The sequence below is a fragment of the Coregonus clupeaformis genome, unplaced genomic scaffold, assembly GCF_020615455.1.
Source record: "Coregonus clupeaformis isolate EN_2021a unplaced genomic scaffold, ASM2061545v1 scaf0246, whole genome shotgun sequence".
NCBI lineage: Eukaryota > Metazoa > Chordata > Actinopteri > Salmoniformes > Salmonidae > Coregonus > Coregonus clupeaformis.
In genome coordinates, this window is record NW_025533701.1 from 367,501 (window position 1) to 504,408 (window position 136,908).

General features: G+C 42.4%; 7 protein-coding genes across 11 annotated transcripts; 2 read left to right on the forward strand and 5 right to left on the reverse strand.

Moving 5' to 3' along the window:
- Positions 1-15,656: 15,656 nt before the first annotated feature.
- LOC121557060 (cyclin-dependent kinase 4 inhibitor B) lies at positions 15,657-18,097 on the forward strand. Its single transcript, XM_041870940.2, is given in 3 exon segments — positions 15,657-16,341; positions 17,453-17,570; positions 17,573-18,097. Coding segments are annotated over 3 exon segments (378 nt in total). The 5' UTR covers positions 15,657-16,212; the 3' UTR covers positions 17,704-18,097.
- A 1,925-nt stretch (positions 18,098-20,022) lies between these two features.
- LOC121557059 (S-methyl-5'-thioadenosine phosphorylase) lies at positions 20,023-58,355 on the reverse strand. 4 transcript variants are annotated; one of them, XM_045214375.1, is made up of 8 exons: positions 58,211-58,355; positions 39,387-39,473; positions 34,191-34,249; positions 33,484-33,651; positions 26,661-26,763; positions 25,942-26,181; positions 22,229-22,354; positions 20,023-21,394 (listed from the first exon to the last, which is right to left on the reverse strand). In XM_045214375.1, exons 1-8 carry the CDS (start codon positions 58,268-58,270, stop codon positions 21,356-21,358), a joined length of 882 nt encoding a protein of 293 aa, XP_045070310.1. In that variant the 5' UTR covers positions 58,271-58,355; the 3' UTR covers positions 20,023-21,355. The 4 variants fall into 4 exon arrangements, with proteins under 4 accessions (XP_045070310.1, XP_045070313.1, XP_045070311.1 ...); XM_045214378.1 differs by lacking the exon at positions 58,211-58,355 and adding an exon at positions 55,082-55,174; XM_045214376.1 differs by lacking the exon at positions 58,211-58,355 and adding an exon at positions 39,897-40,021.
- A 6,785-nt stretch (positions 58,356-65,140) lies between these two features.
- On the reverse strand, positions 65,141-67,178 carry LOC123484255. Of its 2 annotated transcripts, XM_045214382.1 has the most exons (4): positions 67,091-67,178; positions 66,190-66,702; positions 65,497-65,922; positions 65,141-65,360 (listed from the first exon to the last, which is right to left on the reverse strand). In XM_045214382.1, exons 2-4 carry the CDS (start codon positions 66,660-66,662, stop codon positions 65,330-65,332), a joined length of 930 nt encoding a protein of 309 aa, XP_045070317.1. In that variant the 5' UTR covers positions 66,663-66,702; positions 67,091-67,178; the 3' UTR covers positions 65,141-65,329. The 2 variants fall into 2 exon arrangements, with proteins under 2 accessions (XP_045070317.1, XP_045070316.1); XM_045214381.1 differs by lacking the exon at positions 65,141-65,360 and having other exon boundaries at positions 65,407-65,922.
- A 7,496-nt stretch (positions 67,179-74,674) lies between these two features.
- LOC121557057 lies at positions 74,675-77,715 on the forward strand. Its single transcript, XM_045214383.1, has 4 exons — positions 74,675-74,757; positions 76,120-76,613; positions 76,883-77,308; positions 77,459-77,715. Exons 2-4 carry the CDS (start codon positions 76,141-76,143, stop codon positions 77,475-77,477), a joined length of 918 nt encoding a protein of 305 aa, XP_045070318.1. The 5' UTR covers positions 74,675-74,757; positions 76,120-76,140; the 3' UTR covers positions 77,478-77,715.
- Positions 77,716-85,325: 7,610 nt separating this feature from the next.
- On the reverse strand, positions 85,326-88,497 carry LOC123484251. Its single transcript, XM_045214373.1, has 9 exons — positions 88,493-88,497; positions 87,986-88,252; positions 87,621-87,878; positions 87,252-87,497; positions 86,875-87,132; positions 86,105-86,485; positions 85,739-86,008; positions 85,562-85,645; positions 85,326-85,414 (listed from the first exon to the last, which is right to left on the reverse strand). Exons 1-9 carry the CDS (start codon positions 88,495-88,497, stop codon positions 85,348-85,350), a joined length of 1,836 nt encoding a protein of 611 aa, XP_045070308.1. The 3' UTR covers positions 85,326-85,347.
- A 9,499-nt stretch (positions 88,498-97,996) lies between these two features.
- Positions 97,997-103,182, reverse strand: LOC123484252 (protein NLRC5-like). Its single transcript, XM_045214374.1, has 5 exons — positions 101,503-103,182; positions 99,388-99,654; positions 98,703-99,131; positions 98,233-98,424; positions 97,997-98,000 (listed from the first exon to the last, which is right to left on the reverse strand). The coding sequence occupies exons 1-5, from the start codon at positions 103,086-103,088 to the stop codon at positions 97,997-97,999; spliced, it is 2,478 nt and encodes an 825-aa protein (XP_045070309.1). The 5' UTR covers positions 103,089-103,182.
- Positions 103,183-126,961: 23,779 nt separating this feature from the next.
- On the reverse strand, positions 126,962-136,897 carry LOC123484254. The gene is made up of 10 exons (XM_045214380.1): positions 136,555-136,897; positions 135,749-135,874; positions 130,815-130,970; positions 130,103-130,198; positions 129,815-129,992; positions 129,647-129,675; positions 128,446-128,604; positions 128,213-128,357; positions 128,035-128,063; positions 126,962-127,439 (listed from the first exon to the last, which is right to left on the reverse strand). Exons 2-10 carry the CDS (start codon positions 135,830-135,832, stop codon positions 127,281-127,283), a joined length of 1,035 nt encoding a protein of 344 aa, XP_045070315.1. The 5' UTR covers positions 135,833-135,874; positions 136,555-136,897; the 3' UTR covers positions 126,962-127,280.
- Positions 136,898-136,908: the final 11 nt, after the last annotated feature.

Consider the following 136,908-nt stretch of genomic DNA (forward strand, 5'->3'; position numbering starts at 1 on the left):
CACAGTGTCTCACAACCCCCCTGTCCACGGTATCTATGCTGTATTAGCTTGTATGTGCCGGGGGGTTAGGGTCAGCCTGTCTTATCTTTTCAATGTGATTTTAACATACATGAAGTAGCTAATAAGCAACTTTCTAAAAAGTCAAACTAGAATTTGGTCATCCTTACCTGCTACTGTGGAATCAGATTCAACCAACCAACCAGTCAGACTAATTCAGGATTATAGGAGAGTTTAGGTCTCGTTTCTCCTCTGTTTCATTTTTCTCTCTCTCTCTCTCTCTCTCTCTCTCTCTCTCTCTCTCTCTCTCTCTCTCTCTCTCCCTCAGGACTACCTTCCTCCCTCCCTCCCTCACTCCGACCGTGTCTCAGAACTCCCTCCCTCCCTAGGACTGTGCCTCAGGACAACCTGGCCTGATGTTTCCTGTCTGTTCCTGTTTGATCGATGAAAATCAAACCAAGCACTGCTAAAAAACGGTATAGGTCCTGTTTTATTTACTACAATATCAATATGCAGCCAATAGGCCTACTGTGAAAAGGACTGTAGTCATGAACCAGTCTTTCCCACCATGATGATAACACAGGATAACTAACTGATATATTGGCCTGCCATTGCTAAGAGTGGTTTACAATAGCCTTATTGTAATGACATGATAACACAGGATAACTAACTGATATATTGGCCTACCACTGCTAAGAGTGGTTAACAATAGCCTTAATGTAATAACATGATAACACAGGATAACTAACTGATATATTGGCCTACCATTGCTAAGAGTGGTTGACAATAGCCTTATCGTAATGACATGATAACACAGGATAACTAACTGATATATTGGCCTACCATTGCTAAGAGTGGTTGACAATAGCCTTAATGTAATAACATTGACCTGTTGAGCCACGCGTGGGAGTCGTGCTCCTGCCTCTATCTTTACAGTCTTGCTTTCCATGTTGATTAACAGCCATAGATTGCAGCTGGGAGGAGACTAAATGACGTCATGCTACCTGTGTCACACACACACACACACACACACACACACAAACACACACACACAGGAGTGGGCCGCGCTATACCGTTCCAATGAGATATCCCTATGGGGACTATTAAGGGCACTTAAGGCAATAGTTTTATGTTTGTGTAAGCAGAATATCAAATGGAGAGCCAGGAATCAGCACGCAAGGAGGAAGGAAAATGATGTCACCTGATTGTGGGGTAAATCATTGTCCCACAGGTGGAAAAGTGAAGTGTGCTACTTCAATGCACCTTTCACTCTGGAAGTAAGAGTTTGTCTGCATGTCCGTGCCTTGTTTAATCCAGGAAACACAAAAATCTGCAAGTATTTGTAGAGCTAGTTTTCACTCTTCACCGAAGAGCTTCAATCGTTAACCACTGAACTACAGGATCAAAGAGCAGAGAGAGAATAATGTAATGATAAAAGGTTATGTCCATAGTGCTGACTTCCTGTATACTCTAGTATATAAAGAGTTATATAAGGAGATGAGACAGTGGATTGTGCAGTCAGATGGAACAGAGTAAATAGGCATTTTAACGTCATAGATTTAGCCGGCTGGAATGCGGTTTTAACCAATCAGCATTCAGGATTAGACCCAACCATTGTATATTATGAAACATCAGTCTTCTTGTCACAGAAAACAACTAACTCAACTATAGATTCCACTAATTTATTCTTCCAACAACTACACTGGCCTTTCTCTTCTTAAATCAGTCAGTTACCACTAATAACAGGCCACAAGAGAAATGATTGTCATTGTATGGCATTTACTAAAAATGACATGGTCTCTTCTGTATGATAACAGTTCATAAAATGATGTGTGTGTATGGTAGGGTGGGGCATGGGTCAGTGAGGATGAATACTGTTCTGTATAGTGTTTCTCTCTCTCTCTTTCTTTTTCTCTTTCCCTGTCTGTCTGTCTCTCTCTGTCTCTCGCTCCCCTCTCTCTCTCCTCTCTCTCTCTCTCTCTCTCTCTCTCTCTCTCTCTCTCTCTCTCTCTCTCTCTCTCTCTCTCTCTCTCTCTCTATCTCTATCTCTCTCTCTGTCTCTCTCTCTCTCTGTCTCTTCTCTCTCTTTCTCGTGTGTGGCCCATGGCCCCGTGGGCCAGTCATAAGTGAGTGGTGGTTAATGGTTGCTCCGTCCCTGTGCATGTGACTGGGGAGCGGGGCCGGTGCGCTCAGCGCTCCACTATGGGCCAGCCCTGGGACAGCTGTGTCCGACCTGGGACAGCCCTGACAAACAGACCATTGTACCCAGTCATATCATGTGTGTGTGATGCAATGAGATCAAGAGGAGGGAGGCACACTTCAATCCACTAGCGCCCATCTACTAGCCAGACTGTGTAGTGTGTTTAGCAGAGAGAACACTCAGAACGCTGTTATTATCCAACTACTATTCTAATTACTGTTGGGAAACTTTATTTGTTTATTTAAATTAATCTTATATTATACAAAATACAAACAGGGGAAGAATGAGGGAGCACTTTGCAAATAAATAAGTAAAGAATAAGAAAGTTGTTGAGTGAAGAATGTTGTACGACCAGATTTTTAAGTATACAGTTTCCAGTCCAGACGGCTCAACCACAAATAAGGAATGAGTCATCAGTTTTCAAAGCAGCAAAAGTTGAGGCCTATCTTCTTACGGATTACAGATAAAGTATCTTTAAGTATGTAAGTTTCTTTAAGTATGTCAGTATGTTTAAGTAAAGTGCCTTCAGAAAGTATTCTCACCCCTTTACTTTTTCCACATCTTGTTATGTTACAGCCTGAATTAAAACTAGATTAACTTGATATATTGTGTCACTGATCTACACACAATACCCCATAATGTCAAAGTGGAATTTTTGAAATGTCCCTCAGTCAGACAGTGAATTTCAAGCACAGATTCAACCACAAAGAGCAGGGAGCTTTTTCAATGCCTTGCAAAGAAGGGCACCGATTGGTAGATGTGTAAAAATTAAAAAAGCAGACACTGAATATCCCTTTGAGCATGGTGAAGTTATGAATTACACTTCGGATGGTGTAGCAATACACCCAGTCACTACAAAGATACAGGCATCCTTCCTAACTCAGTTGCCGGAGAGGAAGGAAACTGCTCAGGGATTTCACCATGAGGCCAATGGTGATTTTAAAACAGTTACAAAGTTTAATGGTTATGATATGAGAAAAATTCTAACATGTATTGACTCAGGGGGTTGAATACTTACCTAATCAATATATATTAGTGTTATATTTTTCAAATATTTTTTAAAATAAATGTTAGAATTTTTCTTCCACTTTGACATCAGAGTATTTTGTGTCGATCGTTGACCAAAAATGACAATTAAATCAATTTTAATCCCACATTGTAACACAACAAAATGTGGAAAAACTCAAGGCGTGTGAATACTTTCTGAAGCCTGAAGGCACTGTATGTCAGTATCTTTAAGTATGTCAGTATCTTTCAGTATGTCAGCATCTTTCATTATGTCAGTATCTTTAAGTATGTCAGTATCTTTCAGTATGTCAGTATCTTTCAGTATGACAGTATCTTTCAGTATGCCAGTATCTTTCAGTATTTCAGTATCTTTCAGTATGTCAGTATCTTTCAGTATGTCAGCATATTTCAGTATGTCAGTATCTTTCATTATGTCAGTATCTTTCAGTATGTCAGCATCTTTCAGTATGTCAGTATCTTTCATTATGTCAGTATCTTTCGATATGTCAATATCTTTCAGTATGTTAGTATCTTTCAGTATGTCAGTATCTTTAAGTATGTCAGTATCTTTCAGTATGTCAGTATCTTTCAGCATGTCAGTATAATTCAGTATGTCAGTATAATTCAGTATGTCAGTATCTTTAAGTATGTCAGTATCTTTCAGTATGTCAGTATCTTTCAGTATGTCAGTATCTTTCAGTATGTCAGTAACTTTAAGTACTTCAGTATCTTACATTATGTCAGTGTCTTTCATTATGTCTTTATCTTTAGATATGTTAGTATCTTTCATTATGTCATTATCTTTAGATATGTCAGTATCTGTCAGTATGTCAGAGATGCTTTTGCTCTACTTCTATTGCTATTACAGCACTACTAATATCACCTCTACAGCTATTCTACTAATCACAGTGTTCTACTAATATCACCTTTACAGCTATTCTACTAATCACAGTGTTCTACTAATATCACCTTTACAGCTATTCTACTAATCACAGTGCTCTACTAATATCACCTCTACAGCTATTCTACTAATCACAGTGTTCTACTAATATCACCTTTACAGCTATTCTACTAATCACAGTGCTCTACTAATATCACCTCTACAGCTATTCTACTAATCACAGTGCTCTACTAATATCACCTCTACAGCTATTCTACTAATCACAGTGTTCTACTAATATCACCTCTACAGCTATTCTACTAATCACAGTGTTCTACTAATATCACCTCTACAGCTATTCTACTAATCACAGTGTTCTACTAATATCACCTCTACAGCTATTCTACTCATCACAGTGCTCTACTAATATCACCTCTACAGCTATTCTACTAATCACAGTGTTCTACTAATATCACCTCTACAGCTATTCTACTAATCACAGTGTTCTACTAATATCACCTCTACAGCTATTCTACTAATCACAGTGTTCTACTAATATCACCTTTACAGCTATTCTACTAATCACAGTGCTCTACTAATATCACCTCTACAGCTATTCTACTAATCACAGTGCTCTACTAATATCACCTCTACAGATATTCTACTAATCACTGTGTTCTACTAATATCACCTCTACAGCTATTCTACTAATCACAGTGTTCTACTAATATCACCTCTACAGCTATTCTACTAATCACAGTGTTCTACTAATATCACCTCTACAGCTATTCTACTAATCACAGTGTTCTACTAATTTCACCTTTACAGCTATTCTACTAATCAAAGTGTTCTACTAATATCACCTCTACAGCTATTCTACTAATCACAGTGTTCTACTAATATCACCTTTACAGCTATTCTACTAATCACAGTGTTCTACTAATATCACCTTTACAGCTATTCTACTAATCACAGTGCTCTACTAATATCACCTCTACAGCTATTCTACTAATCACAGTGTTCTACTAATATCACCTTTATAGCTATTCTACTAATCACAGTGCTCTACTAATATCACCTCTACAGCTATTCTACTAATCACAGTGCTCTACTAATATCACCTCTACAGCTATTCTACTAATCACAGTGTTCTACTAATATCACCTCTACAGCTATTCTACTAATCACAGTGTTCTACTAATATCACCTCTACAGCTATTCTACTAATCACAGTGTTCTACTAATATCACCTCTACAGCTATTCTACTAATCACAGTGCTCTACTAATATCACCTCTACAGCTATTCTACTAATCACAGTGTTCTACTAATATCACCTCTACAGCTATTCTACTAATCACAGTGTTCTACTAATATCACCTCTACAGCTATTCTACTAATCACAGTGTTCTACTAATATCACCTTTACAGCTATTCTACTAATCACAGTGCTCTACTAATATCACCTCTACAGCTATTCTACTAATCACAGTGCTCTACTAATATCACCTCTACAGCTATTCTACTAATCACAGTGCTCTACTAATATCACCTCTACAGCTATTCTACTAATCACAGTGTTCTACTAATATCACCTCTACATTTATTCTACTAATCACAGTGTTCTACTAATATCACCTCTACAGCTATTCTACTAATCACAGTGTTCTACTAATATCACCTCTACAGCTATTCTACTAATCACAGTGCTCTACTAATATCACCTCTACAGCTATTCTACTAATCACAGTGTTCTACTAATATCACCTCTACAGCTATTCTACTAATCACAGTGTTCTACTAATATCACCTCTACAGCTATTCTACTAATCACAGTGTTCTACTAATATCACCTCTACAGCTATTCTACTAATCACAGTGTTCTACTAATATCACCTTTACAGCTATTCTACTAATCACAGTGCTCTACTAATATCACCTCTACAGCTATTCTACTAATCACAGTGCTCTACTAATATCACCTCTACAGCTATTCTACCAATCACAGTGTTCTACTAATATCACCTCTACAGCTATTCTACTAATCACAGTGTTCTACTAATATCACCTCTACAGCTATTCTACTAATCACAGTGCTCTCTACAGCTATTCTACTAATCACAGTGTTCTACTAATATCACCTCTACAGCTATTCTACTAATCACAGTGTTCTACTAATGTAATATTATGCCAGACAAATGGACTAAGGACTTTGAATAGCCCACATGGAATTGGTTTGGTTCCCACTGTCTCCCATCAAAGCTCTATCATTGCTGATGTACATGTTCATAGAGAAAGGGGGTTCAAGTATGTCTGCTTCAAAAGGTCACGGTGACAATTCAACTGGCTGGGAGTTTACAGAGGAGCCCGATACGCTCCCATTACCATGACAAACATGTAGTCCGAGTGTGTGTGTTATTCATTAAAGATATGGGCCTCGGATGTATTTCCCTTTGTATTTGACATTCAGTGCGTAGAGCAGCACAACAAAGAGATCTGGAATGGCCATAGAGTGAATGTGTGATGATGCGTCAACGTAGACAGGGTCAATGCAAGGTTAGAGAGATGAATTCCATTCTGGAACAGAACTTATTCTCTGTGTGTCTCACCTTAGACTGACCCATAGTTTGTACGCATCATCATTATCAGCCTCCTCATCATCGCACACACACACACACACACACACACACACACACACACACACACACACACAAACAAATTCCTTGGAGTGGTGTAACTGAATTTCCATTGATCCAAAATAGTAACAGTAATCCAAAATAGTTTTACAGTAATCCAAAATAGTTTAACAGTAATCCAAAGCATGAAGTGAATTACCCTTTTCTAATCACCAGACTTTTCTAAACATAGAGAACTTTGAGAAGTGGGGGGGGGTTGATAGCAAACCGGTAAATTATACATTTAAAAAATCTAATTTTCCAAAAGTAAATTTGACTAAATGTCTTATCGGTTTAGTTGTTTATTAGCCAGGAAGTCAGGATTCAGGAATGTTTGTGTGACTATTCCTACATGGAAGGGAAGGAGGCTCCTGTTGTCTGTTGTTAGACTTTAACGTCTTCCTGTGTTATGGAATTTCTGTATATTTTTTACCATCTTTGATCCAGCCGATGATGCCTCACGTTTGGTATTTTTCCAACACACTAGCTGTCTCCTGGTCCTATTTTAGGGTTAATTGCCAAGGTCAAGTTTCTCACTCTGTGAACAAGAACAGACAAAGCATTCACTGATCTACGTAGACTGCTTCCTCTGACAAAACGTGCATAATTACTCTATTCTAACGTTGCTGACCTTTTTAGGGGGGAGAATTTTTATACAGACGCAGATCTCTGAGTTTGGATACTATACTGGCTGCTTCCCCTGACTTCGTTTCGATATGACAGCTGCACACCTAAAAAATCTACAACACTAACATTAACAATAGCCTAGTCAGCAGAACAGGCCTCTGGGACAGTGTTATAGTACAGTCAGTGACTCACGGTAGAGTTTACCCACAGACACTGTTCAACATTGTCTTCAACCCTAAAGAAGGCACTGCACCGAAACGTGGGTTTGAGGTTTACCCATTAAATTGTTGGGAGGATATATAGTGTCCTTATTTTTATACAACATGGTCCTCAACAACATTTGAACAGGTCTCTCTAGCGAAATATGTTTTTATCTCAAAGTAACAAAACAATAAATTGTCTTTGATTCCTCCCTCAATGGAAACTAACCTACTGTACTGACATTGTATTCAAGAAGCATTTAATGCATGTCTGCTGTTCCTTTTTCTCCATGTAAACGAACCTACTGAACAGACTTACAGCATTCCAAAGCCAAGGCGCAAACATGACCGAGACTTTATCACCCATAATGTGGAGTTTGAATGTTCATGTTGTGTCAGAGACCGTCCCTGTATGTCTAACCCGAGTCATGGTGTGTGTTTTCTCCTTTGATGTAATCTGTTCTAACTATAGATAGCAAAGGAGGGTGTGTCTCTGTTCTGTAGTTCACAGTCTACTCAGGACACATGACTCAGTCTAACCCTGTCTGGCAGAAGTAAATTACACACAGCTGGGAGAGACGTTGAAGTGCTGAAGAGAGCAACTATGAAGCACACAGGTGAACCCTGTACTGAAAGTTTCACACAAGAGCTAAGAACATGATTATGAATGAACTCGCAAAAACTGAAAATGCATTTCAAAACAGATTTGTCTGTGTTAGTTTTGAAATGTATTGAATTACTTTGTAACACAACATTAATACAATCCATGCATTTTCAACACATTTTTAAACGTATATAGTCTTACAGTAGGCCTAGGTGAGGACAAGGGAGTCCTTAGTATTAGGGGTGTCAGGTAGCCTAGCGGTTGAGAGCGTAACCGAAAGGTTACTGGTTTGAATCCCCGTGCCGACTAGGTGAAATATTTGTCAATGTGCCCTTGAGCAAGGCACTAAATGTAAAATGATTAGGATTCATCTGTGGATGATTGTTCTCAGTCAGGGTGCGCTATAATCACCAGAGACTGTATGGAGGGGGGGTGAACACAATGTGAAAGTAGAACTAGGACAGAGTGGCTCCCTCTCACCGGAGCATAGTGAAATATCACACGTTGGTACGGTTACTAAGCCAGTAATGAGAGGTTATTAATATCATCAGTGTGTTTCCTGTGTCTTGTCAGGGCCACTGGGAGTGGGAGAGCTGGCTGGCTCATACTGTCTGCCTGTAGAAGCATGGGATCCCACAGGGTGGAGGCAAAGCCAAGCATATGCAGTCAGACAAGTATCTCTGACAACACTTCTATTCAACTGAAACAATAATGCACATACTGTCTAGTGCAGACTCTTACCTGTTTGTTATAGAACTATATTTTGATCAATTCAAACTGGAGAAAAAAAACTGAAACTGAAAACCGAAACCAACTACTAATCACTTTTTCAACATCTATAAAGATATGGTTCATGATCTGTCACAAAGGGCAAATGACTCCATAGGGGTTACAGTGAAGCTAATGACAGACTATTAATCAATATTTAAGGCTCTCAAATGCTTGAGATCATTTTGAAGTGGTAAAGGATGGAAGTGCTGGAAGTGTGTGAAACAGTCAATAGAAAGGGGCTTTCAAGAAAACAGCCCAGACAAGGTGACATCATTCATTTGGAATCAGAATGGAGGTATTCCCCTTCTTGGCTTGTCTGGGAAGAATTGGATCATTGGGCAGTAGGCAGCACTAAGATGTTAGGGGAATGTTAGGGGATATTCAGCACAGCCCCGGTTTAAATAAAGTTCAGGACATTGGATTTGCAGGAGGAGGGTTCACATTTTTTATATTTTTTTCATTCATTGCTAAGGCCACCGTGCAAAGTCCAAATATCCCTATTCTGGAGGAAGATCAAGACAACCTTGTTATCACATTAAAAGCAGTTTCTCTCAAACGATTACAGAGGCTTCTATCTAAAGTCCTCCTGTCCTAGCAAATGTGTTAATTTTAGCACTGAGTAGGAGATCTGCGTTTTTCTAGCCATGAAGTTCAAAGCCCTCTGATGTCATCATCCTGCATCCAAGCCCCATAGAGAAAAACCACCGAGTCAGTCAGAGTCCTTTGATGAGTGGCTGGGCCTGTTATTAAAACTGATCTTCAATGTTTAACTGTCTTCAATGCACATTCCTGACTGTGTAAAAATGTCTGTTGTGTACACTGCTGTAGTTTGGATGTTTACAGTACACGAATGGACTTGACCTATACACTTTATAAGGCCTTATTGTACGGAAGAGTCCTTTTTTATCTCACACGCGGCATCAATAGTGAAGGGGGACTTCCAAACCAACTCACCTCCGCCCACGCCAAACCTCAATAACGACAGGCCACGAACCCTCAGACTATTAACACAATGGCATTCCATACAGAACACATAATGTACCTTTACCCAGACAGACCTAGCAACACGGCAGGGAGCGCCTTGACACACACGTAATCTTCATCATCATCATCCTCAGTTAAAATAATCTCTCTCTACCATAGAATCTTCTCAAGATCGAGAAATTCCACTTTGTAAGTTTAGACGAACAAGAACAAATATTTTCCCTTTTGCTTTTGATTAGCTGCATATGGATTTTATTTATTTAGCGAATGCAAATTCCCTAAATCAAGTCCTTTAAATTGCTTCCGGTCCTGCTGGAGAATGTGGAATCACACACACTAACAGACAAAACTTTGTTTTTGCTCTTGTTGTTTCTAAATGGATAAAATAGCATATACAGTGCATTCAGAAAGTATTCACACTCGTTGAATTTTTCCACATTTTGTTGTGTTACAAAGTGGGATTAAAATGGATTGATGTAATTGTATTTTTTTTGTAAACGATCTACGCAAAATACTCTGTAATGTCAAAGTGGAAGAACAATTCTAACATTTGTAAAAAAATACATACATAAAAAATACAACATTAATATATCTTGATTAGCAGTGGTGTAAAGTACTTAAGTAAAAATATTTTACTTAAGTTGTTTTCTGGAGTATCTGTACTTTACTATTTATAGTTTTGACTACTTTTACTTTACTACATTCCTAAAGAAAATAATATACTTTTACTCCATACATTTTCCCTGACACCCAAAAGTACATGTTACATTTTGAATGCTTAGAAGGTCAGGAAAATTGTCCAATTCACACACTTATCAAGAGAACATCCCTGGTCATCCCTACTGCCTCTGATCTGATGGAATCACTAAACACAAATGCTTAGTCTGTAAATTATTTCTAAATGTTGGAGTGTGCCGTTGGTTATCCGTAAATAAATACAAAATAATCATAAAATTGTGCCTTCTTTTTTGCTTAATATAAGCAATTTGAAATTATTTATACTTTTACTTTGATACTTAAGTATATTTTAGCAATTACATTTACTTTTGATACTTAAGTATATTTAAAACCAAATACTTTTAGACTTTTACTCAAGTAATATTTTACTGGGTGACTTTCACTTTTACTTGAATCATTTTCTATATACAGTGGGGAAAAGAAGTATTTAGTCAGCCACCAATTGTGCAAGTTCTCCCACTTAAAAAGATGAGAGAGGCCTGTAATTTTCATCATAGGTACACGTCTACTATGACAGACAAAATGAGATTTTTTTTCTCCAGAAAATCACATTGTAGGATTTTTTATGAATTTATTTGCAAATTATGGTGGAAAATAAGTATTTGGTCAATAACAAAAGTTTCTCAATACTTTGTTATATACCCTTTGTTGACAATGACACAGGTCAAACGTTTTCATTAAGTCTTCACAAGGTTTTCACACACTGTTGCTGGTATTTTGGCCCATTCCTCCATGCAGATCTCCTCTAGAGCAGTGATGTTTTGGGGCTGTCGCTGGGCAACACAGACTTTCAACTCCCTCCAAAGATTTTCTATGGGGTTGAGATCTGGAGACTGGCTAGGCCACTCCAGGACCTTGAAATGCTTCTTACGAAGCCACTCCTTCGTTGCCCGGGCGGTGTGTTTGGGATCATTGTCATGCTGAAAGACCCAGCCACGTTTCATCTTCAATGCCCTTGCTGATGGAAGGAGGTTTTCACTAAAAATGTCACGATACATGGCCCCATTCATTATTTCCTTTACACGGATCAGTCGTCCTGGTCCCTTTGCAGAAAAACAGCCCCAAAGCATGATGTTTCCACCCCCATGCTTCACAGTAGGTATGGTGTTCTTTGGATGCAACTCAGCATTCTTTGTCCTCCAAACACGACGAGTTGAGTTTTTACCAAAAAGTTATATTTTGGTTTCATCTGACCATATGACATTCTCCCAATCCTCTTCTGGATCATCCAAATGCACTCTAGCAAACTTCAGACGGGCCTGGACATGTACTGGCTTAAGCAGGGGGGATACGTCTTGCACTGCAGGATTTGAGTCCCTGGCGGCGTAGTGTGTTACTGATGGTAGGCTTTGTTACTTTGGTCCCAGCTCTCTGCAGGTCATTCACTAGGTCCCCCCGTGTGGTTCTGGGATTTTTGCTCACCGTTCTTGTGATCATTTTGACCCCACGGGGTGAGATCTTGCGTGGAGCCCCAGATCGAGGGAGATTATCAGTGGTCTTGTATGTCTTCCATTTCCTAATAATTGCTCCCACAGTTGATTTCTTCAAACCAAGCTGCTTACCTATTGCAGATTCAGTCTTCCCAGCCTGGTGCAGGTCTACAATTTTGTTTCTGGTGTCCTTTGACAGCTCTTTGGTCTTGGCCATAGTGGAGTTTGGAGTGTGGCTGTTTGAGGTTGTGGACAGGTGTTTTTTATACTGATAACAAGTTCAAACAGGTGCCATTAATACAGGTAATGAGTGGAGGACAGAGGAGCCTCTTAAAGAAGAAGTTACAGGTCTGTGAGAGCCAGAAATCTTGCTTGTTTGTAGGTGACCAAATACTTATTTTCCACCATAATTTGCAAATAATTTCATAAAAAATCCTACAATGTGATTTTCTGGATTTTTTTTCCTCAATTTGTCTGTCATAGTTGACGTGTACCTATGATGAAAATTACAGGCCTCTCTCATCTTTTTAAGTGGGAGAACTTGCACAATTGGTGGCTGACTAAATACTTTTTTCCCCCACTGTAGGTACAGTGAGGGAAAAAAGTATTTGATCCCCTGCTGATTTTGTACGTTTGCCCACTGACAAATAAATGATCAGTCTATAATTTTAATGGTAGGTTTATTTGAATAGTGAGAGACAGAATAACAACAAAAAAATCCAGAAAAACGCATGTCAAAAATGTTATAAATTGATTTGCATTTTAATGAGGGAAATAAGTATTTGACCCCCTCTCAATCAGAAAGATTTCTGGCTCCCAGGTGTCTTTTATACAGGTAACGAGCTGAGATTAGGAGCACACTCTTAAAGGGAGTGCTCCTAATCTCAGTTTGTTACCTGTATAAAAGACACCTGTCCACAGAAGCAATCAATCAATCAGATTCCAAACTCTTCACCATGGCCAAGACCAAAGAGCTCTCCAAAGATGTCAGGGACAAGATTGTAGACCTACACAAGGCTGGAATGGGCTACAAGACCATCGCCAAGCAGCTTGGTGAGAAGGTGACAACAGTTGGTGCGATTATTCGCAAATGGAAGAAACACAAAATAACTGTCAATCTCCCTCAGCCTGGGGCTCCATGCAAGATCTCACCTCGTGGAGTTGCAATGATCATGAGAACGGTGAGGAATCAGCACAGAACTACACGGGAGGATCTTGTCAATGATCTCAAGGCAGCTGGGACCATAGTCACCAAGAAAACAATTGGTAACACACTACGCCGTGAAGGACTGAAATCCTGCAGCGCCCGCAAGGTCCCCCTGCTCAAGAAAGCACATATACATGCCCGTCTGAAGTTTGCCAATGAACATCTGAATGATTCAGAGGAGAACTGGGTGGAAGTGTTGTGGTCAGATGAGACCAAAATGGAGCTCTTTGGCATCAACTCAACTCGCCGTGTTTGGAGGAGGAGGAATGCTGCCTATGACCCCAAGAACACCATCCCCACCGTCAAACATGGAGGTGGAAACATGCTTTGGGGGTGTTTTTCTGCTAAGGGGACAGGACAACTTCACCGCATCAAAGGGACGATGGAGGGGCCATGTACCGTCAAATCTTGGGTGAGAACCTCCTTCCCTCAGCCAGGGCATTGAAAATGGGTCGTGGATGGGTATTCCAGCATGACAATGACCAAAAACACACGGCCAAGGCAACAAAGGAGTGGCTCAAGAAGAAGCACATTAAGGTCCTGGAGTGGCCTAGCCAGTCTCCAGACCTTAATCCCATAGAAAATCTGTGGAGGGAGCTGAAGGTTCGAGTTGCCAAACGTTAGCCTCGAAACCTTAATGACTTGGAGAAGATCTGCAAAGAGGAGTGGGACAAAATCCCTCCTGAGATGTATGCAAACCTGGTGGCCAACTACAAGAATCGTCTGACCTCTGTGATTGCCAACAAGGGTTTTGCCACCAAGTACTAAGTCATGTTTTGCAGAGGGGTCAAATACTTATTTCCCAGATTAAAATGCAAATCAATTTATAACATTTTTGACATGCGTTTTTCTGGATTTTTGTTTTGTTTTTTTGTTTCTCACTGTTCAAATAAACCTACCATTAAAATTATAGACTGATAATTTCTTTGTCAGTGGGCAAACATACATCATCAGCAGGGGATCAAATACTTTTTTCCCTCACTGTATCTCTACCATAAACTGCCTCCAACATCAAGAATTTGGCAGTATGTCCAACCGGCCTCACAACCGCAGACCCTGTGTAACCACGCCAGCCCAGGACCTCCACATCCGGCTTCGTCTAAGACCACCCACCCGGACAGCTGATGAAACTGAGGAGTATTTCTGTCTGTAATAAAGCCCTTTTGTGGGGAAAAATTCATTCTGATTGGCTGGACCTTGCTCCCCAGTGGGTGGGCCAGTCTCCCAAGTGGGAGGGCCTATGCCCTCTCAGGCCCACCCATGGCTGCGCCCCTGCCCAGTCATGTGAAATCCATAGATTAGGGCCTAATGAATTTATTTCAATTGACTGATTTCCTTATATGAACTGTAACTCAGTAAAATCGTAGAAATTGTTGCATGTTGCATTTCTATTTTTGTTCAGTATATTTTACTTTTGTATTGAAAAATGTATGAAGGCACCTTTGAAGAAATATATAAAATAGTTTGAAAATCGTTGCTTATGTTAGATCAAATGCAGTTAGTCTGAGTCAGTCTCATGGTTTCTTTGTCATACATATTCCTATTCCTTGTGTCGCTTGAACTACACTGAACCAAAATATGAAATGCAGCATGTAAAGTGTTGATCCCATGTTTCATGAGCTGAAGAAAAAAACACAGACATTTTCCATGCGCACAAACAGCTTATTTCTCTCAAATGGGGGGGCGGGGCAGTATGAAACATAAAAAAATAATGTATGTACTCACTAACTGTAAGTCCCACCCATGGCTGCACCCCTGCCCAGTCAAGTGAAATCCATAGATTAGGGCCTAATGAATTTATTTCAATTTCCTTATATGATCTGTAACTCCGTAAAAACGTTTAAATTGTTGCATGTTGCGTTTTTATTTTTGTTCAGTATATAACGTGCATAATTTATTTAGCCTACATTATTGAATACACCAATAGGTGGATAGAAAACGGACATTTTCCTCAATAGTATTGATATTGAGGCTATAGGTCTACAGACAGAAAGCAGCAGAGTTGTCCAGGCTCTGTCGCAGCCGGCCGCGACCGGGAGACCCATGGGCGGCGCACAATTGGTCCAGCGTCGTCCAAGGTAGGGGAGGGTTTGCCCGGCAGGGATGTGGGTTTGTTTCCAACGGGGGGCCAGTATGAAAAAAACAAAAACAAAAAAACATGTATGCATTCACTAACTGTAAGTCGCTCTGGATAAGAGCGTCTGCTAAATGACTAAAATGTAAATATGTCATGTAAATGAGTTCTATGGTGATTGCCACCTGCTGTGTCATAATGCGGGTGTAACCAGCAGGCTGTACTATCGGAGCGTGTAGAGAGGCACGCGCTGCAATAATATCTGCCCGAGACGGTGATACATTGTAGCAGTAGCATGCCGCGCATACAGTTCTTTTGTTACAACAAATGTGGCGACATTGTAGCAGCCTAGTTTTCATATTGATATCCAACAGCTCGTATTCAACACGTTGATTTTAGACGATTTGACGAACCATTTGTCCCACTGTTTTTAAACTGTAAACTCTACAGTCAACAACCTCGCTCTCTTCCTGGTACTGTGTTCTTTAAAGCTCAAAAAGAGCATGCGCGACGGGTTAGCTCTGCTGCAGAATGACGTCACCAATTCAAAACACAGGCAAGTCCAGACACACTACCGTCCGATCTGTCATACGATGTACGCTTTAATTTATTCTAGCCAACTAACTGAGGATATTTCTATCACGTTGCATGCGAATGAAGCCTGAAATTTGGAAACGTTAACGACTGTTTTGGATATTTTCGAAGGAATATAATTTTGCGCAAATGTCCGGACATTGACATTGTGAACCTACCTGTCAAAGGAATCTGTGAAGTGCTGTACTGTTGTTGACACGAGCCGAGCGGCGTTATCTCTGCTCATGACGATGCCTCTCGAGGATGATCTAGCCTTAGCAGCCGCGACTGGCAACACCGATCGTGTTAAAATTCTATTACAAAGTGGAGTGGACGTCAACGGTGTAAACTGCTTTGGACGGACACCTCTGCAGGTAAGTGTCTCGCGCTACGCTCTCCTCGTCGTGCTTATTGGTGAAGATCGTGTCATGATTATTGTAAAAGAGAGTCAATGTTCAACGATGTCATCAATATTTTAGCGTTGCAGAGATGGCCTTGTTCAAAAAAAAATACATCGACTATGTTTTTGGTTGAAACCGTAAACTGTCTTAATCCATTACTAGAATAGCATGTCATACTGTGAAATAATTTGCATGGGACCTATATTACCTTGTTATATATGCTATATGTTTTAACGTGCTTTATTTACGTTATAGTTTAGTCTGTTGAGCTCCAACTAGTGCGCATGATGGGAATGGTGCGCAATTGCGCGTGGCTTCTGTAGGCCTTCCATTACGTTTTATCAAGTCCAAATTGATACTTCTATTGTTGGAAATATTTCCATTAGTTTGCCTTTCAAATAAACATAGAAATAATTCGATATTATACTCTATCAAAATGGTCCATGGCATTACCAATGTAGGCTATATAGGGGCAATGAAGGATGCATGCAGGTCACCACACCCAATGTTCCAAACTCAAAAATGATCTCCCAAAAATGGCCAAAGTTATCCATATACATGATCTATCTTTTTGTAAATTATGAATGTGTTCATATTTAATGACCTACTCTAAAAACCAATTTCCTTGGGCTGCTATCAAAATGCCTTGGCTGACTCTTCCTATATTTTGCCTTAACACTTTGATAGGCCTACATTTCGGTGCTCTTTAGGTTTGCTACATTACGAAATATGTGGCCTACAATTAAAATAAGTAACAACTAATTCATAAGATTATGTTATAGCATCAGTTGGGCCTAATTTTTTTTTTTTTTTATGTGGATACATTATTATATTGTTATTAAATTATTAAGTGAATTACAGCACAGATATTTTTTGATAATTAAAACACTTTTCGCAATCTGAAACGAAAAGCATGCGCTTTTATGGTCTGATAGAACTATAGGCAAACTGTATTATTTAGTGTTACTCTAAATAACTTATTATACACCATGGCAACATTATTTGCCTCGCAAATATAGGCATATTTATTAAATATCCTAGCAGAAGGTTTGTAAGTAAAATCAACTGCATTTGTATTTCCTAGGTGATGATGATGGGCAGTTCACCTGTGGCGCAGTTGTTACTAATGCAAGGAGCGGATCCTAATATCGCAGACCGACACACCGGGACCACGCCGTTACACGATGCCGCCAGGATGGGCTTTTGGACACGGTAGAGATCCTTGTCCAATTCCTCGCTGATCCGAATAGCCGGGACAATAGGAACTGCCGGCCAATCGATTTGGCAAAAGAAAGTGGACACCAGAATGTCGTTGCGTTTCTGCAGGCTTTATGAATTCAAAGATGCGTTGTATTTATTTGTTTGACGATTTTATTGTATAGAATACGGATGTATATCCTAGACCCGTTAAGTTCTTAAATACTTTTTTTTATCGATAAAAAATGCTTTATTTATGCCTCTCCAAGAGTATTGCACACTTTATGCACTTAATCAACGGTTTGTTAATTAGGCTTAAGAGTTAAGTATATGTACAATTTTAATTTTTAGTGTTAAGTTGTAATTAGGCTATTTGCTGTTTTTTAAATATTAAATCATGTAATAATCACAGATAGACTGGTTTAGCGTTGCTATAGGAAAATATATACTCTGATGGATGCAATATTGATAAGGTAAGGAATTTACTGAACAAAAAATAAAAGCACACAGGTATTGTGATACCTTCAATACACCCGTTTGAACTTTTGATTAAAGAAATAATTGTTTTTATCAGATTGCATTAGCCCTTTATGATGAGTTTATTAGAAATCCAAAAGTAAAAATTTAGGTAGGGTATGGATTTGTGTATTTTGATAATAATCCATAATCGTTTATATTAAGACAATGTTATTAGAAATGGGTCTGGACTTCCTGCATATAAAGCTGATGATGTTTGTATTTGTATTTTGAATAATTCCGAGAAATTTGTTTAATGTCAAACCTAAAGTTGGTCACTTCGATTCTGAATTATTTAAGTACCTACCTACTTAAATATGTATTAATTTAGGCTATAATTAAGTATTTATGGAGCTCAATTTGAAAACCATAAGCTTCGCTACAATGTATCGACATTGAACGAAATGTTTAACTTTTGATGGCAGGAAATAATCTAAATAATGGAAGGATCTAGACCACAATGAATTAGCGTGTCCGTTTGTGAGAAGTAAGGTGTGTCCCTTCAGCTCGATAAACTATTGACCTTATTTATTTTTACAACTTAAACATACCTTTTATTTAGGCCAACTATAATGGGAACATACTTTTTCTGTTGAAACGAATGTTTGGATAGGCTGCAAGACCTATTGTGTTTCTTTAACATAGCCTACACACCTAAAACTCAACTAGGGACCTCATTGTTGCCCTCTAATCAGGGACTGGTTTATACCTGGGACACCATGGGTGCGATTAATTATCAGGTAGAACAGAAAACCAGCAGGCTCTGGACCTCGTAGGGTAAGAGTTGAATACCCCTGGCCCTACACAATATTCCAAAATCAATATCATTAAACGTATTTATTTTTCACTGTGGAACAAACACTCACCAGACTGTGTGTAACTTACTGTACAAGAGGAGATAGCAAAGTGGGCGTCTCCCGAAAATTCAAATAGTACATTGCACGAATGATCAAGATTTTGGTTCATGGGTCTAATAGGCCTACGTTTTGCATGAATATAAATGTTATTGTTAACTGTCATTCCGCCATTTTGCTTCATTTTATTTGAAAGGTCAATCTAAACTAGACCACTGTAATAACGCAACAATTTTTTATATATATATATATATATATACATATATCTATTTGGGGTCAAAACACACTTGTTTTGTATATGAGAGATGCATAAAGCATAGATGTCGACGTATGACGCCCCTTGCAGTTTCTCTTATCATTTCGCACCAGGCCAGCTGGAAGCCACAAATAACTTTGGAACGCTGGTGCAAAATATTGCAATGCACGATCAACAAGGCAGGAATGAATGCAAGAACCCCACACTTGTCCTCCGAGTCTGACTCGAGGCATGTATTAGGCTATTGGAACTGTAACACTAGCAGTCATTACAATGTATCCATTTTGTCTTAAGGATACATTTTAGTAGTGGCAATTTATTATTGGAAATGTTTAGTAGACAATCAACATGAGGGAGCCAATGCAAATATTTGCTAAGAAGCCTAATAATTAAATGGAAAAATATATCATTTGTGTATTTTGAAAGTAGGCTATATTTAAACCATGTGCACTTCTTGAAGTTTGTTACGCTTGTAATTTCAAAGTCCATTTACTTGCGTTATGCTGCATCATGTTTTCGACTTCCAGACAGTATGCTTTCCGAGCTTCATGTTTCTCTAATTCAAACGTATTTGAATGGTGACACAACTTGTCACTAAAGTACAGTACAGTAGCGAGATGTAGCGATAAATGGAGAATATTATTAGCATCTGGCATGATGGCACACGCACTTTGCAAAAGTACCTATCATTTCACTTGAGCAACAGAAGTGACATTATGCAAACAGAATGACAGGAAGTCCAATGTTGAGCACATATGCAGTTGTCACTTCACAAACAAGTGTTAGGTTAAGATTCTAGCTAACTTCCTGATTTTTAAAATGAAAAGCACATTTCCAATCTACATAACTTTATTGATTTTGTCACACTTGCAAACACATTTGACATGTACATGCAGTCAAACACATAATCATAACAGAATATCAACCATCATGTTGACAGTTAGGCCTACTTACTGAAGTGAACCCTTTTAGGATCCCATTATAATACTGTAGCTCTGAATCCATGTAAGAAGAAATGCTTCGTTAAAATGAAGGAAGTATTTTGAAGATAGTTTCAGATTATGTCACATGATATGAGACAGATCGATCATGCCCTCAGTGGAAGCCTTTCTTAATGAAACAAGGCATTTTATTGAATGGAAAATATATTATGAGCCATGAATCCACTATTCCCTATTAACTCACCTAATAATTAGGAGTAAAGAGCCTGGAATCTATCAACAATGTAGTTTGACCTTGTTTCTGGGCAACACAGTGGATTAACAGAGTAGGGTAAAGTTGGCCCTAGTCACTGATCTTGGGTCAGTTTTGCATTTTCCCCACTAAATGGTTATGGTTAGGATTGGGGGAGGGGAAGCTGATCCTAGATCTGTACCTAGGTGAAACTTCACCCCTGAGCCGGATAAACAGGACTGAGGCTTTATGAACGGAGTGGCAGTTGCTTTTGATTGAATGTCCTGTTCCAAATATACTCTGCAAAAGTCTTGTTCGTCATAGACCTACATGTACAGATCATATGGGCTACAAACAATCCCTGAAAACAACCGACTAACTCATTTTCTTTCAGAAGACATTATAGGACATACCAAAATGTGTGTAATTACTCATTAAAGTATCTACAGTATGAAAACATGGCTGAAATCAACAGTATATAAACCACAGTAAAATACTGACAATGTTAATGTATATATATAAAAACATTTTGACCCTTAATTTATCAGGGATCTTTTAGTGACCAGAGTCTGGACACCCATTTAATGTCCCATCTGAAAGACGGCACCCTACACAGGGCAATTTCTCCAATCACTGCCCTGGGGCATTGGGACCTTCTTTTACCAGAAGAAAGAATGCCTCCTATTCGCCCTCCAACACCCCTTCCAGCAGCATCTGGTCTCCCATCCAGGGACCGACCCTGCTTAGATTCAAAAGCAAGCCAGCAGTGGAATGCAGGGTGGTATGCTGCTGGCAAACGATGTAATGTTACTCAAATGTGTTGTGAAATCCTGGCGAATGTACAGTACTGAAAACATGCATATCAGGCACTTTCTTGTGATTCACTGATGAGGAATCGAGAGAGAGATGAATCCATTGTCCGTATTGGTGGCTGGTGTGTTGCAAGTCATTCTCTGTTCTACGGGGGTGAAGAGGGGCTTTTCGGTGGTTCTCAGTGTTTCGGTAGCATTATTGAGGATTGCGCTGTTGTCTGAAAGAAACCAAACACAAAAACACACTAAATAGTAGCAGAGGTACTAACAAAAACAGTTTTTAGAAAATACACATATTGCAATCTGTTAGTAAAACAAACTAATATGTTCGTTTTTAGTGTTTGCGTCATGAAGCATGCCATACTGGAATTTCTGTTTAGCACGTCAAATTGCAGTCCCACTCTCATTGACTGAAGTGTCGTTGAGGATGAATAGTGAAGAGAATGTAAGACTAAGGGCCTTCACATTTTGGCTCATTGGGTTCAGAGCCAGGTGTCCTGAGGAGGGGGAAATCACCTTGAACACCAGACCTAGGTTCAAATATAATTGATTTCTTATCACTTTTGGGACTATTCCATTAGTTCTATAAGCAGGATTCAGTATGTTCAGAGCTAGACGTCCTGAAAGACATCACCTTTAACACCCGTTTATATACAGACCAGAAGCCTGACATGTTTTGAGAAGCATCAGGACAGGTCATCATTTTATCACCCAATAACTATCCAATGTTAATGCAGGCCGACTCAGCACTCAGTGAGAATCAGTATCTGAGAATGAGCAGTGAGTAACTCAGTGAGAATGTGCTTACTGAGCGCCAGACCTGATAGAAAGGACATACTGAACAGCACCAGCTCTCCTACGTGTCTACATACCCATGCGGTGACACGTTTTGTGTTGTACATTGCCATGTTGCCTGGGAGGTTGATATTTAGTAAGATTGAAAAAAATAAAGTACTTAATTGCCCGAGATGATAAATAAAGTTGAATTATACTATTCTATTCAAACCCACCTGTAGAGATTAACCTGGTCACATTACAATGGCAAGTCTTACCTTCAGAGCCTTTATGGTGTGGGTCCAGTCCTCCTGGGTGCAGATCAGGGGGATAGCAGTGAGCAGGATACTGCTGGCCTTGTTGGCATTCTCCTTCATTGTCTTCAGGACGTTGTCGACGCACACCTGGGACAAGCAGGAATTACATTTAATGAGAAAACGGATACGTATTTTTTTTTGTGGGATTGAGGTGCTTATTTTGGTAAATTCTAGCCGCCTTCCAAAGACGGAGAAAGATGCCGACAGACAGCCTTAAAACACCTGCGAGACCAAAGGACGTGCCTCACAATGTGAGACTCAAACATTTATAAAATACCGTCTCAAAACGTGTTAGGTTTTTAATAAATGAGTACATGCTGCTGTAAATATTCTGGCTGCTACACCATTTTTTTCACACACCATTTTTTTTCGCTTTCATTTTTAGAAGAGTAATAGTAGCCATTCAAAGTTTGTTTTTACAGTATAACCAAGTCTGTTTGAAGCAGGCGGTTCATACAAATAATACTTCTCTGTGGAAACGGACAACAAACACGCCCTCCTTGCTTGTTGTGTAATTACATGCGTTTACTCCATATTATCGCCCATTGTTATTGTGGATGCAATTCACACCTCAGTAATCTGACAGAGTCACGGTGACAGATCGTAGTGCCACGCCTGGACAGTCACAGAGCCAGTTTGACACGTTAACACATTGCGCTACGGTCAGCATTACTTTCACTTTCCTTTCTTTTCTTACCCGTCTCGTGATTGTCTCCAGGCAACGGCATTCAAACGTCAACATTTTGAATTTGAGCGCAATTAATGTTTTTCTCAATCCAAGCCTCAATTGAAATATTGTGAGAAACAAAATAAGCAACACGTTTGTGAATCAAAGCTCCTCTCTTCTTCCCAGTTCACACAGACATCCTACACTGTACTGTAGCCTACAGGTTCAGTTTGAGTTTGAGTTTGAGTTTGAGTGCGCAATGCGCATGGTTTAATTGTTCAACAGCAGGCATTTGTTTCATACTACGTTTCCTATGTGTTGTGTGCATTAATGCGTTTTAGGCCTTACATCTTGCAGGGTGTAAAACTGGGTGCTCTGAAAGCTAGGCCTATCCTCTGTAAACATTGGCAGCTAGCCCGTGGAGTGATTTCTATACGACTGTTTGCTTACACTATAAAATAACACACCTGTTCTCCTGACTGCATGGTACAGCTAACAGCTCAAGTCAAAGGGAGTATTAAATGCACTAAAGATAATCTAATAGTCTGTTATATCACGATAATCCCTTGCTTGTTGTGTAATTAATTACCTGTCGTTTACGCCATTACATTACTACCTATTGTTATCAGTGGTCATGACAACACGACAATAACTGAAACACATTAGAGAGTGGTATCCATCTATCTGATCACGGGGAGGACTCTGTCAGACAGACAGACAGTGATGTGGCCATGGAGACTTTGGCCACAGGAGCTCCAACGACATCAACTCTGCGTCCCAAATGGCACCCTGTCACCTATTTAGTGCCCTACTTTTGACCAAGCAAGGGCTGCATGAAGATGTGATAAATATTGATCCTTACAATACAGTAGATTCAGTAACTGATGATAGAAACCTATTATAAAACTTAAGGCTATAAAGCCATGATAACCATGTTGATCTTATCCAATGGAAAGGCAATGCAGGTAATAAGGCAATCCTTTTCACTATTAACAACATCTAGGATGGAGCTAAACTTGTAAACAATTTGATCTAATCATACATTTATGATGGGTATGTATTTTATTGGCTACATTGAGATAACTTAATTACAATGATGAAATCAGACAAATTGTTCCTACACTCAATGTCAACTAGGCTAAATGCCATGCAGCTCCAGATAGCATGCCGTTTATAACAAGACGATACAATCTTGGGTGGCCCACCCCAACTGTATGTTACCATGGTACTCCTCAAGGGACATTAACTGATATAACCTTCTAATGTCATGTTGATACACTACGACATGAGACCAGGTTCGTTTCTGAAATGGAGCACAGTGACCACAACATGTGACCAGCAAAACATGAATTTATTGTTGTGTGCCCTAATGAACACACCCCTGAACTGAGGGGCTGTTGTGTTGTGATCTCTTCCCAGGCCCCGTGGACAACTGTATACCGGTGACTCAACCTCTGCTGGCAGGATTCACACCGGAGGCTGGCAGGCTCACAGCGGAGGCTGGCACGCTCACAGCGAGGGAGGGCGGGAGCCAGGGAGGGAGGGTGTAGAGCAGCCGGAAGGATGTGGCGAGAGGGTGTGCAACAGGAGGGGGAAGGAGGGGGGAGGCGGCCAGGAGGTCAGCTGCAGGAACTAGGAAGGGGATGTCGGGTAAGGGCACGGAAGCCGAGCCTCCCCCAGACATAATATATCAACTGGATAGTGGGTGGCAGTCACTCACTCGGAAGCTGGTGTGTGTGTGTGTGGTGTGTGTGTGTGTGTGTGTGTGTGTGGGAGGTACTTCAGAGCGATATAATAATCAGGCGAAAGAATTGGAAACGTAAACAGTTGCCTGTAAAATGCTGACGGGGAGGAAATTTACACTGGACAAATGTCATTGTGCAATTTCAAATCCCTAAAATACTATTTGAAAGAAGTTACATTTGTTTTGCTACAGCTTTGTGACAGAGGCATATTACTATTTAGTTATTATTAACTGGATAGACACATTTTGAATTCCTGCTTTGATTATGTAAGAATATAAATGCATTTATTCAAATTGAGTTGACCTCTAGGTCAGTGTGACAGCTGGAGTACACTTTGGGAGCCATTTCAGAAACGGAATGGTCACTTCAACCCTCATGTCACGGACATTTTAGACACACTAAACAATGGCTCCTAATGATGGGGAAGTGACTAACTTCGCACACAGGATATAAAAAAAAAGGGCTAATTCTCAAAATTCATGGAGAGATTATTCTATGAAATGTGTTCATGGAATTCACTGACGGTGACCTCTAACCTATTAGGTTTGATTCTTTCTAAATACAGTGACGGGAGAAAACAGTTAAACCACAGGAGGCAAAATGTCATGTCACCTCGTCGAGAATGTGGTGGGAGAGACTGGAGCCCTGAATCGTGAAGAAATTGAAACCCATAATAAGTGTTTACGGTGGTAAAATAAAAAGCTCTGACGCATTTCAGTTCTTATTTTTGCTTAATATTGCAGTTGGACATGTCCAACCGCTGTGAAAGCGGATGCAAGACATATGACCAAGTAACCACATGCAGTACATGAATGTGCCATCTTAGTGAAACGGGCTCATTTGCATAACATAATTTTCCAGATAGCCTGTGTTGTGGTTCAACTGAAACTTGGGGACATTCCTAAACACATCACTCCTCGAAACAGTTACAGACCCTTTCACACACTTGTGTAAACGCCTCTTCCCCTGTTGCCTGGGTTGCTGTCTAGAGGTTCCACGCCACTGCCGGCGTGGGTGTCGATGCGCATCCGTCCCACTGCGTGTTTGACACGCTCTCCTCCTGTCTTCCCTGTCCTGTCTACTAACTTTCCTCTCAATAAAACATGTAACGTAATGAAGTCTCCGCACACTCAGGATCAATGCACACATTTCATTGAATAAGGCTAAGCTTTCGGTCGCAAGACCTTCATCAGAGCATACAATCAATAAAATATAAAAATATACGATAGTGGAGGGAATTTCCACACAAAAAAATAACTCACCGCCTCCTCATGCTCCTTCCAGCAGTCGTAGTCGGTGGCCATGGCGATGCTGGCGTAGCAAAGACCCGCCTCCTTGGCGAGGACCACCTCGGGCACGCTGGTCATGTTAATGACGTCGGCGCCCCACTGGCGGAACATCAGGCTCTCGGCGCGCGATGAGAAGCGAGGGCCCTCGATGGTGAGCACCGTACCCTGCGGGTGGCACTTCACCCCCAGGCCCCGCGCCACCTCCAGCAGCACCTGGGCATGGGGAGGGAGAGGCGTGACTTCATTTTCTGGGAGAGAGTGGTCAGTGTTTTTGTCAATGCCCATGTTTTTGTGTTTTATGAACACTTGGAAAGAAGAAAATAATTGTAACTATGCAAAGCCTCATTACACACCAACAACCAAAAAGTTCAAATACACAGGTGGCTGGTAGCACCTTAATTTGGGAGGACAGGCTCATAGTAACGGCTGGAACGGAAGGAATGAAACAGTATCAAACACAAACACATTGTTTCCAGGTATTTGATACCATTCCATTGATTATTATGAGCCGTCCTCCCCTCACGAGAATCCTGTGTTCCAATGCCATAACATTCACTCTCTCCCAACAGGCAACACTTGATGTACATTACAATAACATTTATAATGTAGTGGCGGGGGTTGATTTGGAACCAGGCCCCAGACACCAGTCTAGGTGCTAGTGGTTGATTTGGAACGGAGCCGTGGACACTGACCTCCCTGGTCCGGGTGCAGAAGGGCTCAGCCATGGGGATGTGAGACACGCCTGGGGGACTGGTGGGCCTCCCGTCGTACAGCGTCTGGGCTCTCTTTGTTGTCCTGGGAGGGAGGGAGGACACACAGGAAATGACAGGTCAGTGACAAGGGTTGGGTTCAACAACTCTGTTACCATGGTTCGTCTCACTCAGGGTCCAAAACAAGAAGAACATGCACCTGCTGGCAGTTATTCTGGAGAATTTCTCTCTTCCGTTTAACACGTCACTTCTTGTCTGACTTTGTTTCCTCGCAGTGCAAAAAAATACTTTATCAAAAACATTCTAAGATATTATAAATAGGCTACATTCTTAAAGGGTGGGCTCAGAGTGACTACATTCTAGGTCAAATATTGGTATTCTTTTCTCTTTTAAGGTTTGAGTTGGTGTCTGAATGTGAAAGGCATTCATCCTGTCACTGTAGGGAAAACAAAGTGTTTCTAATCCACAGCCACAAGTAGTCATCATTGCAATGACTAATACATGCTGAATGGATCAGGGTATTTTAATAACAATCCTGGGCTTTGCAACAGCTGGCCCTCACAATACAATGACAAACAGATCCCCATAGTCACTGAGGAGAAGAAAAAAAAGAACTTAAAATATTTCATGGCTGGATACATAGAAACTAGCCACAAACTGTTAAGCAATGTGGACTAAATCTGGGAATTACGGCATGGAATCCCCCAAAACCTTTATAGGAGGAGGAGGAGGCTAGCTATTAACCCTTTACACTCGCACCCGTATACAGATTGGAAATGGCAGATTTGGCCACTGATAAACGCCTAAATTGGACCGGAGTGGCTGTATAAGTAACATACTATAAATGACAGAGCTCAGCACTGTATGTTTTGGACTGACAGCTGTTCTGAACTTGGCCACCGCACGCGACAAGAAGTTGCCCCCATTCCTCCTGCTAATTGGGCAACTTTTGCACATTTTTGTTGTCTTGAGTGAGGGAAATGCTGTAAATAAAGAGGACTCTATGTGTTTTGAAAGACGAGACGTTGAGGATTATAATAAATACCGCTTTGATGTCATACAAGCCAAACACACGTCCAAATATGCACTTCACATTTCCATATCATAAAACTCATGTCATATACAGGGTCAATGTTTATGGTCACTAGGTTTGATGTACAGTTACAAGATGTCGTCATACCCTGGGTTGTTATGAACAGAATGAGCCGGTTTGTTTATTGTGAAGAAAAGTCACCTCGGACCACGCATCTGAATGTACTCATGACTACTTTCTATGCATATCAAAATTACGATTTGTTTCTCTGAATTGCCCTGTGAAAGCCTAACACTGTAAGATCATATTTTATAACTTAGCTAGTCATGTTGGCAATAGAACAAGCTTTTAAATGATGCCCACCTGACCCAGATTGCGATTTATAATGGGCCGTTTTATGATTGCGGAAACAACAGCAGTAACTGTGTGATGGCGGGGATGCAGGGTTGTGTTCCATACAAAACAACTACAAGTCTTCTTGCTCTAGTAGTTCCTCAACAGCACAGCTAGGAGAGATCAAAAAAAGCACTGTATAGTTGAAGGCTCTTCTTTGTGTCATAAAGTGCATTGAAATTACATAGGAATTGTGCACACTTTGGAGAGGTGTGGCGCCACTTGGAGACACCAGTTAGTCCTCTCACTCAAATCCTTGTCATTTTTTTTTTTTTGTCTTATGTTGCACCTACCCCACATTTTCCAGGAATATTCTTACCGTGTTACTGAATGTATCCAGAATATTATCCGATTTCATTATCAACAAATGTGGTGAAAAGTACTGTAAATGTAAAATGCACATAAACAGTGTAATGTTTGGATTCAGTCTTGTGTCAGGAGAACTGTTGTGTCCTCACCTTTGGTCTAATAAATGTTCCCATAATCTTCAAACTGTTCCCTTTTGATTGCTACCATGCTTATGCATTTCATATTTCTTCTGTAAGAAACATTTCAATTTAGCCCTATCCATATAGCCCAATTCCCACGAGAGTAAAGGGTTAAGGGGTGGTGAGGATGGGCTGAGCCGGCATTTAGCATTTGCCGACAGGCCGCTGCCCTCCAGATTCCAGAGCTGTTGCACAGTCAGGGTTCCACCCAGGCCACATGCCAGTTCTACATGCCCCTCCCTCATACACACACACACTCTCTCTCTCTCTCTACCCAGTCTCTGCTCAAATGAGCATGCCCAGCAACCAGCTGCTGTGAGACACTACCCTGGGTCCTGAAGCTACCTACCGCCTAAATGTTACACTGAGAAAAGGCAGGCTTAGAAAGACAACTTCTTGTCCTCATGTTACTAGGTAATATTTGGGAATTTGACTGTATGGACACAAAAAAAATGATGAAAGGAGGAACAAATATTTAGACTGTACTGACTGGAAAAACTAATATTTAGACTGTATGGACACTGACAAGAGGAACAAATATTTAGACTGTACTGACTGGAAAAACTAATATTTAGACTGTATGGACACTGAAAGGAGGAACAAATATTTAGACTGTACTGACACTGACAGGAGCCAATGTGTCATTTGGTCACACCAGTAAATGGAGATGGCCTGGGACATTTCTTACTAAGGCTTGAAGTCACACAACACAGACAACAACCCATTTCTGCTTTGGGTGTCACAGTGAGAGCTCAGTGAAGCTCTGCTAACAGGTCTCTCTGTGCCCACATCATCAACAGAGTAAACCAGCTGTTATACAGATCATTGAGAGCAGGACCGATACATAGTCAAGTCAGAGGTCAGTGAGTGCATGCGCCGACTACAGAGTGACCTTGGATTTCATACAGAGTGACCTTGGATTCCATACAGAGTGACCTTGGATTCCATACAGAGTGACCTTGTACTCCATACAGAGTGACCTTGGATTCCATACAGAGTGACCTTGTACTCCATACAGAGTGACCTTGGATTCCATACAGAGTGACCTTGTACTCCATACAGAGTTACCTTGGATTCCAGAAATGCTGAGGCAACATGGCATTCCAAGACATTTACATTTTTACATTTTAGTCATTTAGCAGACGCTCTTATCCAGAGCGACTTACAGGAGCAATTAGGGTTAAGTGCCTTGCTCACACAGACAGATTTTTCACCTAGTCGGCTCGGGGATTAGAACCAGCGACCTCCCGGTTACTGGCACAACGCTCTTAACCACTCAGCTACCTGCCGCCCCATTCTATAAAGGAAATGTATAGTGACCCACCCCTCCCTCCCTGCCGTCCCCCACCAAACTAAAACTAAGTGTGCGAGTAGAATATTCCAGAAATGCCACGACTGAGAAATAACCTACTGTTGTCAATGTCAACAAGACTCCCGAGGAGGAACATTGGCTACTGTCAGCGAAAGCAGAGACTATAATTAGGCTATGTATTGTATTGCTCACTCATAGTAGTTTGGAAAATATACCTCATCTTAGCACTAGACACACACATCCTGTCCAGTACCACATACTGTAAAGTGATGCAAAGCTCCAGTGAGTGAGTGAGAACTGGGGAGACCAGAGACCAGAGTTAATGCTCGCAGCAGGCGAGCAGAGAGAAATCCTAGCTAACCTAGACAACAGGCCAGCAGTGTTTGGAACAGGAGCAGGGGGCAAAACAAATGACTCACTGATGTTGTAAGATAATCATAAAAGTAAACCCTTCAGAAATATGCTGGATGGGTCACATGCTGCGCAGTGGGACAAGACTGAACAAGTCCTAACATGTTAGCTTCCCTATTCTGTCCAACAGAGCCTGCCTCTGCTTGTTGTAACAGTAGGCTATCAATAGAATCAGAGTTTACAACACATATGGGTGGATTGGCGGTGATGAGGCATAGCTTCTCTGAGAGCTGCACAGAGGGGAGGACGTGGAGTCAAAGTCAGACGGCAAACCCGAGGGAGGATTGCAGAAATGATCTGCTATTTCTCATTCAATGCACTACGTTTTGACTTCTTGACGACGACAGAGCTTGGAGACAAAGGTTTTTGTGTGCACTGCATTCTAAATCAACAAGACTGCCTCATGAACACATTCTCAATTTACGGTCCATTGCATAGAATTCTACTGACAATTCAATTCAATGCAGCAACACAGCCTCAGGACAATGAGAGGAGTTGTGTTCCACTCTGATAGAATAATGGGTAGAGTTGTGTGTGGTGACTTGGAATCTAGAGATGGGGGGGGGGCATTGAGGAAGAATAGGTGTTTCTTCAAGGTTGAGGCAACACACAGGCAAACACATTGGATAATCGTCCTAAAAATACCATCCAATCAAAACATTGGATGCCTGGGCACTTTAGAAAGAATAGCCTATTACTAGTAGAGAAAAATTCAAATTGAGCATGTTTTATCAGTACTACAACTGATGGCCATCACATCTGTTTTGGGCTGCAACATTTCTAGATAGAGTTCTTCTGAAATCCTGGTTGGATCATCCCCTAAACCAGGAGGGAACAAGCACGGAGGGAATTCTTCAACTGGGAATCATCCCACAGGGATATCTGACAAACTTACTGAGAACTGAAGTTCTGAAGAACTTGCTGCATCTAATTTCTGTTTCATTTTGACACACTAGCCTATATTAATGAATCTGAGAACAGCCAGAGAGGACACACTTGTGAAAGGTGTGTTGATTCCTAGGTGTGGTGTAGGTCTGCTTACGTACAGTAACAAGATGCCATTCCACCAGCTCAGGGAATTCGTCCGGAAGAAGGAACCTTGATTAGGTATTACATGTTCCACTACTTCCTCTGTCAGAGGTATCTTGGGCTCATCTGGTTCTCATCCCGTAGTTTACTTCAGGTCACACGGTCATAATATTACCAAACAATGCTGCTCAACTGAAGGTTGTACAGAGGTCTAGGCCTAACCGTGGGAAACATGACTCATGCTGAAGTACTATTTTACTGATGTTACTGAAATGCATTCCCATAGACAGACCGAGACAAAGGTGATAACATTCAAAACTGAACAGTCATTTGTGATGCAAATACCTTACACCTAGGCCTATTTCTCGAGTTCATCCCTTTCACTGAAACACAATCGAACCTTATACACAGCTACGACATGGAGGATAGACCCACTGAACTTCCGGTATGTCACAATTCACGCCCTAAGCACATTCCACAACGCATCAGCTAACACAACCACTTCCTACAAAACAACCTCATCAGATCCTAGGTCTCAGTTCATTCAAAACCTGTTACAGTCCTCCTCATTCACAAGAAATTAGAAGACCACATATTGAAGTAAAAAAACGGAAACCCCTGTTTCAAACCAGCGGCCCTTAAAACCCTACGAGTCCTGTCTGTTCTTTAAAAAAAAAGTGTTGGTTTCCTCTCATGATGCAGATCTAGCCACGATGGGACACATGTGGCACCTGTACTCTGCCACACAGACAAGTCCCGGGCCCACAGTGCAGTCAGTTTCAGAGCATCGCCTATCAACCAATCATCAGACACAATCTCATTCCTTCTCTTAGGGAATGAGGAAATGAGAGATACACAGCGGTTGGCCGTGGGATGATAGTCGGAGTCGCTGACTATAAGAAATACCAGTCAGAGAATGTGGTCTTCAGAGATAAGTCATGTGAGCCAGGATGCCACCGTCTGTTCCTGTTTTACTCCATTGCCTTTGTTGTTGCCTTTCTCCAGGCTGGAATACTGTACACACACTCAGCATTAGCCACTGTTTGTAAGGGGAAAAAATGGACAACTTGCAAGTTCTTTTGAATGTTATCAGTTGAGATAGACGTCGCACTGTCTGAACTCGCTAGACATAAGAAAGATGTTTGAGAGATTAAGGAATCCTTGTCCGAGCCAGACCGGCCCATTTGAGAGATAGTGACTTGGGAAAAAAATCTCAGTTATTTGAAGAATTACTCTTGATGACTTCTCATTCCTACTGTAATTCTACCACCATCGCTTTACAAACCTTCTGTTTTGCCATGACACATGTACCGTTCCATGTATACTCCACCAGGTATGTAGTAGGTAGAAACCTAAACAATATCCAGACGTATCAATTGCTAGCATTTACAGATAGGCTATGTTTGACTTTTACTCCATAGCTATAATGAACTAAAATAAATGGTACAGCCATAGGTGGGCCTTGGAGGGCATAGGCCCACCCACTTGGCAGCCAGGCCCAGCCAATCAGAATTAGTTTCCCCCCACAAAATGGCTTTATTAACAACAGAAAGGTGAAGAAGCCAGATGTGGAGGTCCTGGGCTGGCGTGGTTACATGTGGTCTGCGGTTGTGAGGCCGATTGGATGTATTGCCAAATTCTTATGGTAGAGAAATGAACATTACATTCTCTGGCTCCCTCAAAACTTGAGACATCTGTGGCATTGTGTTGTGTGACAAAACTTTAAAGTGGCCTTTTATTGTCCCCAGCACAAGGTGCACCTGTGTAATGATCATGCTGTTTAATCAGCTTCTTGATATGCCACACCTGTCAGGTGGATGGATTATCTTAGCAAAGGAGAAATGCTGACTAAAAAGGATGTAAACAAATTTGTGCACAAAATTTGAGCGACATAAGCTTTTTGTTGCGTATGGAACATTTCAGGGACACTTTATATGTTGCGTTTATATTTTTGTTTAATGTACATAACTGTACATATACCAGAGAATAATTGGATTTGGACTCAATCAATAGACAACAACAATTGCACTAACCTCTGGCAACCACCATGTCCAACAGACTGCTTTCATTCTCATTACAATGGTGGATTCAACCTTAGGTTAGCCCTGGGTTCCAGGCCTAGGAAACTCTGGCACTCACCGGTCTATGAACTGGTCGATGATGACGATGTCTCCTGGTTGGATCTCTTCCCGGAGGGAACCACAGGCTGTGGTGGCCAGGAGATGTGTGCAGCCCTCCTCTCGCAACGCCCAGATGTTAGCCTGGTAGTTGACGTTTGTTGGCATGATGGTGTGCTGTCTCCCATGCCTAGGGACCAGTAAAATGGGGAGTGTGAATAGTTTTCAGTGCTTGCCGCAGGAAAGAGAAAAGGCTGAAAAGGAATCGCTAAATTGACTCTTATAGCACGTAATCCCCTAGGACACGTTTGTAGCTCTGAAAGGATTTGTTTGTGTTGGCTAAGCAATATGGCTACAAGCTCCACTTGTAAAAAAGGGCAAGCTGTTTTTTTTTGCCATTCTACTTATACCTATCTGATTATTTTACATCTACATCAGTTTGCTAGATGGCTAGTGGTGGATTTGGTATTGGGGGAATGTTTAGCCTATTGGAGAAGAGAGATCAGGTCAAATTTGTTTTACAATTGCAACGCACAGCCACTAGATGGCGCAAATGCATAAGATACAGAAGTGGAGTTCATTTGGCTCAGTACACTTAGGATCTCTCCACAGGAGAATCTCAATTGCATACTCTCGCATCCTTCTCTAAACCCATTGGATGAGAAAGCCAGAGGAGAGAGGACACGAAAAGAACGCAATGGAGATTCTCCAATTCATGCCACTGCTTACCTTGCAAGTAGCACACATTCAACATTTTTGATCTTCCCTATTACAAGGGCATCTGAAGGCTGTTTGGGTTGTAGGGGGAAAACAGAGAAAATATGTAATTAGGTAGAATCTAAGGCACAGTCTTCAGCTGGTAAAAGATTGGCATTACACTGGCACAGTGGAACACAGAGATTGGTGTTGCCTAATAAACCAGACTGTGATACCAATTCTTGGTATCCACCTCATTTTCTAAATGTTGCTACGGACACAGCCAAACAACGGTAGTGATGGAGTCGACTTCCGCTTTACCTCCCTACGGCAGCGTGCCAGTGGCAAACTTGACAGAGTAAATTATTTGAAGGAGTCAAATTATAAAGTATAAAAGTCAAGTAAACAAGTATAAGTTTAAAGATGCACTATGCGGAAATCATCCCCCCAATTCCTGGTTGCTAAAATTCAAATAATTTGCGTAATTTTAGTTTGTGACAAAACAAGCAAATACAAGAATCATTGTACCATCTAAACCGCTGTGAAATATATTTTCCAGAATCCTACCGGTTATCTGTGCGGTTGGTCCTTCAGCTGGTCAAAATGTTATACCCGGGTATTGCCGTTGAAATTTATATCACCTGGCACATGCGCAAAACCACGTAAACACCTGCAAGACTTTGGTTACTTTTGCATCGCATGCATGTACTTTCGTCTTGTGCACTTGCCTTAGGTCATGAGCAAACATCTTGATTGCCGCACACAGAGACCCCCGTTTTGAAGCCTGTTTAAGAATACTTTCCAGTGGATACTTTGTCTAAAATTTCAACCAGCTGAAGGCCCAACCCCACGGACAAATCGGCAGAGTAAGTTCAAATATAATTTTTTATTCAACATTCGTGAGACAAGAGACATTTTGTTTTTGTTCTATGTAAATGTGCGTAGGTACAGTGGGGAAAAAAAGTATTTAGTCAGCCACCAATTGTGCAAGTTCTCCCACTTAAAAAGATGAGAGAGGCCTGTAATTTTCATCATAGGAACACGTCAACTATGACAGACAAATTGAGGAAATAAAAACCAGAAAATCACATTGTAGGATTTTAATGAATTTATTTGCAAATTATGGTGGAAAATAAGTATTTGGTCAATAACAAAAGTTTCTCAATACTTTGTTATATACCCTTTGTTGGCAATGACACAGGTCAAACGTTTTCTGTAAGTCTTCTCAAGGTTTTCACACAGTTGCTGGTATTTTGGCCCATTCCTCCATGCAGATCTCCTCTAGAGCAGTGATGTTTTGGGGCTGTCGCTGGGCAACACGGACTTTCAACTCCCCTCCAAAGATTTTCTATGGGGTTGAGATCTGGAGACTGGCTAGGCCACTCCAGGACCTTGAAATGCTTCTTACGAAGCCACTCCTTCGTTGCCCGGGCGGTGTGTTTGGGATCATTGTCATGCTGAAAGACCCAGCCACGTTTCATCTTCAATGCCCTTGCTGATGGAAGGAGGTTTTCACTCAAAATCTCACGATACATGGCCCCATTCATTCTTTCCTTTACACGGATCAGTCGTCCTGGTCCCTTTGCAGAAAAACAGCCCCAAAGCATGATGTTTCCGCCCCCATGCTTCACAGTAGGTATGGTGTTCTTTGGATGCAACTCAGCATTCTTTGTCCTCCAAACACGACGAGTTGAGTTTTTACCAAAAAGTTATATTGGTTTCATCTGACATTCTCCCAATCTTCTTCTGGATCATCCAAATGCACTCTAGCAAACTTCAGACGGGCCTGGACATGTACTGGCCTAAACAGGGGGACACGTCTGGCACTGCAGGATTTGAGTCCCTGGCGGCGTAGTGTGTTACTGATGGTAGGCTTTGTTACTTTGAGGTCCCCACGTGTGGTTCTGGGATTTTGCTCACCGTTCTTGTGATCATTTTGACCCCACGGGGTGAGATCTTGCGTGGAGCCCCAGATAGAGGGAGATTATCAGTGGTCTTGTCTATGTCTTCCATTTCCTAATAATTGCTCCCACAGTTGATTTCTTCAAACCAAGCTGCTTACCTATTGCAGAGTCAGTCTTCCCAGCCTGGTGCAGGTCTACAATTTTGTTTCTGGTGTCCTTTGACAGCTCTTTGGTCTTGGCCATAGTGGAGTTTGGAGTGTGACTGTTTGAGGTTGTGGACAGGTGTCTTTTATACTGATAACAAGTTCAAACAGGTGCCATTAATACCGATTAACGAGTGGAGGACAGAGGAGCCTCTTAAAGAAGAAGTTACAGGTCTGTGAGAGCCAGAAATCTTGCTTGTTTGTAGGTGACCAAATACTTATTTTCCACCATAATTTGCAAATAAATTCATTAAAAATCCTACAATGTGATTTTCCGGAGAAAAAAATTCTCAATTTGTCTGTCATAGTTGACGTGTACCTATGATGAAAATTACAGGCCTCTCTCATCTTTTTAAGTGGGAGACCTTGCACAATTGGTGGCTGACTAAATACTTTTTTTCCCCCACTGTATGTAGCCCTGGAAAACCCTTCACCTTATGTAGGGTTTTCAGTGGTTACATTCGCCCACATTTGGCTCCATGTCAACTACAATTGCTGTGTTTTAACGTTAAGAAAAGTAAATAATCATCACTTTCAAACCGGTTTTCAAAACCTATGCCGATGTGCCCATCATCTTTCATATCAGCGAGAAAGAATCTTTCAAATAAAAAATATTCACTTACTGTAGCAGTTTTGCACAGATCCACAAACTGTGTGTGCCTCCAGTTGACAAACTACACTTCCTCCCCAGTTACGCTTACACACAGGTGTTCAGAGCACGTTAGATAGCCAATGTCTTCCATAAACAATTGCTGTAACATGGAGATATGGCCTTGTGGGAACACTAACCCTACCCCTATAAAGATGTGTGTAGTAATTTAAGATTGTGTTTTTAGACAATTATTTCTTGCTAATATGAAAGATACGTACTGCAAGCAATGCTGATATGAAAGACACATTTCCAAAAACGTGCATAAGCGTGCGTGTTAATGTTTAGAGCAAGCGTCGGAGCTCTTAACAAAACTACCCCGGTCAGACGATACTATTGTCAATAGGCGCTAAAGCAGTTAGCAACTATGAATGGGGTAGTGGCTTAGCCCTTGATCATGCCTCTCAGTTCCATTACATTACGCATAAGAGTCATTGGACGACGGCGTCTTCTGTAGGGGGGAGTTTTGTTAAGAGCCACGACGCTCGGTCTGAACATTCGCTTGCGTGTACGGTTTTGGAAGCGTAAACGAAAGGTTAAATTGATACACACTCTTATAGGGTTAGGGGGTTCCCACCCGGCCATATTTCCACGTTACAGCGCTTGTTTACTGAAAACAGACGGAAGACAGAGTGGACTACCTGTGCTAATTAGCTATCGGTGTCTCCGAACACCTGTGTGTAAACGGAAGACAGACGCCACAAACGTGTTTGTCACTGAAAAATACTGTCTGCTGCAACTGTGTTAAAACCAGTTAAAACAGTAAGTGTATATTTTGATGTGACATGAAAGTAGAGGGATTTATGTTTCTAGAACCATACTGCAATTGAGCCTCCCGAGTGCCGCAGCAATATAGGACTCAGAAGGCTCAATTGGGGTACGGTTCTAAAACATAAAGCCCTCTACTCCCATATCACATCAAAATTATTTCACAAATGCTAAATATACACTTACTGTACACTGTTTTAACCGCCACTACAACCTGGGGTTCGATCCCAGGCTGTGTCACAACCCGGCTGTGACCGGGAGCCCCATAGGGCGGCGCACAGTTGGCCCAGCGCCGTCCGGGTTAGGGGAGGGTTTGGCCGGGGGCTTTCCTTAGCTCATCGCGCTCTAGCGACTCCTTGGGCCGGACACCTGCAAGCTGACTTGGTCGTCAGTCGAACAGTGTTTCCTCCGATACATTGGTGCGGCTGGCTTCTGGGTTAAGCAAGCAGTGTGAGTAGGAAATTCACATTTAGATGGAGTATTTGGCTGTTTTTGCTTCCAGGGCTAATTTGCCCTTTAAACAGAACATGTAAATCAGGGACCATCAACTAGATTAAGCTGCTGGCTGATTTTTTCTTTAGCTGTTGGTCAGGGGGCCAGAACATAACCGCGGCAGGTAGACTAGCGGTTAAGAGCGTTGGACCAGTAACCAAAAGGTCGCTGGTTCTAATCCCCGAGCCAGCAAGGTGGAAAAATCTGCCGTTCGCCCTTGAGCAAGGCAGTTAACCCTCAACAACAAAAAAATTCCCTGGGTGCCGATGAAGTGGACACCTGATTCAAAGGGATTGGGTTAAATGAGGAAGACATTTCGGTTGAATGCATTCAGTTGTGCAACTGACTAAGCATCTCCCTTTCCCTTTAATTACAAATAATTTGTAGACTGCAAATTGAGCGCAAGAAGCCCAAACATATAACATTTGACTAAAACATAATCATTTCAAAACGTGCTTACATTTGTATACAATCACATATATCTCTCTATTATGCATGGTAATGCTTTGGAACAGATTTCCAAGATTACAAATCACTTGGTGCTGATTTGCTGGTGTTTTTACAGTCTTTTATGACCCAAAAAAATACACATTTTTCTTTTTTTTGCTCAGAAAACTTGGGGGTCCAAATAAAATCACCCAAGGGCTAGATTCGGCCTGCCAGTTGAGGAACCCTGACATAAGGTCCTTGGCCTACGCCCTACAGTGTAATGTTAGGCTCCTTTAGTCCAATATTAGGCTAGTAATGACTATGCTGTACACAATGGAAAGCATTGCCACATTCGGGACTAAGATTGGTGGCACTTGTCATTTTAAAGCTGCAATATGTAACTTTTGGGCTACCCAACCAAATTCACATATAAAAAGATCTGTCATTCTCATTGAAAGCAAGACTAAGAAGCGGTAAATCTGTTCTATTTCTATGCTTACCGTGCTTAATTTTAGTTTGTGAGTCTTTTACTTTCGGTTTTGTATGCCAGCTTCAAACAGCTGAAAATACAATATTTTTGGTTATGGAAAATATATTTCACAGCGGTTTAGATGGTAAAATGATTCTCTACACTATACTTGCTTGTTTTGTCACAAACTGTCACATAAACTGAAATTAGAAGAACTATTTGAATTTTAGCAACCAGGAAATGGCGGAGAGATTTCGGTATAGTGCAACTTTAAAAAGGTGCACATGATTGGTTTTACTTAGAATTTGAACTTACCTTTCCATAAGGTGTGTCAACATATTTCTCGGTCCTTCCCTCCAATATGTCTGGGTCATCAAGGCCAGAGCCTCCAATGATTCCAATCTAACAAGAATATACATGTCATTACTCACACACTTCACTATGGCCTGTCACATAAACTAATAGCTAGGTGCATTGGAGTGGAGTAATGTCAATGAGCATTCTACAGTAGCTAGCTATGGTGAAATACGTGGTAACGTTACAGTTTGACTGCAAGCGGATGCCTACTAGCATGATGTTAGCTAGCTGCTAGTGCACTGACTAGTTCTGCAAGCTGTAAAGTTTATACTTGAGATATTTGAGTTTGACTGTCCATGTAGATTTAGTTAGCTAGCGAACTAGCTTTCTCCTCGGTAGCTAATTGCTAGCCAGCTAGCATAATGTGACACGTGTATCCCTGTAGAATTGTAACGTTCTAGCTAGTGCATAATGCATTGGTCAGTTTGTCACGAGAAGTCAAACATTTTAACAAGAGAACGTTATTACCTTAATTTGCATGCTTGCTGCCATATCCTCTCCTCTGATAAAAATATATATATATATATCTGAGATTAGCTAGCTAACGTTACTGTATCTTGCAAACTGCTGCCTTCACTTCCTACTATGTCATACGATGACTTGTACTGTATGTGTACTAAAGTGCACCGTTAGTCTCGTATCAGAACAATCCTCTCACTCAAACAATGTGGGGAAACTTTTAGAGGCTAATTTGATATGGATTGTAGATTCATTACATTCAATTCATAAAACAAACTGTATTTGTCCCATTGGGGCAATTAGTAGGTTAACGTCAATTATTTATATAAACACTAGATGACTGATAGGGGGCGCTGTGTTGAAACCTCCGTGCCTCCATCTTGGCACTCCCCCACGGTTGTAAAAAATATTTTGGAGGCTATAGAAATGCATTAATTAAGGGAAAGGGGGATACCTAGTCAGTTGTACAACTGAATGCATTCAACTGAAATGTGTCTTCCACATTTAACCCAACCCCTCCGAATCAGAGAGGTGTGGGGGGCTGCCTTAATCGAGATCCACGTCTTCGGCGCCCGGGGAACAGTGGGTTAACTACATTTACATTTTAGTCATTTAGCAGACGCTCTTATCCAGAGCGACTTACATCAGCAATTAGGGTTAAGTGCCTTGCTTAAGGGCACATCGACAGATTTTTCACCTAGTCGGCTCGGGGATTAGAACCAGCGACCTTTCGGTTACTGGCACAACGCTCTTACCCACTAAGCTACCTGCCGCTATTAACTATTAATGTCTACATTCGTTTTTCCCACGTTTTTTCTATTACAGACACCTTAATGCATACTTTTAAATTATATTATCGGAGTTAAACATAAAAAATAAAACATGACAAAATATATAAAAACATTTTCTCTAAAAAGTATAATTTTTTGAGATTGCTAATGTTACTGTCTCCACTACAACAACAAACGTATTAAATACATGTAATTTTGTCCTTGAAACATTTAATTGAAACACTGTAGAATGCCATTCATTCCTATGGAGGACTGCTCCTACTGGGGAGTGCCAATATGGCCGACTGGTGGCGTCAAAGCCTCTCAATGGCCAACACATAACATTAGCAATCCAGGGTCTATATACATAATTGGTTAACACTCACAAGGCAGCTGGGATAGACTGAATACCAGGGCGCATTTACAGAGCATGCTCAGACCAGCTGGCATGTTTCAAGCGGACCACCATTGTCCCTGTTCCTGAGAACTCAAAAGGAGCCTGCCTAAACAACTATCGTCCCATAGCACTCACATCTGTAAACATGAAATGCTTTGAAAGGCTGGTAATGGTGCACATCAACACCATCATCTCAGACACCCTGGACCCACTCCAATTCAAATACCGCCCCAACAGATCCACAGATGACACAATCTCTATTGCACTCCATACTGCTCTCTCCCACCTGGACAAGAGGAATACCTATGTGAGTGCTGTTCATTCACTACAGCTCAACATTCAACACCATAGTCCCCTCTAACTGGGAGGGGGGCAAGAGGTCGCTGGTTTGGGTCCCCAGTTCGACTGGGTGGGGGATCTGCTGGAGGACTGAATGTAATGTAAATGTTGAGCGGCTTCACTGCAGGTAGATTGTATGTTTTAAATTACAACCCATCTGCCACGCTGACCCTCAACACGGGGCCCCTCAGGGGTGTCTGCTTAATCCCCTCCTGTACACCCTGTTCACCCACAACTGTGAGGCCACGCACAACTCAAACAACATCATCAAGTTAGCTGACGACACTACCGTGAAGTGTAGTACCAGGACAGCAACCTCTCCCTCAACATCAGCAAGACAAAGCAGCTGATCCTGGATTACAGGAAACGGAGGGGGAAAAAGCTATATTTTTAGCTACTTTATTAACGGGGTCGTGAAGGTGTCTGTCTGTGAGTTATGAGGGGAGAACGAGATAGCAACCAAATCAACTCAAGCTGGTAGACTAATTTATTGATAGTAATTTATCATCTCATCTGATTACATAGTACCAGTCTTTTTATTGATATTTAACCTTTATTTAACTAGGCAAGTCAGTTAAGAACAAATTCTTATTTACAATGACGGCCTACCAAAAGACAAAAGGCCTCCTGCGGGGATGGGGGCTGGGATTAAAAATAAAAATATATGACAAAACACACATCCCGACAAGAGCGACACCACAACACTACATAAAGAGAGACATAAGACAACAACATAGCATGGCAGCAACACATGACAACACAGCATGGTAGCAACACAACATGGTAGCAGCACAAAACGATTAGTTACCGAAGTGTAACTCCAGTTCTATGAGTGGAGCGGAGCCCCATAGGGGAGCTCTGCTCCTAGTGGTTTACCCTCTGCCCTAAGGCAGCAACAGCCTGAAACAAAATTATGCACACACCTGCAGCCAATGGGAGCACAGGTGTCCCTATAAGAGGGGATGCCCCCCTCAATCAGCCTCCCGAGATATTATCTTCAGCGAGACTAGAGAGGGTCGGCAGGGCCTTAGTTCTATGGGGCTCGGCTCCACTCATAGAACTGGAGTTACACTCCGCAACTAATCGTTCTATATCGTGGAGCTCCGCCCCATGGGGAGCTCTGCTCCTAGTGGTTTAAGGCGGAGCGTAGCGCTCCAAAATGTACTCCTTGCCGAGCCTAACACTTCCCATTAAAAAATGAAAAGGTCAAGCCTAGCAATGGCTGCAACCAATTCCCGCAGTACTGCAACTAAGAACCCATACGGGCGTCACAATATACCGTGTCATCGGTTAAAGACCCGCCCCACCTAGTTCAATGGCAATGCCACTGACTAGTGGGCAGATCACCAGAATAGAAGCTATACTAATCTGTACTAGCAGATAGATGTGCCTCAATATCCTGTGAAAACACTACCGACCACTAATGGAATGACACCAATTGTCACTCTACATTGTGTATACGGTAGACCGCCTCACTCACTCAATGGAATCCCAGAGATTAGTGGGCAGGAACAAAACATAGGTCATACTAAACTGAACAATCAGATAGATGACCTCACATTCTGTCAAGTCAATACATGCCTCTACTGTACTGAACCTGTCAGTCAAGAGTCATGCCACAAGATATGCTTTCCTATCCAAAGCGGACCTGATAGAAACCTGCGTCCATTGTCCTGCTTTTTCTCTCTTTCTAGCTCAAGATTCCCCTTCAGCTATGCTGAGTACAAATCGAACCAGAGAGATAGAAAGCCTATCTATCAAAAAAACATGTTTTCCTAACCAAAGCGGACCTGATGGAAACCTGTGTCCACAGTCCTGCTTTATCCTCTCTTCCTGGCTCAAAATCTCCTTTCAGCTTTGCTGAGTACAGACCGAGCCAAAGAGTTAAAAAACATATCTATCAAAAATACGTCTTCCTAACCAAAGCGGACCTGATGGAAACCTACGTCCACAGTCCTGCTTTTTTCCTCTCTTTCTTGCTCAAGATCTCCCTTCAGCCACGCTGAGTACAGATCGAGCCAAAGAGTTAGAAGACATATCTAAGAGATAGAAACGGATAAATGGAGACGGTGTCGACCATGACGCTGCTCTACAAATATCCTCTACCCCTGTTCCTCTGAAAAGGGCAGTAGAAGCTGCTACTCCACGAGTGGAGTGAGCTCTGATACCCTGAGGCAATTGTCGCCCCGCTGCCTCGTAAGCTGTCTCAATGCCTTCACAAAGCCAATGAGACAATCGCTGTTTTGAAAGTGGTCTACCTAATGCAGCCGCACCAGTGACACACAAACAGCTGAGGCGATGACCTAATCGCTGCTGTGCGCTCAACTTAACACGCCAAAGCGCGCACTGGGCACAGACAATGAAGCTTTTCCTCACTCCTCTCCCCATGAGGAGGGGGGAGAAAAAGCCCACAACTCCACGGTCTGTGATCTATATGCACTGCTAATAACCTTCGGCACAAACGCCGGGTTAGGGACGTAACACCGCTCTGCTCAGATCGCCATTAATGGCAAGGCAGTCGGGTCTCGTCGACAGAGCACACAAATCACTGACACGCTTAGCGGTAGTCAAAGCGAGCAACAGTGCCGTCTTGATAGACAGCATCTTGAGGGGTATTTGATTCAATGGCTCGAACGGCGACTTACATAGCGCTCGAGTACCAAAGCCAAATCCCACTGGGGCAGCGTGGCTCTAGGCATTGGCCTAAGCCGCCGCGTTCCCAATAAGAAACGTTTCACTAGAGGGTGGCTGAACACATTCGTTCCGGCCAAACCCCTCATGACCAGCTGAAATCGCCGCTGCAAACACTCTAATGGTGGAGGGCGATTTCTGCTTATCAAACATAAACTGCAGAAAAGAGAGCACACTCTCAACCTGACAGTTCATGGGGTCCACACCCTGTGTGTCACACCATCGTGAAAAAACGTTCCATCTGCTGGTATACATCCTAGAAGTGGAACCGGCTCGTGCACCCTGTATGGTTCTGATCACTGCATCAGATAACCCACGGCGCCTCAACCTGTCCCATTCAGGAACCAAGCCTTCAGTGGTTGGTCGATTATGGGCCACTGCCCTATCGAGCCTCCCGCCTGGGTCAACGCTGGCCCCGTCGATGTGGAATTGGCCAAGGTGGCGCAATCAACATCTGACTCATCTCCGCAAACCACGGAGCCCCTGGTCGATCGGGGGCTATCAATATTATTGACAGCCCTCCTGATCTCACCCTGGCTAGCAGTGGGAGAATGCAAGACAGCGGAGGGAATGCATACATGAGAACTTTCGGCCACGGGTAGTGCGCGAATGCGTCTCTTCCCAGTGGTGGTTCGTCCTGTTCCCTCAGGGAGAACCATAGGGGACATTGCGCGTTCACGCGTGACGCGAATAGATCCACCTCGGCTCTCCCGAACTGTTCCCAAATTTGGAGAACAATGTCCGGATGCAGACACCACTCGTCGTCTCGAGGACCCCCTCTTGACATGAGGTCTGCTCCTACGTTCAAGTAGCCCGGAATGTGTGCTGTTCTCAACGAGCGAAGGTGCTCGTGAGCCCACAGCCACAATTCCTCTGCCGCCCTGTGGAGAGCAGGAGACCTGACTCCCCCCTGGCGATTTATGTGAGCTACTGTGGTCCGGTTGTCTGACCAGACCAACACATCGCGACCCCGAAGGGTAGGCGCGAAGTGGGTCAGAACCAGTCGAACCGTTTCCAACTCCAAGAGGTTTATGTGACGACCTGATTGAGGCCACACACCTCCTATCGCTTGAGTCTGACATGTCCCTCCCCATCCAGTCAGAGAGGCATCTGTAAACACTGGAATGTAGGATGACACCTTGCCCATCGGGACTCCGTGCGTGAGAACGCCTGGATTCCTCCAATAGTCCAGGTCTGCTCTTAGCGAGAGAGGAACCACCACCAACCGGTGACGTTGACGCACTGGGTCTAGTCTTAGTTGGGCGAACCATCGCTGTATTCTGCGCATGTGCAGAAGTCCCAGCGGAACCACAGAGTGGGCTGACGACATGAGACCCAAAAGTGACATGATCGACAGCGCCGTCACTGTGCGATTCGGAGGACACTTCCTCAGGGCTAGCAACAATGCTACCCTTCGAGGGTCCAAATTGAGCCCTCATCATTACAATGTCTAGCTGTAGCCCCAGGTAGACAATCTGATGACTGGGCCAGGGCGCGCTCTTTTTCCAATTCACAGCGAACCCCAGACCTGTGAGATGAATCACCGTCTGTGTTGTGTGAGTGAACGCCAGCTCTGCTGACGGGGCGAGAACCAGCAGGTCGTCTAGGTAGGCTAATAGCCGTATCCCTTGACGACGCAACGGTTCTAATGCCGCCTCTACACATTTGGAAAACGTTCGAGGTGCCAGGGCGTACCCGAATGGCATCCTCGTGAACTCGTACGCCACCCCTTGAAAGGCGAACCGCAGAAACTTCCTGTGACGCGATTGTATCGGCACATGGAAGTACGCGTCCTTTAGGGTCTATGCTTGTACAAAAGTCTCCTTTCTGGACACATTCCAGTAGACGTTTTGTCGTCAGCATTCGGAAGTGCCGTTTGGTTATGCTCTCGTTGAGAATGCGTAAATCCAAAATCGGCCTCACTCCCCCGTCTTTTTGGGCACTAGGAAATAAGGCGAATATAGCCCTTTGTTCCTTTGCTCCCGGGGAACTACTGTGACCGCCTCCTTCGCCAAAAGTTCCGTAATCTCTGACATCAGAGCGGCCACTTTGTCTGGCGTTTTCATCACCGTCTCCACCACTCCCCTGAACGGGGGTGGGGTCCGATGGAATTGGAGGGCATAACCCTTCTGCAACGTCTGTTCTAGCCAGCGTGAGAGGGTACAGCTTCGCTGCCACTGCCCGCAATGCAGAGAAAGCGGGCGCGCACGAAGCTGTGGTGCATCCAGTAGGAAGGACCTGTATTCCTCTATGGCCCTCGCCGCCGCTATTTCCCAACACTGGGTTGGTGGAATAGCCCAAGGCGGGCCCCCCTCGAAAGGGAGAGGAAACATCAGCACGTTCTGAGAGAATCGGAGGCCTTGATACGTCAGTTACGTCTGTAACTCTAGTATTCCGGCCCTCCGTGAACGTAGCACGGGCTTGAGCTGCACTGACTGAGGTATTAACCTGAGACAGAGCGCCCTCCCCGGATAGCAATTGCGTCATCATGTCATTGTCTGACTGAGACTGCTGCTTGCCATGAGATCCGTCCACTGCAGTACTCAACAGAGTCTGAAAAGTGTGGTCTCTAACTGGTACCACAAGGTGGCGCCACAATACCTCTTTTTCACTGGTCTCATGAGGTTGCTCAACTGCACACTCTAGGTGTGGTGAGCTGTACTCAGAGTAGTGGGTATTGTTACGTTCTGAATTAACCGGGGGCGCCCATACATTGGTTACACCTGTAACTCTAGTATTTCGGCCCTCCGTGAACGTCGCACGGGTCTGAACTGCGCTGGCTGAGGCGTTAGCCTGAAGCAAGGCGTCATTCCCAGCTAGCGGCTGCGTCTTCATGTCATACCTAGACTGAGACAGCTGCCTGCTATGTGAGACCTTTAAAAGGTCTTTATTAGGTGAGCTAAGGCTACGCCTTGCTACCCTTTTCTCCTTCCTCTCCTGTGTGTGTTCAACTACGCACCCTCGGTGGGTTGAGCTACACTCAGGATGGTGGGAGAAATTCATAGGACGTGAAGTACTCTGCAATGTGTCATGGAAAAGGGGCTCTTTTGTGACAATGTCAGTGGGAGCCAACTCTTTATTTACTTAACAATAAACATTTCCCTCCATGCCCTGAACAATAGGGTGGGGGGGAACAGTGGGCTCTGTCGCGTCCAGCGCCGAGCCGCCATCCGTCCTCTCCCCCTCGTCCCGTCATTGGCGCCGTCGTTTCTGGCTGACCTTCTGGTGCTGCCAGGACGGTTTCGTGACGACCTCTCTCGCCGGCAGAATCGTCGCCACCACTGTCGTCGCTGGGGGGGCCAAGCCCGCTCGCCTGCTGTCGGTGGTCGGCGCCTGTCGCCTGGCCCGTCGCCTCCCTGTAGTTTTACTGGGGGCGTTAGAGGTTGACGGGTTAGTTGAAGCCCGACTAGACTTGCCTGCCAACGGCAGGTGTTTAGCCAGGTGCTTCCTCTCCTCGTCTAGCTTGCCGAAACGCTCCGTTGCCTCTAACGGCGACCCCAAAGAGGCCCTCGCTAGAGACGGGAGCGTTCAGCAGCGAGGCTCTGTCCGTCTCCTTCATGGCCGTCATTGACAGCCAGAGGTGACGTTCCATGACCACCGAGGTGGCCATGGACCGGCCTGCGCATATCGCTGACACCTGTGTCAGGTGAAGAATAGCGCCAGAAATCCTGGACGCCTCTTCAACCTCCTCGCTGGTAAACTCAGACCTACCCGTTGTTAGACGGGATAGGGAGGCCGCGAGGAGGGCAATGTTGTTAGCCGCTGACACAGCCTGGGCTCCCAGCGTAAAGGACTTCTCAGCCAGCTGTGCTGTGAGTCTGTCCTTTTGTGCTGGTAAGGTGGCTTTCTTGGAGGCCGCCCAGAGAATCGAACCCGGCACTAGATACGCCGCCATGGCGCTCTCGAGCCTAGGGATTCCCTTGGCAGCCCACTCATGTCTAGCCACTCTCGTGAATGGGGTGTACACTTTGGCCGGCGAACGCTCCGCCAGGGGTGTATCCCACGAGCCCTCGACATATTTCCAGAGAGAAGGCATAGCAGGAGCCATTGGCTCAGCTGCCTTTCTCGGTCGAGAATAAGGGCCGCCCTCCATCATGTCGACCTCCACAGGGGGGGGGGAACAGGGGGCAGCGCTATCTCAAGTCGATTCGCGGCTCTCTCAATGAGTCCGGGGAAGTCCGAACGCAGAGAGGCCGCTGCGAAGGACAGGGCTGCTGACGTAACAGAGCCCGTGTCGTCATCGCACAAGGAGCCATAAGACCTCTCACTCCCCAAAGGGAAGGGGGTCTTGAAGGTTGGCGTCAGAGGGTCGGATTGTTCCATTGGAACATCCATCTCTGCGTCCTTCTCCTTGTCATCCCCTGAGTCAGCACTGTCCGTCGACGCCTCTGAAGCAGAGGCGAGAAGAGACAGTACATCCTCTAGGGGGATATCCTCCCTAAAAAACGCCCAACGCTGCTTCCTCACCTTCATAGGAAGGAGGGCGCAGGAGGCGCAATTAGGGGGATTGCCGGTCCCTTCCTTGGCATGCTGTGGCCCCAAACACACGAAACAGAGATCGTGGGGGTCCGCAGATGCCATGGAGGTACATCGGCACTGAGCCCTGAAAAGGGCTTTTGGGGGTGGAAAATCTCCTGGTGTGCTCATATTAGAAGACGTCGATGGCTGGCTCATCGACGGCGATTTCTTCCTGAGTCTTCTCTTCGTCTCTTCTTGGCTTCTTCAGTCTAGTCGTCCAGTCGCTGAAGATAATGGGAGGCTGATTGAGGGGAGGCATCCCCTCTTATAGGGACACCTGTGCTCCCATTGGCTGCAGGTGTGTGCATAATTTTGTTTCAGGCTGTTGCTGCCTTAGGGCAGAGGGTAAACCACTAGGAGCAGAGCTCCCCTATGGGGCGGAGCTCCACGATATAGAACATTGTACAAACATTATTGGGCAGACAACAGCACAAAGGCAAGAAGGTAGAGACAACAATACATCACGCGAAGCAGCCACAACTGTCAGTATGACTGTCCATGAGTCTTTGAATGAAGAGATGGAGACACTCTTGACTTCATCAAACAAGGAGAAGCTAGTTAAACTCAGCTAGTTAACGTTAGCTAGGCTAATTGAGTCTACATAACTTTATCTGTTCGCTTTCTCCCCTTCCATTTAGATTATTAAGTAGCAGCCTACCTGTTGGCTCGTGGTGTTGTAGCCGGTCCTCATCATTTAACTTTTATACAAAAAAAATATTTTAAAAAACGCAACATGCAACAATTTCAAAGATTTTACTGAGTTACAGTTCATATAAGGAAATCAGTCAATTGAAATAAATTCATTAGGCCCTAATCTATGGATTTCACATGACTGGAAATACATGTCTGGTGAGTATGTAGGCCATGGAAGAACTGGGACATTTTCAGCTTCGAGGAATTGTGTACAGATCCTTGCGCAAATGGGCTGTGCATTATTATGCTGAAACATGAGATGATGACTGCGGGTGAATGGAACGACAATGGGCCTCAGGATCTCGTCACGGTATCTCTGTGCATTCAAATTGCCATCGATAAAATGCAAATTGTGTTCGTTTTCTGTAGTTTATGGCTGCCCATACCATAACCCCACCGCCACATTGGGGCACTCTGTCCACAACGTTGACATCAGCAACCCACTCGCCCATATAACGCCATACACGTGGTCTGCGGTTGTGAGGCCGGTTGGACGTACTGCCAAATTCTCTAAAATGATGTTGGAGGCGGCTTATGGCAGAGAAATGAACATTGAATTTGCTGGCAACAGCTCTGGTGTACATTCCTGCAGTCAGCATACAAATTTCACACTCCCTCAAAACTTGAGACATCTGTGGCATTGTGTTGTGTGACAAAACTGCACATTTTAGAGTGGCCTTTTACACCTGTGTAATGATCATGCTGTTTAATCACACCTGTCAGGTGGATGGATTATTTTGGCAAAGGAGAAATGCTCACTAACAGGAATGTAAACAAATTTGTGCACAAAATCTGAGAGAAATAAGCTTTTTGTGCAGTATGGAACATTTCTGGGATCTTTTATTTCAGCTCATGAAATATGGGACTAACACTTTGCATGTTTCATTTATATTTTTGTATTATTATTATAATTCAACAAGGAAGCTCTAGTTCCGGTGTGCCGAGATATCTCGATCCGTTGGAATACGGCGATACGAGCGTTTATTTCAAAGAACGCTCCGTAAATCATGCCCCAGTGGGCAGAGCCATGCATGTTGCACTGGGACATGTTTTAATACAGAAAAAGCCTCATTTTACAATGGGTCCTCCGCGGTTCTATGTAGCCTAGTTATGCTAATATTTTTGAGACCAGTATATTTAAGTTCATTTCGTCTTTGACTTAATAAGTAAACGTATATTTGAGTAGTAAACAGGGAAACAACGAGTCCTAGACAGTTCGCAATGTAAATACCAGAGGGGGACATCGTTTACTACCTAAATTATCGGGATCATCTGGTTACCACCAGTGTTTGGAATACATTGAGCTCCTTGACAAAACAGACCATGGGACGCCTTTTCACACAGAGATTACTTTTGCAAAGGTCCGCGGTGGGTCTGTGTAAATTATGCGGTTGTATTGGAGACAGGTTTATAGCAGCGACAGTCTATTCATTTACTGTTACAGTATTTCTAAGTAGCAGCCAGGAAAACTAATTGTTCTCACTTTATGATAGATTTTTATTTATTTTATTTTTATGATAGATTTTTCTGCCTGACTGTGGCGTTCTTTAACTGAATTATTATGATTTTATTATGATTTTGCTCAAATAGAACATTCCGTTTTCTGCCTGAGTGTGGCGATGTTTACCGCAATTTTCCGGATTATCTTGTTACCTGAACAAAACCACTTATTTTACTCAACTAGAGATTGAAATAAATGGTGTTTCTTTTAAAAGATGGGCCTGGCTAACATAAAAAATAAATTAGGGGAAAGGATCCACAGACACAGAGGCTGATTATCTTTCTGCACATCTCTTTATTTACAATGCTGGCTGTCATGGTTAACACAAACGCAGGACATTGAATGCTACCTGAATTGACTCAGAAAAGTAACATAAGTAGGCCTACAGTATCACAGCGAGGTCAAACAAGTGTGTGTGTGTTAGTCAGATTATCCAGTGTCCACAGCAACACCATTGATGATTCTCTACCCCCAGCAGTGGCGGCTCCTGAAAAAATTCTCAGGAGGGGCAATTTTTCTGATGATTTAGGTGACCTACACACATTTAAAAAAAGATATGTCCAGCAACAACATGAAGACAGGGGGCAGCATATAAGTCAATACCAGAAGCATTTATTGACTGATCTGGGGAGATGGATTCCAGTTTCTGTGACAGATTATAAATAATCTCTGATGCCTTTGTTATATTAGCTTTTGGTTGAATGTACTGTCGTAGTAAATATATAATGTTATAGCTTGGTCTGACTAAAATCTTGTGCATGACCCATTTTGTGTTGGGCGTTTGTTTTCAATCAATGCTGTTCCTATCCTATAACAATGGACAAAAGAGTCCTATCTTGTCAGCCTTGTCAGCAGGTGGCCAAGGACAACACCCACGCCATAGGTCTCTCAGTTCTTCCAACTCACGAGTTCTTGCTCTGAGGACACACACACACACACACACACACACACACACACATCATCACTGATAACACACACACACACACACATCATCACTGTTAAACACACACACACACACACAAAAAAATCCCTCTCTTTAGGCTGAACATTTGAAGACAGAGAACCCGACTCAGAGCCAATGCAACAGTGGAGGGGACCTCGCCCAACTCATCAGGACCAATCAGAAGATCAGAACTACTAGATTCAACCTACATCATTTATTGTATAAAATGTCTGCACACAATGTTTTCGGGGCTCTCTTCAGATAGCTCCCTAAGAGTTTGACGAACGGGTCCGTGCACGCGATTCCAGATATCTTTACCTCTGAATAAACTGCCTTTATTATACCATATCCACCCTGTCCAAAGTCTCTACTTGGTCTCAGTTCTCCAGTAAACTTGTGATTATCAACAGTACACAACGGTAACAAACAATTGGGGGAACTCACGGGGCAGATAGTAAGGTCGCAGTGACACAGAAAGCAGTTCAATGTCGGGGGTACAGAGTCGCTCTCTTACCAGGATCGCGGTCCGCTCTGACCAGGGTGAAGCCGGCCGGCTCCACTTCTCTGTCCGGGGACTCTGTCATCCAGCCAAGTCTCCCAGCTGTATTGGATTCCGCTGCCAGCAGCGTTTCCATTATTTAGTCCGTTCGTAGCGGGTATGTACACGATCAACAAGATCAGTCCAAAACCCACCACTGGAAATCCATGGTTGGCAGAATGTTTGTAAACTAAGTCTACAAATTAAAAACATAAAATAACGCCACACTGCAGGTCGCAACAGAGACGCTGCTAGCCGCTATTTTCTTAGTTACGTTCATGGTTACGTCACGTATGACGAAAGCGCGTAAGTGCAAGCCCACAGACACCCATAGAGAATGTATTGAAAGCTTTGAAATTTGAAAAAAATAGATTTTACATGACAGGCTATGAGAGACTTCTGGGCGATTTTCAACCTGACTGAAATCGCCCCAAAAACGGGCGGGGCCATTTGAAGCACGACTTTAGCCTGATTTGACATTTAGTGGCAGTCAGATCAGATTAGAACACTGATAACTACTGTTGCCGTGATATAATTGATTAGAAAAAAATCCCTTCCTTTTCCCGTTTGGCAGTGCGTCGCCCATATCGCCCTATTGAACAGGCCGTCCCTGACCCCCAGTGCATGTGATGTGTACTATGGTTTTAGCCATGCTCTCACTAACCCTCATATCTTCTCTTTCTCCCTTTACGGAGGCTCTTGGACCACAACTGAGGACACCCTGGCCTGATTCCTAGACATGCCTGGCCAAATCCCACCTGGTCCCCTTCTACCTGCTTGTTGCTGCCTCCACTGGTTCTTTCTCCCCCTCAAGTCACTGATCCCACTCTGCACACACACAGAAACCTGGATTCCATTATTTACCATGTGTCTTTATGAAAAGCCATCGGACCGTAGGGTCTTGAAGTGTTAGTACTTTCTCTATAGTCATTATGGATATCGTCTGAGCTTGTCAGTTATCAGTTCTTCCATACCAAGGCTAGATGAAGCTGAATGGCAACACCACCACACACAACCGTAACGTAACTAATTAATCTCATTGGTACATCCAATTTGTAAATCGCTCTGGATAAGAGCGTCTGCTAAATGATGTAAATGTAAATGTAAATGTACATGACTGTTCAGTCTGTTGAATATTCCATCTATGAAAATATGGATTTCTTGGCTGAATTAAGGTTTTATTAAAACTTAAAAACGGGACACACATACACAATAAAGGAAGTTTATCAAATAAAGTAATTGACAGGAAAAGTCATTCACTACATCAATTATAGTCACTGCCTCTCCTCTACATTTGCTTAACTGGAGGAATGGGCTGAAGAAACGGTTTACAATAAGCAGTTTGGGGTTCAACAGGCGGAATGCATCCCAAAGGGTGGCATATTCTCTAACTTTACCATGTATAATGCTCTACTTTTGACCAGAGCCTTGGTCAGATGGTCAAATGGCTTTTCATAAAGACACATGGTAAGTAATGGAATCCAGGTTTCTGGGTGTGTGCGGAGTGGGATCAGTGACTTGAGGGGGGAAAAGAACCAGTGGAGGCAGCACTGGTGGTAAAGCACAGATGATCCCAATAATTTAGGTAGTAAACGATGCCACCCCCCTCTGGTATGTTCTATTGCGAACTGTCTGGGACGCGTTGTTGTTTCCCTGTTTACTACTCAAATATATTTTACCTATTAAGTCAAAGACTAAATTCGCTGCAATACACTGGTCTCAAATATAATAGCATAGCTACGCTACACAGAACCACGGTGGACCCATAGTAAAATTAGAGGCTTTTATCTGTATTAAAACGTGTCCCAGTGCAACGTGCCTAGGTCTGCCCACTGGGGCGTGGCTTACGGAGCGCTCTTTGAAATAAGCGCTGGTGTCACCATATTCCAACGGATCGAGATATCTCACCGCACCAGTTTGAAGACAACAAGCTATCACACGCACCACTATCGTGAAAACAAATAGCAGCAGCAGGGTTTTTCCTGCATAGAAAAGTATTGGGTGGGAGGCCTACGTGTTTTATCGGGCCGCCTATGTCCAAACAGTAAAAAAAAGAAGAATATATCTATCTATCATACATCTACCGGTGCCCAGCCCACATGGGCTTACAAGACACTACAGAACAAAGTAACATTTTACAAATTATACGCATGCAATAACCATGGCCAGTACAGCTACCATCTAGCCACACTACACAAACAGTTTATTTCTCCTTCTCCTCCAGGCATTGTGAACAAACTGAGCAATCTCAAACACGCCCTGTCTGAAACAGAATTCAAGCCTCTGCTTGTCCCCTAACCAGAATACTTCAGGGTTATCGTCACCATTTTGACAAAAAACAACATGTCTCAGATCGACATACAGAGGGCAATTTCGTTTTCCCCAAGATCACACAGTAGACACATTGTCTCCTCGTCAGGCACTCTGTTAAATCTACCCGTCTCTATAGCCAGAGCAAGGGTGCCGGATCTGAGTTGTGCACAAACTGATCTTTGACTTTTCCTTAGGTTCAGCCGGGCGTAATGGTTTAGGGGTGTAGTTCTCTTTGATAAAAGTGTACGTTCTAAGTTTAGGTTTACACCAAACATTAACTGCCCATTTTTCCTTGTGAATCAGAAAAAGCTTGTCCTTGATTTGGTTAACACCACATGGTAATTTATTCCTGAACATGTACTGCAAATCAGTTTCACAAAAAATAGATAACAATTTTCTAGCCCAAGGATAGTTATGAGTAAGGTCCCAGTCTAACACTTTTTTGTGATTCTGTGTTCTGGCATATTTATCAGTCTGTTCCATAGACGTACCATGTCCCCTTTTTGCTGAACGACACATGGTTCCCAACCAGTATCTCCACAGACCGCCAGGTTTGGAGTCAGTTTGTGCACTCCAAGAAAGCAGATGGCTCTGTTTTGAACATTGTTACAATTAGTACACACTTTGGATCCCCATAACCCCAGCACCATAGTCCATCACTGGACACACACAACATGTATACAGCTGAGAATAAGCACAGTAACCAAGATCCTTACATACCTTCATTTTGTTTAACACTGACCCCAAGGCTCGATCTGCAGAATCTGCCAGAGATCTAATGCCCTCTTCAAGGGTCATGTGTTCATCCAGAGTGAAACCAAGGTATTTCTAGAGCCCAGTGTAGAATAATGTGATTGGACCAAAACAAAAGTTGTGTACACTTCTCTGCACGCCCTTCTTTCTGAAATGAACAATCTGGGTCTTCTCTGGATGTATCACTAGTGTCCATTTAGTACACCATAAATGAACAATATTCAACATATTCTGGAGGCAAGGACAACTATGACATCAGCATACAACAAGATGCCCAGGAATATAGCCGCAACTTCAACACAAAGTTTAGCATGTTTGATTTGTATGGCTAAATCATTAGCATATATTGCAAATAAAGTGGGAAAGAGCATGTCTCCCTGCTTTACACCTTAAGGGGTTGGAAACCAGCCAGTCCTGAGGTTACTGACCTGAATACAGGCAACTGGAGCCAGATAAAGAGCTTTGACAGCATCAAAGAATCATCCATCAATTCCTGTTTTAATTTGTCTAAAAGCAAGGAGGTCTCTATTCACCCAATCAAACGCCTTCTGAAAATCAATAAAACAGGCAGAAGTTGGTTTTTTCTCTTGAATTCTAGACAGTATAGAACAGTAGAGGCTGCTGAGGGGAGGACAGCTCATAATAATGACTGGGACAGAGCTAATGGAATGGCATCAAACCCATGGAAACCATGTGTTTGATGTAATTGATACCATTCCACCAATTCCGCTCCAGCCTTTATGAGCCCGTCCTCCCCAATTACGGTGCCACCCTTCCTCCTGTGGTATAGATATGGTCTATACATGCTCTGGCTTTCCTAAAGCTATTATGTTCATCAGCAAGCTGGCCAGATAGTTCTAGATAGTGAGAGAGCCTGTTATTTAGAATGCAGTGTTATAAAGTACTTACGTAAAAATACTTTAAAAGTACTAGTTAAGTAGTTTTTTTGAGTATTTGTACTTTATTTTATTATTAATATTTGTTACAACTTTTACTTCACTACATTCCTAAAGAAAATAATGTACTACTCCATACATTTTCCCTGACAACCCAAAGTCGCCTTATTTACCATTATATTTTGAATGCTTAGCAGGACAGGAAAATGGTCAAATTCACCCACTTATCAAGAGAACTTCCCTGGTCATCCCTACTGCCTCTGATCTGCGGACAGCGTCTGCTAAATGGCATATTATTATTATTATTATTATTATATCTGGTGGATTCACAAAACATACATACAAAGAAATAAATTATGAAGTGCAACACTGGAGAGATGAGAGGTGCAACTCAATATTAGGAAGGTGTCCTTAAGGTTTTGTACACTCAGTGTATATCATTAGGCCTATTTCCCAAAAATCGTGGATGTACCAATCCAGGATATCCCCTTTAATCAATATTTGGTATTTGCAGCACAATATGGACTGTAAACTATGACCGTTTATGGTAATAATAGTGCTTAATTTGTCAATCGGGAGGTGCCGGAACAAAAAGTGAGCGCTGGAGTGGGTTGTTCTGAGGTACCAGAACGCATGAAAAAAAAAAAGAATCACCTTTATAATAAAGCATTGCATATCATCGCATTTGCTAGTGGCATAGAGCAGTAGAGTAGAGGCACTTACAGAAGTTGCACACATGGAGAACATTTTTAGTAGCCTAGGGTCCATTACCATTTATAAATGCATTTCGTGCAATTCTACTTCATTTTACATGACTGGAGACTTTGGCAAAATCTTTTTTAATACCGCACAAATGATCGAAATGGCAGGCAACTTTGACACTGACAAACTGAGAATCTGAGATCAATAAAAACGACTTTGTTTTGAATCCATCAATAGCCTAGGCCTAGGTGTGTGGAGACATATTGTAGGCTACAATATGAGGAGGAAATTATAGTCCTAAAAATGCTTTCCAGTTTCACTGACTCACTCAATGATGCGCAGCTCACTTGCTAGTGATGGCCGACGCGCTCATGCCAAAATCCTATCTCTCTCTCTCTCTCTCTTTTGTAAAACAATATTTGGAACTTGATCAAATATTTTGGTAGCCTACAGCAGACAGATTAGAGTCTTCTCTTTTCAGCAGGAGAAATTTGCTTCACAACCTGTGTTTTTCCTCGATTGTATTTTCAATATTGCGAAAGGCCTGTTTGGCTGCATGCTGTTTTTTTCCACTGAAACATTGGCTGCGCGTTCCGGACTGTAGGCTGTTCCGTGTTATTGGGCTACAATCCACAGCTAGGCTATTTAAAAAAGAAGAAGAAGCTATTGATCCTCTTGGCTAAATTATAGGCCTTCTCATTGTGTAGTAGGCTATTCTGAATTATTTAATTTATTTCTTAACAGTCATTCTACAACTTTGGCAAATGTATTTCAATTTATCAGGGGTGCTGCAGTTCCTTCAGAACCCTTCGCGCGGCTATGAAACAAATTATGAAGTGCAACGCTGGAGAGATGAGAGTTTAGGCACATGTCTATCAGAGCAGAGAGGAATACTAGAAAGATAATCTCATTTTAGTTATGTGAGAGATACTGGCGCGCTTCTCACACAGCCACGACCACGCGTTGGTCTCAAATGTTGCAGGTTACAATGTTGCGCAAACCATAAACCCGGGCCAGCCCAAACCAAATCAACTCTTAGAATACGTGACGTTTTTTTTGTGGGGGCAGGAGAATTAACGAAGAGGCAACTCGAATGAACTTTGATATATTCTGTGAAAAATAATTGTTCATGCCACGAGAGGTACCGGATCCGGCCAAATAGGTTCCGGAACAAAACAGTCCAAAACGGAGAGGTGCCGGATCCTGTTCCGGCAGGATCCGGCTCAAATTAAGCACTGGGTAATGGCGATTGAATATTGCAGATTGTACCTTTAATAGTTTTTTGTCTTCTCTCCACCAGAGCGGACAGTGGAGACTAGCAGGTTTCATTCCGATGTGGATCAGTAGACACTTCCTGAGCAAGTGGAGTATAACCAAGCCATCTGCGTTGTTAGGGGTAGCCTTCCCGGGCAGCAGCCCTGAATGTTTTTGGGCCAGCCCCGAACCTTTTGATAGGTCGAATAATTGGGCGAAAATAAACCCTGCTTCGGTGTGCTTTAGGACCATGCGAACTAAGGATGTGGCATTACGCTTGCTGCAGAGAGTGAGAGAGAAATTGTGCTTCTGCCCAGGGTTTTTCCGGATCAAAATTTAGGTCGGGGGCGTGGTCATGAGCGTTGCCAATGGTGCGGTTTCCGACCTAAAATATATTGTTGGCCATTGTGACAAAATGTAGCTGTTGTAAAGATAATGTCCTGCAATACTACACAATTTGCCATGTGCTGGAAATAAAATGTTGCAGTTTTAAAGCACATTTCCTGCAATTCTTCACATTTTGCCATGGGGCTGAGAGAAAATTTGCAGTTTTCCCACAGGGGGTATGAAAAAAATAAAATAATGTATGCACTAACTATAAGTCGCTCTGGATAAGAGCGTCTGCGAAATGTAAATGTAAATGTAATGTAAATGTTTTAAAAAATTCCTGAAATCCTACACATTTTGCCATGGTGTATGCTATCTGAGTGACTCAAACATTAAAACAAAATCAATGGGCCCCATTGGAAATTTTAGATTCTCCCTGACTGTCTAGCTTTTATTTTGGTGATTGTTAGTTCTCAAAGATGATATTATTAAAAATACAGGTCCATTATCTTTTGTACATACTTTTTATGTGATTTTTAGTCGTTTAATTTTTTTAATGAACGGTTTTCATCCTGAAAATTATTATTTTTTATATTATAATATACTGTGCAAAATGTGTCTCCAAACACCTAGGCCTAGGCTATTGATTGATTCAACACAAAGTTTTCAGTTTGTCAGTTCGATTACTTGTGAGATATTAAAAAACATTCTGCTAAAGTCTCCATTCATCTAAAATATGTAGAATTGCATAAAATGCGTTTATAAAAGGCCACATTTTTCCCGGACCCTAGGCTACAAAAAATGTGCCCCATGTGTTTAACTTCTGCTAACGCCTCTACTCTGCTGCTCTATGCCAGTACGCCATTGAGTTTGTTGACAAAACAGACCATGGGACACCTTTTCACACAGAGATGTACAGTATTTGTTAAAGGTCTGCTGAGAATAGAACATTCCTGTTTTCTGCCTGAGTGAGGCGATGTTTACTGCTACTTTTTGGATTATCTTGTGACCAGAACAAAACTACTTATTTTACTCAACTAGAGATTTAATTAAATGGTATTTATTTGAAAAGATGGGCCTGGCTGACATGAAAAATAAATTAGGGGAAAGGATCCACAGACACAGAGGATGATTATCTTTCTGCACAGCTCTTTATTTACAATGCTGGTTGCCATGGTTAACACAAACGCAGGACATTGAATGCTACCTGAATTGACTCAGAAAAGTAACATAAGTAGGCCTACAGTATCACAGCGAGGTCAAACAAGTGTGTGTGTGTTAGTCAGATTATCCAGTGTCCACAGCAACACCATTGATGATTCTCTACCCCCAGTGCATGTGATGTGTACTATGGTTTTAGCCATGCTCTCACTAACCGTCATATCTCCTCTTTCTCCCTTTACGGAGGCTCTTGGACCACAACTGAGGACACCCTGGCCTGATTCCTAGACATGCCTGGCCCAATCCCACCTGCCCCCCTTCTACCTGCCCGTTGCTGCCTCCACTGGTTCTTTCTCCCCCTCAAGTCAAATGAACTCCCTCATCTGTTCTCTGTCTCCTCTTCCAGAGGGTCTGAGGCTCAAGGACCGCGACTGAGGACACCCTGGCTAGAGACCTGGATGTGTTGTCTTGTTGTCCCATGATACATGGCGTCGATGTGTCTATACTCAGGGACGACTTTACTCTTAAGATGGCTGTTTTTACATCTGTAAGACGATTGCTGAAATGTAAGATATTGCATTCATAGGTAGGATACGTTATTTGAAATAGTAGGCAAACGATTGACATGTTTCTTGAAAAGAGTGTGTTGTTTGTCTGATTTTTGTAGAATTCATCACCAAATGGAATCACTGCTCTACTGTGAAGTTGTCATGTACCACCCCCATACCATCATAGGTAACGACAATAAATATGGTTTGCAATGCATTTCAACAGTCTTTCATACTTACAAGTACTCTCCAGTTATCTCCATGACCTCAATGACTTTCATTCTCTTTGAGTCGTAGACACAGTCCTCCTCTTCAAATCAAATCAAATCAAATTTTATTGGCCACATGTGCTGAATACAACAGGTGCAGACATTACAGTGAAATACTGTAATAAATACCCAACTACCTCATCCCTATATTGTTATTTATTTTGCTCTTTTGCACCCCAGTATCTCTATTTGCACATAATCTCTTGCACATCTAGCATTCCAGTGTTAATACTATTGTAATTATTTTGCACTATAGCCTATTTATTACCTTACCTCCATAACTTGCTACATTTGCACACACTGTATATATATTTTCTGTTGTATTTTTGACTATGTTTTTTACCCCATATGTAACTCTGTGTTGTTTTTATTGCACTGCTTTGCTTTATCTTGGCCAGGTCGCAGTTGTAAATGAGAGCCTGTTCTCAACTGGCTTACCTGGTTAAATAAAGGTTAAATAAAAAATAAATAAAAAAATGCTTACTTACAGCCCTTAACCAACAGTGCATTTATTTTTAACAAAAATGTAAAAATAAAACAACAAAAAAAAGTGTTGAGAAAAAAAGAGCAGAAGTAAAATAAAATAACAGTAGGGAGGCTATATATACAGGGGGGTACCGGTGCAGAGTCAATGTGCGGGGGCACCGGCTAGTTGAGGTAGTTGAAGTAATATGTACATGTGGGTAGAGTTAAAGTGACTATGCATACATAATTAACAGAGTAGCAGCAGCGTAAAAAGGATGGGGTGGGGGGCAGTGCAAATAGTCTGGGTAGCCATGATTAGCTGTTCAGGAGTCTTATTGCTTGGGGGTAGAAGCTGTTGAGAAGTCTTTTGGACCTAGACTTGGCACTCCGGTACCGCTTGCCGTGCGGTAGCAGAGAGAACAGTCTATGACTAGGGTGGCTGGAGTCTTTGACAATTTTGAGGGCCTTCCTCTGACACCGCCTGGTATAGAGGTCCTGGAAGGCAGGAAGCTTGGCCCCAGTGATGTACTGGGCCGTACGCACTACCCTCTGTAGTGCCTTGCGGTCGGAGGCCAAGCAGGTGCCATACCAGGCGGTGATGCAACCAGTCAGGATGCTCTCGATGGTGCAGCTGTAGAATTTTTTGAAGATCTGAGGACCCATGCCAAATATTTTCAGTCTCCTGAGGGGGAATAGGCTTTGTCGTGCCCTCTTCACGACTGTCTTGGTGTGTTTGGACCATGATAGTTCGTTGGTGATGTGGACACCAAGGAACTTGAAGCTCTCAACCTGTTCCACTACAGCCCCGTCGATGAGAATGGGGGGCGTGCTCAGTCCTCTTTTTTTCCCTGTAGTCCACAATCATCTCCTTTGTCTTGGTCACATTGAGGGAGAGGTTGTTGTCCTGGCACCACACGGCCAGGTCTCTGACCTCCTCCCTATAGGCTGTCTCATCGTTATCGGTGATCAGGCCTACCACTGTTGTGTGCGTCGGCAAACTTAATGATGGTGTTGGAGTCATGCCTGGCCATGCAGTCATGGGTGAACAGGGGAGTACAGGAGGGGGACTGAGCACGCACCCCTGAGGGGCCCCCGTGTTGAGGATCAGTGTGGCAGATGTGTTGTTACCTACCCTTACCACCTGGGGGCGGCCCGTCAGGAAGTCCAGGATCCAGTTGCAGAGGGAGGTGTTTAGTCCCAGGATCATTAGCTTAGTGATGAGCTTTGAGGGCACTATGGTGTTGAATGCTGAGCTGTAGTCAATGAATAGCATTCTCACGTAGGTGTTCCTCTTGTCCAGGTGGGAAAGGGCAGTGTGGAGTGCAATAGAGATTGCATCATCTGTGGATCTGTTGGGGCGGTATGCAAATTGGAGTGGGTCTAGGGTTTCTGGGATAATGCTGTTGATGTGAGCCATGACCAGCCTTTCAAAGCACTTCATGGCTACAGACGTCAGTGCTACGGGTCGGTAGTCATTTAGGCAGGTTATCTTAGAGTCCTTGGGCACGGGGACTATGGTGGTCTGCTTGAAACATGTTGGTATTACAGACTCAGTCAGAGACATGTTGAAAATGTCAGTGAAGACACTTGCCAGTTGGTCAGCACATGCTCGGAGTACACGTCCTGGTAATCCGTCTGGCCCTTGTGAATGTTGACCTGCTTAAAAGTCTTACTCACATCGGCTACGGAGAGCGTGATCACATAGTCATCCGGAACAGCTGGTGCTCTCATGCATGCTTCAGTGTTGCTTGCCCCGAAGCGAGCAAAGAAGTGGTTTAGCTCGTCTGGAAGTCTTGTGTCACTGGGCAGCTCGCGGCCCATTCCAACCTCAGGTGGTACCCAGGCAGTGCCACAGCCATGCACAGTGTGCCAGGTCTTCTTCTTAATCAACTCTGTTGTGATGCCTTGGAACATCACATGTTCTGTCTGATCTTCAGGAAGTGTGTTGCTGTCTAGATAGTTGATGTAGTATGGGGAGTTAGCCATAAGCTAGTAACCAACTGCAGCTGAATACACCTCTGCTGAGATGAGCTGTAATATAAGTCAAAACAATGCACAATTACACTTTGTAATAGCAGGCCATAATTAAATAGTCCTTTAACTGAAACTGTTACACAAAATAGTGATATGTATACAATAACAATATGCTGAATCACTATTGTTACAGTAATATTACAATAATTTTGTAACATTATTATGAATAACATTTTATACTTTATAAAGAGGGATTGTTTGATATATATCAGTGAAGTGGTCAATAGCAAAACTGTTAACTTGTCTAGAATTACAGAAGATTGTTCTTACCTGCTATTGCTAGACAAATGCAGGATTATTAAACAGTATTCTTAGGAAACCTACAGTAGTGCTTCTTACAGAGTGCTTTAGTGCTTTAATTTCCTGGTTTAAACTCGTCTCTACACAAAGATTGATAAGGCACATAGAGTAGGGTTCTCCAACTGATGGGCCAGTTAAATTGTTGGAGATAAAAGTCTCCCGAGTGGCGCAGTGGTCTAAGGCCACTAGAGATCCTGGTTCGAATCCAGGCTCTGCTGTAGCCGGCCGCAACCGGGAGACCAATGTGGCAGTGCACAATTGGCCCAGCGTCGTCCAGGGTAGGGGACGGAATGGCCGGCAGGGAGGTAGCTCAGTTGGTAGAGCATGGCGTTTGCAACGCCAGGGTTGTGTGTTCGATTCCCACGGGGGGCCAGTATGAAAATAAAAAAGAATAATGTATGCACTAACTGTAAGTCGCTCTGGATAAGAGCGTCTGCTAAATGACGTAAATGTAAAAGACTATAAAAACACCAGCACATCAGCTCCAAGTGATTTTAATTTTGGGAAATCTGTTCCAAAGTATTCCCACACATAATAGAGGTTTGAAACTGTTTTAGTCTAATATTATATTTGTTTGGGCTTCTTGCGATCAATTTGCAGTCTACAAATTATTTGTAATTACAGTATGTTCCGGCCCCCTGACCATCCGTTCAAGAAACAAAATCGGCCCTGCGCCTGAATCTAGTGGATGATCGCTGTCCTAGAGCATAGTCCATCTAATGTATAACCATGATCAAATCACGTTCTATTGGTCACATACACGTGTTTAGCAGATGTTATTGTGGGTGTAGCGAAATGCTTGTACAAAAAATTAAATTGTCCTTTAACTGAAACTGTTACACAAAATGGTGATGTTTATACAACAACAATATGTCCCCTGTAGCTCAGTTGGTAGAGCATGGTGCTTGCAACGCCAGGGTTGTGGGTTCGTTTCCCACGGGGGGCCAGTATGAAAATGTATGCACTCACTAACTGTAAGTCGCTCTGGATAAGAGTGTCTGCTAAATGACTCAAATGTAATGCTGAATCACTATTGTTACAGTAATATTACAAGTGTTGTAACAGGATCATGCTTAACATAGAAATGTACTTTGTAAACAGGGATTGTTTGATATATCTCAGTTAAGTGTCCAATAACAAGACTGTTTAATAAAGACAGTGTTGTTTATTATACTGCGTATGCTTAGTGCTTCTTACTGATCTCCCTGCTGTGGTTTCCACTAGTTACCACGGCCACAAAAAAAATAATGTAAACTAAAATTAGCTTTTTGGTTTTAATTTAAGGTTAGGGTTAGGCATAAGGGTTAGCAGTGTGGTTACGGTTAGGGTTAAGCTTAGGGTTAGGTTAAAAATCACATTTTAATAAGAAATAGGCGCGGTTTAAGACTTTGTGGCTGAGGTAACTAGTGACGACCCTCTACTGTGCTTAGGTTTCATTTCCTGGTTTCCACTCGTCACTTGACATAGAGATGGATAGAGGGCACACCTGCCACAAATAGCTATCTCTCTATGTCTCTAGAGAGCATACTATTCCATCAGAATGTAGAACCCTGATACCTCTATGTAAGGGAAACGCAACCACGCCAACACAGATAGTAAATGAGGTAGTCTAATGAATTCATAACCATAAACATAAAGTATTCCACCAAGCTGACATTGACAACTGCTGACACCTTTGGCAAACAGTAGTGAGCACTCCGCTGCCACCAGAGGCAAACTGGAAGACACCTTATAAACCTATGGCAGACACACAACATTGACTAAATATTGTTAATATTTCCACACCAAGATGCTTTAGATGAAATAATTTTTGAGAGGGGAAAACACACTCAAACAATGGGTAACTTTTAGAGGTTTACATGAGATTTATTATAGGAAGAAAATTATTTTGAACAATTATGATCATTGATACACGCCTCATTTACATAAAGTGAATATCATTGATTAGATTTTTGAAATGGGATATGGTTATATTGATCCTCTTATCCAGATGAACATGAAGTGTAATGCTCCTTGAATGCAGAACACCTTCAAACCTCCACCTCCAGTGACGGGTTTAACCTGAGGACAGAGAAACAAATACAAAACTTATCTTTTAAAACCTGCAAGTAGTGGGGTTTATATTTCAAGTGCGAGCCTTCTAGGAAAATAAAAACGTCCATCTAGTGATTTGTGAGAGTAGTTCAATATTCCATACTTTTTCAAGATGGCCACTTTCAGCAATGCCATGACTTTGATTCTCGTTGGGTCGTAGACACAGTTCTCCTGTTGGTTGCTCCGCACCATGTCAACACCAGGTGGAACCCAGGCAGTGTCATACCCATGCTTAGTATGCCAGTTGTATTGCATGTCGTGACCCTGCACATCAATGATCTTAACCCTGCCAACATCCACCTTCACTTTCAGAACCATCCTGTCTGAGTCATCAGCACCAATGGGGTATTTAATGGCTTTTCTGATGTCTCGACTGACATAGACACCCGCACCAAGCATGCCATCTGTGGATGGTTTGAATCCATTTCTCTGTATTTCTACTGCAGCCTGTTTTGATGTTCCATGATACATCACATAGACGTGGCTGTCCTCAGGGGTGACTCCACTCTGAAGATGACGGTGTCTAGATCTGTTAGACAGGGAGACAGTCTGCAGAATTGTGATAAAAGTACAACCTTCTATAGTTGCAGTATTTTAAGTTTGAGGCAAAATATCTCAAACTAATTTGTAAGCCCTCCACAAATAGGCTATAAAACAATGAAAACAATGAAAATAAAACAATTCCACTGGAAAGCCACAATAACACAATTGACTGCTGTGAAGTTGTCCAACACCATGACAGGTAAAACCAAGAGAGAGTTAGCAGTGCTTTATCAACAGTTTATTTTATACTTACATGTTGTTTTCTTTTACTTTCATGACCTGCATGACTTTGATTCTCTTTGGGTCGTAGACACAGTTCCCCTGTTCATTGCTCAGCATCATACTGGCCCCAGGTGGAACCCAGGCGGTGTCATATCCATGCTCGGTGTGCCAGGTCTTCTGCATGGGGTGACCCTGCTGGTCTATGATCTTCACCTTCCCTACATCCACTCGGACTTTTAGTACTCTTCTCTTAGAGTTGGAAACACCAAGGGGGTATTTCATTGCTTTTCCGAAATCTCGACTTACATACACACCAAGCCCAAGTTCTTCTGTTGATGGTGTGAAACCATTCTTCTTAATCAACTCTGTAGCCTCTTTTGTGGTGCCATGGAACATCACATATTCTCTGTGATCCTCGGGATGCTCATTAGTCTCAAGAATGTTTTCTAAGTAGTATGGTGAATTTGTTTTGTTCTTCTGCTTGGTGTACCCCTTCAAAGCCATAGTGATCAAACTGCAGCTGAATACACCTCTGACAAATGAGCTGTAATCCCAAAAATAATTAGTAAGGACTAGCCATCTTGAAAATTATTTAGGCTGAAACTGTTAAACTAAATTGTAATGTTTAAATAACTATTCAAAGTATCCAGAATCAATGATCCAATAGTATTAGAATAGCATTATAACGTTCTCAAGTACAGACTAGTAAACAAAACAGTATTTTACATTTTTGTCATTTAGCAGACGCTCTTATCCAGAGCGACTTACAGTTAGTGCATACATTTTTCATACTGGCCCCCCGTGGGAAACGAACCCACAACCCTGTCGTTGCAAGCGCCATGCTCTACCAACTGAGCTACAGGGGACATATATAAAATGTTCAATATTAAGATAGGTAGCTTGTCTAGTGTTTCAAATAAGATTATTCTCACCCGCTATACTGACAGACGAATGCAGGATTATACCGTATGTGAGTGTTTCACTCTACTCAAGTTTCATTTCCTGGTTCTTGAGTAAAACTTCTTCTTCTTCTTCTTCTTCTTCAATGAGGTTTAACGGTGGTTGGCATCCAATTTGTTGCATTACCGCCACCTACTAGACTGGACTACAACTCCCTTATATTTGCTTGAAAATTAAACCAAAATAAAGAAATACCCTACCATCTAACACTACACTCACAGATTCAAAATTATTATTAACAATTAGCACCACCCTTCTCCACTATTTAAATATATTAATTTCTACCTTTTGCCCTCAACCTGAAATGATGGGACATCACCATTTAACACTCCCTGTAACTCTTCTGATGTCAAATCTCGCACACCCAAATACCTCTCTGCAGCTGCTACCACAACCTCAATTTTTTTCGACTTACGTTCCATCCCTGCAGTACAATTAATAACCATTGCTATTAACGCTAAAAATCCCATCTTACTGAAACATATATCACTTGTTGGCCTGTCCCTCTGTACTGGTACAGATCTACTACTCACACCACTCCTCTCAGGATCCCTCCCCCTTGACCCATCTTCTTCTACTTTCTTCACTGCCTCAGCATATGACAACTTCTTCACTACTCTTACCCTGGAAACCTCAACCTGCTTCTCTCGTACGGGACATTTCTGATCCCCTGCCCCATGGGCACCCCTACAATTAGCACATACCACTACTTCCCCCAATGCTATACATTCCTTTGTTTCATGCCCTTCTGCACACTTCTCACACCTTGGAACCTCCCTCCTACATACTGCTGCCACATGCCCATAAGTTTGACACCTGTAACATCGTAATGTATTTAGCACATAAGCTCGTACAGGATAACTTATATATCATAACTTCACTTTGTCAGGCAAAGACTCAACTTCAAAACTCAAAAGAACAGACAATGACGCTTCTGTTTCACCACTCTCACCACCCTGTTCATGCGCACCAAACGACGAGCATCACAAACACCGGGAATCTTCCCCTTCAGCTGGTCAACTTTTACACAGTAATCACTCCTTTCAATGACACCCTTTTCTTGAGTGCGAAACAACTCACAATTCTTTCCCCCATTTGTTTAACTCTGAGCGCCTTCTCCCTCTGACCAGCAGAAACACAAACAATTATCACTAGACCACTTCTGGTTACCCTCACCGATTCCACTAAACCCAACACTTTTTTCACCCATCCTGAAACCACAAATGGATCAGCCAAAAGGCAAGGGTCCACTTTTTCCAAAAACTTCACTCCTACTGTCACAGACTCATCTTTATCCTGACCCTCTGTGCAAGCCTTGGGCTCCGAGTACTTCACCACACCTACCACCGCCGATACTTCACCCTCATTCACTTCCATTTCTCCTCCTGTCTTCAGCTCACTTTGCTTACATTTCCCACCATTCTACTTTACCAAACCTTATCCCTTTTCCCCGCTATTTTCCCCCGACTCAAGCTCACAATCTTCCTCCCTCTCTCTCTTAGACCTCCTCTGCCTCTCTTTTTCCTTCCATTCCTCCTCCGCCATCCAAGTATACGTCTCCTTATCCCACAGCTGTCTGTTAGACATCATTTTTCCTCCACCGCCAAAACTTCCTCAACAAGCGGAAGTCCATACAGTACTCGCCTTCGGCCACCTTGGCGGTCTCTTGAGTAAAACGTTTGGCTTCCTGTTTCTTTGTAAGTAAAAAGCAAGCCCACTCACATTAGAATCTAGTCTAATGGGTGCATGACCATAAACACGTGATAGGTCATGCCGTATCTCTGGAGCATTTTAAAATTGCAATGCTGACACCTTTGACAAATCCATTGATGTTCTTAGTCTTTATATATCAGACTAGGATCAGAATGAGTAATGTGTTGTGTCAATCTGAACAGCGATCACACAACTGTTGTCTGCAACTAACAGGAAGACACCATTAATACGTCTATGGAAGACACAACATTTACCAATATTGGCAATATATTTCTGCACCATAGACGCTGTAGATTAATAATGCCTGATTGGATTTTGTGGAGGGTAAAATATTCAAACAGTATGGGGAACCTCTACAGTTTATTTGAGATGTATTATAGGAAGAGAATATTTACTTATTGACATCAAGTAAATATGATTGATTATATTTCTAAAATATGTGATATGATAAGGTTATATGATTGATTGCACATAGATTGCCATGTCAAATCATCAGCCTATTGTGTCATATTGCTTTTTCTTACTGTGCTCTGTCGTAGCCGGCCGCGACCGGGAGACCCATGGGACGGTGGACAATTGGCCCAGCATCCTCCAGGGTAGGGGAGGGAATGGCCGGCAGGGATGTAGCTCAGTTGGTAGAGCATGGCATTTGCAACGCCAGGGTTGTGGGTTCGATTCCAGTATGAAAAAATATAAATAAAAATGTATGCACTCAATAACTGTAAGTCGCTCTGGATAATAGCGTCTGCTAAATGACTAAAATGTAAATGTGAACTGTTACTGCATCATGCTGGACTGTCTGATTCGAACCATCCACTTCTGACACAGAAAATCCAGTAGAAACCCTCTTGGTGTTCTAGACACTAAGAAACAAGTACTTAAAGGGACATTTCAAAATGTTTAAACTTCATCATCTCCAGCACCACACCAATGTCAACATATGTGAAAATGGCGCGTGTTGGTGTTTAAATTATATGGAGAGGGAGTACAAACCAACGACGCTAGACAGAGTGGAATTTGCTTAAGCAAAAGGCAGTTTATTCTAACAGAGATATCTTGTCCTGCTAATTAACATGCATGGACCTAATCATATGGCTCTCTATAGAGTCAGCTGAGAAGGGTGGATTTTAACAGAGTTTTCAGTATTACTTATACAATGTAACATAAAGGGAGGGATTATTCTCCTAGTCCCTCGATTGGTTCCAGAGGCGTGGGAGGCGGATCTGCTCTGTCCAGAGCAGATGCCCCATTGGTGCACGGCAGAGTCCTCTGCCCTTGGCACCCGACCAGTAGAAGGGGAGTGGAGTGTGAGTGTGCGTGCACAGTGAAATGTCTGTGTGTCAAGGGAACTCGTGAGGAGGAACTGGTGGTTGGCGCCTGTGGTGTGGGTGTTGTCCTGTTATTGCACTCCTGTAAGATTAGGCCATCTGGTGACAAGATATGGTTCCTCTCTGTCCCTTGTTTGCTACTCAAATGTTATTCACAGAGAACAGTATGCTGTTATTGAAAACAAGCTCCTAACCCAAATAGGTCTTGCACAACATCTTACACAACATATTACTCAGATCAATCTATAACATTTTATATTTACTACGACACGCGCTTCTATGTTTTGTAGTAAAAAAGGAAGATGTGTTTACAATGACATCATCAGTCAATTAGTACACAATGAGTAGACAATGAGTAGGCAATTAGTAGGCAATTAATAGGCATTTAGTAGACAATGTCTACTCATAAATCACACAATGCACACCGATGATGTAATCTTTTTTACTACAAAACATACAAACGCTCTGTTTTCACATATGTTGATGTTGGGGATGATGAATATGAAGTTGGAACATTTTGAAATTGCCCATTAGAGTCAGAGTGGATGTGAGGAAGAACATTATCATAGACGGGCAGTACTACCCGAAGGGGAAGACCTGGCACCCTGAGTATGATACTGCCTGGGTTCCACCTGGAGTTGTCATGGTGCCGAGCAACCAAAAGGAGGACTGTGTTTACAACCGAAAAATAAGCAACATCATCGAGGTCTTGAAGGTAACCTAAGAAAACTTGTAAGTATGAATAATCCTGTTGAAGTGCAATATACAGGTAACTGCCAAAATACGGGAAACACTTAAGTAAATGAGGGATACAAAGTATATTGAAAGCAGATAATTAATCAATTAACATCCCATCATGCTTAGGGTCATGTATAAAAATGCTGGGCAGGCCATTATTTTGGCTACCATTTCTATGACCCCATAGGATGTCAATGCCCCCATCCACAGAATGGTTTGCATGAAAACGATGTAAACCATATGCCATGGCATTCTGTCACCAGATGTCAACACAATTGAACACTTATGGCAGATTCTGGAGCGTTTTCCACAAACTCAAAATAATGGAATTTTTTGTGGAAAAATGGTGTCGCATCCCTCCAATAGAGTTCCAGACACTTGTAGAATTTATGCCAAGGTGCATTGAAACTGTTCTGGTGGCCCAATGCTCTATTAAGACACTTTATGTTGGTGTTTCCTTTATTTTGGCAGTTATCTGTACAATACTGCACTCGGGGACCGAGTGGCGCAGTGGTCTAAGGCACTGCATCACAGTGCTAGAGGTGTCACTACAGACCCAGGTTCGATCCCGGGCTGTATCACATCCGGCCGTGATCGGGAGTCCCATGGGGTGGCGCACAATTGGCCCAGCGTTGTCCGGGTTAGGAGAGGGTTAGGCCGTCGTTGTAAATAAGAATTTGTTCTTAATTGACTTACCTAGTTCAATAATGTACCTACTGAACAAAATATATAATATTAATCAATGTGTGTCTTCTATAGACTAATAGTGTCTTCCATTTAGTCGCAAATGACAGCTGTGTGCTCACTGTTCAGATTGACACAACAACTGATCTTAGTCTGATGTATGAAGACTACGGACATCAATTTACTGGTCAAAGGTGTCAGCATTGCAATTTCAAAATGCTCCAGAGATCTCGCAATATTAAGATGTATCATACATCAATCAATCAATCAATCAATTTTATTTTATATAGCCCTTCTTACATCAGCTAATATCTCGAAGTGCTGTACAGAAACCCAGCCTAAAACCCCAAACAGCTAGTAATGCAGGTGTAGAAGCACGGTGGCTAGGGAAAAACTCCCTAGAAAGGCAAAACCTAGGAAGAAACCTAGAGAGGAACCAGGCTATGAGGGGTGGCCAGTCCTCTTCTGGCTGTGCCGGGTGGAGGTTATAACAGAACCATGCCAAGATGTTCAAAAATGTTCATAAGTGACAAGCATGGTCAAATAATAATCAGGAATAAATCTCAGTTGGCTTTTCATAGCCGATCATTAGAGTTTAAAACAGCAGGTCTGGGACAGGTAGGGGTTCCATAACCGCAGGCAGAACAGTTTAAACTGGAATAGGCAGCAAGGCCAGGCGGACTGGGGACAGCAAGGAGTCACCACGGCCCGGTAGTCCCGACGTATGGTCCTAGGGCTCAGGTCTCTCAGTTGGCTTTTCATAGCCGATCATTTAGAGTTGAAAACAGCAGGTCTGGGACAGGTAGGGGGTTTCGTAGCCGCAGGCAGAACAGTTGAAACTGGAATAGCAGCAAGGCCAGGCGGACTGGGGACAGCAAGGTGTCATCATGCCCGGTAGTCCTGACGTATGGTCCTAGGGCTCAGGTTCTCAGAGAGAAAGAGAGAACGAGAGAATTAGAGAGAGCATACTTAAATTCACACAGGACACTGGATAAGACAGGAGAAGTACTCCAGGTATAACCAACTAACCCCAGCCCCCGACACATAAACTACTGCAGCATAAATACTGGAGGCTGAGACAGGAGCGGTCCGGGAGACACTGTGGCCCCATCCGAAGAAACCCCGGACAGGGCCAAACAGGAAGGATATAACCCCACCCACTCCGCCAAAGCACAGCCCCCGCACCACTAGAGGGATATCCCCAACCACCAACTTACAATCCTGAGACAAGGCCGAGTATAGCCCACAGAGGTCTCCACCACAGCACAAACCAAGGGGGGCGCCAACCCAGACAGGAAGATCACGTCAGTAACTCAACCCACTCAAGTGACGCACCCCTCCCAGGGACGGCATGAAAGAGCACCAGCAAGCCAGTGACTCAGCCCCTGCAACAGGGTTAGAGGCAGAGAACCCCAGTGGAGAGGGGAACCGGCCCGGCAGAGACAGCAAGGGCTGTTCGTTGCTCCAGCCTTTCCGTTCACCTTCACACTCCTGGGCCAGACTACACTCAATCATATGACCTACTGAAGAGATAAGTCTTCAGTAAAGACTTAAAGGTTGAGACCGAGTCTGCGTTTCTCTCACATGGGTAGGCAGACTGTTCCATAAAAATGGAGATCTATAGGAGAAAGCCCTGCCTCCCGCTGTTTGCTTAGGAAATTCTAGGGACAATTAGGAGGCCTGCGTCTTGTGACCGTAGCGTACGTATTGGTATGTACGGCAGGACCAACTCGGAAAGATAGGTAGGAGCAAGCCCATGTAACGCTTTATAGGTTAACAGTAAAACCTTGAAATCAGCCCTTGCCTTAACAGGAAGCCAGTGTAGGGAAGCTAGCACTGGAGTAATATGATCAAATTTCTTGGTTCTAGTCAGGATTCTAGCAGCCGTATTTAGCACTAACTGAAGTTTATTTAGTGCTTTATCCGGGTAGCCGGAAAATAGAGCATTGCAGTAGTCTAATCTAGAAGTAACAAATGCATGGATTAATTTTTCTGCATCATTTTTGGACAGAAAATTTCTGATTTTTGCAATGTTACGTAGATGGAAAAAAGCTGTCCTTGAAACAGTCTTGATATGTTCGTCAAAAGAGAGATCAGGGTCAAGAGTAACGCCTAGGTCCTTCACAGTTTTATTTGAGACGACTTTACAACCATCAAGATGAATTGTCAGATTTAACAGAAGATCTCTTTGTTTCTTGGGACCTAGTACAAGCATCTCTGTTTTGTCCGAGTTTAAAAGTAAAAAGTTTCCAGCCATCCACTTCCTTATGTCTGAAACACAGGCTTCTAGCGAGGGCAATTTTGGGGGCTTCACCATGCTTCATTGAAATGTACAGCTGTGTGTCATCCGCATAGCAGTGAAAGTTAACATTATGTTTTCGAATAACATCCCCAAGAGGTAAAATATATAGTGAAAACAATAGTGGTCCTAAAACGGAACCTTGAGGAACACCGAAATGTACAGTTGATTTGTCGGAGGACAGACCATTCACAGAGACAAACTGATATCTTTCCGACAGGTAGGATCTAAACCAGGCCAGAACTTGTCCGTGTAGACCAATTTGGGTTTCCAGTCTCTCCAAAAGAATGTGGTGATCGATGGTGTCAAAGGCAGCACTAAGGTCTAGTAGCACGAGGACAGATGCAGAGCCTCGGTCTGACGCCATTAAAAGGTCATTTACCACCTTCACAAGTGCAGTCTCAGTGCTATGATGGGGTCTAAAACCAGACTGAAGCATTTCGTAGACATTGTTTGTCTTCAGAAAGGCAGTGAGTTGCTGCGCAACAGCTTTTTCTAAAATTTTTGAGAGGAATGGAAGATTCGATATAGGCCGATAGTTTTTTATATTTTCCGGGTCAAGGTTTGGCTTTTTCAAGAGAGGCTTTATCACTGCCACTTTTAGTGAGTTTGGTACACATCATGTTTATGTACCCATTAAAATAGGCTTCTTTCTCATCTGAGTGGGTGTGGTTGCTTTTCAATAGCAAATAGATATCGTGGTCATAAATATGGATGGACTTTGCTCTCTCTCTCTCTCAAATTAGAATTTGAGAGAGAGAGAGGGAGGGAGAGAGCGAGGGAGAGGAAACAGAGGAGAAACGAGACCTAAACTCTCTCCTATAATCCTGAATTAGTCTGACTGGTTGGTTGGTTGAATCTGATTCCACAGTAGCAGGTAAGGATGACCAAATTCTATTCTGACTTTTTAGAAAGTTGCTTATTAGCTACTTCATGTATGTTAACATCGCATTGAAAAAGTTTAAATCACAAGCCAGAGGAATGTAATCCAAGATATTGTATTTTCTATAAAAGTGAATGATGCAACAGAGATTATCTGAATTATAATAATAATAATAATAATAATAATAATAATAATATGCCATTTAGCAGACGCTTTTATCCAAAGCGACTTACAGTCGTGCGTGCATACATTTTTGTGTATGGGTGGTCCCGGGGATCGAACCCACTACCTTGGCGTTACAAGCGCCGTGCTCTCTAATGTATTTATAACATTACAAACAAGTTTCAATAATGGCTTGTAAAATACCACTATTGACGTATTCTTCATGTGAGTCAAATAAATATCCTAAGGCAACACAATAGTTGGCAATAGCATTTGCAATTTCTGAATTAATAGCCTGGATAAGGTCTATTTGTGATCGACATGTTGCCCTTTTCAATTAATATTTAATTGGCAAATATTTACAATGTGCTGGCCGAGTCCCATTTTAATACACTTCAGTTTCCTTCCACATGTACAGTGCCTTCAGAAAGTATTCATACCTCTTGACTTATTCCACATTTTGTTGTGTTACAGCCTGAATCTTAGTCCATGCCGCTCTGTCATTGCTTGTCCATATATGTATATTTTCTTAAATTCCATTCCTTACTAGTTTTTTTGTGTATTGGGTATATGTTGTGACATTTTTTTCAATTTCGCAATGATAGAGACCACTGTGCTCTTGGAAACTTTCAACACTCTAGAAATTGTTTTATACCCTCTCTCAGATATATGCCTCATCACAATTATATATCAGAGATCTACAGACAGTTTCTTGGACTTCATGGTATAGTTTCTGCTCTGACATCCACCGTCAACTGTGGTACCTTATATAGGCAGGTGTTTCTTTCTAAATAATTTCCAAACAATTGAATTGGCCACAGGTGGACTCCAATCAAGTTGTAGTGACATCAAGGATGATCAAAGGAAATTGGATGCACCTGAGCTCAATTTGGAGTGTCATAGAAAAGGGGTGTGAATACTTATGTAAATGAGATATTTCTGTATTTCATTTTCAATAAATTTGCTAACATTTCTAAAAACATGTTTTCACTTTGTCATAATGGTATATTATGTGTGTAGATGGGTGATAAAAAACAACAACTATTGAATCCCTTTTGAATTCAGGCTGTAACACAACCAAATGTGGAATAAGTCAAGAGGTATGAATGCTTTCTGAAGGCACAGTAGGAGATCTAAAACATTACTACAGGATTGCAGAAGTTTGTCTATTCATAAAAGCATATTTTGCCACAGGTTTTCACAGCTAGAATCATCATGTTGACTAGGGCTTACCTGAGGAAAATGAAACCAAACTCTCCATACTTAGACAACTTTCTTGACACTGGTGAACATCCCGAGGATCAAAGAACATATGTGATGTTCCATGGCACCTCAATAGAGGCTGCAGAGCTGATTAAGAAGAATGGCTTCACACCATCAAGTGCAGATAGAATGCTTGGTGCTGGTGTTTATGTTACTCGGGACATCCAAAAAGCCTGTAAATACCCCCTTGGTGTTTCCAAATCTAAGAGAAGAGTACTAAAAGTCAGAGTGGATGTAGGGAAGGTGAAGATCATAGCCCAGCAGGGTCACCTCATGCAGAAGACCTGGCACACTGAGCATGGATATGACACCGCCTGGGTTCCACCTGGGGTCGATATGGTAGAAAGCAACCAACAGGAGAACTGTGTCTACGACCCAAAGAGAATCACAGTCATGGAGGTTATGAAAGTAAACAAAAAGACTATGTAAGTAGGAAAGAGACTGTTGTAGTGCAAACCCTCTGATTGGTTTTACCTACGATGATGCAATAGATACATTCTAGAGCTTTCCAACTGATTTGTTTTTAGAGCCTAGTTTGGGAGGTCAGATGACCAGGAATTCAAAAAATCTAAATTTCCATAATGGCCTTAAAATCAAGTCTCTTTTAACAAATCATTATTTTAAATAAACTATGTAGCGAATAGAAGCTAATATAATATCATATTGAAGCAGAAACTGTCTCCCTGTCTTACAGATCTAGATACCGTCATCTTCAAAGTGGAGTCACCCCTGAGGACAGCCATGTCTATGTGATGTATCATGGAACATCAAAACAGGCTGCAGTAGAAATACAGAGATATGGCTTCAAACCATCCAGAGATGGAATGCTTGGTGCCGGTGTCTACCTCAGTCGAGACATCCGAAAAGTCATTAAATACCCCATTGGTGCTGATGACTCAGACAGGATGGTTCTGAAAGTGAAGGTGGATGTTGGCAGAGTTAAAGTCATTAACGAACAGGGTCACGACATGCAATACAACTGGCATACTAAGCATGGGTATGACACTGCCTGGGTTCCACCTAGAGTTGACATGGTGACGAGCAACCAAGAGGAAGACTGTGTCTACGACCCAAAGAGAATCACAGTGTTGACAATGCTGAAAGTGTCCACCATGAAAATGTGAGTGATATTGAGCCACAGTCAGTACCTTATCACAACAATGGAAGTACCCCTACAGTAGAAGTGTTTAATGGCACTTGATGTGAGCCCCACTATACATACATGCAGGTTTTAATTTAGACATGTTGTATTCTATCCTCTTTCCTGCAGGTTAAACCCGTCACTGTAGAACTGATGGTGTTCTGCATTCAGAGGGAGCATCCAGCATCAACTCATGGTCATCAGAAGAGGATGGTTAGAATCAGACGGTCCCCCATAATGCAGTTCATAGGAAGAGGATGGTTAGAATCAGACGGTCCCCCATAATGCAGTTCATAGGAAGAGGATGCTATATTTTGCAGGCCCACAAGATGATTTCACATGGCAATCTATATGCAATCAATCATATAACCTTATTATATCAAATATTTTCTATCATATTTACTTCATGTAAATAATGCATGTTTATCAGTGATCCTTCTCCCTATAATAAATCTCAAATAAACAAGTTTCCTACATTGTTTCTTGTGTTTCCCCCCTCCAAATTCCAATCAATTAATCCATTGAAGTGTCTGTGTTGCGGAAATATATGAACTAATTTAGACAATGTTGTGTGTCTTCCATGGACTTATAATAATGGTGTCTTCCAGTTTCCAACTGGTGGCAGCTGAGTTCTCACTGTTTGTGAAAGGCGTCAGCAGTTTTGAAATGCTCAGATTGGGAAACCATATATGTTTATGGTTATGAATGTGTTAGACTACCTCTACTATCTGAGTGGGTGTGGTTGCTTTTCCCTTACATAGAGGTACATTTTTTGTACAAGCATTTCGCTACACCCGCAATAACATCTGCTAAACATGTGTATGTGACAAATAGAACGTGATTTGATCATGGTTATACATTCTGATGGACTATGCTCTAGGACAGCGATCATCCACTAGATTCAGGCGCAGGGCCGATTTTGTTTCTTAAACGGATGGTCAGGGGGCTGGAACATAATTACAAATAATTTGTAGACTGCAAATTGATCGCAAGAAGCCCAAACAAATATAATATTAGACTAAAACATAATTTCAAACCTCTATTATGGGTGGGAATACTTTGGAACAGATTTCCCTAAATTAAAATCACTTGGAGCTGATGTGCTGGTGTTTTTATAGTCTTTTATGTCCAACAATTGAATTGGCCCACCAGTTGGAGAACCCTACTCTATGTGCCTTATCAATCTTTGTGTAGAGACGAGTTCAAACCAGGAAATTAAAGCATTAAAGCACTCTGTAAGAAGCACTACTGTAGGTTTCCTAAGAATACAGATTAATAATCCTGCATTTGTCTAGCAATAGCAGGTAAGAACAATCTTCTGTAATTCTAGACAAATTAACAGTTTTGCTATTGACCACTTCACTGATATATATCAAACAATCCCTCTTTATAAAGTATAAAATGTTATTCATAATAATGTTACAACAACACTATTGTAATATTACTGTAACAATAGTGATTCAGCATATTGTTATTGTATACATATCACTATTTTGTGTAACAGTTTCAGTTAAAGGACTATTTAATTATGGCCTGCTATTACAAAGTGTAATTGTGCATTGTTTTGACTTATATTACAGCTCATCTCAGCAGAGGTGTATTCAGCTGCAGTTGGTTACTAGCTTATGGCTAACTCCCCATACTACATCAACTATCTAGACAGCAACACACTTCCTGAAGATCAGACAGAACATGTGATGTTCCATGGCACCACAACAGAGTTGATTAAGAAGAATGGTTTCACACCAAGTGCAGACTAAAGTGTTCTTGGAGCTGGTGTCTTTGTCAGTCGGGACATTCTAGAAGCCATTGAATACTCTCTGGTGTCCCTACTGGAAGAAAATAGTACTTCAAGTCAGAGTGGATGTGGGGAAGGTTATTATCATAGAAGAGAAGAACCACCCCAAGCAGAAGACCTGGCACACTGTGCATGGCTATGACACTGCCTGGGTACCACCTGAGGTTGGCATGGAAGAGAAGGACTGTCTTGGCAGCAGCTAATGGGGATCCTTAATAAATACAAATACAAAAACATTGTACACCTGAACTGCATCATACTGATTCTGCCATTCTCTTTTGATGAGCATGAAGCTGAAGTGATGCTTCCTGAATACAGAAGGCCTTCAATTCAGTGACGGGTTTTTAACCTGGGGAAAGAAAAACATACAAAACGTAAATCAAAACTTGAATGATTCGTAGTGGGACTGACAATGCATCAAGAGCTCTTTCACACTTGAAATTAAATGGTGCTTTGATCTTCAGTGGTTGTGATTTGTGACTCCTTATCGCTTACCTTTTTAACCGCCTAGTGTCTAAGCCTCTAGGTGGTGACATCTACTAAGATGGCATATGGAATTGTTTTAAAAGGTCCAATGCAGACGTTTTTTTATTTCAAAATCTAACAATTTATCGGTGACAATTAAGTACCTTACAGTGATTGTTATCAATTAAAATGGTCAAAAAGAAATAAAGAGCATTTTCTCAAGAAATAATTTAGCTAGGACTGTCTGGGAAGGGTCTGAGTGGGAAGGGGAAAACAGAAAATGTGATGTTATTGGCAGACAGTTTTGGAACCCCCTTTCTTATTGGTCTATTAACTAATTAACCGCATGGTGATGTCACCATGAAAAGCCAAAACTCCATCCCACCAAAACAGTCTTTTCAAACAGCTCTTAAAATGCAGAGATACCTTGACGAGATCCTGATGGCCATTGTCGGGCCATTCATCCGCCGCCATCATCTCATGTTTCAGCATGATAATGCACGGCCCCATGTCGCAAGGATCTGTACACAATTCCTGGAAACATGAAAATTCCCCAGTTCTTCCATGGCCTGCAAACTCACCAGACATGTCACCCATTGAGTATGTTTGGGATGCTCTAGATCGACGTGTACAACAGCGTGTTCCAGTTCACGCCAAGATCCAGCAACTTCGCACAGCCATTGAGGAGGAGTGAGAAAACATTCCACAGGCCACAATCAACAGCCTGATCAACTCTATGCGAAGGAGATGTGTCGCTCGTGTGAAGCAAATGGTGGTCACACCAGATACTGACTGGTTTGCTGATCCACACCCCTACCTTTTTTTAAAGGGTATAAAGGTATCTGTGACCAACAGATGCATATCTGTATTCCCAGTCATGTGAAATCAATAGATTAGGGCCTAATTAATTTATTTCAATTTAATGATTTCCTTATATGAACTGTAACTCAGTAAAATCTTAGAAATTGTTGCATTTATGTTTCAGTAGAATTTGTGGAAGTCCATCAAACCATTTCGTATGATATGTTACGAATTACAATCTGTTGTGGCTAATGTTAGCTAGGTGGCTTGGTGGCTAATGCTAGCTAGGCTAGGGGTTAAGGTTAGGGTTAGGAGCTAGGTTAAAGCGTTAAGGTTAGCTAACATGCTAAGTAGTTGCAAAGTCGTCTTTGATAAGATTCAAACACGCAACCTTAAAAACTCCTGAGTGGCGCAGTGGTCTAAGGCACTGCATTGCAGTGCTAACTGTGCCACTAGAGATCCTGGTTCGAATCCAGGCTCTGTCGCAGCCGGCCGCGACCGGGAGACTCATGGGTGGCGCACAATTGGTCGAGGGTAGGGGAGGGAATGGCCGGCAGGGATGTAGCTCAGTTGATAGAGCATGGCGTTTGCAACGCCAGGGTTGTGGGTTCGATTCCCACGGGGGGCCAGTATAAAAAGATAGGTATTCACTAACTGTAAGTCGCTCTGGATAAGAGCGTCTGCTAAATGACTAAAAATGTAAAAAATAATTGCTAGACTTTTGCATCTTTTTCCAACATTCACTCTGCAGGACAGTGCAGGACAAGCCATTCCATCAGAACGTGTTATTGGACAGCTAGATATACAGTGGGGGAAAAAAGTATTTAGTCAGCCACCAATTGTGCAAGTTCTCCCACTTAAAAAGATGAGAGAGGCCTGTAATTCTCATCATAGGTACACGTCAACTATGACAGACAAATTGAGGAAAAAAAATCCAGAAAATCCCATTGTAGGATTTTTTAATGAATTTATTTGCAAATTATGGTGGAAAATAAGTATTTGGTCACCTACAAACAAGCAAGATTTCTGGCTCTCACAGACCTGTAAATTCTTCTTTAAGAGGCTCCTCTGTCCTCAACTCGTTACCTGTATTAATGGCACCTGTTTGAAGTTGTTATCAGTATAAAGACACCTGTCCACAACCTCAAACAGTCACACTCAAACTCCACAATGGCCAAGACCAAAGAGCTGTCAAAGGACACCAAAAACAAAATTGTAGACCTGCACCAGGCTGGGAAGACTGAATATGCAATAGGTAAGCAGCTTGGTTTGAAGAAATCAACTGTGGGAGCAATTATTAGGAAATGGAAGACATACAAGACCACTGATAATCTCCCTCGATCTGGGGCTCCACGCAAGATCTCACCCCGTGGGGTCAAAATGATCACAAGAACGGTGAGCAAAATCCCAGAACCACACGGGGGGACCTAGTGAATGACCTGCAGAGAGCTGGGACCAAAGTAACAAAGCCTACCATCAGTAACACACTACGCCGCCAGGGACTCAAATCCTGCAGTGCGAGACGTGTCCCCCTGCTTAAGCCAGTACATGTCCAGGCCCGTCTGAAGTGCATTTGGATGATCCAGAAGAGGATTGGGAGAATGTCATATGGTCAGATGAAACCAAAATATAACTTTTTGGTAAAAACTCAACTCGTCGTGTTTGGAGGACAAAGAATGATGAGTTGCATCCAAAGAACACCATACCTACTGTGAAGCATGGGGTTGGAAACATCATGCTTTGGGGCTGTTTTTCTGCAAAGGGACCAGGACGACTGATCCGTGTAAAGGACAGAATGAATGGGGCCATGTATCGTGAGATTTTGAGTGAAACCCTCCTTCCATCAGCAAGGACATTGAAGATGAAACGTGGCTGGGTCTTTCAGCATGACAATGATCCCAAACACACCGCCCGGGCAACGAAGGAGTGGCTTCGTAAGAAGCATTTCAAGGTCCTGGAGTGGCCTAGCCAGTCTCCAGATCTCAACCCCATAGAAAATCTTTGGAGGGAGTTGAAAGTCTGTGTTGCCCAGCGACAGCCCCAAAACATCACTGCTCTAGAGGAGATCTGCATGGAGGAATGGGCCAAAATACCAGCAACAATGTGTGAAAACCTTGTGAAGACTTACAGAAAACGTTTGACCTGTGTCATTGCCAACAAAGGGTATATAACAAAGTATTGAGAAACTTTTGTTATTGACCAAATACTTATTTTCCACCATCATATGCCAATAAATTCATAAAAAATCCTACAATGTGATTTTCTGGATTTTTTTTTCTCATTTTGTCTGTCATAGTTGACGTGTACCTATGATGAAAATTACAGGCCTCTCTCATCTTTTTAAGTGGGAGAACTTGCACAATTGGTGGCTGACTAAATACTTTTTTCCCCCACTGTACCTACTCACATTTTGGAAGCTAATAGATTGCATTTAGTTAAGATATGAGACATAATAATTGTAATCAGAAGATAATATTAACATGTAAATATGATTGGTAACAGAATAAATATCAGATGAATAACTGCAGATTAACTAACATACACCCAATGTAGGCTACTGCCCTTTAAGTGCTAGAATTGATTTTTTTGAGTACTTTGCCTTTCATCCAAACGCAACTCTTCTGCTTCAGGCGATAAACATCGATGTCAAAATCCGAAGAGAAGTGTAATGAATGTTAAGAAGTCTGTTGCTCTGGCGTAAGGATCTCACCCCCCAAAAGCACAGCGTTGTAGGTTCCAAACCAGTGCTGACTCTCGATCATGGTTGCCTTAAACCTGAGCACTCTGGTGCAGAGCAAGTAGAGGCTACTGGGAGCAAAGGCTACTGGGAATAGCTGTCACACATAAGGTGGTTGTGGCTTTTTGGTCGGAAGGGTGCGATAAGTGGGGAGAGGTTAATCCTGGGATTCCCCCCTGCAGAACAGTAACCAGCAGGGGATATGGTGGACAAAGTAGACACTTTTGTTCCAAATCCACAGGGGGGAACCCCAGGATCAACCGGAGAAGGAACTCAATGCTTCTATCACCATCAGGTTAGTGTTACCACAACCACATTGACCAACCCAGGCTTGAATCTGTGACACCATGCTTCAAGGGCAAGAGCCACCGGCTACTTCAGACTTGGAACAGATCCCAGTTTACATTTGTCAGGAAATAATGGGCCGGGACTAAAATAATAAGCTAAAGACTTGGACCAACAATGACCCCTAGCTGGAGAGTGAGTCATAGCCTCAGGATTCTGTCTGTGGGCTCAATAAAGAAATGAGTTGGTCAAGGCTCTACAGCATTGTGTAGGTTCTAACCCCAGTCAAGTCTCTCTGAAGCATGGTTGTAGGTTCTAACCCCAGTCAAGGCTCTCTGAAGCATGGTTGTAGGTTCTAACCCCAGTCAAGTCTCTCTGAAGCATGGTTGTAGGTTCTAACCCCAGTCAAGTCTCTCTGAAGCATGGTTGTAGGTTCTAACCCCATTCAAGGCTCTCTGAAACATGGCTGTAGGTTTTAACTCCAGTCAAGGCTCTCTGAAACATGGCTGTAGGTTAAAAAACCCATCTGCTGGTCCATAGTGCTCAGCTCTCAACTTTTAAATTGGCATGAAAAGAAATACATGTGGGATGGGATCACTTTAATACCAGCAATAATTTGAAACAGATTATTTAGGATTTAATAGTAATGATTTCAACCTGAAGAGAACACAGTGTCAAAAACCAAATCATGAGCCTCAAGGTACATTTATTAAAAACAAAATTTATACATTTCTTATCAAAATCATTTACACAGTAAAAAAGCTTTTTTTTTTTTATGGGGTTTTAATCAGTGATTTCCCAGGTATCTTCACGCACTGTTGCTCCTATGGCACTAGTGGGCATAGCTCTGCCCAAGCAAGACATTTGATTGGTTTGACGTGTTGCAATGGTTTCCACCCCTTTGTAGCTACTTTCTGCCATGGATTTCACCAGGGCTGCGTTCAGTATGTATTTACATTCTGATACATTCAATTGAACGGAAACAGTGCTGTACTGAACGACCAGTTGCGGGTTGGGAAATGCTGTCAGCATGGCCACTACCCTTTAAATACGTCACTCATTGCTTCAAGCTACACCTCGCCACACCCACCAAACGGGAGCAAACGTACCTCAAAGTCTGTTCAAGAACATTTTTTGGGGAAATGTGTCATTCAGTACAAACCATTCCACAACGTAGCAAATGTTCAAGCGAACTGAACACACCTCTGGCTTTCTGAATAGGGAAGCTTGGTTCTCAACGAGGCTAGACTGAGTAACACAGCACCATGCAGTTGACGTGCAACTTAGAAAGCAACAAAACACATGTATTAGTCTCCCACTGCAACTGTAGAACACATTCACATCAACCTGATAAAAACTAAACTATAAAAATGCATATACAATGTATTCCTTCTGAAGGAATTTCACACATTGACTGATCACAAAAAGCATCAAGTATGAAAGCGTAAAGCTCAAAACGTTTAAAAAAACAAGTTATAGTACAAATGTTCCTGTGTTTTTAAGGACCTGAGTGACAATACAAGTAAGAACTGTTAGCGGTAAGTAAAACTACACATTCCTATCTCTCACCACTCTGAACATTCAAGAGTTCTGGAGTCACAACTATTTTTACGACACCATTTATTTGACGTAGTCTGTCGACTACCCTAGTCCCAAAATCCCTGATGACATCACTTGCCGTTCTTCTGACATCATGATAACGTCTGCTAAAAACTAAGGGGACGTGGCTGATGTGAAAACCGATATTTCATTTCAGAATTGGTTAAAATTAGGTTACGGTTAGGGTCAAAGTTAGGTTAATGGGATGCTGGTCAGAAAAGTCTCTCTAGTCTCACCCTGCCGAGGCTTCATAGCTACTACACCCATCTTCAACATCCATCTTCTCCTCCTCTGCCTCTTCAACATCTGTCTGGACTTAGACCTGATGCTACTTCACCAGATCTCAAACCTCTTGTCTGTCAGGAAGGGGCTTCTGTCGTTGATTCTGTTGTTGAAGAGCCTGTAGAGAAGAACATCATCATCATTATTATTAGAACATTACACTACAGATAACCATCAATCAATAGTTGCACCCAGAAAAAGAGACCATATCATCTCACACGCACACACACACACACACACAAACTGACGTCACACACACACTCACCGTACGGTGCATATTGAAGTGTTGCTGGAGACCAGTTGGAGTATTCTGTTGGTCAGAGCATCAGTGATGTCATTGTGACTCAGGCTACAACACAGAGACAGGAAGAGAATGAGGGATCAGATATTTGTCATGTAGTCACATGGACACACACACACACACAGAGTGAAACCCACTCACTCCAGGACTTCAACTTTGTGCAGGTGTGTGAGCAGGGGCTGTAGGTGGTGGTCTGTGAGTTGGCAGTGGCTGAGGTCCAGTTCTGACAGCCCCTCTGAGTGTTCCAGAACCAGGGCCAGAGATCCACAGGTCTTCTGGTTCAGCCTGGTCTCACTGAGGTCCAGCTCACCATTCAGGGCTCTGCACAGGGACTCTGCGTGCCTCAGAACCACCTCTTCAATCCCCTCACACACATGGTCCACCAGCTGAAGTAACAGAGCTTTACTGGGGCTGAGGACAAGAACCATAGTTAAAATTATGACACAGAGTAACTAACTACTACTTTTATAAACTAGTTTGTCTAATCTTCGTCCTTGTGTGTCTAACCTCAGCTTGACAATATGCAGGATGGGAAGCAGCTCTCTCAGTGCTCCGTGCTCCACCTCACAGTCTTTCAGGATGAGCTGCACCTGGGGTCTGGGCTGGGGCTGGTTTTGGGACTGGTTCCGGGTCGGGTTCTGAACCAGCTGTGTGCTGTGTTGGCTCTGTTTCAGAACAGAGTTTATGGCCCTACAGTGGTCAGTGGTCAGACACAGCGCCTCCCCCTGGTCATGAGCTGACAGGTCCACAGAGGAGGAGCAGGAGAAGTCGAGCCTGTGCTGCAGAGCCCTGAGCAGCCCTGCTGCTGCTGTTGTTGGTGTTGCCCCCTGCAGGATCTGAGAGGCAGCGCAGCAGTGGAGGAAACTCAGCAGCAGCATCCTGTCAACACTACAGCAGGAGAGAGAGAGAGAGAGAGAGAGAGAGAGAGAGAGAGAGAGAGAGAGAGCGAGAGAGAGAGAGAGACAGCGAGACAGCGAGAGAGAGACAGCGAGACAGCGAGAGAGAGAGAGACAGCGAGAGAGAGAGAGACAGCGAGAGAGGCTTATTTACCCACCAGCACATAATAAAACACTGATAAACACACTCCAACTCTGTATCACGTCAACTACCACGGGTTGCCCTTCAATTCCACCCCTGAGGTTAAGGTTACAATTCCACCCCTGAGGTTAAGGTTAGTGTATTACACTAAGGTTAGGGTTAGTGGTTAAAATCAGTCAGATAGTGTAAAGCGTCATAGTTCTATCCATTCTAGAATGGTCAAAGAGTGCCAACTAAACCTGAGTTGGGCGACTCTGTCCAAAAGAGGCAGGATGCTCTCTATCTCCCCCGATGGTATGGAGGTCCACAGCAGGTTGACTTTGACTTGGTGGCAGTGCTGCAGGGTAAAACACAGAGCAGTACAGTCCACTCTGTCCAGCTCTCTGCTGTTCAGGTTGATCCAATGGTCTGAAGACCTCAAGAAACTGGACACACAGTCACTGGCTCTACTGTCATAGATCTGTCTGATGGTGGACTTTACAAAGCTGGAACTGGGCCTGCAGAAAGGCCCAGTAACATGGTTATGTTAAGGTTTTATCAAGGAGAACTCACATAGCAACAACTGGCTGGGTAGAACATTAATAATTAAAGTCAATATTGAATAAAGTTCACTCACCTCTTGAATATAACCCTTCCCAGAAAGGGGAGAAGATCTGAGATGTTCTTCTCTAGAAGCCTGTTCTTCCTGAAGTCCACAGTGATGTTGTGGGTTGACTGCTGCAGCAGAGAGAGAAGCACTTCCCAGTCCAGCCTGCAGGAGGTCAGGTCTCCAGAAACCTTCTCCAGGAACCACTGAGTCAAGTCCTTGTCCTGAGCTTCATACACAACTACAGCCAGCTGCTGCAGAGTGTCTGAGTGCAGTCTAGGAGGTTGGAACATAAAGGCAGTCAGAAAATAACACAAATATTAATAAAAACACATGTATAAGTTCTACTTATTTCTACTTGTAAAAAAAACAACAACAAAAAAACAGCTTCAAACTGACCTGAGAGAGAGAGGACCCTTGTGACACAGCAGTGTGATCAGAGAGTGACCCTGGATGCAGATGTCAGTTAGGTCCAGACACTGCACCGTCCAGAGTCTCAGCAGGGACGCCACACCACTCAGAGCCCTGGATAACACTCTCTCTGGTGGCTGGCTGCTCTTTAGGACCAGGGAGAGCTCTGGGAGAGTCAGTGGAGTAGCACCGCTCCCTGTCCTCCTGACCAGTCTGGACAGTTTCACTGCCATGCCCACATTCAGCCTGGAATGAAAAAAACTAACTCAAGTCACTTTTAAACAGAGAAACCTTGTCAGATAAAATGCTCAATAAGAAAATAAAAATTGTCAAATCTAGCTTACAAAACATACCTGAGCTTGTGTAGCTGTGACACATGTGTGAAGAGAAGTGAGGCTCCTTTCAGAGAGATCTTGCTGGGGGTGAGAGTGAGGTCCACTCTGGAGGCACAGAGGCTTAGGACTCTCACCACAGACCTGCATGTTTTCTTGGGTAACTCTCCTCCCAGTGACAGGGTGGAGCCCAAGGCCTGGAGGAGAGAGGCCAACTGCTGGGCATCCTCTCTGGACCTCACAGGGAAGGATTCACACACACTCTGGAAGAACCTGTCAGAATAACAGCTGAAACAGCAAAACATGAGGGGACACATGAAATCAGACGACATTTAGAGAGCATGAATATACAACTGTCATATGGAAAAGTAATAACGTGATGTTACAGAGAAAGTTCCATAATATGCCATGACATAAAGTGATCTGGGTTTTACAGATCAGGTATTCTGAGTAAACATTGAGGTTTCATGTTACAAGATTTCATAACGACAAATCACTATTAGCATCACATAATCACTAACCACATACAGCATGTTCAGACTCACCTCAGCTGTGAGATGTAGGGCAGACACTGAAAGAAACTCCTCACTTCACTCTCTTCGTCTGACCAGCCCTCCAGCTCTACTGGTTTCTTCTCTGGTTGGAGTTTCAGCACTTCTAGGAGGAGAGAAGCCTTTCTCTCTGAGAGATCTATGGACCAGACTGCAGGAGCTGACTGGTAAACTGGCTGTAATGCTGGAAGGACACTCCTGTCGGTTTGAGTCTCATTGTCCTTCACATACGAGTACAGATCCAGCAGGAAATCACATTGCAAGCACTTATCAAAATCCTCCCCATCACAGAAAGGGAAAGTGCTGTAAGTACACACTGATGATAGCAGCTTCAGTGTCTTCTCTCCTGTCTGCTCCTCCCACTCTGCTGCTTGAGACAGGAGACCCACCAGGAACTTGATCAGCTTTGAGTCATCAGACAACCATGGATGGAAACTGCAACAAGGACAGTAACAGCTGATTCAGACATGGATGGACACATGAAACCAGTCATCGCTAAAATATATATGAAGTAGTTATACATTTACATAATGTTGTTTTATGAAAATGTAGTACCCTTTCTAAAACCAAGGATAGAGTTTATTTATTATAATTAATTAGTATTAGATTTAAAAGGTGATCGAATTGCTTCTGATTTGTAATGTTGTTAATGCATTTATTTTGAAGCAATGTTTCTTTAATGTACAAGTGAATAGGTTGGTTTCCTTTTAAGTTTATGTTGCCCACATATCTTGTTAAGTCTTGACCAATGAGGTAGCTTGTTAAGTTGTGGCCAATGGGAGAGTTGGCTGGTTAACAGAAGGCCTGGGAAAAGTAGACGGAAAGGTTGGAAAGGAAAGACGTTATCGGTGTTGGTGAAGAAAAACGACTAAAGGAAACGATCAAGAGAGAACAAAAACATACCTACAGAGTTTTGAAGGGAAATCCTGATTATATTTTCTATAAGAGAGTGTTATTATTTAGTTAAGAAAGACCTAGTGGAGACTGATACTGCCTTCGCATTGTGGAGACATTTGACATCCTCAAGGTTAGCCTAGCAGCGTGCGAGACCTGGAGAGAATTGCTTGTGGATGATCGACAAGTTCGGGTTTCCACGGGATGTCTGTTGCTGCTACGGAGTACTGGCTGCATTGATAGCTGTGTTTGCTGTGGATCTTGTGAGGACACCTGCTCGGAACTGCTATACTTTGCTGAGGCAATATCTACGAGTAGTGAGTAACTACAAATGTGGAGTACTTCGGGACTTTATGTATGTCGTCATTTTTTTATCTCCGACGCGCGCCAAGGGTTTAAGCAAGTTTGCAAGTCATTTGGACATGGATTGTGGAAAAATCATTGGGATTTATTATTTTTTATTTCTTTTGATGTGGTACATTGAAAATGTGATAATATAGATCTTGAACCTGGTGTCTGTTGCATTGGAGTCATTTACTGTTTCAGTTAATGCATGGGAAAGCATATCCTTATAATAATTAACAAAATCTATAATCATTTTATCTGAAGTTAATACCCTAGTTGTCATCACCCTAGCGAGTTTACAATAGGGATTCTTATTGGAGATGTCCTTCTCACCCAATATCCCAAGCTGTTCAGATATTCTAAGTAAAGTAATATCATGAGAGTCAAATTCGAGCCTGGTGAGAGGGTTAGAAAAAACATATATAATCTTAGAGACATTTAAAATATCTATGTGTGACATTTTGTAATACAACACATTATTTCAGGAAATCTGAGTATAAATGTTACCAACATTTGAACTTTTACATTTACCAGGTTTCTAAAAGACAATCACTAGCATCACATAATCACTAACCACCACACATGTTCAGGCTCACCTCAACTGTGAGATGTAGGGCAGACACTGAAAGAAACTCCTCACTTCACTCTCTTCGTCTGACCAGCCCTCCACCTCTACTGGTTTCTTCTCTGGTTGGAGTTTCAGCACTTCTAGGAGGAGGGATGCCTTTCTCGTTCTGAGGTCTATGGACCAGACTGCAGGAGCTGACTGGTAAACTGGCTGTAATGCTGGAAGGACACTCCTGTCGGTTTGAGTCTCATTGTCCTTCACATACGAGTACAAATCCAGCAGGAAATCACATTGCAAGCACTTATCATAATCCTCCCCATCACAGAAAGGGAAAGTGCTGTAAGTACACACTGATGATAGCAGCTTCAGTGTCTTCTCTCCTGTCTGCTCCTCCCACTCTGCTGCTTGAGACAGGAGACCCACCAGGAACTTGATCAACTTTGAGTTATCAGACAACCATGGATAGAAACTGCAACAAGGACAGTAACAGCTGATTCAGACATGGATGGACACATGAAACCAGTCATCGCTAAAATATATATGAAGTAGTTATACATTTACATAATGTTGTTTTATGAAAATGTAGTACCCTTTCTAAAACCAAGGATAGAGTTTATTTATTATAATTAATTAGTATTAGATTTAAAAGGTGATCGAATTGCTTCTGATTTGTAATGTTGTTAATGCATTTATTTTGAAGCAATGTTTCTTTAATGTACAAGTGAATAGGTTGGTTTCCTTTTAAGTTTATGTTGCCCACATATCTTGTTAAGTCTTGACCAATGAGGTAGCTTGTTAAGTTGTGGCCAATGGGAGAGTTGGCTGGTTATCAGAAGGCCTGGGAAAAGTAGACGGAAAGGTTGGAAAGGAAAGACGTTATCGGTGTTGGTGAAGAAAAACGACTAAAGGAAACGATCAAGAGAGAACAAAAACATACCTACAGAGTTTTGAAGGGAAATCCTGATTATATTTTCTATAAGAGAGTGTTATTATTTAGTTAAGAAAGACCTAGTGGAGACTGATACTGCCTTCGCATTGTGGAGACATTTGACATCCTCAAGGTTAGCCTAGCAGCGTGCGAGACCTGGAGAGAATTGCTTGTGGATGATCGACAAGTTCGGGTTTCCACGGGATGTCTGTTGCTGCTACGGAGTACTGGCTGCATTGATAGCTGTGTTTGCTGTGGATCTTGTGAGGACACCTGCTCGGAACTGCTATACTTTGCTGAGGCAATATCTACGAGTAGTGAGTAACTACAAATGTGGAGTACTTCGGGACTTTATGTATGTCGTCATTTTTTTATCTCCGACGCGCGCCAAGGGTTTAAGCAAGTTTGCAAGTCATTTGGACATGGATTGTGGAAAAATCATTGGGATTTATTATTTTTATTTCTTTTGATGTGGTACATTGAAAATGTGATAATATAGATCTTGAACCTGATGTCTGTTGCATTGGAGTCATTTACTGTTTCAGTTAATGCATGGGAAAGCATATCCTTATAATAATTAACAAAATCTATAATCATTTTATCTGAAGTTAATACCCTAGTTGTCATCACCCTAGCGAGTTTACAATAGGGATTCTTATTGGAGATGTCCTTCTCACCCAATATCCCAAGCTGTTCAGATATTCTAAGTAAAGTAATATCATGAGAGTCAAATTCGAGCCTGGTGAGAGGGTTAGAAAAAACATATATAATCTTAGAGAAATTTAAAATATCTGTGTGACATTTTGTAATACAACACATTATTTCAGGAAATCTGAGTAAATGTTACCAACATTTGAACTTTTAAATTTACCAGGTTTCTAAAAGACAATCACTAGCATCACATAATCACTAACCACCACACATGTTCAGGCTCACCTCAACTGTGAGATGTAGGGCAGACACTGAAAGAAACTCCTCACTTCACTCTCTTCGTCTGACCAGCCCTCCACCTCTACTGGTTTCTTCTCTGGTTGGAGTTTCAGCACTTCTAGGAGGAGGGATGCCTTTCTCCTTCTGAGGTCTATGGACCAGACTGCAGGAGCTGACTGGTAAACTGTCTGTAATGCTGGAAGGACACTCCTGTCGGTTTGAGTCTCATTGTCCTTCACATACGAGTACAGATCCAGCAGGAAATCACATTGCAAGTACTTATCATAATCCTCCCCATCACAGAAAGGGAAAGTGCTGTAAGTACACACTGATGATAGCAGCTTCAGTGTCTTCTCTCCTGTCTGCTCCTCCCACTCTGCTGCTTGAGACAGGAGACCCACCAGGAACTTGATCAACTTTGAGTTATCAGACAACCATGGATAGAAACTGCAACAAGGACAGTAACAGCTGATTCAGACATGGATGGACACATGAAACCAGTCATCGCTAAAATATATATGAAGTAGTTATACATTTACATAATGTTGTTTTATGAAAATGTAGTACCCTTTCTAAAACCAAGTATAGAGTTTATTTATTATAATTAATTAGTATTAGATTTAAAAGGTGATCGAATTGCTTCTGATTTGTAATGTTGTTAATGCATTTATTTTGAAGCAATGTTTCTTTAATGTACAAGTGAATAGGTTGGTTTCCTTTTAAGTTTATGTTGCCCACATATCTTGTTAAGTCTTGACCAATGAGGTAGCTTGTTAAGTTGTGGCCAATGGGAGAGTTGGCTGGTTATCAGAAGGCCTGGGAAAAGTAGACGGAAAGGTTGGAAAGGAAAGACGTTATCGGTGTTGGTGAAGAAAAACGACTAAAGGAAACGATCAAGAGAGAACAAAAACATACCTACAGAGTTTTGAAGGGAAATCCTGATTATATATATTTTCTATAAGAGAGTGTTATTATTTAGTTAAGAAAGACCTAGTGGAGACTGATGCTGCCTTCGCATTGTGGAGACATTTGACATCCTCAAGGTTAGCCTAGCATCGTGCGAGACCTGGAGAGAAATGCTTGTGGATGATCGACAAGTTCGGGTTTCCACGGGATGTCTGTTGCTGCTACGGAGTACTGGCTGCATTGATAGCTGTGTTTGCTGTGGATCTTGTGAGGACACCTGCTCGGAACTGCTATACTTTGCTGAGGCAATATCTATGAGTAGTGAGTAACTACAAATGTGGAGTACTTCGGGACTTTATGTATGTCGTCATTTTTTTATCTCCGACGCGCGCCAAGGGTTTAAGCAAGTTTGCAAGTCATTTGGACATGGATTGTGGAAAAATCATTGGGATTTATTATTTTTATTTATTTTGATGTGGTACATTGAAAATGTGATAATATAGATCTTGAACCTGATGTCTGTTGCATTGGAGTCATTTACTGTTTCAGTTAATGCATGGGAAAGCATATCCTTATAATAATTAACAAAATCTATAATCATTTTATCTGAAGTTAATACCCTAGTTGTCATCACCCTAGCGAGTTTACAATAGGGATTCTTATTGGAGATGTCCTTCTCACCTAATATCCCAAGCTGTTCAGATATTCTAAGTAAAGTAATATCATGAGAGTCAAATTCGAGCCTGGTGAGAGGGTTACAAAAAACATATGTAATCTTAGAGAAATTAAAAACATCTATGTGTGACATTTTGTAATACAACACGGTATTTCAGGAAATCTGAGTATAAATGTTACCAACATTTGAACTTTTGAATTTACCAGGTTTCTAAAAGAAAATAATCACTAGCATCACATAATCACTAACCATCACACATGTTCAGACTCACCTCAGCTGTGAGATGTAGGGCAGACACTGAAGGAAACTCCTCACTTCACTCTCTTTGTCTGACCAGTCCTCCAGCTCTACTGGTTTCTTCACGTGTTGGAGTTTCAGCACTTCTAGGAGGAGGGAGGCCTTTCTCTCAGAGAGGTCTATGGACCAGACTGCTGGAGCTGACTGGTAAACTGTCTGTAATGCTGGAAGGACACTCCTGCCTGTTTGAGTCTCATAGTCCTTCACATACGAGTACAGATCCAGCAGGAGATCCCATTTCCGTTCGCAATAAATGTCAGACAGTGACCACACTTTCTCTACAGTTGTTTGTAAGGTTTCTCTCTCATGGAGGGCTGCTTGAAGACACAGATTCAGTAGGAATGTCTTCTCTCGCTTTCGCCACTCTTCAGGGGATCCTATCTGATCCTGTTGTGGAGCAAACCTGCACAAACAGTTTAACATTAAAGAGATGAATAAAGTGTTGGAGGGATGATATGAATTTCTAATGGTTACATTATGGTAGATAAAGTACAACTATCTTTCAACACTCATCATCCACTTCAATTGTTCCGTAGACTACAAAATAAGATTGCATCTTTTCAAAACAGTATGTGTATACTTAGCCTATTAGGCTAATGCAGAAAGCTACAAAGAAACCTCTCTAAAGGGAAATACAGGGATAGACAACTACAATCCCTGAACTGTACTGATCCAACTCACCTGAGCTGTGAGATGTAGGACAGACACTGAAGGAAACTCCTCACTTCACTCTCTTCGTCTGACCAGCCCTCCAGCTCTACTGGTTTCTTCTCTGGTTGGAGTTTCAGCACTTCTAGGAGGAGGGATGCCTTTCTCGCTCTTAGGTCTATGGACCAGACTACAGGAGCTGACTGGTAAACTGTCTGTAATGCTGGAAAGACACTCCTGCCTGTTTGAGTCTCATAGTCCTTCACATACGAGTACAGATCCAGCAGGAAATCACATTGCAAGTACTTATCATAATCCTCCCCATCACAGAAAGGGAAAGTGCTGTAAGTACACACTGATGATAGCAGCTTCAGTGTCTTCTCTCCTGTCTGCTCCTCCCACTCTGCTGCTTGAGACAGGAGACCCACCAGGAACTTGATCAGCTTTGAGTTATCAGACAACCATGGATGGAAACTGCAACAAGGACAGTAACAGCTGATTCAGACATGGATGAACACATGAAACCAGTCATCGCTAAAATATATATGAAGTAGTTATACATTTACATAATGTTGTTTTATGAAAATGTAGTACCCTTTCTAAAACCAAGTATAGAGTTTATTTATTATAATTAATTAGTATTAGATTTAAAAGGTGATCGAATTGCTTCTGATTTGTAATGTTGTTAATGCATTTATTTTGAAGCAATGTTTCTTTAATGTACAAGTGAATAGGTTGGTTTCCTTTTAAGTTTATGTTGCCCACATATCTTGTTAAGTCTTGACCAATGAGGTAGCTTGTTAAGTTGTGACCAATGGGAGAGTTGGCTGGTTAACAGAAGGCCTGGGAAAAGTAGACGGAAAGGTTGGAAAGGAAAGACGTTATCGGTGTTGGTGAAGAAAAACGACTAAAGGAAACGATCAAGAGAGAACAAAAACATACCTACAGAGTTTTGAAGGGAAATCCTGATTATATTTTCTATAAGAGAGTGTTATTATTTAGTTAAGAAAGACCTAGTGGAGACTGATGCTGCCTTCGCATTGTGGAGACATTTGACATCCTCAAGGTTAGCCTAGCATCGTGCGAGACCTGGAGAGAAATGCTTGTGGATGATCGACGAGTTCGGGTTTCCACGGGATGTCTGTTGCTGCTACGGAGTACTGGCTGCATTGATAGCTGTGTTTGCTGTGGATCTTGTGAGGACACCTGCTCGGAACTGCTATACTTTGCTGAGGCAATATCTACGAGTAGTGAGTAACTACAAATGTGGAGTACTTCGGGACTTTATGTATGTCGTCATTTTTTAATCTCCGACGCGCGCCAAGGGTTTAAGCAAGTTTGCAAGTCATTTGGACACGGATTGTGGAAAAATCATTGGGATTTATTATTTTTCTTTTGATGTGGTAGATTGAAAATGTAATAATATAGACCTTGAACCTTATGTCTGTTGCATTGGTGGAGTCATTTACTGTTTCAGTTTCATTTAATGCATGGGAAAGCATATCCTTATAATAATAACAAAATCTATAATCATTTTATCTGAAGTTAATACCCTAGTTGTCATCACCCTAGCGAGTTTACAATAGGGATTCTTATTGGAGATGTCCTTCTCACCTAATATCCCAAGCTGTTCAGATATTCTAAGTAAAGTAATATCATGAGAGTCAAATTCGAGCCTGGTGAGAGGGTTACAAAAAAACATATCTAATCTTAGAGAAATTAAAAATATCTATGTGTGACATTTTGTAATACAACACGGTATTTCAGGAAATCTGAGTATAAATGTTACCAACATTTGAACTTTTGAATTTACCAGGTTTCTAAAAGAAAATAATCACTAGCATCACATAATCACTAACCATCACACATGTTCAGACTCACCTCAGCTGTGAGATGTAGGGCAGACACTGAAGGAAACTCCTCACTTCACTCTCTTTGTCTGACCAGTCCTCCAGCTCTACTGGTTTCTTCACTTGTTGGAGTTTCAGCACTTCTAGGAGGAGGGAGGCCTTTCTCTCAGAGAGGTCTATGGACCAGACTGCTGGAGCTGACTGGTAAACTGTCTGTAATGCTGGAAGGACACTCCTGCCTGTTTGAGTCTCATTGTCCTTCACATACGAGTACAGATCCAGCAGGAGATCCCATTTCCGTTCGCAATAAATGTCAGACAGTGACCACACTTTCTCTACAGTTGTTTGTAAGGTTTCTCTCTCATGGAGGGCTGCTTGAAGACACAGATTCAGTAGGAATGTCTTCTCTCGCTTTCGCCACTCTTCAGGGGATCCTATCTGATCCTGTTGTGGAGCAAACCTGCACAAACAGTTTAACATTAAAGAGATGAATAAAGTGTTGGAGGGATGATATGAATTTCTAATGGTTACATTATGGTAGATAAAGTACAACTATCTTTCAACACTCATCATCCACTTCAATTGTTCCGTAGACTACAAAATAAGATTGCATCTTTTCAAAACAGTATGTGTATACTTAGCCTATTAGGCTAATGCAGAAAGCTACAAACAAACCTCTCTAAAGGGAAATACAGGGACAGACAACTACAATCCCTGAACTGTACTGATCCAACTCACCTGAGCCATGAGATGTAGGACAGACACTGAAGGAAACTCCTCACTTCACTCTCTTCATCTGACCAGCCTTTCAGCTCTACTGGTTTCTTCTCTGGTTGGAGTTTCAGCACTTCTAGGAGGAGAGAGGCCTTTCTCGTTCTGAGGTCTATGGACCAGATTACAGGAGCTGACTGGTAAACTGTCTGTAATGCTGGAAAGACACTCCTGCCTGTTTGAGTCTCATAGTCCTTCACATGTGAGTACAGATCCAGCAGGAAATCACATTTCTGATAGCGATATACTTTAGACAGTGAAAACACTTTCTCTACAGTTGTTTGTAAGGTTTCTCTCTCATGGAGGGCTACTTGAAGACACAGATTCAGTAGGAATATCTTCTCTCGCTTTCTCCACTCTTCAGGGGATCTTCTTTGATACTGTGGTGAAGTAAAACTGCATGAAAAGTTTAACAACAAATAGATGAATATGTGAGATACAGTATGCATTTCTGATGGTCACATAATGGCAGTTAAAATAAAATGACTATCTTTCTAAACTCATCGTCCACTTCAGTCGTTCCTTATTATCATGACCACAAAGTAAGATTGCATCTTTTCAAAATTGAATGTGTACGTTTAGCATATTAGATTGTTATGAACAAACTTCCTTTTAAAAAGGGAAATACAGGGACAAACAATCCTTCAACTGTCCTGATCCAACTCACCTCAGCTGTGAGATGTAGGGCAGACACTGAAGGAAACTCCTCACTTCACTCTCTTCGTCTGACCAGCCTTTCAGCTCTACTGATTTCTTCTCTGGTTGGAGTTTCAGCACTTCTAGGAGGAGAGAAGCCTTTCTCTCTGAGAGGTCTATGGACCAGACTGCTGGAGCTGACTTGTAAACTGTCTGTAATGCTGGAAGGACACTCCTGCCTGTTTGAGTCTCATAGTCCTTCACATACAAGTACAGATCCAGCAGGAGATCCCATTTCCGTTCGCAATAAATGTCAGACAGTGACCACACTTTCTCTACAGTTGTTTGTAAGGTTTCTCTCTCATGGAGGGCTGCTTGAAGACACAGATTCAGTAGGAATGTCTTCTCTCGCTTTCGCCACTCTTCAGGGGATCCTATCTGATACTGTGGTGCAGCAAACCTGCACAAACAGTTTAACATTAAAGAGATGAATAAAGTGTTGGAGGGATGATATGAATTTCTAATGGTTACATTATGGTAGATAAAGTACAACTATCTTTCAACACTCATCATCCACTTCAATTGTTCCGTAGACTACAAAGTAAGATTGCATCTTTTCAAAACAGTATGTGTATACTTAGCCTATTAGGCTAATGCAGAAAGCTACAAACAAACCGCTCTAAAGGGAAATACAGGGATAGACAACTACAATCCCTGAACTGTACTGATCCAACTCACCTGAGCTGTGAGATGTAAGGCAGACACTGAAGGAAACTCCTCACTTCACTCTCTTCATCTGACCAGCCTTTCAGCTCAATGGATTTTTTCTCAGGTTGGAGTTTCAGCACTTCTAGGAGGAGGGAGGCCTTTCTCTCTGAGAGGTCTATGAACCAGACTGCTGGAGCTGGCTGGTAAAGTGGCCTCAATGATGGAAGGATACCCCTGCCTGCTTGTTTCCTATTGTACTTCACATGCGAGTACAGATCCAGCAGGATGTCATATCTCTCAGTTTGATACACAGAGAACAGTGACAGCAGTGTGTTCACAGCTCCCTGGAACGTTTCTCTGTGATATAGTGCTGCTTGTAGACACAAATCTAGTAGGACTGCTTTCTCTTCTTTCTCCAGTTTTTCAGGGGATCCTCTCTGATCTTGTAGTGGGGTAAAACTGTGAACCATAATGCATAAGAAAGTCTACATTTAGATACTGTAAATACAGGGAGAAAGTGACTGCCTCTTTTGGAGGCTAAATACTGTTGCCATGTGTCTATCTTGTTGTATTGTTGCAGTGTCTTCTTTGTCTAGGCCTTAGCCTCTTGATATTGTTCTTGTTTACATTGACAACCTATGTTCTTAATTGACTTAAATGAATTAATAGTCACAAAGACATGTAATAAATATATATTGGCTGTGGAAACACTGACCTGAGTTTGTTGATATGTGTTAAACACTTTAAAATGGTCTTGCTGAGAGCTTCACTGAGAAGAGTTCTCCGATCCCAGTGTAGACAGAGGTTAACCCTCTCTAGGCTCTGCTTCATCACTTCTTCTGCTCTCTCAAACATTCGTATTTCACCGAGGACTGGAAGGTGCAACTCATTTCCACAAAGACCAAGTAAGCTGGTGAAGTCAATGTCTGCCTCACTGCGCAGCAAAGTTGTCCAGAGTTGACACAGCATTGAGGGGTCAGATCTATGATCAGAAAAGGGTTTTGAAATAGTACAGTGAGGGAAAAAAGTATTTCATCCCCTGCTGATTTTGTACGTTTGCCCACTGACAAAGAAATGATCAGTCTATAATTTTAATGGTAGGTTTATTTGAACAGTGAGAGACAGAATAACAAAAAAATTATCCAGAAAAACGCATGTCAAAAATGTTATGAATTGATTTGCATTTTAATGAGGGAAATAAGTATTTGACCCCTCTGCAAAACATGACTTAGTACTTGGTGGCAAAACCCTTATTGGCAATCACAGAGGTCAGATGTTTCTTGTAGTTGGCCACCAGGTTTGCACACATCTCAGGAGGGATTTTGTCCCACTCCTCTTTGCAAATATTCTCCAAGTCATTAAGGTTTCGAGGCTGACGTTTGGCAACTTGAAACTTCAGCTCCCTCCACATATTTTCTATGGGATTAAGGTCTGGAGACTGGCTAGGCCACTCCAGGACCTTAATGTGCTTCTCCTTGAGGCACTCCTTTGTTGCCTTGGCCGTGTGATTTTGGTCATTGTCATGCTGGAATACACATCCACGACCCATTTTCAATGCCCTGGCTGAGGGAAGGAGGTTCTCACCCAAGATTTGACGGTACATGGCCCCGTCCATCGCCCCTTAGATGCTGTGAAGTTGTCCTGTCCCCTTAGCAGAAAAACACCCCCAAAGCATAATGTTTCCACCTCCATGTTTGACGGTGGGGATGGTGTTCTTGGGGTCATAGGCAGCATTCCTCCTCGTCCAAACACGGCGAGTTGAGTTAATGCCAAAGAGCTCCATTTTGGTCTCATCTGACCACAACACTTTCACCCAGTTGTCCTCGGAATCATTCAGATGTTCATTGGCAAACTTCAGACGGGCATGTATATGTGCTTTCTTGAGTAGGGGACCTTGCGGGCGCTGCAGGATTTCAGTCCTTCACGGCGTAGTGTGTTACCAATTGTTTTCTTGGTGACTATGGTCCCAGCTGCCTTGAGATCATTCACAAGTTCCTCCCGTGTAGTTCTGGGCTGATTCCTCACCGTTCTCATGATCATTGCAACTCCACGAGGTGAGATTTTGCATGGAGCCCCAGGCCGAGGGAGATTGACAGTGCTTTTGTGTTTCTACCATTTGCGAATAATCGCACCAACTGTCACCTTCTCACCAAGCTGCTTGCCGATGGTCTTGTAGCCCATTCCAGCATTGTGTAGGTCTACAATCTTGTCCCTGACATCCTTGGAGAGCTCTTTGGTCTTGGCCATGGTGGAGAGTTTGGAATCTGATTGATTGATTGCTTCTGTGGACAGGTGTCTTTTATACAGGTAACAAACTGAGATTAGGAGCACTCCCTTTAAGAGTGTGCTCCTGATCTCAGCTCGTTACCTGTATAAAAGACACCTGGGAGCCAGAAATCTTTCTGATTGAGAGGGGTTATTGAGAAATACTTATTTCCCTCATTAAAATGCAAATCAATTTATAACATTTTTGACATGCGTTTTTCTGGATTTTTTGGTTGTTATTCTGTCTCTCACTGTTCAAATAAACCTACCATTAAAATTATAGACTGATCATTTCTTTGTCAGTGGGCAAACGTACAAAATCACCAGGGGATCAAATACTTTTTTCCCTCACTGTATATTATAATTAAATTTGTCAAGTTTCAAAGTAGCATGAAACAGAAGTGCTTATAACTCAGTATCTGAATGAAAGAGAATACAATAGAAACATTTAGAACGTTTTGGATAAGGTTTGCCTTATCCCAATGTTATTTATTTGACTAGTTAATTGGAAATAAATTGGTGCATTAGAAAACGAAATTACACAAATATATAACACAAATATTACCCAAGATATCGGACATTCTTCAGAGAGCCCAGTATCAGCCTTAGTCCTTGGTGGTCTGACACAGTACAGCTGTTCAGGTCCAAGCCAACCTTTCTCTCTGCAGACTGACTGATCACATAGGAGACTGCACAGCACTGGCGAGGATCAAGATGTTCTTCATCCAGGTGTAGATTGTAGTCCAGTTTGTCCAGAAGAAGCAGACAGGCCTCAGTGGACTGAGATTCATATAAGCACTGACATAAAAACAGAAGATCTATCTCAAACTCAGGAGCCCCACCTTCTGCATGATCGTGGTTTGTTTGAAGTGGAAGAAATGTGTTCACCACTTCCTTGAAGAACCAATCTGACGTCTTCTTGATCTGTTGAGCTGGAACTAGACCATTTACCAATCGAATATTCCTCTCATTCAGAAGCCCACACAAGAAAGGAACCACGTGTTTTGTGTGTTTCCATTCTTCAGTCTGGCACTTCTGTAGAACCTCTCTGATTTTGCCTGGATTCTGTAAGAGCCAAAGGGCACCAAAGAACTCCTGCATTGTGTAATGGAGAAATGCAGAGTAAGTGTCTGATGCTGTGGGCTCGACCATAATCATAAGCGCACCCAAGAAAGCAAACTGGACACTGCTTACTTCGCAGCTCAGTGCTGTCAAGTTCATCGTTTTTTGCTGTGTTGCATCAAAAGCAATTTCTGCTAAAGACAATATTTTTTCTCTGTTTTCTACGAGACACTTGTCGAGATCCTTCAGTTGTTTGCCACTGTGTTTTAGGATGCAGTAACGGAGGATGTTGATGTACATCTTAGTTGTAGGCCATGGCTGCTTAGAAGCATCTGGGGTATAATAATGAATGCAGGCAACCACCATCAATGCATACATCGGGACATGGCACAGACTGAACAACTCTAGGTTGTTTAACACACTGCTCAAGGAGTCATGGTTTGGGTTAGGGTTAGGCTCAGCACTCAGCATCTTCGTTAAGAAAGCCTGGATGGACTCATTACTGAACCCTTTCACCTCGGCTCTGAACGAGGGCCAGTCTGTCAGGAAGTCTTCTGATGGAACCTCTGGTCTACATGTGATCACAATCTTCGCATCAGGGAGGAGGTCCTTGTCCACAAGTTTCTTTATTACTGAATGAGAGGAGAGGTCTGTGATTCCATCAAAAATGATGACAACGTTTTCAGAGTTCTTCTTAATATCCTGTAACACGTCTTCTCTACTTTCTTCTGGCTCACTGTACATGTCAAAGAGAAGGTCCTCCAGTCTCATGGGATTTGTGCTGGGTGAAATGTCTCTCACATCAAAATAAAACATGTAATCTAGTTCTCTGTGATCTTTCTCTGCCCAGAGGTTCAACATTTGATGGGCGACTGTTGTCTTTCCAATTCCAGGTTTTCCAACTAAGAGGATCCTTCTATCGGGTGTTTTAAGCAGGTCAGCCGGGGATGTTTCCTGTTTGGCCATGGGGATGAAGCTCTTTAGCTTTTTAAGGCGAGTTTTCTTGCATCTTTTGCTCTTCATTTTGATTTTAGAGAGAGATGAATGCACGTCTGTATCTAACACAAGAGGAGTGTAAGAGAAAGTCATCTCATTTCTACATCTCTCTGGTAGGAGACTACAGCTTTGTTTCCATGTACCCTCTGTGATCTTTCGAGCTTTACATTTCAGCTGTGTCTGATATCTGTGACAGGGGTTTGAACCTGAAATAAGGGTATAAAAGAGAAAAGAGAGTAAATGCACTGTGCCAACAGAAACCCTGTCCACCCGATGCACACAGTAAGCTAAATAAAACACCAAAAAAGTTAAAGATTGAAAGAAAACTAATTTCAACTCATGTCTGCTATTTTCTGCCCAGCCAATTGTATACTATATACTGTATACTAATTGTATAATATAATATATCACTTGCCAACAAGGTAATCTGTCATCTCTGGGTCTTCCTTGAAGGGGAAGCAGCTTATCCATTGCTGTAAGTAAGCGTTGTCTAAGGTCCTCTTCCTTGTGATGTCTAGAATCATCAGTAACTCGTAGCATGCAGCTTCTCCTTTGGCTGTGACCGAGTCCAATATTTTTCTGGTTTGGTCAAAACGGTCAACTTCTGCCTGAATTTTACTGACTTCCTCCTTGTGAAGAACTTTGCGCTGGAACAGGTTTTCCACAATCAGGGACAGATTCTGGAGCCTTTCAATGAGAAGTCTCCTTCCATTTTGAATGTACTTTAAAGCAGATTGTCTTGTACAAGCCATGTCACAGGGTATGTTTCTGCCCCATCACTGACTGGTATGTCCCAACATGAAGGATATCTGGAAGAAGATAGCATATAGTCAGTCAATAGTAGAACAGTCCAATAATGAGTAGGTTTACTTATTCAATAGATTTTTTTGAATTCTATTTTGAAAAAACATACACCAACTGAATGTCAATTTATCTATGACAATGGGGTAAAACAAGCTTATATTTGGGGTTCTGATTGGGTAAGACCAATGATGTATGACAGTTGAACTAAGATCATTGGGCGTTTATTAATCTCTGTTAACCTAGAAGTAAAATCTCACATAATCAGCTTCGTGATTACATGTTAGAAATTGAGATTTCCGGCAAAACGATCATTATAATAATCAAAGCTTGATGATGAGTTGGTTATTTGAATCAGCTGTGTAGTGCTAGGGCATAAAACAAGAAAAGGAAACCCTGCCTTAAACGATTCTTGAACAACATACAAAAGCCTCAACTAAGCGCAATACAACTGTGCTATTGCATCTAACCCGAACAGCCTCAATTCATCGGGGCATGAACTCTACAAGGTGTCGAAAGTGTTCCACAGGGATGCTGGCCCATGTTGACTCCAATACTTCCTTGTGTCAAGTTGTCTGAATGTCCTTTGGGTGATGGACCATTCTTGATATACACGGGAAACTGTTGAGCATGAAAAACCCAGAAGTGTTGCAGTTCTTGATACAAACCGGTGCGCCGTGCACCTACACAGTGCTTAATTTGAGCTGGATCCTGCCGGAACAGAATCCGGCACCTCTCAGTTTTGGACTGTTTGTTCCAGAACACATTTGCCAGTATCCGATACCTGGTACCTCTCGTGACATGAACAATAATTTTCACTGTTTGCAATGTAACAATTCTAATAAAAGCAATCCGAGTTAATTCAAGTTGACTCCTCTGTAATCATCCTGGCTGCCCCCTAAAAAACGTAATGTGAAAACGTTCCTGATATTCTACGAATGTATTAAATGTTGGGCCGGCCAGGGTTTATGGTTTGCGCAACATCGTAGCCTATAGGTCATAGCTGTGGTGAGAGAGAGAAGCGTGCCTGTATCTCTCACAGAACCAATGGCGACCCGTCATTCAGGGCAGAGCCTATTTTGAGCTCCACATGTTTAGCCCCCCCCCCAAAAAAAATATTGAGTTAATAAAGCCGCACACGAACATGGTCTCTTTCTTGAGTAAGGCAGCTCCAAAATGCAGGTGTTTCAGCCTAGCTCAGTGCTTTCTGTGGTGGAGGGGCAGCCAGCGGAATATACAGAGCGTAGGCGTTGTTAATCTTCTCTAGTTGTGCCGTGATTGGCTCAGTGTTCTGTCACTCATGGGGACACTATATCACTGCAGAATTTACAGGGAGAGCTAAGCAGTTCAAGCCCCCTTGGGTGCTGCCATAGATTTACAGTGCATTGGGAAAGTATTCAGACCCCTTCCCTTTTTCCACATTTTGTTACGTTACAGCCTTATTTTAAAATGTATTAAATAAATAAAAATCCTCATCAATCTACACACAATACCCCATAATGACAAAGCGAAAAAAGGTTTTTAGAAATGTTTGCTAATTTTTATTTAAAAGAAATGGAAATACCTTATTTCCATAAGTATTCAGACCATTTGCTATGAGACTCGAAATTGAGCTCAAGTGCATCCTGTTTCCATTGATCATCCTTGAGATGTTTTCACAACTTGATTGAATTCTTGTGGTGAATTCAATTGATTGGACATGATTTGGTAAATGTTTTGGTAATCTATATAAGGTCCCACAGTTGACAGTGCATGTCAGAGCAAAAACTAAGCCATGAGGTCGAAGGAATTGTCCGTAGAGCTCTGAGACAGGATTGTGTCGAGGCACAGATCTGGGGAAGGGTACCAAAACATTTCTGCTGTATTGAAGGTCCCTAAGAACACAGTGGCCTCCATCATATTTAAATGGAAGAAGTTTGGAACCACCAAGACTGAGCAATCGGGGGAGAAGTGCCTTGGTCAGGGAGGTAACCAAGATCCCGATGGTCACTCTGACAGAGCTCCAGAGTTCCTCTGTGGAGATAGGAGAACCTTCCAGAAGGACAACCATCACTGCAGCACTCCACCAATCAGGCCTTTATGGTAGAGTGGCCAGACGGAAGCCACTCCTCAGTAAAAGGCACATAACAGCCAGCTTGAAGTTTGCCAAAAGGCACCTAAAGGACTCTCAGACCATGAGAAACAAGATTCTCTGGTCTGATGAAACCAAGATCGAACTCTTTGGCCTGAATGCCAAGCGTCACATCTGGAGGAAACCTTGCACTATCCCTACGGTGAAGCATGGTGGTGGCAGCATCATGCTGTGGGGATGTTTTTCAGTGGCAGGGACTGGGAGATTAGTCAGGATCGAGGGAAAGATGAATGGAGCAAAGTACAGAGAGATCCTAGATGAAAACCTGCTCCAGAGCACTCAGGTCCTCAGACTGGGGCGAAGGTTCACCTTCCAACAGGACAACAACCCTAAGCACACAGCCAAGACAATGCAGGAGTGGCTTCGGGACAAGTATCTGAATGTCCTTGAGTGGCCCAGCCAGAGGCCGGACTTGAACCCGATCAAACATCTCTAGAGAGACCTGAAAATAGCTGTGCAGCGACGGTCTCCATCCAACCTGACAGAGCTTGAGAGGATCTGCAGAGAAGAATTGGAGAAACTCCCCAAATACAGGTGTGCCAAGCTTGTAGCGTCATTCCCAATAACAAAAATTTATAGAAACCTGTTTTTGCTTTGTCATTATGGGGTATTGTGTGTAGATTGATGAAAGAAAAAAAATATTTAATCAATTTTAGGCTGTAACGTAACAAAATGTGGAAAAAGTCAAGGGGACTGAATACTTTCCGAATGCACTGTACATTAGAAGTGCCCATCCATGAAGCCTCAAGGTCATTGGCCACAGATAAAATGACGTCAAATCACGTTATATCATCTACCGTAGCTTTAATTGGACTGATCATGTTACTTTCAAAATCTTAGCTAGCAAGCTAGACAAGCAGTCATCATCATCAATCACAATCTACTGGGAAATCCTTTTCAATCCTGGTCATATGAAGATAAATTATAGATAAAAGGCATCGGTGCTCATCGGCCATTGCACATAAACATTACACAACAGGTCGTAAATCGTAAATTCAACAATGAGTGGTTTGGAATGAATCAGTGGCTAACTGCAAGCGTTGCAAAGCAATCACTATTTTGATTCCCCTGCCTGCTATTCAGTGGAGAGGGTGTGTGGTCCAAGTCTGGGTTTAAGGATTTAAAACATCTGGCTGAAATGGTCTATTTTCCAAGCTTAAAAGGGTAAACATTCCCTCGCAACACCATGGGCCAGAAAAGGTTGTCAATCCAGCATGACTTCTGCCGGGTTCAAAATAACTGGAAACTCAGAACTGGGAGTTCAAGACAACTGGGAACTCGGAAAAGAACGAGCTCAGACTGGGAAAATACGTTTTGAACAGTCATCCAACTCAGAATTCCAAGCCGGGAACTCGGGCCTCTTGCTAGAGCTCTGACCTGAAGATCACTGACGTCATGATTCAAACTAGTTTTTTCAGAGTTCCCAGTTGTCTTGAAAGCACATTTGATGACAAAATTTGCCCACAAGAAGGACCGCTGCGCCACCTTCCTGTTCAAGTGAGCACAGCACAACAAAGGTGAGTCCAAAAATGTCTTGTATGCTGTTGCAAAAATTTGCTCATGTGCTTTTCTTCAGAGGGTATACTACATGATGTTGTTGGGTCTGTAACCATGTTTGCCAGTGACAGTCTCTTCCCATTCAAATATTTGTTTTCAACAAAAAGTTCAGTAATGGACCCATGTAATTCCAGTTGATATTGTGAGGGTATTGTCGGTATATTGTCTATAAAAGTGGATCCTCATGATTGTATTTTCCTTCCTTTTTAGACCGCATAGGCCTAATAAAATACTTCAAATGGTAGGCTAACCGCGTCTCTCTCTCGCTCTCTCTCTCTCTCTCTCTCTCTCTCTCTCTCTCTCTCTCTCTCTCTCTCTCTCTCTCTCTCTCTCTCTCTCTCTCTCTCTCTCTCTCTCTCTCTCTCTCTCTCTCTCTCTCTCTCTCTCTCTCTCTCTCTCTGTGGTGACAAAGAAGAGTAAAGTTAAGGCCTCAACATCTTGCTGAATTTATCTGAACTAACATCTGAATTTCTGTCGGTGTCCATTTTGAAAGTGCTGAACGAACAGGCCTAATCCCATAGAAAATCTGTGGAGGGAGCTGAAGGTTCGAGTTGCCAAACGTCAGCCTCGAAACCTTAATGACTTGGAGAAGATCTGCAAAGAGGAGTGGGACAAAATCCCTCCTGAGATGTGTGCAAACCTGGTGGCCAACTACAAGAAACGTCTGACCTCTGTGAATGCCAACAAGGGTTTTGCCACCAAGTACTAAGTCATGTTTTGCAGAGGGGTCAAAAACGTATTTCCCTCATTAAAATGCAAATCAATTTATAACATTTTTTACATGCGTTTTTCTGGATTTTGTTGTTGTTATTCTAACTTTCACCGTTCAAATAAACCTACCATTAAAATTATAGACTGATCATTTCTTTGTCAGTGGGCAAATTTACAAAATCAGCAGGGGATTAAATACTTTTTTCCCTCACTGTATATTTTCTTAAATTCCATTCCTTACTAGTTTTGTGTGTATTAGGTATATGTTGTGAAATTGTTAGATATTACTTGTTAGATATTACTGCACTGTCGGAGCTAGAAGCACAAGCAATGATACAGCGGCATGGACTAAGATACAGTAGAATATTATAGAATAGAATGCAGTAAATACATATGAGATGAGTAGTGCAAGATATGTAAACATTATTAAAGTGACTTTAAACCAGGGGTGTCAAACTCATTTTAGCTCAGGGGCCACATGGAGGAAAATCTATTCCCAAGTGGGCCGGACCGGAAAAATCATGGTATATATAACTTAAAAACAACAACTTCAGATTGTTTTCTTTGTTTTAATACGATCAACATACAACATAAAGCTGGAGCCTGAGGACAGTGTGTCCAAAATAGTACAAGCACAACATCACTATTAATCATAAAACACGTCAAGTTTATTTGAAAATTCTAAAGAAAAAAGAACACACAAACACACAATGCCTCAGTGATTAACAGAACTGTTTCACAGATCACAGAACTATATCAGGGTGTCATTTCTCAGGCAGAAATGTAGATAAAAATAATGAAATCCTGTTCCCAAACAAGCGCAAGAACCACAGAGTCAAGAATAGGTTAAATATACAAATAAAATCAATTAAAAACAATAGCACATCAACATAAAAACATAAACATACATCTGAAAGCGTTGCTCAAACTCCCGTAACAGTCCCGTTATTTTATCTTTGAACCGCTTCATGTCTGCCACATGTTGGGTCGCGCACACATTTTTTCAGACAGGGGAAGTGAGCTGCATCACCACCGGCAAGTTGCGTCTCCCACAATAACAGCTTCAACTTGAAAGAACGTATGCTGTCATAATACTGCGTGACAACTTTGTTGCGCCCTTGCAGCTGTTTGTTCAAGTTATTCAGGTGCTCTGTAACATCCACCATAAATGCAAGGTCCTGCATCCATTCTGCGGAATGAAATTCTAACACTGGTTTGCCCTTTTCTTCCATGAACTGTTCAATTTCTTCTCGTAAATCAAAGAAACGCCTCAGCACAGCACCTCGGCTTAACCATCTTACCTCAGTGTGGTATGGCAGGCCATAGATGTGGTCTTTCTCTCTGAGAAGGCTGTCAAACTGACGGTGATTCAGGCTTCTGGATCGGATGAAATTAACAGTTTGGATGACCAACTTCATGACGTTATCCATCTTTAATGACTTGCAACACAAAGCCTCCTGGTGCAAAATACAGTGAAAAGTCAAAAAATCACGTCCTCCATTTGCAGATTGCACTTTCTCTCTGAACTTTGTCACAACGCCTGCTTTTTTCCCGATCATTGAGGGCGCACCATCTGTAGCCAGGCTGACAGCGCGGGACCAGTCCACTCCGACCCTGTCCAGCGCGCCCGACGAGTGCGGTAAAAATATCAGCTGCTGTCGTTGTATCTGTCATCGGCACCAACTCCACGAACTCCTCGGTGACGGTCAATGTGTCATCAACTCCGCGGATGAAAATGGCCAGTTGTGCAACATCTGTAATGTCCGTGCTTTCATCAATTGCAACCCGAAAACGCAATAAATGACTTTACTTTTTGCTTCAACTGGCTGTCCAAATCCACTGAAAGATCGGAAATCCTGTCTGCAACTGTGTTTCTTGTCAGGCTGATATTTGCAAAAACCTGCCGCTTTTCAGGGCACACAATCTCCGCTGCCTTCATCATGCATGTTTTTACAAATTCACCCTCACTAAATGGTTTTGAAGCCACTGCGATTTCATTAGCAATGAGGTAGCTAGCTTTCACTGCAGCGTCACTGATGTCTCGGCTGTGAGTAAACACAGACTGCTGTTTCTTCAGACCCGCCAACAGTTCATTCACCTTCTCTCATCTCCGCTGTCCTTGAAAGTTGTCATATTTGTCGGCATGAAGACTCACATAGTGGCGGCGAAGGTTATATTCTTTCAGCACTGCAACATGCTCTGAACACACCAAACATACAGCTTTCCCATTCAATTCCGTGAATAAATAGGATGACCATTTTTCTTGGAACACTGCACTCTGCGTCCACTTTTCTCTTTTTTGACAGAGACATATTGGGGCAATGAGGGTGCCAAAGCAAATAATGTTAAAAGTAGAAGCCATAATAAATATCGCGGGCAAAACAAAGTAGCTCATTGGCTGCACGTGCTTGACCTACTTGCTCTGCTCCGGTATAAACAGTTTGCTTGCTTAACACAATTGCTATTGCGCCATCCAGTGGACGCAATTGGAACAGCAGTTTATTTTATTGAAAAATTGCAGCGCATTTTTATACTTTACAAAATATATATATATATATTAATTTTTTTCTCAAAATCATCTCGCGGGCCGGATTAAACCCGTTTGCGGGCCTGATCCGGCCCGCGGGCCGTACGTTTGACACCCCTGCTTTAAACATTATTAAAGTGACTAGTGTTCCATTTCTTAAAGTGGCCAGTGATTTCAATAGGCAGCAGCAGCCTCTAATGTGCTAGTGATGGCTATTTAACAGTCTGATGGCCTTGAGATAGAAGCTGTTTTTCATTCTCTCGGTCCCAGCTTTGATGCACCTGTACTGACCTCGCCTTCTGGATGATAGCGGGGTGAACAGGCAGTGGCTCGGGTGGTTGATGTCCTTGATGATCTTTTTGGCCTTCCTGTGACATCAGGTGCTGTATGTGTCTTGGAGGGCGGGTAGTTTGCCCCCGTTCGGCAGACCGCACCACCCTCTGGAGAGCCCTGCGGTTGCGGGCAGTGCAGTTGCCATACCAGGTGGTGATACAGCCCGACAGGATGCGCTCAATTGTGCATCTGTAAAAGTTTGTGAGGGTTTTAGGTGCCAAGCCGAATTTATTCAGCCTCCTGAGGTTGAAGAGGCTCTGTTGAGGATGAAGAGGCTCTGCGTGGGTGGACCATTTCAGTTTGTCGGTGATGTGCACGCCAAGGAACTTGAAGCTTTCCACCTTCTCCACAGCGGTCCCATTGATGTGGATAGGGGGGTGCACCCTCTGCTGTTTCCTGAAGTCCACGATCATCTCCTTTGTTTTGTTGACATTGAGTGAGAGGTTATTTTCCTGGCACCACACTCCCAGAGCCCTCACCTCCTCCCTGTAGGCGGTCTCGTCATTGTTGGTAATAAAGCCTACTACTGTTGTGTCGTCTGCAAACTTGATGATTGAGTTGGAGGCATGCTTGGCCACGCAGTCATGGGTGAACAGGGAGTACAGGAGGGGGCTGAGCACGCACCCTTGTGGGGCCCCAGTGTTGAGGATCAGCGAAGTGGAGATGTTGTTTCCTACCTTCACCTCCTGGGGGCGGCCCGTCAGGAAGTCCAGGACCCAGTTGCACAGGGCGGGGTTCAGACCCAGGGCCTCGAGCTTGATGATGAGCTTGGAGGGTACTATGGTGTTGAATGCTGAGCTATAGTCAATGAACAGCATTCTTACATAGGTATTCCTCTTGTCCAGATGGGATAGGGCAGTGTGCAGTGTGATGGCGATTGCATCGTCTGTGGATCTATTAGGGCGGTAAGCAAATTGAAGTGGGTCTAGGGTGACAGGTAAGGTAGAGGTGATATGATCCTTGACTAGTCTCTCAAAGCACTTCATGATGACAGAGGTGAGTGCTACAGGATGATAGTCATTTAGTTCAGTTACCTTTGCTTTCTTGGGTACAGGAACAATGGTGGCCATCTTGAAGCATGTGGGAACAGCAGACTGGGAAAGGGAGAGATTGAATATGTTGGTAAACACACCAGCCAGCTGGTCTGTGCATGCTCTGAGGACCCGGCTAGGGATGCTGTCTGGGCTGTCAGCCTTGCGGGGGTTAACATGCTTAAATGTCTTAATCACCTCGGCCACGGAGAAGGAGAGGCCACAGTCCTTGGTAGTGGGCCTCGTCAGTGGCACTGTGTTATCCTCAAAGCAGGCGAAGAAGGTGTTTAGCTTGTCTGGAAGCGAGACGTCGGTGTCGGCGACGTGGCTGGTTTTCCTTTTGTAGTCCGTGATTGTCTGTAGACCCTGCCACATACGTCTCGTGTCTGAGCCATTGAATTGCGACTCCACTTTGTCTCTATATTGATGTTTTGCCAGTTTAATTGCCTTGTGGAGTGAGTAGCTACACTGTTTGTATTCTGCCATATTCCCAGTCACCTTGCCATGGTTGAATGCGGTGGTTCGCGCTTTCAGATTGGCGTGAATGCTGACATCTATCCACGGTTTCTGGTTAGGGTAAGTTTTAATAGTCACAGTGGGCACAACATCGGAACATATCCCAGTCCGCGTGATCAAAACAATCTTGACGCGTGGATTCCGATTGGTCAGACCAGCATTGACTAGTCCTTAGCACGGGTATTTCCTGTTTTAGTTTCTGCCTATAGGAAGGGAGGAGCAAAATGGAGTCGTGGTCAGATTTGCCGAAAGGAGGGCGGGGGAGGGCCTTATAACCATCCCGGAAGTTCGAATAGCAATGGTCGAGGATTTTGGCAGCGCGAGTACAACAATCGATATGTTGATAGAAGTTCGGCAGCCTAGTCCTCAAATTTGCTTTGTTAAAATCCCTGGCTACAATAAATGCGGTCTCAGGATATGTGGTTTCCAGTTTGCATAAAGTCCAGTGAAGTTCTTTGAGGGCTGTCGTGGTATCGGCTTGAGGGGGGATATACACGGCCGTGACTATAACCGAAGAAAATTATCTTGGGAGATAATACGGTCGGCATTTGATTGTGAGATATTCTAGGTCGGGTGAACAAAAGGACTCGAGTTCCTGTATGTTACTACATGTTACTACAATTACACCATGAGTCGTTAATCATGAAACACACACCTCCGCCCTTCTGCTTCCCGGAGAGATATTTATTCCTGTCTGCGCGATGAACTGAGAACCCCTCTGGCTGGACCGATTTCGACAGAGTATCCCAAGAGAGCCATGTTTCCGTGAAACAAAGTATGTTACAGGCCTTGATGTCTCTCTGGAAAGAAATCCTTGCCCGGAGTTTGTCGATCTTGTTAACCAAAGACTGAACATTAGCGAGTAGTATACTTGGAAGCGGTGGGTGGTGTGCGCACCTCCTAAGTCGAACCAGCAGGCCGCTCCGAGTACCTCTCCTCCACCGGCGATGTTTTGGGTCAGCCGCTGGAATCAGTTCAGTTGCCCTGGGGAGAGCAAACAAAGGATCTACTTCGGGAAAGTCGTATTCCTGGTCTTAATGCTGGTGAGTTACCGCCGCTCTGATATCAAATAGTTTTCCCCGGCTGTATGTAATGATACAAAACACTTTCTGAGCTAATAATGTAAAAAATAATAAATAAAAAAACAAAATACTGCAAAGTTTCCTAAGAGCTAGTCGCGAGGACGCCATCTTCGTCGGCGCCAGTACAATCAGAGGAATACCTATGTAAGAATGCTGTTCATTGACTATAGCTCAGCCTTCAACACCATAGTACCCTCCAAGCTCATTATTAAGCACGGGGCCCTGGGTCTGAACTCCGCCCTGTGCAACTGGGTCCTGGACTTCCTGACGGGCCGCCCCCCAGGTGGTGAAGGTAGGAAACAACACCTCCACATCGCTGATCCTCAACACAGCAGCCCCACAAGGGTGCGTGCTCAGCCCCCTCCTGTACTCCCTGTTCACCCTTGACTGTGTGGCAACGCAGGCCTCCAACTCAATCCTCAAGTTTGCAGATGACACAACAGTAGTAGGCCTGATTACCAACAATGGCGAGACAGCCTACAGGGAGGAGGTGAGGGCCCTGGCGGAGTGGTGCCAGGAAAATAACCTCTCCCTCAACAAAACGAAGGAGCTGATCGTGGACTTCAAGAAACAGCAGAGGGAGCACGCCCCTATCCACATTGACGGGACCGCAGTGGAGAACGTGTAAAGATTCAAGTTCCTCGGCGTACACATCACTGACAATCTGAAATGGTCCACCCACACAGACAGTGTGGTCAACCTCAGGTGGCTGAAAAAATGTGGCTTGGCCCCTAAGACCCTAACAAACTTTTACAGATGCACAATTGAGAGCATCCTGTCGGGCTGTATCACCGCCTGGTATGGGAACTGCACCGCCCGCAACCGCAGGGCTCTCCAGAGGGTGGTGCGGTCTGCCCAACGCATCACCGGGAGCACACTGCCTGCCCTTCCGAAGTCACAGGAAGGCCAAAAAGATCATCAAGTACATCAACCACCAGAGCCACGGCCTGTTCACCCCTCTACCATCCAGAAGGCGAGGTCAGTACAGGTGCATCAAAGCTGGGACCGAGAGACTTCGATCTCAAGGCCATCAGACTGTTAAATAGCCATCACTAGCCGGCTACCACCCGGTTACTCAATCCTGCACCTTAGAGTAATTATTTTACTCTGTTATGCAACACATGGTAAATACACTATATATAGAAAAGTATGTGGACACCCCTTCAAATTGTGGATTTGGCTATTTCAGCCACACCCATTGTATAAAATCGAGCACACAGAGGCTGCTGCCCCATGTACATAGACATGGAATCACTGGTGACTTTAATAATGGAACACTAGTCACTTTAATAATGTTTACATACTGCTTTACTCATTTCATATGTATATACTGTATTATATTCTCCTGTATTTTAGTCATTGCCATTCCGACTTTGCTCGTCCTAATATTTATATATTTCTTAATTCCATTCTTTTACTTTTAGATTTGTGTGTATTGTTGTGAATTATTAGATACTCCTGCACTGTTGGAGCTAGGAACACAAGCATTCTGCTACACCTGCAATAACATCTGTGAGGTATTGAAAAATATTCTGCTAAAGTTTCGAGTTATCTAAACTGATGTAGAATTGCATCAAATGCATATATAAAAGGCCACATTTTTCCTGGACCCTAGGCTACAAAAAAAAATCCACCTATGCAGTGGCGGAAAAAGTACCCAATTATTATACTTGAGTAAAAGTAAAGATCCCTTCATAGAAAATGACTCAAGTAAAAGTCACCCAGTAAAATACTACTTGAGTAAAAGTCTAAAAGTATTTGGTTTTAAATATACTTAAGTATCAAAAGTAAAAGTATAAATAATTGTAAATTACATATTAAGCAAACCAGATATTTTTTTATGGATAGCCAGGGGAACACTCCAACACTCAGACATTATTTACAAACGAAGCATTTGTGTTTAGTGAGTCCGCCAAATCAGAGGCAGTAGAGATGACCAGGGATGTTCTCTTGATGTGTGCGTGAATTGGACCATTTTCCTGTCCTGCTAAGCATTCGAAATGTAACGAGTACTTTTGGGTGTCAGGGAAACTGTATGTGTCGTGCTCTAGACAATGAAGACTGAAGTACTATTACTTTTAGCTTTATATCTGAAGCATGGTAAGAATTAACACCGTGCATGCAGGCACACTTCAAATTGCAAGAGCGCTCATTTACATATCCCCTTGACCGTCAACCTCAAGAGTGATACTGATTGGCTGTTAAACACAAGGGCGTTATGGACTATCATTAAAGGCGAATAGCTCCATATATTACAGTATTTAGTAAAAAGTACATTATTTTCTTTACGAATGTAGTGAAGTAAAAGTAGTCCAAAATATAAATAGTAAAGTACAGATACCCCCAAAAACTACTTAAGTAGTACTTTCAAGTATTTTTACCAAAGTACTTTACACCACTGCCCATGTGTGCAACTTCTGCAAGCGCCTATGCTCTATGCCAGTACACAAAAGCCATGATACTGCATGTGTTCCGGTACCTCAGAGCCCCCAGGTCAGACCCTCCTCTCGGGCTCACTTTTTGTTCCGGCACCTTCAAATGTACAAATTAAGCATTACCTACTACACATACATATGGCTGTGTTCGAATACTCATACTAACCGCACTAACCGTACCATTTGTGACGTACATTTAGTATATAGTATGCTTATTGGTCATAGTATGGATATAGTTAGTATGCCAAAAGTTCCTGGATGTCGTACTGACGTTAGCTAACTCCGTTCCGTACATATGTGGGCAACCGCAGCATTCAAACGAGGCTGCAATGAAAACTAATGGGACGGCATCAAAATCCGGGGTGTGAACAAAATTTCGATTCAGCATTGATTGACATGGTAATGGTCCGATAGTATTGGATAAAAGTTGAAAAAACTGATCCCGCTGACGCTGTACATTAAAGTGTGACATGTCACCACATAACGTACGGCACGCATTATTCAACTAATTCTGTGCCTTACAGCCTCTTTCCACCCGGTGTAGTGATTCTCTCACAGATTAAAAACAAGAAATGATCAATGGTGAGTGTAAAGTTAATTACTCGTGAGTTCATCAATAGTTAATTCAATACATTTTTCGCATAATCACTGCGAGCCATCATGACTCTCAAAAACCGTGACACCCACAGTTTAATTGTGAAGATAAATTTAGCGCTGCCCTAAAAACCCTATTCAAATTAGGCACAAACCTTCAAAAAGGTATGTAATGAGACATTATGTAAACTCTTTATAGTGTTTTATTTACATTTTAGAGGTGATAAATTGGACAAATCGGGTGAAAAAATCCAGTTCCCCACAAGACATATCTCCCCTTTTCACTATGACGCAGTAGCTTTTGCGCCAGTTTTAAAAAGACTCTGCGGATTGCTTTCTTCAATCACGCAGAGACGGGCAGCGTGAAGGTCTCGTCATTGATTTTGCTGGAAAGGGGAGAAATTGTGCTTTACAATGGTATTCATTACAGTTGACCTGGAAGTATTACGTTTTTGGGGCGCTAAAATAAGGTCAAATGTACAGAACAGCGGGATGTACAAAAGTGCGTTATACAATGGACACTATTTCCGTTATTTTAGGGCCCATAATGCAATTCGATGGGAAATGGGCGTGGATTCACATCGTTTTCAGATTTGGAGAAAATGCCGGAAAATATGCAGCCAAAGTCCAAGAGCGGATACAAATTCATTGCTTTAACGAATTATGACAAATGTTAAAATGTTGAGCAATGTAATAAAGTAATGACTTTTCAAATAAGTTACCTTACACGTTATGTTAGCTGACAATTTGTTAGCTACGCTATCCCTATGAACCACATTGCATATCATTACAGCAGTATGTACCGGTAATGGTATGATAGTTAGCTAGATTACCTAAGGTTAGTTGGCTACTAATACATCGAACTTGCCAGTATATTAACTATATGCTATCTAACTAACTACCCAACGTTTACTGATTATTCCCGTCATTCTTAGCTAAGTGGTATATTCTTTGTGCTTTCGTATCTGGGTCATTCTACAGATTCGGTGCCTTTTGTGATTGAGGAGGATGAAACAATGAACATTAAAATCTTAAGCTTTTTTTTATTTGATGTGACAAAGTAATGTGTGTACTTGATAGAAAATACCTTTTCCCATCTCAATGTAGAGTATTAAGTTATTATTCTGTATTATTTTCTCAAACAAGTCCCAATTTAATTCAACCCCGTCACAGTCATTTTGTTATTCAACTATTCATTTTTCCAATAAGCTTGAGATCAGCTTCTGGCATAATCTCACAGTTTAGATGTCCCTTGTAAATAATGGCATATTGTAATTAAAGAGAAAATCAAGAAAAACTGACCAGCACCATCCTTTCCAGTTTACGATGAAGAAATTTCTAATCTAACTCCACATTTTCGCAAGAAATGTGCAAGAATGCTGCGTAATTCCTGACAAAATTGAAATAGCCTTATTTACCCTGATTTAATACACACAATAAAAACACTATTGATGTTATATTTTGTGTATTTAATACAAAAATGTAAAAAAATAATCTCGTAACAGGGATGAATGCACCGCAACAGGGTTGAAAATCATGTAACAGGGTTGAGTGAAAAGCATCACGTGTCATATGTTTTATCTTTTGAGATCACTAACATGTTGCCATTTTTTAAACATTTTAAACATTTTTAAACCTACTGTCAACATAGCTTTTAAAATCTAAAGAATCTAGATGAAAGCTAGACAGAGTAAAACACATTAATGAACTAATAACAGTAAAAACATTTCATTGATTTCATAAAAATATCCATCTGATAATGGCAGGAGTCTGTTTGAACATTGAGCAAACATCTTAACATTGATAACCTATATAGGTCACATGTTGCCATTTTTTAACATTTTAAACTACTGTCAACATAGCTTTTAAAGTTTAAACAATCAAGATGAAATCTAGACAGATTAAAACACATTAATAAACTAACAACAGTTACAACATTTTCATTGATTTCATAGAAATATCCAGAGTAATGGCAGGAATGTCTGTGTTGTTTGAATGTTTGAACATTAAGCAAACATCTTAACATTAATAACCTATAGGTAAGCCGACAGTTTGTTCACCATTTTTACTGAGAGAGCCTAGCCCACACTTCCTTCTGTATTTCCATGTGCCTAGAAGTCACCGGTTTAGGGGGATCAATGTGTTCCAAGATGTCCTCAAATGGATACCACAGGATATCATCAAGAAGTGGCCAGAAGTACCTATTTGGTCCAGCACAGCACATGCATTTGACCTGCACATGGGATTCATCTTTGGCTAGAATTATTCCGGGCTAGAAATCGTCATCATATTTGGCCACGCACCATTTCCCGCATATGTCTGGATTTGCCCAATCAACCTCCCTCTGTGACACGACTGATGTAACTTTAGGGGTAAATGTGAAATGTTGTGTATTGAAACACTGGCATTCCAGTTTCTTGTTGTGGACTGTGCACATACAGCTTACATCACGGTAGGCAATTTGCCTTGCAGCCACACAAACAACTTGGTGGATCCGCATTGTGGATGGAACTACTGGCAAATTGGCTGGCATACCTTGGACGGCTTTCGATGGCCTCGTCTTCAATGAAGTAAAGCTTGATGGCAGTGTTGTTCTCCTCTAAGACCCTGTACAGAGTATGAGCATTTGGGATGTCACATCCTTGACTTATCAGCCTGTCTGCGGTTCTTTTTAGGGTTGCACCAACACCATCTGGTGCTCCCTTCCCATGTCCAGGAGAATTACCTGACCACCGGCGCGCAGATATCCCTCACCTTCCTCTCTATGTGTGTTTCCTTTCTGCTGCTGTTTTTTCCATTGTTGAATCTGAAATTGTAGGTCAAGGTCAAGTCAATGACCTGCTTACTCTTCAAGACTAAATATTGTATCCTTTTAATCACTATGTAGTAAAATGAACATGAACTTGCAGATAATACTCCTAAATATGTCAATGTATATAGGAGAGAGAACAAATTAATTGTCACTTTTTTAAAGTTATTATTTTCAAAAATTCCTCGTACTTTTAGTTGATACTGTAAAACCGTAAACAACAAACATTCAACAAGAAAATATGATTGGTATTAAGCAATATACATTAAATATTGCTAAGATTTAACAGCTATTCAACCCTGTAACAGCCATTCAACCCCGTAACATTGAAAAATGTGATGGGGTTGAATGTGACAGGGTTGAAGATTTTGTGCTAATCTGTTGCTAATTCGGGATGCTAGCAGCTAGCAGTGTGCCACATGGCCTTATTCAACAAAATACATTGTTATACTTCATAGCTATAAAAACAATTCTTGGTAAAATCTTAACTATGAATCCCCCCAACAGAGTTGAATACCTGAGATTGACAAAGCCCATATGTGCTTAAAAAACATGAAATATTTATAAAAAGTGAGAGAGCAGCTTACCACTTGTCACACCAGGCTTCTCTGAAGACTTGTATGATGTCACTTCCTCATAAATGATGTCCACAGGATCAAACCATTATTTAATTGTGAGTGGGGGTATTGTTGCGTTACGGGGTTGAAAGAAATACAAGGACAGGGGTAAAAGCCTGAATTTCTCAGAAAATAAAATGTCTTATGCTGAGAAAATGGATTATGCATAATAAGGGGGCATATACAATTAATTTAACAAAAAAAAAGCATTATTATTTAACACTGTGTACTCAAAATGAGTCACGCCATTTGCATGATGGTCAATAGGGACAGGCGAAATTCTTAATACTCCTAAGAAAAGCAAACATATAAGTATTGAAATTCATCTCTGTTTAAAATCATATTCTCTACTCCATATTAAAAACATGTAAAACTTTGAAATGTTGTAATTTAAGTGTAGTTTGATAAATGTTCTGACAAGTTATAACACTAGTACATCTTGGGACACTGACAATACTGAAATGTCACCGAATCTGTAGAATGACCCATCTACTCCGATTTCAGAGCGCTCTGCTCTGAGTGTACCAGAGCCCAGACTAACTGATGAATTTACGAAGGCTCGACACCCGTTGAATATTGCCGCTGTCAGTAAACGTCGGCAAAAAAGCGTAATTAAATTGTTGCCAGCAGCAGTTAGTCACCAACGCTCTGGGTAACATGAAAACTGCCTAACCAGCTCTAATAGGGCGAGTAAAATGGCCAGAGTGAGGTGTTCTCTCATTAGTGTCTGGAAGTAGCTAGCCAGTTAGATTGACTGCTGTTGTAAATCAGAACGCTCGAATCAAACCTACTCCTCGGCCAGAGCGGGACGCTCTGAATTTACAAACGGATATTCTGACAACGCTCTGAATTTACTAACGCCAGAGCGCACTCTGAGACTCCAGATTGAATTTAAGAAAACACCCGAAATCGTAAAATGTCTAGCTAGTAATTTGTTATGCTAGCAAGAGGTTGCATAGAAACAGCATCAACTTCCGTAGACAGGCGAAGCGCTAGTACGCTCAACTGAAAGATCCTGCATTAACCTAGCTCCTCCCCTTCATTTACATTTACGTCATTTAGCAGACGCTCTTATCCAGAGCGATTTACAGTTAGTGCATACATTATTATTATTATTTTTTTTTTTTTTTCATACTGGCCCCCCATGGGAATCGAACCCACAACCCTGGCGTTGCAAACGCCATGCTCTACCAACTGAGCTACCTCCCTGCTGGCCATTCCCTCCCCTACCCTGGATGACGCTGGGCCAATTGTGCGCCGCCCCATTGGTCTCCCGGTTGCGGCCGGCTACAGCAGAGCCTGGATTCTAACCAGGATCTCTAGTGGCACAGCTAGCACTGCGATGCAGTGCCTTAGACCACTGCGCCACTCGGGAACACAATCTACACTGATTGAAGTGGATTTAACAAGTGACATCAATAAGGGATCATAGCTTTCACCTGGTCCGTCTGTCATGGAAAGAGCAGGTGTCCTTCATGTTTTGTACAGTGTATATGTTCAATGGGTAAATAGTCACAAACTCTGAATTGCCAAATGATTAGTATTTATTAGTAAAAAGAGGTAGTAGGACAAAGGCTGGGCACAGCACATAATGTTTTGGTTTTACAAGCCGTTATCGATTGTTAGAAAAGCCTTACCTTGTCTCCGAAATCTTTCTCGTCTTGCTGCAGTGAGCTCGTGTTTAGCGATATTTTACTTTTACTTTCACTTATACTTCCGTGTATAAAAACATTTTGGGCGAATTCAGCCACATGCAACGGTTTTGAACGTTCATATAGCGATACCATGTCTCACTCTATCATATGGAATAGCGTCGGCTCTAAGCTACTCATATCGACAACGTTTGGCTACTGAACGTGGTGTTGTTGTAGTAGCAGCTAAAACTGGGCGTTTTGGTTTTGAAAACGAATGCAAACAGAGAAGAAAGGAGAGAGAGAGGAGAGTAGAATAGATGAGAGAACAGAGGAAAGCGAGAGCAAAACTGTACCTGCCAGGGTTGACTTCATACGTCCATAGCGTAGCACAACGTTTTGCAACGAAAACAAGCGTTTCTCAGGTTAGTCCCTCCCCGTTTTGCCCGTTTATTTCCGTTTCGTTCTTAATGAATACACCCCAGTTTCGTTCCGGAATGTGAGCGAACGTCCCGGTGAGCGTCGAGCAAGTCTTTCACTGGTAACTTGCGCATGAAACAGATTTATTTGAGAAAGCATTGTTTATTATGATTTGAAAAACAAAATAAATGAATTGGAAAATGATGTAATTACATAATAACATTAAGATTTGGCCTAATTAAGACAACACACAGGCTATGTGTAGGGTAACTGTCTTAAGTATTTAGAAAAATGCACCCTTCCTCTATGAGAGATCACTGTTCCAGCCTCTCCAACCTAGGGTGTGTTCTAAATTCACTCTGGAGTGCCAAAGTCCAAAGTGAGCTCAGAGTGCGCTCTTTGCGTTCGTAAATTCAGAGCGTCAGTACAGATTCCACCAGACCAGTCATGTCAGATCAGTGCATTGTAGAAGGATGGATAGCCTAGCTACCCATTGACATCGCTCCGGCCAACTTACATTTCTTCTCCAAAGTGAGTTTGGATTTGACACCCTCCCTGACGATTTCTAGAACGCAAACTAATTCTGACTGTTGGGATTGGTCCCAGAAACTGGTGGGTTGGGCCAGAACCGGCCTACATGTTGACATGATCAACTTTGATACTCTAATTGGTTAGATTTGTTCGAGATGATCCAATCGCTGATTACTTATTTTGTACGACACCCCTCATTTTGAAGTCCTGACAACAAGCTAGCCACACCCACATCAGATGCTTATCAGAACTGCAACAGTCGTTTACTATCGTTTCCCTAAAATAAAAAATGTTTACAAAAGAAACAAAGAAAAAGGAAGAAAGATAGAACGATAAAGAAAGTATGAATGATGTGGCGAGGAGGAGACCCACAGTTAGATTACCCAGAATTCCACTGGTCCTCCAGGAAGACATGCTGATGTCATCGTAACACTCCTCTTCTCCCTCTCTCCTCTACTCTCCTCCCATCTACTCCCTCTCTCCTCTCCTTTCCCCTACTCTCCTCCCTCCTCCCTCTCATCTCTACTCATCTCTCATCCTACATATTTTCTCATCACTTTCTCTCTTCACGTCTCTCATCTACTCTCCTTCCTCCTCTCCTCTCTACTTTCTTCTCTGTTTGCATTAGTTTTCTAAACCAAAGCGCCCAATTGCATGGACCAGTCCAGAAACAACCCCTAGCCTAGCTCCAAGACACTTCTCTCCTAACACCTAGCCCGTAGACACTAGGAGCATTGTACACACTTATCCAATCCCTTTAGATCTACACTAGTGTCTAAAATGATGTCTGGCCCACTAGGGGAGGGGAAGGAGTGCATCCCAAATGGCACCTTATTCCCTACTGGTCCAAAGTAGTGCACTGGAAAGGGAATAGTGCGCCCTTTGGGACTTATTCCAAGGGGATGTGGTTAGAGCTTGTTTTTGGACTGAGTTCCACATTGGGCCTTCCTCTAAAACGATTTGTCACAAAACCCCAACTTAACAGAAATCCCTACTAGACACAGTAATTAGTACAATACATTTTGACATTTTAGTCATTTAGCAGACGCTCTTATCCAGAGCGACTTACATGAGCAATTAGGGTTAAGTGCCTTGCTCAAGGGCACATCAACAGATTTTTCACCTAGTCGGCTCGGGGATTAGAACCAGCGACCTTTCGGTTACTGGCACAACGCTCTTAACCACTAAGCTACCTGCCGCCCCCGATACAAATACAAACGTTATGAAAAATGAACCAGGGTTGTTATCTTCTCCTCATTCCTCCTTTTCTATATAAAATGTCAGACTGTGTGTTCCAAATGGCACCCTATTCCCTTTATAGTGCACTACTTTAGACTAGGGCCCTACGGTGGGTTGGACACCCCTGCGATCTACATTTACATTTTAGTCATTTAGCAGACGCTCTTATCCAGAGCGACTTACAGTTAGTGCAAACATTATTTTATTTTTTTCATACCCCCCGTGGGAATCAAACCCACAACCCTGGCGTTGCAAATGCCATGCTCTACCAACTGAGCTACATCCCTGCCGGCCATTCCCTCCCCTACCCTAGACGACACTTGGCCAATTGTGCGCCGCCCCATGGGTCTCCCGGTCGCGGCCGGCTACGACAGAGCGGGAGAACCCACACGCCATCTTCTTGTCTTCTGGGGGTATGAGAGCCAGAGCTGCTGCTCTCCTATAGGCCCTGGTCAAAAGTGCAACCCTGGTCCTGGAGAGCTGCAGGCATGTTTTTGATTTAACAGACCTGGAAGACCACTGAACTGATCAATTAGCTCAGTTGGTCAGGTGTGGTGCCTAGTTGGAGCAGAATCCTGCAGTACCTGCAGCACTCCAGGAATGGGGTTGCCTACCCTGACATAGGGAATAGGGTGCCTTTTCAGATGCACTTGGCTAGAGGGTGCTTCGACAAATCTTATTTTCTTCAATATGATATTTCTGATGGATATTTCCCATAATAGTATTACTGATATTATTATTATGATGATCAGGCAGATCTTGGCCCTATTTATACCTGGTGTTACCTGTGTCCCGTGTCCTGATCTTGTGCATATTCAATGCGTGCCTAACTACCTCCAGAGGTTGGCAGGAAGATCTGATCACAATCAGATCACAATGTGTCTTTTAATCATCTACACCTGTCTGAAAAGGTCAGAAAGTGGACAAGATCAGGACAAAGGACGCATGTTAGAACCAGGTATAAACGGGGCTCATGACACTGGTTGAAGAGAACAGGAAGGATAGACAGTGGAACCGATGTACAATATCATTATCAACAAACGCAAACAAGCATTTCAGTGGTTCGCACATATAAACAGAAGATACTATCATTATAACTCACGATATCCCCGTCCCCCCATGCATACCTACTACTATTGTAGTCTTGAGTTCTTATATATTAAATACATAAATGCTACATTCTCTTAGTTCTTATTCAATGATATAATGGCAAACAAACATATGTCACTGGGTTACATCCCAAATAGCATCCTATTCACTTTATAGTGCACTACTTTTGACCAGGGCCCTGGTCAAAAGTAGTGCACTATAAAGGGAATAGGGTGTTATTTGGGATGCTGCGCTCTGTGTTCTAGCTGCTGAACGTTTCTTTACAGTTAAATTAGGGTTGCAAAATAACTAACAAACATTTTTGTCAAGTCATTTAGCCTAATTAATGACTGATCAGGTTACATGCATTGGATTCCCAAGCTTCTGGAGAGCCACAGTATTGGTTGCTGCAGCCCTTCTCTCTGGTTGTGACTAGACGGAGTACAGCTACGACCAGAAGTTACTTTTCGTAGCAGGTCAGGAGACCAATTTAGCTCACCCTAACCCTTTCCTAATATTAACCTAATCCTTTTAACCTGCTGCGTAAGTTCTCCTAACCTGCTACGAAAAAGTCACTTCCGGTCGAAGCTGTATTCCACCTAGTCAGAACCCTCCTCTCTGGTCGTCACTAGTTACCACAGTTACAAAGTCATCATTATGGCTAAACCCCTCCTATTTCTACCATTTCTCTTTTTAAAATCTCATTTTAACCCTAACCTTAACCACACTGCTAAGCATATGCCTAACTCTAACCTTAAATGAAGACCAAAAAGCACATTTTTGTTTTCATGAATTTTTCCGATTTTGATATTGCCCATTTTGACTTCCTTTCTGAGCTGACTTCCCATGATGTCACACCTGAGGAGGCCAATCAGATGACGCATTAAGTTTTTGTTATTTTTGGGGGGTCTTGTTGATGAACAATGTGTGCCTTTTTGGGAACGTCCTGAATTGTAGTGGGGTGTATATTTAAGCAATAAGGCCTGAGGAGGTGTGGTATATGGCCAATATACCATGGCTAAGGGCTGTTCTTATGCACGACGCAACGCAGAGTGCCTGGACACAGCCCTTTGCCGTGGTATATTTGCCATATATCACAAACCCAGAGATGCCTTATTGCTATTATAAACTGGTTACCAACGTAATTAGAGCAGTAAAAATAAATGTTTTGTCATACCCGTGGTATACGGTCTGATATACCATGGCTATCAGCCAATCAGCATTCAGGGCTTGACCCACCCAGTTTATAATATAACTTGCAGGGTAGATAAACATGATATTGCTTCCCTTCAGTGATTTGTGGAGATGAAAACTAGGTTACAAATGTTATGTTTCCTGTGGCAGTTGTCAATCATGGATATATTATTTTGTATTATTCATTATATTCAATAACCTATTAAAATATCATAGTAATTCTTTGAATATTGTAGTTGATGATACAAAACCATTTTTATTTTCATGTCAAGACAACTGTAAAGACAACTACATTTTTTGCTTGAACTTCCCACATTAATCCCATTTCCACTGTTGCAATATCAGAGGGCATCATTTGACCGTGAATCATTTGACCATGAATCATTTGACCATGAATCATTTGGGCATGAATCATTTGGCCATTAATAATTTGACTCTATTATGCAACACATGGTAAATATATTAGCATCAGGTTTAAGGGGAGAGAGTCAGTATAGTGCAATAAGCCAAAGTAAACATAGTTCAAATCAAATCAAATCACATTTTATTGGCCACATGCGCCGAATACAACAGGTGCAGACATTACAGTGAAATGCTTACTTACAGCCCTTAACCAACAGTGCATTTATTTTTAACAAAAATGTAAACATAAAAAAAAAAAAAAAAGTGTTGAGAAAAAAAGAGCAGAAGTAAAATAAAATAACAGTAGGGAGGCTATATATACAGGGGGGTACCGGTGCAGAGTCAATGTGCGGGGGCACCGGCTAGTTGAGCAGAGATTATAACAATAGAGAAACCATTAAATAGCAAAGCAATACATTCCTATTGACCAGCAATGGAGGCAAATCTCTACTCTAAGACTGAAATTAAGAATGGACAGTCTTAGACAAGAGGACATTTATGAACAGGGGGATATAAATGTTTGTTTTATAATGTTCTAGATGGGTTGTTAGAAACATAATCCGTAGAGTATCAGCTTTAGTCTACTCTCAGCAACTCTCTGTATAATGGGTTTTGAGGATGTGGCATCTCTACACCTAATGGCTGAAGACGTGGTCTTCAAATATAGCATGCTCCATTCCATCACAGATGAGGGTGCAGAAGGGGCACACTCTGTGGCTGTCCTCGTGTAGCTCCAGCTCATCCTGGGTGATGCCAGGGAACCACTCATGGCAGTGACGACACTCCAAGGACAACTATGGGACATGCACAGGTCTTAAGTGGTAATATCAGATAGATGGATATAGTTAACTATAGTGTAGCACAGAAATGATTGTGCATAAAGCATTATGAAACCAATCCTTCGATCCCAAATTACTAGTGTATGTTGTTGGAAACATATAAACTGCCTTTACACCATGTATACCAGGGATGGCAAACTCATTCCACTGACGGCCGAGTGTCTGCGGGCTTTTGGTTTTTCCTTTCAGTTAAGACCTAGACAACCAGGTAAGGGGAGTTCCTTACTAATCAGTGACCTTAATTCATCAATCAAGGGAGGAGCGAAAACCAGCAGACACTCGGCCCTCCGTGGAATGAGTTTGACACGTGATGTATATCATGGCTGCCAAACTCCAGTCTTCGAGGGCTGAGTGGCTGCAGGTTTTCACTCCTCCCTTGTACTTGATTGATCAATTAAGGTCACTAATTAGTAAGGAACTCCCCTCACCTGGTTGTCTAGGTCTTAATTGGACACTAATTGAAAGGAAATAACAAAACCAGGAGACACACAGCCCTCCAGGATGTGAGTTTGACACCCCTGATTTATACCATAGGAATGACTCTACATACCTCTTCCTCCTCAGAGTTTGGAGCAGTGTCTGCAAACAGAATCATATGTCAGTCATAATTGAACATGTTTTGTTATTTTTCAAGAAGGCGTGTCCATGAGGCACAAGTGGCATTCAGGAATATTTAGGTGAGGGAATATTTAGGTGAGGCTTTCCAACAGCTGGAGAATTGGGATTACCTGGGGTCTCATAGTGGTCCCCAGAGGGGAGACAGTCAGATAGTACATCTTGCTGCTGCTCCTCAGTGGGGGTGGGGTCAGTTGGAGAGCCATACGGGCTGGGATGCTCCATGGACACTGGAGCAGCCTGGAGGGCAGCAAACGCCTATAAATATAATCAGCAGAGTATCAGCTTTAGTCTACTCTCAGCAACTCTCTGTATAATGGGTTGTGAGGGTGTGGCATCTCTACACCTCTTGGCTGAAGACGTGGTCTTCAAATATAGTCAGCTCCATTCCGTTACAGATGAGGGTACAGAAGGGGCGCACTCTATGGCTGTCCTCGTGTAGCTCCAGCTCATCCTGGGTGATGCCAGGGAACCACTCGTGGCAGTGACGACACTCCAAGGACAACTATGGGACAGGCACAGGTCTGAAGTGGTAATAATATCAGAGTCACCATTGGCCTCATGGTGAAATCCCTGAGCTGTTTCCTTCCTCTCCGGTAACTGAGTTAGAAAGGATGCCTGTATCTTTGTAGTGACTGGGTGTATTGATACACCATCCAAAGCCTAACTTCACCATGCTCAAAGGGATATTCAATGTCTGTTTTTTGTTTTTTTTACCCATGTACCAATACAGTAGGTGCCCTTCTTTGCAAGGCATTGAAAAACCTCCCTGGTGTTTGTGGTCAAGCCTGTGTTTGAAATTCACTGCTCGACTGAGGGACCTTACAGATAATTGTATGTGTGGGGTACAGAGATGAGGTAGTCATTGAAAAATCATGTTAAACACTATTATTGCACACAGAGTGAGTCCATGCAACTTATTATCTGACTTGTTAATCACAATTTTACTCCTTAACTTATTTAGGCTTGCCATAACAAAGGGGTTGAATACTTATTGACTGAAAACATTTCAGCTTTTCATTTTTAACTAACTTTATGAAGGCAATGTAAGTGGTAACATCAGATAGACTGGACAGAGTTAACTATAGTGTAGCACAGACATGATTGTGCATAAAGCATTATGAAACCAATCCTTCGATCCCAAGTCACTAGTGTATGTTGTTGGAAACATATAAACTGCCTTTACACCATGTATACCAGGGTTCCCCAATAGGCTGGCTGTGATTTTTCAGATCCCCTAAAAAACATCTAAGACTGTAAAAGAAGGAAATCAGCTGAAAGTGATTTTAATTTAGGAAATCTGTTCCCAAGTATTCCCACGCTTAAATAAATAGATGTGTGATCGTATCCCAATGTAATCAAGGTTTGAAATTATTCTGTTTTTGTCAAATACTATATCTGTTTGGGATTCTTGAGGTCAATTTGCAGTGTACAAATTATTTATAACTATGTTCCGGCTTCCCGACAATCCGCTCAAAGAAAAATCGGCCCAAGGCTTTATGTAATTGGGGACCTCTGATTTATACCATAGGAATGACTCTACATACCTCTTCCTCCTCGGAGTTTGGAGCAGTGTCTGCAAACAGAATCATATGTCAGTCATAATTGAACATGTTTTGTTATAAGAAGGCGTGTCCATGAGGCACAAGTGCCGTTCATTTCTCATTCAGGAATATTTAGGTGAGGCTTTCCAACAGCTGGAGAATTGGGATTACCTGGGGTCTCATAGTGGTCCCCAGAGGGGAGACAGTCAGATAGTACATCTTGCTGCTGCTCCTCAGTGGGGGTGGGGTCAGTTGGAGAGCCATAAGGGCTGGGATGCTCCATGGACACTGGAGCAGCCTGGAGGGCAGCAAACTCCTTGCGAAGTCTCTCAATATCTCTTTTTAGATCCTGACGGAATACAGTGGAAACCCCCCAAGGTAAGAAAACTTCCCTAACTTTATTGTAAAAAAAGTATCATTTAATGACTAGTAAATAGTAGCAATATTCACAGCAATCACCTGGTTTTCTCTGGACAACTCCTCATTTTCTACTTTAGCCATCTCTGCGATGTTTTCTTTCTCCTCAATGATTCTGCGTAACTCTAAAAGTTGCATCTGAGAGGAGAGAACAGGCAACTTGTGATCAGCCAAGAGAATAAGGTTAGTGTGTTGTCTATTCATTTACAGGTGGACTAACTTCACAGAACAAACAACATATTAGTAAGCAAAAATCATATCCCTGTCGGTGGATCGGAAAATTCAATAGAGTCGAAGATATCCTTAAAGCACCTCTAGTTTAGGCGCAGCGGTCAAAGGCGCTGCATCGCAGTGCTAGAGGCGTTACTACAGACCCGGGTTCATTCCCAGGCTGTGCCACAACCGGCCGTGGCCAGGAGTCCCATAGGATGGCGCACAATTGGCCCAGCGTCATCCGGGTTAGGGGAGAGTTTGGCCAGGGGGGCTTTACTTGGCTCATCACGCTCTAGCGACTCCTTGTGGCGGGTCAGGTGCCTGCAGGCTGACCCCGGCACATTGGTGAGGCTAGCTTCCGGGATAAGCTGGCGGGTGTTAAGGAGCGCGGTTAGGTGGGTCATGTTTCGGAGGACGCATGACTCCACCTTCGCCTCTCCCAAGCCTGTTGGTGAGTTGCAGCGATGAGACAAGATTGAAATTGGGGAGAAAAAGGGGGTAAAATACAACAACATTTATTTATTTTATAAAATAAATGCACCTCTAGTTTGCTGCTCTTCTGCTTCGTCTGAGCAGACGTCATGGAAGTGCTCTCCATGCGCTCATTGACCTCCTCCAGTTCCCTTTCGGCTTTCTCTGCACGTCTGCGGGTATTGTTGGAAGCCTGCCGCTCCTGGTGCAACTGTGTCCGAGCCTCCTGCAGATTTCATGAATTTTTCTCACATCAAAGAATGTACTCTGACGCTGAATGAATTGGATCAACATATTTCATATTTCTCAGAAATGGTGCTCAGAGATTGCAGTGATTTGTCACAAGAAATAGCAAGTTAGACACATGACAAGGAAGCAGAGAAAGTGGAATAAAGAGTAGAAGTATTGATGATATACAGTACATACAGCTGGCACATGTTTTGACACTATATTCACCAAATATTTTTCATGAATAGATGTCAGAGTCTGCAGCCATTCATGGAAAGAAACAGTTAAAAACAAGACAAGGAGAGAGAGAAAGTTGAAAGCATTGATGGTATTCAGCTGTATTGTGTATAGCCTACAGCTGTCAGATTATATACTTTTTTTTACTACTACTGATAATTAGTTGTAGTAGTACTGTTTTTTTTTTGGGAGTCCCAAATGGGAAATTGGTTTGTGACCGCTACCGCCTGTCCTCTGTGATTCATCAACTGATTTAGAATCCTGGCTAAGTTCTTGCTCTCTAGAACTCTGTTGCTCCAGTTTGCTCTCTAGCTGTATCAGTTTCTCTTTGGATTCCTACAGGAACAATACAATTCATCCCTCTCTCACACTGATTAGGGACTGTTGGAAGAAACGACTTGCAAGCAAGCCTCGAGGTGGTCAACCCCTTGCTGATGTTCCTTCTGGGCACTTTTCAAAGTCTCATGTTGGTCTTTCAGTTGCTCCAACTCCATGAGCACCTCTTGTTTCTCCCTTTCACTTTGCTTCACCTGTTCCTAGATTCAGAAAGGCTCAAATCAAGTCCATAACCTGTACTAATGTGTTTGGATACACCTACTCATTCAAGGGTTTTTCTTTATTTTTACTATTTTCTACATTGTAGAATAATAGTGAAGACATCAAAAATATGAAATAACACATATGGAATCATGTAGTAACCAGAAAAGTGTTAAACAAATCAAAATATACTTTATATTTTAGATTCTTCAAATAGCCACCCTTTGCCTTGATGACAGCTTTGCACACTCTTGGCATTCTCTCAACCAGCTTCACCTGGAATGCTTTTCCAACAGTCTTGAAGGAGTTCCCACATATGCTTAGCACTTGTTGGCTGCTTTTCTTTCACTCTGCCGTCCGACTCATCCCAAACCATCTCAATTGGGTTGAGGTAGGGGGATTGTGGAGGCCAGGTCATCTGATGCAGCACTCCATCACTCTCCTTCTTGGTAAAATAGCCCTTACACAGCCTGGAGGTGTGTTGGGTCATTGTCCTGTTGAAAAACAAATGATAGTCCCACTAAGCCCAAACCAGATGGGATGGCGTATCGCTGCAGAATGCTGTGGTAGCCATGCTGGTTAAGTGTGCCTTGAATTCTAAATAAATCACAGACAGTGTCACCAGCAAAGCACCCCCACACCATAACACCTCATCCTCCATTCTTTACGGTGGGAAATACACATGCGGAGATTATCCGTTCACCCACACCGCGTCTCACAAAGACACGGCAGTTGGAAACAAAAATCTCAAATTTGGACTCTAGACCAAAGGACAAATTTCCAACGGTCTAATGTCAATTTCTCATGTTTCTTGGCCCAAGTAGGTCTCTTCTTATTATTGGTGTCCTTTAGTAGTGGTTTATTTGCAGCAATTCGACCATGAAGGCCTGATTCACACTGTCCCCTCTGAACAGTTGATGTTGAGAAGTGTCTGTGACTTGAACTCTGTGAAGCATTTATTTTGGCTGCAATTTCTGAGGCTGGTAACTCTAATGAACGTATATCCTCTGCAGCAGAGGTAACTCTGTAACTCTTACATTCCTGTGGTGGTCCTCATGAGAGACAGTTTCATCATAGCGCTTGATGGTTTTTGCGACTGCACTTGAAGAAACTTTCAAAGTTCTTTACATTTTCTGTATTGACTGACCTTCATGTCTTAAAGTAATGTGGTCCTCTGTAGCTCAATTGGTAGAGCATGGCGCTTGTAATGCCAGGGTAGTGGGTTCGATCCCCGGGACCACCCATATGTAAAAATGTATGCACACATGACTGTAAGTCGCTTTGGATAAAAGAGTCTGCTAAATGGCATATTATTAATGATGGACTGTAGTTTCTCTTTGCTTATTTGAGCTGTTCTTGCCATAATATGGACATGGTATTTTACCAAATAGGGCTATCTTCTGTATACCCCCCCACACCCCCCACCTTGTCACAACACAACTGATTGGCTCAAACGCATTAAGAAGGAAATAAACTTTTAAGAAGGCACACCTGTTAATTGAAATGCATTCCAGGTGACTACCTCATGAAGCTGGTTGAGAGAATACCAAGAGTGTGCAAAGCCGTCATCAAGGCAAAGGGTGGCTATTTGAAGAATCTGAAATATAAAATATATTTTGATTTGTTTAACACTTTTTTTGGTTACTAAATGATTCCATAAGTGTTATTTCATATTTTTTATGTCTTCACTATTATTCTACAATGTAAAAAATAGTTAAAATAAAGAAAAACCCTTGAATGAGTAGATGTGTCCAGACTGGTAGTGTATATAAAACATACAGTCGTGGTCAAAAGTTTTGAGAACGACACAAGTATTGGTCTTCACAAAATTTGCTGCTTCAGTGTTTTTAGATATTTTTGTCAGATGTTGCTATGGTATACTGAGGTATAATTTCAAGCATTCCATAAGTGTCAAAGGCTTTTATTGACAATTACAAGTTTATGCAAAGAGTCAATATTTGCAGTGTTGACCCTTCTTTTTCAAGACCTCTGTAATCCGCCCTGGCATGCTGTCAATTAACTTCTGGGCCATATCCTGACTGATGGCAGCCCATTCTTGCATAATCAATGCTTGGAGTTCGTCAGAATTTGTGGGTTTTTGTTCGTCCACCCGCCTCTTGAGGATTGACCACAATCTGGGGAGTTTCCTGGCTATGGACCCAAAATGTCGATGTTTTGTTCCCCGATCCACTTAGTTATCACTTTTGCCTTATGGCAAGGTGCTCCATCATGCTGGAAAAGGCATTGTTCGTCACCAAAATGTTATTGAATGGTTGGGAGAAGTTGCTCTCGGAGGATGTGTTGGTACCATTCTTTATTCATGTCTGTGTTCTTAGGCGAAATTGTGAGTTAGCCCACTCCCTTGGCTGAGAAGCAACCCCACACATGAATGGTCTCAGGATGCTTTACTGTTGGCATGACACAGGACTGATGGTAGCGCTCACCTTGTCTTCTCTGGACAAGCTTTTTTCCAGATGCCCCAAACAATCGGAAAGGGGATTCATCAGATAAAATGACTTTACCCCAGTCCTCAGCAGTCCAATCCCTGTACCTTTTGCAGAATAACTGTCTGTCCCTGATGTTTTTCCTGGAGAGAAGTGGCTTCCTCGCTGCCCTTCTTGACACCAGGCCATCCTCCAAAGTCTTCGCCTCACTGTGCGTGTAGATGCACTCACACCTGCCTGCTGCCATTCCTGAGCAAGCTCTGCACTGGTGGTGCCCTGATCCCGCAGCTGAATCAACTTTAGGAGACGGTCCTGGCACTTGCTGGACTTTCTTGGGCGCCCTGAAGCTTTCTTAACAACAATTGAACCTCTCTCCTTGAAGTTCTTGATGATCCGATAAATGGTTGATTTAGGTGCAATCTTACTAGCAGCAATATCCTTGCCTGTGAAGCCCTTTTTGTGCAAAGCAATGATGACGGCACGTGTTTCCTTGCAGGTAACCATGGTTAACAGAGGAAGAACAATGATTTCAAGCACCACCCTCCTTTTAAAGCTTCCAGTCTGTTATTCTAACTCAATCAGCATGACAGAGTGATCTCCAGCCTTGCCCTCGTCAACACTCTCACCTGTGTTAATGAGAGAATCACTGATGTCAGCTGGTCCTTTTGTGGCAGGGCTGAAATGCAGTGGAAATGTTTTTTTGGGATGAAGTTCATTTTCATGGCAAAGAGGGACTTTGCACTTAATTGCAATTCATCTGATCACTCTTCATAACATTCTGGAGTATATGCAAATTGCCATCATAAAAACTGAGGCAGCAGACTTTGTGAAAATTAATATTTGTGTCATTCTCAAAACTTTTGACCACGACTGTACATTCTTATTTCCATTCTGACACATGACTAGGGTCTAGAAAGGCAGCCTGGTCTGATAGACTAGATGTAACATAGACACTGAAATTAGTATGATATATTACGACAAGACAGATGGATACTTAAGGCAAAAAAGTAAAGTAGGGTCATTGGTCAGGTTGGGCATATAACGCAAACGTCTAGCAACGTCTAGCAACCCAAAGGTTGTGAGTTCGAATTTCATCACAGACAACTTTAACATTTTAGCTAATTAGCAACGTTTCAACAACTTACTACTTTTTAGTGACTTTGCAGCTAACCCTTCCCCTAACCTTAAACCTTTTAGCTAACCCTTCCCCTAACCTTAACCCTTTAACCTAACTCCTAAACTTAACCCTAACCTTAACCCTAACCCCTAGCCTAGCTAACATTAGCCAGCTAGCTAATGTTAGCCACCTAGCTATAATTTTAGCAAATTTGTAACATATTGTACGTTTCGCAAATTCGTAACATATTGTCATTTTTGCTAATGCGTAACATATAATACGAATTGTAATTCATAACATATCAAATGAATACATACCATGCAAAATGTAACATATCATACTAACTGAAATGTTTCAGATTTACATACAGAACAATACGAAAGTATCTGAGACAAGGTTGAGAAAGGAGCTGCTGTTGGAACAAACAACTTGAAAACGAACCTTGAGACGATCAATCTCTCGCTGTTGCTTCTTCAGGACACTTCTCAGAGTCTCATTTTGCTCTTTCAGTTGCTCCAACTCCATGACCAGCTCTTGTTTCTCCCTCTCACTTTACTCTACCTGCTCCTAGATTCAGAAATGCACATCATGTCATGTAGATAACCTCTCCTATGGATAATTTGAGCTAATATGTTCTTGTGAGGAACATCATCACCTTGACCAGCTACTAAGCAATCCAAACAGAGAGTGCTGCATTTTAAAGGTATTTCAAGCATGGTCTTCAAAACACAATCTTTGTTTTTTTAGATATTGTGGATTTTATTGTTCCTGCGTTGTGATGACCAAGAGGTCGCTTTCCAGGTTGTAGTCTGTGCTTTGTTCCCCTGGTGTTTTAAAGCAGAAGGGGGTGCTAGCTCCTCTCACTTTGCCATTGATATCAACACAGCAGAGCTGATAGAACTCTGCAGAATCCCTTGTATTCTATCAGGAATACAATATCATTGTCAGTGTAATCCCTAGCATAATATTGATCACTTAAATATCAAATGAAAATTTCATTTATATTATTTGTGTATAAAATCAAAACGTTTAACATGGGCCTACTGGTACCATCAAGAAGGTGTAACATATACTGAGCACAATGATTCATATCAAAGTTAATGTCAGTTGAAACATTTGTTCACAAAAAATACTGTTTTCACATATTAGTGTTATTTAACAGTTTAACACTGTCAATCATAGGAATTCATGGTTTGGGGTGGATTTTCCCTTTAGGTTTCTTGAAAAGAGTGCAGTCTTTTTCATACCTACAAGTTATCTTCAGTAACCTTCATGACCTCGATGACTTTGATTCTCTTTGGGTCATAGACACAGTCGTCCTCCTGGTTACACAGTACCATGCCAACATTAGGAGGAACCCAGGCAGTGTCAAAGCCATGCACAGTGTGCCATGTCTTCTGCATGGGGTGACCCTGCTTGTCTATGATCTTAACCTTCCCTACATCCACTCTGACTTTTAGTACTCTTTTCTCAGAGTCGGGAACATCAAGAAGGTATTTAACATAAACACCAGCTCCAAGCATTCTATCTGCACTTGATGGTTTGAAGCCATCCCTCTTAATCAACTCTGCGCCCTCTTTTGAGCAGCCATGAAACATCAC

Excerpts from the sequence above, each read along its gene's own strand:
- LOC121557059 (XM_045214375.1), bottom strand. The coding sequence starts at position 58,270 with ATGAAACCTGCTAGTCTCCACTGTCCGCTCTGGTGGAGAGAAGACAAA. Across the intron at positions 39,474-58,210 it reads AAGACAAAAAACTATTAAAG|ATTGGAATCATTGGAGGCTC; the intron begins GTACAATCTGCA and ends TATTCTTGTTAG. Across the intron at positions 33,652-34,190 it reads GAATGTGTGCTACTTGCAAG|GCATGGGAGACAGCACACCA; the intron begins GTAAGCAGTGGC and ends ACTGGTCCCTAG.
- LOC123484255 (XM_045214381.1), bottom strand. The coding sequence starts at position 66,662 with ATGGCTTTGAAGGGGTACACCAAGCAGAAGAACAAAACAAATTCACCA. Across the intron at positions 65,923-66,189 it reads AAAGTAAAAGAAAACAACAT|ATCTAGACACCGTCATCTTC; the intron begins GTAAGTATAAAA and ends CCTGTCTAACAG.
- LOC121557057 (XM_045214383.1), top strand. The coding sequence starts at position 76,141 with ATGTTGACTAGGGCTTACCTGAGGAAAATGAAACCAAACTCTCCATAC. Across the intron at positions 76,614-76,882 it reads AAAGTAAACAAAAAGACTAT|ATCTAGATACCGTCATCTTC; the intron begins GTAAGTAGGAAA and ends CCTGTCTTACAG.
- LOC123484251 (XM_045214373.1), bottom strand. Across the intron at positions 87,498-87,620 it reads AAGGGTCCTCTCTCTCTCAG|ACTGCACTCAGACACTCTGC; the intron begins GTCAGTTTGAAG and ends CCAACCTCCTAG. Across the intron at positions 85,415-85,561 it reads ACTTCAATATGCACCGTACG|GCTCTTCAACAACAGAATCA; the intron begins GTGAGTGTGTGT and ends TCTTCTCTACAG.
- LOC123484252 (XM_045214374.1), bottom strand. The coding sequence starts at position 103,088 with ATGACTTTCTCTTACACTCCTCTTGTGTTAGATACAGACGTGCATTCA. Across the intron at positions 99,132-99,387 it reads ACACATATCAACAAACTCAG|TTTTACCCCACTACAAGATC; the intron begins GTCAGTGTTTCC and ends TATGGTTCACAG. Across the intron at positions 98,425-98,702 it reads CCTTACATCTCACAGCTCAG|GTTTGCTGCACCACAGTATC; the intron begins GTGAGTTGGATC and ends CTGTTTGTGCAG.
- LOC123484254 (XM_045214380.1), bottom strand. The coding sequence starts at position 135,832 with ATGGAGTTGGAGCAACTGAAAGAGCAAAATGAGACTCTGAGAAGTGTC. Across the intron at positions 129,993-130,102 it reads AGTTGTCCAGAGAAAACCAG|GATCTAAAAAGAGATATTGA; the intron begins GTGATTGCTGTG and ends GTATTCCGTCAG. Across the intron at positions 128,358-128,445 it reads ACCACGTCTTCAGCCAAGAG|GCGTTTGCTGCCCTCCAGGC; the intron begins GTGTAGAGATGC and ends TTATATTTATAG.